The 140,281-nt window shown below is 47.8% G+C and overlaps 13 protein-coding genes across 24 annotated transcripts; 7 read left to right on the top strand and 6 right to left on the bottom strand.

Annotated features, from left to right (window-relative positions):
• Positions 1–31,045: 31,045 nt before the first annotated feature.
• LOC128271284 (adenylyl cyclase 78C) lies at positions 31,046–40,421 on the top strand. Its single transcript, XM_053008741.1, has 12 exons — positions 31,046–31,458; positions 33,844–33,851; positions 34,008–34,426; positions 34,492–34,818; positions 34,882–35,074; positions 36,062–36,288; positions 36,350–36,511; positions 36,565–38,571; positions 38,649–38,945; positions 39,010–39,235; positions 40,084–40,229; positions 40,290–40,421. Exons 1-12 carry the CDS (start codon positions 31,046–31,048, stop codon positions 40,419–40,421), a joined length of 4,557 nt encoding a protein of 1,518 aa, XP_052864701.1.
• Positions 40,422–50,971: 10,550 nt separating this feature from the next.
• Positions 50,972–78,205, top strand: LOC128271483 (GTPase-activating protein). The gene is made up of 8 exons (XM_053009040.1): positions 50,972–51,058; positions 67,278–67,668; positions 67,714–69,424; positions 71,187–71,440; positions 72,857–72,862; positions 73,376–73,574; positions 77,045–77,199; positions 77,262–78,205. Exons 1-8 carry the CDS (start codon positions 51,004–51,006, stop codon positions 77,899–77,901), a joined length of 3,411 nt encoding a protein of 1,136 aa, XP_052865000.1. The 5' UTR covers positions 50,972–51,003; the 3' UTR covers positions 77,902–78,205.
• A 2,883-nt stretch (positions 78,206–81,088) lies between these two features.
• LOC128272016 (DDB1- and CUL4-associated factor 12 homolog) lies at positions 81,089–85,302 on the bottom strand. Its single transcript, XM_053009724.1, has 4 exons — positions 84,193–85,302; positions 83,737–84,021; positions 82,903–83,091; positions 81,089–82,788 (listed from the first exon to the last, which is right to left on the bottom strand). The coding sequence occupies exons 1-4, from the start codon at positions 84,937–84,939 to the stop codon at positions 82,636–82,638; spliced, it is 1,374 nt and encodes a 457-aa protein (XP_052865684.1). The 5' UTR covers positions 84,940–85,302; the 3' UTR covers positions 81,089–82,635.
• A 585-nt stretch (positions 85,303–85,887) lies between these two features.
• Positions 85,888–87,232, top strand: LOC128273117 (structure-specific endonuclease subunit SLX1 homolog). Its single transcript, XM_053011035.1, has 4 exons — positions 85,888–86,006; positions 86,071–86,122; positions 86,199–86,393; positions 86,570–87,232. Exons 2-4 carry the CDS (start codon positions 86,075–86,077, stop codon positions 87,185–87,187), a joined length of 861 nt encoding a protein of 286 aa, XP_052866995.1. The 5' UTR covers positions 85,888–86,006; positions 86,071–86,074; the 3' UTR covers positions 87,188–87,232.
• Positions 87,233–88,908: 1,676 nt separating this feature from the next.
• Positions 88,909–89,247, top strand: LOC128274137 (uncharacterized). The gene has a single exon (XM_053012243.1). The coding sequence runs from the start codon at positions 88,909–88,911 to the stop codon at positions 89,245–89,247; it is 339 nt and encodes a 112-aa protein (XP_052868203.1).
• An 11,772-nt stretch (positions 89,248–101,019) lies between these two features.
• On the bottom strand, positions 101,020–103,744 carry LOC128272359 (mediator of RNA polymerase II transcription subunit 31). Of its 2 annotated transcripts, XM_053010151.1 has the most exons (4): positions 103,550–103,744; positions 102,368–102,770; positions 101,899–101,988; positions 101,020–101,832 (listed from the first exon to the last, which is right to left on the bottom strand). In XM_053010151.1, exons 2-4 carry the CDS (start codon positions 102,396–102,398, stop codon positions 101,162–101,164), a joined length of 792 nt encoding a protein of 263 aa, XP_052866111.1. In that variant the 5' UTR covers positions 102,399–102,770; positions 103,550–103,744; the 3' UTR covers positions 101,020–101,161. The 2 variants fall into 2 exon arrangements, with proteins under 2 accessions (XP_052866111.1, XP_052866112.1); XM_053010152.1 differs by lacking the exon at positions 102,368–102,770.
• A 406-nt stretch (positions 103,745–104,150) lies between these two features.
• On the top strand, positions 104,151–106,777 carry LOC128271310 (tetraspanin-33-like). Its single transcript, XM_053008773.1, has one exon. The coding sequence runs from the start codon at positions 104,473–104,475 to the stop codon at positions 105,304–105,306; it is 834 nt and encodes a 277-aa protein (XP_052864733.1). The 5' UTR covers positions 104,151–104,472; the 3' UTR covers positions 105,307–106,777.
• A 177-nt stretch (positions 106,778–106,954) lies between these two features.
• On the bottom strand, positions 106,955–107,907 carry LOC128273539 (RNA-binding protein 7). The gene is made up of 2 exons (XM_053011531.1): positions 107,722–107,907; positions 106,955–107,623 (listed from the first exon to the last, which is right to left on the bottom strand). Exons 1-2 carry the CDS (start codon positions 107,806–107,808, stop codon positions 106,955–106,957), a joined length of 756 nt encoding a protein of 251 aa, XP_052867491.1. The 5' UTR covers positions 107,809–107,907.
• A 221-nt stretch (positions 107,908–108,128) lies between these two features.
• Positions 108,129–109,897, bottom strand: LOC128273216 (cell cycle checkpoint protein RAD1-like). The gene is made up of 3 exons (XM_053011149.1): positions 109,807–109,897; positions 108,966–109,546; positions 108,129–108,905 (listed from the first exon to the last, which is right to left on the bottom strand). Exons 2-3 carry the CDS (start codon positions 109,113–109,115, stop codon positions 108,129–108,131), a joined length of 927 nt encoding a protein of 308 aa, XP_052867109.1. The 5' UTR covers positions 109,116–109,546; positions 109,807–109,897.
• A 204-nt stretch (positions 109,898–110,101) lies between these two features.
• On the top strand, positions 110,102–123,808 carry LOC128275726 (3'-5' ssDNA/RNA exonuclease TatD). 11 transcript variants are annotated; one of them, XM_053014331.1, is made up of 6 exons: positions 110,102–110,200; positions 112,209–112,401; positions 112,468–112,728; positions 121,816–122,164; positions 122,298–122,409; positions 122,512–123,808. In XM_053014331.1, the coding sequence occupies exons 3-6, from the start codon at positions 112,596–112,598 to the stop codon at positions 122,821–122,823; spliced, it is 906 nt and encodes a 301-aa protein (XP_052870291.1). In that variant the 5' UTR covers positions 110,102–110,200; positions 112,209–112,401; positions 112,468–112,595; the 3' UTR covers positions 122,824–123,808. The 11 variants fall into 11 exon arrangements, with proteins under 11 accessions (XP_052870291.1, XP_052870290.1, XP_052870287.1 ...); XM_053014330.1 differs by having other exon boundaries at positions 112,465–112,728; XM_053014333.1 differs by lacking the exon at positions 110,102–110,200 and adding an exon at positions 111,421–111,507 and having other exon boundaries at positions 112,230–112,401.
• Positions 123,809–123,888: 80 nt separating this feature from the next.
• Positions 123,889–124,447, bottom strand: LOC128273907 (ribonuclease P protein subunit p21). Its single transcript, XM_053011979.1, has 2 exons — positions 124,173–124,447; positions 123,889–124,105 (listed from the first exon to the last, which is right to left on the bottom strand). The coding sequence occupies exons 1-2, from the start codon at positions 124,391–124,393 to the stop codon at positions 123,889–123,891; spliced, it is 438 nt and encodes a 145-aa protein (XP_052867939.1). The 5' UTR covers positions 124,394–124,447.
• Positions 124,448–127,562: 3,115 nt separating this feature from the next.
• Positions 127,563–133,875, bottom strand: LOC128273321 (WD repeat-containing and planar cell polarity effector protein fritz). The gene is made up of 7 exons (XM_053011262.1): positions 133,793–133,875; positions 131,267–132,008; positions 130,975–131,181; positions 130,092–130,914; positions 128,258–130,017; positions 128,002–128,191; positions 127,563–127,901 (listed from the first exon to the last, which is right to left on the bottom strand). Exons 1-7 carry the CDS (start codon positions 133,873–133,875, stop codon positions 127,810–127,812), a joined length of 3,897 nt encoding a protein of 1,298 aa, XP_052867222.1. The 3' UTR covers positions 127,563–127,809.
• LOC128270433 (ubiquitin-conjugating enzyme E2 G1) lies at positions 133,874–139,853 on the top strand. The gene is made up of 4 exons (XM_053007830.1): positions 133,874–133,905; positions 135,491–135,558; positions 136,278–136,380; positions 136,810–139,853. The coding sequence occupies exons 1-4, from the start codon at positions 133,874–133,876 to the stop codon at positions 137,162–137,164; spliced, it is 558 nt and encodes a 185-aa protein (XP_052863790.1). The 3' UTR covers positions 137,165–139,853.
• The last annotated feature ends 428 nt before the right edge of the window (positions 139,854–140,281 follow it).

The following is a 140,281-nucleotide window of genomic DNA, read 5'->3' as shown; positions in this document are numbered from 1 at the left end:
GAACAATATTGTATTCTGAATAAATTATCAATAAACGGCATTCTATATCCTAAATAAATCTTGTTCACTTACCAAAATCGACTGAAAAACGGCGGGTTGTCGTGAATACGCACCCTGTATATGTCCGTTGACCATCTGGTGCTTATCCAGTAGTTTGTAATGGATCACTCCCAGCTGATTCCACCATTTGCTCCACGAAAACATTCAAATGAATGTACGTACATATGTTTAACAATAGCTTGAATTTCTGATAATATGGCTGTGACTGCTCTAACAGATAAAGTGCATGAACATGAACAAAATTAGAACTTTATCCCTATACAAGGATATGAATGCGGTCAACGTATTGTGTATACTCCAAGCTCGTTTTTATTGCTGGATTTTTTTTTCAGTAGTTCATTGAAGAAATCTTTGACCTTTACGATGAGAAGTCCCCTTGAGCATGAGAATTTTTCTAACGCTTGTCAAATTCTCTTATTGGTCGCACTTTCAGAATCATATCCACACGTGCACTGCATGGTTCTGACATCGTGCAAAAGTTTAAGATTAAGACGAAATGTAGGCGAAACTTGGTGCACCTTGTATCCGTTCGCATCAGACACGGTCCTTAACCATGCGAAGCTGATTTGAGTCAGGCCCCGGGATATAAATATCAAATTTATACTGATTTATGTGCATCCAAAGCGCTGTGGCCAGCGGCAGCCCGCTACCGGCAGGCAGAGAAAATTATTATGTAAAAACGTTATTCCAACATCATCGCCCCCGAAGACGGATTGCCGTGATGATTGGATACCATTTTCTAGCACTGGCGGCAATGTGTGACAGGCACCCCAGGCGGGATGTGCAGTTTTTGGGGCGTTCCCGTTCTCATCTTGACGGGAAGGCCCCAAAGTAGGAAGTATGAAGCAGCCCCAAGCAGAAGGACCTGCGGTTGGGTTTGGTGATGGGATATGATTAAATTTTACGAAATCCTCCACGCGGACCCAAGCGTTGCGCTCGGCACACCAAGGACCTTGGCATTGGCAATCCGGAAACCTCGCCCGCGTCGCGTTTGCCCACAGCGCTGCCGAAATGTATGTGCCCCCGGCATCGTGGTGGCCGACGTCGTCGACAGACAATCCCGGGAGGGTTTCATGCACAATTGCGCTCATCCAAAGTGCTGAACTAATTAAAAGGCGTGACGTCGATTGTGGGGACGTCGCTCCCCGCGAGGGAAGATCAAACCGACCTCAAGCCTCTGACTAATCGATCCGCTTATCTCGCTCCTGCGACCTGCGTCACGGCACACGGCACCTGGAAAGGTCATGCGGCTTGCTGGGCTGGTGTGCGTAAGCTATACGCACATGAGAGTGCCAGACAGGACCAGCTGTTCGTAGTGCTTTTGGTGCGTGATTATGCCGGCCGGAAGTGGAATGTGCCCCTGGGACAATGCGATGGCGAGACAACAGTGAGCGAACCGAAACAGTTTGCATTGCGGATGAAAGTCGACTCGACTGTCATTCGCATTGGACACGTCTAGCATTTCAACGTCCGGAACGTTGAACGAACGCAAGAGCGTCCCCGGAGCGTGGAATTTTGTGATACGAATTTCGGTAAACCAGACCCGGCCCCGACAAGCCCATGATGGTTATGTGTGTAGCTGATTGCCTACATTTAGGGGCTACTCTTGAAACGATTGGGCGATATAAAATCACCAGAAGACAAGCACTAAGGATGGAAATCTGTGGCATGTTGCTATTTTTTAAAACATCGTTTTTCTTAACGCTGCTTTTGCTTAACTTTTCCACAATTTTTAATATTTTATAAATTGTATAGTTTGTGGGGTAACTCTATAAAATGCTACGGTGGTTCTAAACGACGGAAGTTCAATAAACCCTGAGCCATGTTTGAGCATTGTTTGTGCTCCAATAAAGTACAAAAAAAGTCGGTAACTCTTACGTAAAATAACGGTTTCCTGTGTGTTAAGCAACGATCAGTGAAATACATTAAAAAAAAAGATTAGTCTAGCTTTATGATTGATCTATTGCTCCCTTCTTTCTACAAAATTCACCATCCCAGACCCGTTCGAGGCTCGCAACCATGTTACGCGCGTCGGTTGCGATTTGTTGCAGACAGCAATTTTCTGCTCGATTTACAATTCATAAAACATTCCACCGAGCGAGCCGGGCCGTAAGAATGGCGCACGAAAGTGAAAAGACGTCTGGATTGCGGGCACTTTTCGGTCTTGTGTGACACGTCTGCATCCCGCTTGGTAGTAGTGTTAGTAGTACCCGGATCGGTTGGCTCTCAAAAACACTCGAACGTGCCGCTCGGGTGGCCGGGCCGGTCCATCGATGGGGCACGCTTCTCCGAGATGTTGCTCTCCGTTAACCTATGCCTTCTTCACGCCACACGATCTGACCTTTCGTGACGGTCAAATCCGCAACGGGCGCGTGTTCAGCGTGGCTACGACGGTGGCAGCATTCCTTCACGTGCCGATTAGAATCTGCAGACGGGCGCTGCATACGGATGGGGCATAATTTAATTCGTGCACGCGCAACACTCGCCGTCACCCCCAGGAACAGAATGGTGACCCTCGCAGACGCTGGCTGGCTGGTGATTGGTGGTGATCGGAAGGAAATAGTCGCCATCATGGGGACCGTCATCGTCACGGGCCCGATAATCATATTCTTGTCGCATTCGAAGCAGCACTACCGAAGGCTGCCGCCCCGAAAGACCGACCGACCCGGTCGGTTAGGAAATTGTTTCCATTTTCCGCTTTCGGCTGATCTGGTGGTGCCTCTGTGGGCAATTTGTCAAACTTGGCAGCCTTGGCAGGATCCCCGTGTCTCCAGTAAAGTTGACACACACACACATGCACACGCATGAAGCGAACCGTGCCGCGTAGCAGATTGAGTGTAACCGATTAGAAAGTAGACAATAAACCCGAGGAGCAACTTCATTACTTCATTACTGGCACCAGCAATGGCGGCCGCCGTTAAACGGGAGTTCCGGTTGCGCTGGCACATGCCCCGGGGCCCCACCAACGGAGTCGGCCCGGGGTCGAAGGCGCCGTTCACGACCGTTTGCATAATGTATGTTGTTTTGAACTTTCGAATGCAATTTATTTTCGATTATCGTCGCGCACCAGGCGCCTCCATCGGGGTGGTTAGACCGGGGGAAAAAAGTTTCCTTTTTTCCAGACCCCAGGGCCGAGATTTCCATCTGCCAGGCGTGTTGCGTTGTTGCGTTGCAGATTAGCTGTTCCGAGCGCCTATTTGGGTGAAGGACGGACAGCCAACTTGGGAGACGGCGAAACTTTGGCGGCCAAACGATTGATTCAAAAATGGAGCCTCGCCGCCACCGCCCAGAGAGAAACCTTTGCCAGTTTGCAGCTGGCAGACTGGCGGGTGTGACTCACGATTTTGTGGTTTGTTTGTTAAACAAAGTTTCACAAATAAAACAACAACGCCCCATTTGACATTCAATATGATAAATTGTCGCAGGACGCAGCCGCCAGGCGGTGGCATTTCAGCTAGGCGACTAGGATGAGTAGAGTGGTGCTACTACAAGGGTGCGCCATGAATGAAACAGACGCCCCTGGGGCGGCGACGACTACGAAGAACTACGGGGTACGGTTGTCGTTGCTTATCGTTGCTGCTGTGGAAGGCCAACATAGAGCGGGGGAAAAAAAAATAGCAATAAAGCATTGTCATCATGTCGATTCTATATAAAATGCGACCACTGTAGGTGTGTAGCTCACACACACACGGCCGCTAATCGTGGAAAATGGCTACCAAATTGCCAAACACTCCGCACGAGCCTTTATCAGGGTGACAGTTCCGTGGAAGGCAAATGGTCGACGGCCACACTGTTCCGCGGTGGGCCGCACGCTATGTGGCGGACCTTCCTAGAAGCTCAGCGCCCTAGCAGACATACGTACAGTAGCTTCTCGCACGCCTCTAAGGAGGTCACATGTGGAGAGTGCTCGGACTGTGTTCCGGTTCCTTGTTTTCTTCTTCCTCTCTTTCTCTCTCTGTTGTTTTGATTTAGCATTTTTCCGCATCGCTCGCTGTGTCTGTAGTTCGACTCGGCGGTGGAACGACTCTCCCTAGGATCGCTTGCCAAACGACTGGAACATAAATCTTGAGCCACATCGCACACATCCCGTGGCAGTGGCCGGCAATGGCAGTAGACGACGCAACAACAACATGCTGCCAGCATGTCGTCGTTGGCTTGGCTTCGAAGAACGCCTCTCCCTGGTCGCTCGGTTCGTTGCAAGAATTTATGCATCCGTTTCGGGGTTAGTGTTTTCTTGCCACTGGTCGACGGAAGTAGTGTTTCGTTCGGACCAAATCCACGCCACGTGGATGAAACTTGCGGAACTGGCGGTTCCGTAAAACGAAACGGCACGAAAAGGGCTTCAACAATACCTTTCCCACTCGTAGTAAATTGATTTTCGATAGACGCGAACAGGCTCGTGAATGAAACGTTGACCGGACGTGCGAACGGTCATAAAATGAAATTGTTCTCTAATAAGTGTGTGGATTTTGTGAACATTTGTACACGGTCCTTACAGTTTATGGACCTCACTCGTTTATGGACCTCACCTCATGTGGCAAATAAGCCTCGTTTGGTGTTTTCGCCACGGTTTTTCATTAGTTTTTTTTATTTTTTTGTTATTGTAAAGCTCTTGTCAAATTTGTATTCCCTTCTAAGGGGCCAAAGTGTAAGACTTAATGGGGCAAAGTTGGCAATTCGTTCGGCAATTACATGCATTACAACGATACAAATAATTACCAAACGGTTTTTAAAGCGTTATGGGCTTACCTTGTGCAAGTTTCGCGCTTCTCAGGATGCCGAGAAAATGTTGCTAAAGTAAAGAAATTGGCGATTAAAGGTATATAATGGGGTTCGAGCAATCTATCATACATGCCAAGGGTCAAACGTTAAACGTACACATGAGTTAGTGTTTTGGGTGATAGGACACTTTGAATAACCTCCCGAAAAGCTTCAATTTCGACTGATTTTTCGAAGTCAGAAGCTCTACCAGAAGGGCTTGATTATCGCATATGGTCCCCTGTGACCGTTTTCCTGTTTCCTAAGCCAACATTTTTCGTTGGAGGAACACGTTCGTACGTACGTACGTATAAGAAAAAAAGGACACAATTTGTATTGTATGGTAAAATCCTCATTCGCGTTTTGTAAATTTTCTTCAAAGCACCATTACGCAACCGGCAAAAGTATGCGACACACACGGTTCCAAACCGGCAAACGGCCAGCCATCTTATGCACGAGTAATGCAATAACCTTTTCGGCACATTACGTTGCCAATTTCATCACCTACACACACAAATCGCTTCAAAATTCCATTGCAAAAATTTCTTCACCAATCAGACGCCCCGGGCTGGCACGGGACCGATATCAAGGCGGGACACGACCGGTGCCACCGGAATTGGAAAAAACACTCACAAACCGACCCGCGTCGAGCCCGTAGCGCACCGTTTTGACAGCGCGTCTGGCGTTTTTCCTCAGTTTTGCGGTCGGCCGTCTGTCGTTGGTCCGCGTTTCAACGGGCCTGACAGTTTTCACTGTGTTTACTTGAAAAAAACGATCCACACGGCTGTTTGCACGGTAAAAATAACAGCCATTTCCTTCACCACGTTTTGTAGGTTTTTTACACCGTCGCCGACGCCGCCGTCGTCGTCGTCATTGGCCAAAATGGATACGCCATGCCAAGTCCCGGCAATGCACCGTTTCACTCGGCGCTGGAAAGAGGTGACAATGTGTTCGAGTGGAGAGCAGAAAGGAGTTTTTCGCAACAATGCGAAAGTGATTCCCACCGGCTAAGGCCAGAGACAGAGAGCGGCCCACGACCAGTCCTTGTGACTTTTGCCCGTTTCCGGTTCCTTATCCGCTCCGTCCGTTCCGGTGCAGAACTTTCGCGCTGGTTCTGATGGAGATATTTAAATGAGTTTCTCCAATTCCGCGCGAAGGTTCGCTTTCGAGACCTTCGAGAAATAAAAAATGGCGCGAACTGCGAAACTAAAAAAAAAAACAACAATAATCAATAATCTTAAGTCAGCGGCAGCAGCAGCAGCAGCAGCTACGGGCCGGATGTTGTAGATTCGCAGCTGCGGATTACGGTTTAAGGCTTAAAACAAAAAGTTTTTTTTCCCACAACTCTAACGACGGTCGCAGCCTTATGAAGCAAAGTCTAAGTTGAGGCGTGTGTTAGGAACCAACGTTTACTTTTAACCTAGAAAATCGATTGTAGATTTTTGTTATTTGTCAAAACATTAGACGAACAAAGCAGCAGTGCGAAATATAATATTGTAATATTATGCAATATCCTTGTTTATCGCAAGGAAACTACATTTCTTTATGTTTGCTCTTTCATTTGAGCAAAACGTTATTAAAATAAGTCTTTGGGCTTTGTTTTAAAAATGTCTGAATAGTATTTATTCATTTATGTATTGATTGCAGCAAGAACAAGGAGCGCCTATCCTGATTAACTTTATACTTTAAAAAACTACCCCTAAATAAGTATAATACCTTACATTCAACATTTAAAAATTCAATGACATTTTTGCCTTGATACGAAGACATATTAACAGCTACCACTAACTCGACACACGATTGCAACAGCGATGGACGTTAATGGATTGTTACACGAATTGCAACACATAAACTGATCAAAAAGACCCTATAATTTGACACCGTCTGACATACTATTTATCTTCATGACAATCGTCAGCATTAAATGGTGTTTATCATCCAACACAAAGCCCAGATCATTTGTAAATATAATAATTAGTAACGGTCCAAGATAACAATCTTGTCGAACACACTGAACCATTATAGACCAGACTCTCCGATGTGTCATTTTTGCAGTCCGAATGCTATGTCAAAGGTCTAATGGTGGGACGCTGTTTCTAATGGTTGAACATGAGTCGGTAAGCTGTAACAGGTTGGTATAGACAGTTCGAGAGGATATAAACCCGCGTTGGTTGACAGAAAAACAGTTCTTTAACAAAACATACATATAATTGGTTATAATAATGTCGAGTAGCTTATTAAAGTCTCGGAGTATTGAGTTGACATTGAGTGACTAGTGACTTATTCAACTGCCTACATTGCAGGCTTACGGCCTATGACCTATTCAGTTTTCAATGAGCTTCTTTAACGCAGCTGTTTCCGTTTTCGCTCGTTGGAAACACCACAAAGCCAAAGCCAACAAAGCAAAAATCCCCCTTTTATGAAATTGGTAATAAATTTGATTTCAAAAACTTCGTAAGGACGAAACAATTGAATTGGTTAGTTCGAAGAGTAAATTGGATTGGTTTAACTGTAGAGTAAATATTTATTCACTTCTCGCTTCTCGCTTCTCTTCAATTATGTATGGATGAGTAGATGAGCGGTTACAATCGAATTGACCCAGTAGTCAGTTGTAGTTGGGTTTAGTGAAGTTCCAGACATTCTTTGACTATATTTCAGAAAAAAAACAAACAATCATTTATAACATTATTATCGCATTTCAAATATTTCAATAAACCTGCTTTAAATGCTCTGGTGTTGGTTTCTAAAAGAAGTAAGTAAGTCGTCGTCGTTCCTCCATCACTCTATCTGATAACGAATAAATCGATGGAGGCGCCAGGTGCCCGGTGGTTGTTTGCAGTCAATTCCCTGCAGTCACCCATGTAGGTTTTTGGCAAAGACCGTCAATGGTTTTGGTCAATGGTCAAAAGACAAAACCTGTATTTGTCATAACCGAAGCACTCTGAAGGATCTTTCCGTAAAGGCTTTTGCCCCACCGGGAACGGCAATGGAACGCAGAAAACTACGTGATTGCTTGGCTTTATTCGCGCTGTTTCCCGCTCACCGGTCTTTCTCTTGTTTCAATGGCTTAAGTGCTAAGTAGCAACGGAAGCACGGTGACACCACGCGCCGGAACTGGAAGGACCAAGAAGGAATTGAAATAATAAAAGCGGGAGGTAGCACTACCCACCCCTTCACGGCACCGTGCATCGGTGTCTTTCTTTGTGTTGACCTTGTCAGTTTCCGGGCGCTAGAATGGGACCCGCACAAAAGAATGCTAATATTGCTCGGCATGCTCCGGCTCGGACACCAGATTCACCGGCCATCAGTCCGTGGCTGCGCAACCTGCCGTGATGCTGCCATGGGCGCTGCTCGCACGAACGACAGCTCGCGAAAGGAGCACCGCACCGGAAGGAAATCCTTTGCCAGCTAGCGGTGCAATGCTAAAACGTGATCAAACGTGGCCATTGTTGCATCAACAGTTGCAGCATCCCGCGAGCAGCCAGTGCTGATGGACTCCCACCGCCGTGAGCGTGTTTGTCGACGGTATTAACATCGGTAAACAGGGTTTTATGAGCTAGTACGCCGGTCCGGACGGTGGCGGCAGATCGTTCGCTGGCGAGGAACTGCACTGCGCTTGGTTAAGATGCCGTTCACTTGGCAGTTAGACCATCTTGTAAGAAGCCAGAACCGGGCTTACATCCAGGCTGCCCAATGAAGTGAACTGGGGACCGGAAGGACGACATGCTTTTATGTTTATCCACACTCTGTAACAGCTTCTTCGCCTTTCATAATCTACCTTTAGTTGTCGATCTTTTTTCCTGACGCTGGATTAAATTATATGCTGATTCGATCGTCTTCTAGAACGCGACCAATCAACAACCAGCCAAGCTTTAATGTGTTTTGTGTGTTGCTTGCTCCATGTTTTCAATTTTATGCATCAACTAAGCGTTCTAGTTGACCGATTTTTCAACCCCAAGATGGTGTAAACATATCCTTCACTACACGCCATTACGACAAACGAAAGGGAATCGATCTCATTAACACTTCCAGCGACCGGCGCTGTGCCAATGTTGCCTGCCTTAATGAGGGTGTTGGTTCGATTCGACTTCGGCCACGGCCCACGGACGATTGTGAAGCTTCCCCGCGGCGACTGCTCGGGGTAAAACATGGCCCCATCACCATTAGCTACCCCGGGTGGGATGGTGTTCCGGAAATGGGTGGCTCCGGAAATGGAAAATACTGTGTTTGATGTTCCGATTTACGAACCAGAACATGTTGCCGCTTTTATCGCCCAACCGTTTGGGGCTAGGATAGCATTTGTTTGGTGTTTCTGTTGCCATTTTTGTTTCGTGCGGAAGCACACACACCGTACTTTTATCATCATCATTTCATCAGTCTACCTCCCGACTTAGGAGACTGGAGTGGTCCAAGCACCTAACCCGGTGCGCTTTTGTCTGGTGCCCTACCCCGGTTGTGGTGTCCCATCTGGACTACATTGGTGCAGTGATTCATCCTCCGGAGCCCTTTCGTATGTATCGCATCGATGATGGATCTGAACAACTTGCCGCTCGAAAACTCCATGCGCTCTGACGTCACTCTCTGGTATGGTCCACGTCTGGTGCCCGCAGACTAGAACCAACCGAATCGAACCGAGTGTCTAGGACCGGTCGAACTCGGCCATGTCGATGTTGATGTTGCAGGGTAGAGACATCCTTTCCGTTCACAGCTTGCATCAACGTGTGGATTGCATTGATGTGGATTTCAATGCATGGTGCCTCGCCGTTTAGGCTATTATGCAGTTCCGCCAACTTATCGCAATATTATCCACGTCATTAGATAAGCACACGACGTGATACGGCGGTGTGTCTGCCGGTTTGATACTTACCTTCCTTTCACTTTTTCCTGCACCTCGCTCAACCATCTGATGTCCGCGGAAATTCCTCGCTTCTCTTTTAGTACATCTTCTGCAGTGTCGTTGTGTAAATCCTTCGAACTCAAACTTCGGTGAAGAGCACGAGAGCAATCGGCAGTTTCTTGTTTCGAGAGTCTAGCCCGTTGTCCCTTTTCCCTGTGACGAAGATTATTGTTGGTGTTTTTTTTACTAATAGTTGTTTATAGTTGAAACTTTTCGACACCGACTACTAACTGGGAAACAAACGCTGTTGAGAGCCACCCCAGTCTTCATATAACTAATTGAGTTTTTTATCATAACGCAAAAAACTCACAAGTTCAATGTTCACAAGGAAAGTAAATTTGTTATTACTTATTAAAATAGAACAAAACACAAGCGATTAGCAAATTAGTAAAGGAAAACGATATTTTCCTTTACTAATTTCCATTGGTTTAAAGTTCCAATTGTTCTTCGGATTGTACGATTATTGAGGAAAAGGAAATCCTTTTGTTTGTTTATTCATAGTACTCTCTATTAACACTTCAGCTTATACTTATGGCGAGTTATGACTTGACTTAACGAACAATAAATCGTTTCATGAAACTTTCTAGTCAACGATACTGTCACCTTTAAAAAGTCATAAAATACCATGCTAGTTTTGTTAGTATTTGCTAGCGCAAAGTATTCGATTGGTTGCGCCAAAGCACGATCCGTATTTTGGATAATATCTCCTTGTTTTCTTGGTCTGGTTCAAGCATAATTTGTTATCGTCGCAAACGAGACCGTCTGTTCTGGGTAGCGCAAATATGATTACAATAAACGTATCGTCGCATCGAATTGAAGTCTGACTCTAGAGCAATAATATTACAATTTTCTGCGCTTCGAATCTCCTGACTATCAAAAGATTTCTTGGGATTACTACAATGTCAAGAATGAAGACTCGTTTTACGCTAATGGAAAAAAGCTTCATACGAACTTTCAATAAAACGAGCTACATAATAAGCCGGACTAATTGGATCACCGTTAGGTCTTTTCTTGGAGTCCAATGAAAAGTCTATGAAAACTTTGTCTGTTATCGCTCAGTTCGTTACACATTATTGCCACTGATGGCGTAGTTGGCTCTTGCCTTTTGAAGACAGTTCAAAATCAGTTTAACGGTGAGTCCGCGTTGTTTGAGTAGCACTTCGCGTGTTGCGGACTTAGATAACGGATTAGTTAGTCGGTGTTCAGGTGTGGAAATTGAATTGACCTAACTTGCCACGATTCGTCGCGTGGACGTTTTCTCTGGTGCCGCCGTTTTGTCCGCAGTTGCGGTCCTCTCGGGATGAACGCTCAACGTTTTCGACCATCAGATAGTGTAAAACTTTGCCAATTAATAATAATAATAATTCTAACAAAAACGGCGAGCACCGGAAGCATTGCCCCTAGCGTACGGATGCGTAAGGACGAACACAAGACAATTATTTCGGGTACCTGTTTCGAAACGTGTTTATCGTTCTAATTGACCAACAAGTGTGTGTGCGTGTGGCCGTAGTGTCAGTGAATGTTTCGCGGTTTGCTGCAACCTCGGAAATGATTAATAAGTCTCATAAGTTTGGCTTTGGAAGTCGCACCATTCGTATGTATCTTCCGTTCCGGTCCCAGGTATCTCAGGTAGACAAATGGCACAGCAAGCCGTTCTGGTTCCTGCTGGAAAAGTTTCGCTCGGATCGCTCGCCCCAATTTGGACAGTTTTATTGCTTTCAAATGCGCCAGACGTTTGTAGAGTCGTTAATTACATCAACTACAAGAAACGGTGTGCGGAAGTTATGGATGGCGGATAGTGTTAATAAGCAAAATTTCTGGTTTCAACATCGGTTTCATGTTCGGTGTTAAATGCAAATATGGAGACGAAAAAATATTGAAATGTCTGGATCTTGGTTCTGCCAGATGGTTCAAGAATTATAGGTGCATTCAAAGTACAACACATGTGAAGCTTCAAAAATATTTTTTCCTGATTTGTGTGTTTTTCCGGCTTTATTTATTGTAACTAATATTTCTTTTTTCGTTCGTATACTTTCTATTATGTTTGAAAATTAACCATTTTTGTGTTCGTCATGTTTGCGTATGGCAATCCGCGATTGAATTGTGTAAGTAAAGTAAAGCAAAAAAGTAAAGAGAATATTGATTTAGATTTTGTTAGGGCCGTCTTCTTTGAGCGGTATGAATAAATAATAAATTTTTGAGTTATAAGCTAATTCTCGTAATTTGTTTGCCATAGTTTGTATAACTAAATAAAGTTTCTATAGACATAAGATATATTACAGTATTTCATGCAGCAGCGCACTTTACCATTCATTGCATTTAAAGGCCACCGATAAGCCGTCAATCATAGTTTCAACCATTTCGCATCGACGAACCCGTTCGCCATTCCTACTGCCCTTTAATGCGACGCTCCATCAATTACTATATCGCATCCGTTGACCGTCTGTTTCGGAGATAAGTAGCTTCAACAAAGCAGAAGTGGCCAGAAAAACAAAATGAGGTAAACATTTCTCGAACTTTGTCGCTCGTTAGCGTCGCAGCTGGCCGGATGCTCCGTCAATTTGCAGCGCATAACCTTCTCGGTGTCTGCACTGTCGTCGGCGAGAGGCAGTTTCTCTTCATTAGACACTAACCCCACCTTACCGGTGGCAGAGGAATATTGGTACCGAGGAGTCGCCGTTGGGTTGCTCCTGACCTCCCGACGACCTACGGCTACGTTGGCCGATAATAGTGAACCATGCTGAACGAAGGACCACCTCGATTTAAAATTCTTCCCCACCACGTCCGAAGTGGAGTTGCAGGTCGAGTTGGCATGATGCCACACTCCAGTGCCCAATGCGGTAGGCAGACCTGAGAGCCGAGGACAGGGTTCTCAGGTTGCTGATGAGCATCACGGGTGAAGCTATCTAAAAGACTTCCACGCCACTGACGACGGCACGGCGCAACAAGGTGCGCCGTCCTGTGTACGGTAATGCAATTTTACAATTTATGCACACCGTTTGAGTACCGTCTGCCGTGGGCTGGGGCACGGCACGTGATGTTTTCGCTCGTATCGTTAAAAACATATCGCAAGCAGCCCGAGCAACCGGGAAGGCGAACCCTGTCAGTTGTGGCGTTCATTTGGGTGCATCTTGCAGTTTATGCTTCACTTTTATTGGCGCGCCTCGCGGCAGTTTTTATTAGTCACAAATGTTGCAGAGATTTTCTCCAATCACCATCACCAACAGATCGAGTATTTTTGCGCTACTGCGCTTCGCTACTATTGTGCTGTGCTTTGTAGTGCTTTGTGTGAGCAAACAATATTCTGCAAACACACCAAACTTTTGGATCAACACGAGTTATGAAGTTTTTAAATAATCAAACAAAAACATTTGGTTGATTGTATACCTAAGTTGAGACGGTGCGGCATTAGTAACTGGCCCTTAGGAACCAAAGGCTCTTGGGCACTCACCATGTGATAGCTTTATATTTTGTAGTTAAAAACTTGTCCTCTTCCTAGAATTACCCGGGCAAAAGAAAAGGTTTCAAAGAGTACCGTGAGTAAACCGTTCGTTGCTTCACTCGACGTTGATCAAAGACCTGTCCGAGAGCTGCCATTCCAATCAACCTTCAATTCAATGACCCGATACACGGTTTCCGGTTAAGGAAATTGCAAAGGGTGAGTTCACTTCTTTTGGCTGCAATGAAGAAGAATAAAACTCGTTTCTTATGCTTGGCCGTGAACGCGGCCGATGGGCGTTATGCGCTTGATTTCTTCAATTAGCCGTCAGCTCGTGTGTGTTACGAGTGTTCACTGGACTAGAGAGCCCGAAACGGGCGTTTTCTACTCGTTCCGAATCGCAAGAACCCGACGACAGGCTGGGCACGGCTCCGGGAAGATGGACCTCGTCAATCTCTCTCGGCGCCTAAGACTAACTCCGGATGGGATTGCCCTTCAATTTCCATCGCGTAATCCGGAATTCATTGGAACGCCAAATCTCTCCCGGCATTGTACGGCTTACGACCCGGCCTAAACTCGACCAGATTGCTAGCCTGAGCTGACCGCGAAAGTATGGTTCCGTGGTTCCGTTCATCGGTTATTCTTCGTACGTGCTTCACCGTGACATTGACGCTGATTCGCTAACAGGCCTCCAGTATGGGCTTTGTTCCCATGTGTAGGTGGTGGATTATCCTGGAGCCTCGCGGAAGTTGAAAAAAACTCTCTATAACCGCGCAAAGAAACAAAAAAAAAAGCCGGAACGAGCTATAGAGTCTCCGAAGTTTAGAAATCCCTATCAGCCGACCCTTTTCACTTCCATTAGCGAGGCACCCGGTACGCTTCAATCACTTTCTAGCACGCGGACGAAGGAGATGGACGGGTACCACACACACACATGGACCGCATGGGCCATATCTTTGCCTTATCTCGGTGGGCATAATTTATCTAAAGTCTGTTGCCCCTTCGGACGACACCACCACGTGGATCGATGTACCCTCGCAGCTGGCCGTCAGGGAGAAAGCATTAAAAAAAGCCAGAAGCCTTCAGCAAGCAACGGGTTCATCAGGTTCGCCGGGAGCTGGGCCGCGGATATTCGCCCGGGATCTCCTGTGGCCGCTATCTCCTGTGGCCCCATTTCTACCCTGTGGCCCCTGTTTGCACGGGGGGCCCTCGACGCGACCATGAACCCCGGGAAGCCGGGTATCTCGAGTGAGGTATCGATCTCTTTTTTATCGCTCTACCCCGTCTGATGGCTCGGCACCCGCCGGGGTCGGGGCCGCCGGGGAGACACTTTCCGATTAAACTTCAGATTTTCCCGCACAATCGCGTCAGTAAACTGGGTTGACGGTGGTGACGGTATCAATCGGGGCGGTCACTATGGGCGAAGGATTGCGGGGCTCTACCAACCCAACCCGTTGGTATTAATAACATTACAAAAGGTGAGGAAAAATTATCTTCGGCGTGTGGCTGCTGACTAATCGATGGTCCCGATAATTTCCGTCCGCCGTATCGATTGGTGATAGCACGTATCTCTGCATTTTCCTCCCGGCTGATTAACGAGGATCGATGTTTTCTTGTTTTCCGCTTTGGCTTTCGCTGTCGCATAATCATTTCAAAAGCGTGCGAATGAATTTTAATTCATTTCAAAGCGATGCTCATTAATTATGTCGCGTCGGATTAGAGAGATGTTTTTAGTTATTAGGGCTTTGGGCTTGTTTCCAATAAAGTGTTTTGTAGGCAACAAACATATTTAAATTAATTTTTAAAAACGAACGAAAGACAAGTTTTCCCACTGTTCAGTTAGACGGCGGCAGACGGTGAGTAGTGATGTGAAAATGTTCAACGTAAGATGATTTAAACGCCAAACTGAAAATCCCCAAATGAATTAACGCCTGCATTTTCGGCGCTCTTCGGCTTATTTGCCGCCTTCGAAAACTTTAACTTGTTTTCGGGAAAACGAACCAAAAGATAATTTCAAATAGGCAGCAAACAGAGCTCATTGGAAATTATTACAATTACACTTATCACGTTTAGTCCCTTTTTTTTTATTTGTATTTTACCAAGCAAAGCAGCATAGGGCGCTACAAAATGTAATCGTGTTTTAAACTCTAGCATCCGTACTCAACGTCGAATCGGTGAAGGACGCGTCAGTTGTTCTGCACTTTCGACTTATTTCCATTTTACTGCCCGATCAGAAAAATGTCACCGTTGGTGAAGTTCTACACGCAGCACTTTTCGGGTTCCATGTTTGGTTTTGAGTGGCAGCACTCTCTGGGGCTTAATAAATTGTCAATTTTAATTTGCACGTCCTATGAACTTCCAATGACGCGCCCCACCGGCTGACAGTTCGGTTAACGATGTGCGGCCGCCCGAGTGCGACCCGGAGCTGTCTAGCTGACGTGTCGAAGGGTGTGTTTCCGCGCGTGTCCATGTGTATGTTAAATAAAATGTAACTTCCGCTCCGGCACCATCCATCCTGACACGGGTGAGGTCAATCCACCGGGAACACATTAAAGTGACACATTCTGCCCGACCTTCTGGTCAGCGCTATTTGTTCAGTCATTAGTGAATGAGACTGTAAACGGTACTGCTGCTGCTTCTGCTGCTGCTACTGCCGTTGATGATGATATTCGTACGACGTGCGAGATTGGCTTAATACGGGCTTGGAAAGTTAAGGCAAAAATTTACGGTCAGCAGATTGTTGGTGAAGCGAACACAGCAAGCTTTGCAGCTTTTAATTACCGCTAATGGTCGGTCCGTTAAGATTGTTCAGTTTGTTTTGCTGACTGGCAGCACTTATTTTGAGAACTCATTCTCCGCTTATTAGCATAATTAGGAGCGGCTAGTCCCGCTCATGTCCCGCTTGTCGCTGGAGTGCTGCTTGAAATAATAAACACGTTTCTGTCGCCCGAAACGTAACGTAACGTATCATAGCGTAATAGCGACACCTCGTGTTACCGTCTAATCCGCGTTATTGACCCACTTGTTACGGGGTGCGAATTGGAGGGTATGTTTTCCCATCACTTGACGCTATCACACCATAGCGTGTCCGGTCGGTCTCTCAGGCGCTGGCGACGGCGAACTGCTGACAGAGAGCAATCAAAGTTCCGGACCACCACCGGCGGCAACATTTCGCGGCGAAGCTTCTCTGGCTTTTCCACCAATTGTTTATTTGTATTTATTTCCGTTTGTGATTTGTTTGCCCAGAGCACACGGAGCAGTGACGAGATGTAGACAGTCTTCGCTTTTACGAGCACCACGCGGCCACTCGCCGGTTTCGCCAGTCTGCTCCGTGGCGCATCAATGAATTCGTTTATTTGCAATACAATTCCGTTTCGGCTGGGATTGTCCGCCCCCTTCGGTGTCGGAACGGATGAAGTAGAACAACATGTTGGCTACCGAATCTACCGATGTTCTGTTGCTACCGGGAAAGTTGCTTTATGGGCGAAACGCGTCAATGCGAACCCGAACAGCGCCTTATCTGGAGTGTTGTTTGGAGTGAGTCACATTTGTTTTTGCCATTTTTACAGTACGAATATTGTATGTTTGTTGATTGAAGTAACAACAATTACTAGTCATGATGCATCCGTAGAAATTTTCACCATTCGATTTGCTTCGAGCGTTGATGAAACAACTACGTTGATATTTTAAAACAAAACAATTTTTGTTAATATTCAAAGTAATTCACGAGTAATTTTACAACACAAACAACTGGGACACATTTTCCATGCCGTTAGAATAAATTGGAACTTTGATTTGGAGATTTGTTTGAATTAAGTATTGATTGGCGAGAATCATAAAGGTTTTCTAATTATGTTCCATTTACTGTACGTGAATATTTAATTATGGATGAAATTCTAATAGAGCATGAACAGAAATAGTTTTTTCAGAGAAATTAGTAATTCTTTGATACGAAGCAGTGAGGTAAAGTTCATTAGATTTACCAGCTTTTAATTTATACCTATTTCTACCAAAAAAAAAACAATATTACTGACTTTCGATAGCACGTTTTATCGTGAATTTTCCTCTAACACCGAAAAACTGGTAAAGAATTGAAGTAATTCAAAAGAGACTAATCAATAGTCTGGTCGAAATAGTGCCTAAAGCTTTTCATGTTTAGCAATCTCTTATTGCTTAACTAATAGATATGCAATATTTACAATATTTATGACAAAAAGAAAACAGTCAATGGTCAACTTAGCCTAACTAACAATAATGAACTTAACTTAGCACTACAACTAAACTAATCACAACTGACGAATCGTAATGCAGAAGCAGGTAATCGGTATTTTAAAGGAAAACATTCACGAAAGTAACATGGACGAAACATTTATGAAGAAGACATGAAAGCAAAAACATCAAGGGACACTGATCAAGGAACGTATTAAAGTCAAGAAGCGACGAGTAGTTGTTATAAGTACGACAGAGAGCAAGTTAGAGGTCATTATGTCCTGAGAGGGACGACCGCGTATCAATTATGAGTTCCAGTTTGGGTCATCGTCTCAAACAACGGGCAGGAGCAGAAAAGTTAACACGAGTAAGGAGTGAACATATATAAAGATACTAGTAGTATGCTTGAGGTTAATCGTATGTACGGCGTAGAAGTTTTTAAAAACAGACACATAAAAATAACTTGATTTTTATCTTAAACAATTTTGGTGAAAGTTCATTTTAGAATGTTGACAGTAGTTAATATCTCCTGTTCATCCCAAAAACAAGTAAAAATTACCGGAAAATTCGTAGTGATAAGCCAAGTGGCTCATATTGTGAAGGATATGTCAGTAGACATAATCATGCACAATGTTGGCTAAGAGCAAGAAGATCGCAATGAACGTCGCTTGTTTCGTGCCAAAAGTTACACCATCCGCCAGCAGGCGACTCCCGCCTTCTTTCATACTTGGACACACGATCACATGAGTGTTCACAAAGCAGCACTCATCGACCAGCTGGCGCTGCTGTCCGTCCAGGCCGGGCGATGCTTTTATTCACCCTTCATCTTGCCACGGGACGACCGGGTAATCCGACACTCCGCAGGGTTGCCGCCGCCAAAGTGGACTAATTCAAGTTTGTAGCATCCTTGGGACGGTAAACAACAACCCAGCGGGGAACAATCGTTACCGCAATCACCCGGCGGTTTCTTCGGAGAAATCTGAGCATTACTTAGGAGTTGGGCGGCACACGGCACACGAGAGGACTTGGAACTGCAACATGCTGTCCCGAAACTGCCGCTGTGGTGCGGCATGTTCCCTATTTTTATTTAGGCGACGGTTCCAGGACCGAGGACACCGGCAAAGGTCCGGTGATTGACCGGAGGATGGTAAATAATTTTCCCTCACAAAACCGTGTCACGTCCTGGTGGTGATGGCGGTGGTGCTGAAGTGCCCAACAACGTCGGGGTTGATTATCCTCGCTGGGTGACAATTTTTGTGCCAGCTTGTCAGTGAAACCCCGGGCAAGCGCTTCTTTCGAGAAGCTCATCCGAAGATGGGTGACCAAAATGTTGTGGCACCAGCGCCATTATGGGCACGAAGGAGAAAGGCATTATCACATCCTTAAGCGAGAAAGGAAGGTTTTGTTTTCTTGCACCTTACGTTCGGCTAGTTGAGAGGCGTGTTCGTAACCCAGAATCGTGGATAGCCTTGAATAGGGCATGATTTTTGCTTTTGATAACACTAATGGTAATTTGTCGGATTTTTAGTTGGCCGTCGGCGCAACACAAAAGGGGCTATTTGTAAAGGGATGAAGGATAATTTTTATAAAACAGCTAAGGGTGTTTAGTAATTCCATTAAATCGCAACACCAACCTAAATTAATTTTGCTACTCAAAAGAGAGCTCGCTGACTCCGGATCTGAACTCGGACTTCCGTTGATGCTGTATCGTTACGTCCGTTGACAAGTAGCGCGTACTCACGATGAAAAGGATATCAGCCGGAATGCAAAACGGTTCGTTACACTTTATCGCTAACGAAAGCCGCCGCCGATCGCTCACTGCCTATACTCGTAGACTACACCTAACCCTAACCTGCGCAGCGATACGGTTCGTGATAAATTACATCAAATCGAGAAAAAGAGAGATATAGAGAAGCTCCAAAAGAGAGCGAAAGTGAAAGAACAAGACAAGAGAAAACCGACAAAGGCGTAACCACGCGGGATAGGCCGGGTCCCGAGGAATGTGGCCAATAATTATCGCCGACGGCATAGGACACCGCCGCCGGATACCGATGACATCAGATGGCTGGCTGGTCGCTATTTTACTCTAATTAAATTTTATGATCACGTCGCCCAGCGTCATTCTCCGTCGGCCAGCGCCACTTGATGGAAATCTACGAGTTTCCGGGTCGTTCGTTCACTGCGGTGGCCACCGACCGTCGGTCGACTCGACGTTTGATGTCTCGGCACATCCGAAGGTCGACCCAGGAACGCCCGTTGACTTTCTGGGCTACTCCTCTGGGTCCACCAGCAACGACCGATTGGTGGCCGGTCGGGTGACCTGTGCGATGTGGTTCGCCAACGTTGCGAAGCTCGTTATCACCCTCGCGCGAACGGAACACGGCCAACCGGATTTTTATGGCATATCATAAACTGCAGAAGACCGCCGCTGGGTCCGGTGCAGCGACATGCCAGTCGCTTCACGGACACACGCAGAACCAGGTGTGTCACGTAGGGAATTAGTAGGGAAATTTACATTACCGGACAGGACGCGCTTTAACGGGCGTATAGCGAGCGAGCTTGTAAACAGCCAGGATTAATATTAGAACGACGACCGACGATGCTCTCGGTGCGCGATCGTGAGTGTCGGTTTATCGGTGAGTGTCCGGAACTGGAAACTACGTCACGCGGTTGTCCATATTATTCTCGTATCATGACCTCCCCAACTGGGGTGGGGTTGTGAAATTATTCCACAGTGCGGCGGCAAAGGGAGGTTTGTTAGAGACAAACAATAGGTCAATCGGAAAGTATCAATCTTTTTTCCTGGGTCAGTTTTGGGTTTTTTAAATTATTACTGTTAGGAAATTCTTTCCTAACCCAAAAAACGAGGCGGACTATCTTATGGTTTGCTACTTTATTCGCAGAATCAAAAAATTGTGCCCTATTGTATCGTTGTTCTGCTACACTTTTGGTGGAATAGGGCCTGTTTCGTCTCCCGCGCGCGCTTAAGTAGCCGTCGCTACTCGAATCTCATTTTGCTGCACTGCTATAATTTTGCTATAAATTGCGCAATATTTGCTGCACGATCCGCACTGCCCGCATTGACAGTCGGCGTTATGACGAAATGTCATAACAATTACAATGCACGATTCTATTGTTACAATAGAAATTGAACAACGAGCTTTCTGGCTTTATGGGTCAAGGTGATATGGATTAAGGATAGGATATTAGGATCGCAAGAGATCGTGCGATCAGACCATATTGAATTGTAAAGGTGAATTTTATTGTAGAGAACTCAGGTATTTTGGGTTTAAAAGTCTAGCAATACCTAATCCCAAATAATCTCTAAGACTAGGAAAAAAAAACAGTCAAACACACAATGTAATTCCATCACTTCTTCACGATCTGTTGACAACAAGATGAGATGAACAACAGAGATGAAAGTTATGTCATGTAAGAAACTGTAAGCCAGTTGAGGATTTTTTTTAAAGTGAATGCAAAAGAAAGACAGTTTATTACAAATTTTTCTATTTATTCTCTTCTTCAACCAAAACAAGAGGTTTTTAATTTATTTTCATTGAAATGATAATTTTCTTTTGTTCAAACAGAATGCTATTTTCTGGAAAAATATGTGGAATTTTTAAACTTGTCATTTTTTATTCTGCTTTTGGCTCAAAACATTTTTTAATTTAGATTTATTTAAAATTTGAAAACCATTCGCGACTTTCGAGCCGACCTAACAGTATCGATCAACGTTGGATCAGTGTTACGTGCATAAATGATGAGCAAACATTGGTCGCCTTCACCACGTTCGCGTATTATTGATTGTCCCGTCGCGCAACGGCCAAGCAGGACTATCCATAAGCTTTTCTGTTTGCTATTTTATAGTTCAATAGTTCTATAAGATCTTTACCTAGGTACTACAACCTGTAATTAAGAAGCGGACGATCGATTTTGATTGACCATTGAGTGCCCTTCTTTCGCATCGGGTACAGTTTGGCAACATTATGCAACCATCGCCATAATGAATAGGATTGCATTTTTTATATTAAAATTGCGTACTATCTTAGTTGCATGACATCAATTGTCCCAAGACACAATTGTTGAAATTGTCCCAAGCAACCCGAGTATTATTCCTAACGAGCACAGTTTCTCCGACGTCACGACCGCCACCAGGAAAGGCCACTGCACCAGAACTCCTCGAGCAACCACAACCGGATGACCTTAGGTCGATGGCTTCATTAAATTATTACAGTTCAATCGTTCCGGTACAACAATCTCTGACGGGCAACTTCTGTCTTAACATTTGTGTACGAGAACATGGCATTGGAGGGGATCTCAGAGGCGGGTGCATGTTAATTTACTTTCTTCGGCTGCATCACAAATTAAATTATCTCGTAATGGAAACTTCGTATCAATCAACCATGCTCGGACCAGCTCGGAATGCTGCCACTACCAAGCACCATGCGTCTCCACCGATGATCGGTGTCCGTTTTCGGGAGACCATAACCGTCTCGTAAGGTGTCGGGTGTAAGGGTGGCAACTCAAACGGCCGGCGGCGGCTGTGGTACCATGAACCGGAGATGCTCTCATTATCGTAAATCCGTGCAGCTATCACACACATCACATTGGCACATCCGCGTCGTCTTGGTTTGGTTCGACTAGGACCAGAGACGAGGGGTGGGGGTAATTTCCGTAATTTCCGCTCACTGGAACACTCCGGATGTTGGTCGGACGCAGGTCGCCATTGTTCCCGGCCAGTCGCACGGAATGAGCTGGAAATCAATTTTCCCACCGCCGACCAAGCCGCTGAATGCATCGGAAGTTGCGTTCCGGAAGTCAAAGTCTGCCCGACGCGGTTTGATGATGTGCGAAAAACCGGGAAAAAGGAAATGTAATTTGGCTCACTTTTGTTCGGTGCGCGCGTGTGTGGCCATTGTATTTGTTTATTGTATTAATTTGCTATTGTGTTCAATAACATTCTGTAAAAAGTTTCTTGATTTTGGTTTTGGAAATGAATTGTGGTGGATCGGTAAACCATTGCGGGTCTTTAAGAGATCCTCAAAGGGATGCGGGCACTCCTTTTGACACAACATTGCCAACGGGAATCCGAAAACCGGTTTCCGATAACCTCTTTCCTGGCTTCGTTTACGAGAACGACCAGAGACTTCCAACTATCTCCACGGGATGTCTGCCGTTAGGTCAAGTCCACCAACTTCAAGCTTGGTGCCCATGAAGGCGACTTGCGAAACGTGACGTCTCCGGTGATCCATACAGTTTTTGTGGCTCTAAATAACGAAATAGAAAGGGTGGAAAAACTATTTTTCTGCTTCTGCTTTTTCTGGTGAGCCTTTTGTTTTCTGGTCCGCTGGTCCTTCTTCTTTACATCCTTATTGATCGTTCGAACTAACCGTTCACTGCCACGGCGCTGACTCGACCCGGCTTGAGGAATGCTTGAAAAAGTAGTGCAAGTCTGTAATTTAAATCAATTTCCCTAATGGACACCATGCAGGTTGACAGTTCGCTTTCTTTCGTACGCTTTCGTTTTGCTCCCTATGGCGATGCCCGTTTCTGTGGCCGATGTCAGACACCGGACAAATTGGCAACATCATCACGTCAGTAGTGTCGAGTTTTTTTGCCGTAGCTCCGTGGCAGTAGTCGTCTTGGTCTGATCGAAAGATTTTTACTGCTTCGCAGACAGCTGGCTGGTTGACTCGGACGGCTGACGGCTGTGAGTTGAGAACCTTTCGAAACCCCGTGGACCGTTGGGGTTGCTGGGAGCACCAAAATAGATTAACGACGAAACGTCGCAGTGAGGAAATGAGATATTTAAACGATCGCACCATGAAGAATCCTCGGGAGAAACTGGCTAGTTGGAAAACTATGTTCAATTTTAATGACTTTGCCATTTGTTTACCGACTGGCTGGTAGTAAGTGCTGAGAGAAATGTAAAACGGAATAAAAGTGAATTCCTTAGCAGGGAACGGGCAGCAACTTTGATCGACTCCTTGTCCTGGGCCGTTTTGTATAAGTTTATCAGCTCATCTTCTTAATGAAGAGCATTCCGGGGACTTTTCAGTGAATACATTCTACCCGTAGCGAGTGAAAGATGAAATCAACTGGACTTGGAAATCCCGTATATCTCCTCGTCATATCCGGTAATGGGAAAGGAAACGTAGTTAGTAGGAAACAGAATACTCATACTTTATTAATTTTGTTTTAAGCTATCGGGAACATGTAGCTTAAGCCTTAATAAGGTTCCCGCCATAGGTTGCAACAGGTGTACCTCATTCTATGCTATTTCTATTGATCCATGGCATACATGTAACGAAACTTGCAGTGAAGCAGTTCAATGCTCTCAAACGATACGCTGTTCATTACTCTCTAGAAAACCATTTCATTTTGTTACATGATTTTACATTCTACTAAATCACTCGGATTCATCCAAATTAAAAGCCGAGTTGATGTTGGTAAATAAGCGAATGGTTTATTTATTCAATCTTTTCATCTACATATTCGTTTCTAATGAGCAACAGAAACAATTAAAGTTATTTCTAAAATACGTATTAGTAACATTCAGTCACTTTGCTAACTCAGAAGTTCACACAAATGTCTTTAAGTGAGGTTCTATTTGTTATTGCAAGCAGATAAGAGTAGCTAGAAGACAATCTACGTAATCTGATCCCCTAAAATCTACCACCATATTTTATGTACAATGTTCACGTCTTACCTTAACTAATTATTGACTAACATGATGTCATTAGCAGATGCAATAAGTGGGTTAACGTTAGAATACAAATAAGATATTAAATACTGTGCTTGTTTATTGTCTGTATTGTATTCGTGCCAAAGCAATTGTGCCCGCGTGGATACCATTAAATTTCATTTTCAATTTATCCTTTAGGAGTTTCCTACACGTTGCACACAGTACGAACAAAACCCGCCAAGCTTCGGTGCGACAAATTCATGACAATTGTTCTGCCAACTGTGGTGGGCCATTCACGCAGACCGCAAGCAGTCCACATAACGTGGTGGCAAATTACTTCGCTAACTTCCAGTTCATGAGCAGGCCGCAAAAATAAATTTAATATTCACTGTCCCGGATCCGGATCCTCCCGGCATTGGCTTCGCGGCCGCGCCCCGGCAGGATCCAGGGCAAAAGGCGGTCCCTAATGTCCCGACAATGTTTGCCAACTTGGCTCGCTTCGACACAATGACGGAATAATAATAATAACAAAAAACTATCACAATGCTACTTTTATTTTCTCGGCCATAAAGTAAAAGTCTGGAGCGCGACATTTGTCCTGATTCGGAGGTGGAACACCTTTAGGCTTTGAATAGCTTGTGGTGGTGGTGGTGGTCAATCAAATTTATCCCTTCCTAATTAATCAGTTAATTAGGTTAAGCTTAATTATAAAATGACATTTTTTTATAGTATAAGTAATTTTGAAGTAAAAACACAGCCTGGCCGTAGATTCCACAATAAAAAACCAATAATGTTAACGTTAATTACCTTTGATAGATTCACTATTGTCATGAAAGTTTAAGAGGTTGAACTTTCATGAAAACTTACTTCAATTTGGAAAGTTACGCATTTTTATAAACTTTTTGACCTATCAAACAAGACAAACCTGCTCTGCTTTCGACGACTATTACGGCCCCGATATTACGTTATTGTGTTCCCAACTCTAGGCTCTAAATTCTCATGCAAACTCAGTTTCCAAGGGCTTCCAGGGCAATCCACTTTGTATTCCTTAATAAGCATACTTTGGGACGTGCGACGTTTTTGTTACACTCGCACTGCCACCACATTACGCTTCAAGTTACGGACTCATGATTACAAATGTGTTTGCTCTGGGGCGCCCATTTATGCGATGCTCGGTTCGCGATGCTGGCCACCGATGTGCGGCTTTCGCGTGCGTTCGGAACGACCTTCTGATAGACTGCCAGCCCAGCCCTGCTGCCGGTCTGGATGGCCATTTCGGCCACGATTCGATATATTTGGCGTGTCCGCCGATGCTTGACTTGTTTCACTTTTTAGGAGCCCTTTTAACAGGGACATAAAAGAAACTTTCCTCATCGCAGATAGTGCGCAATTGTGCGTGTGCGTAGGTACCATTAATTCGCTTTGAGCGTTAACGGGACTGACGAATCAGTTTGATGCTTTTAGTCCATTTTTTCTTATCTCTTGTTTGACTTTATTTGGTTTAACGAATGACACACACTTCTGCCCTCGGTCGTCGTGAGGTCGCGCTGTCTATATACCGGCGTTTGCGAAAATGTTCAACTCATGTCCTTCAGGTTTAGTCCAAAGCCCGACATGACTCGGAAAAAAATACAAAACAGGCGAGTGACAGTAATCAGTAAAACGTTCGATTATTACCTGTCTCTAGTTTGCAAATGCTCGCAAACATTGATCGACGCTCAATAGCTCGAAAGTAGCCATAAATCCCGGCTTGAAGTGTTCCTTCTGGTTAAACGATCACTTTTACGGGCACCTTCGCAAGACGCTGGTTGTGAATATATTTTTTTGCGGCTTTCAAATGGGCCACGGATTCATCACTGAACACCACGGCAAAGAGAAAGCAAGACACAAACCTGTCACTGCACCACCATTTTGGGCGTTCGAAGGACGCTTCGGACACCCCGCAACAAATTGTCGCCAATCATTTCGTCCGTGCGCACGCCACAATAGATTGTGGCCGTAAAATTGCAGCTCTCTACCGATTGTTCCAATGCTCATCGAGCTTCCTTTCTGGCAACTGGAAGGCTGCTGAGAGTTGTTGATAGGTGAACCTACTTGTGGCGCGGATTGGGCAACGAGCGCAAGGTGACGGTGGGTTGTGTGAAGAAAGTAGTATCATAATAGCAATAAAAGCACAACCCGCCCAGTGTCTGGCTTCGTTGCGCTCCCCTCCACCTCTCCCGGTACCTCGGCGTCTGTCGGTCTCGAGTTGGGGATTTTCGAACGACTTCACTCCGCAAACGGTTGCCACTGTTTTCACTTTGAAGCAGTGATAAAGCACCCCCTCAGCCTGGCTTATAGTCGACGTAGAGGATACTTTGCTGATTTGATGGACGGATGCTCGATACTCGACTGTCTCGCCCCGCTGCGCTGGGGAAGGGGAGTTCTTGTGCTTCGACGACCCACGATGGGAAACGATTTGGGGAAGTTTTGGTGCTGAAAAATCCCGACACCCGAGCACCGATGATTGAATGAATTTTTTTTTTGCCGATTGTTTGGAACGAGTTTCCGCGCGCGCGCTTACTGTCGCCGGATATTGCGGGTGATCACGATACACTTTTGAAACGAAGCGGAGCGATCGGGAAATAGAAACGGGATTCCATTTGTTTTATGGGCTGTTTTTACGATTGACGAACCGCACAGAGTTTTTCCGTTCATTTATGATTGAATTGGGAAAACTAATAACCACAGTTTATCTGGTAAACGTGGGAATTGAAAAGGATATGATTCAATTTTCACCACGTGTATTGATATTTAGTGTTTGCCTCGTGTGCAACGTATTTTGCATAAATATCAGAGGAATTCATTTCAAATTTCTTCGTCTAACACTTCTTCTAACTCTCTGGAACACTGGAATTCTGGAACACTGGAACATAACAAGCTTACAGTGAATACATAAACCTTTCTAAGCTAACGAAAAAAAAATCGATAATTGAATACATCGCAGTCAGATTTTACAGCACATTGTTAAAAAGGGACCTTTGAAAGAATTTAGAAAAGCTTGGTTTTAGCGAATTCAATTGTAAACGACATTGTACGATATGACGCCAATAGCAGTTTCAGTGAGCTGTAGTTGAAAATTAGACTACAGTATTCTATAACATTTTATTAAGTTCCAAACAAACAAGTTAGTTCAGTCCATTAAAGTGACCGGAAAATATTTTTTGTGTGTCAAAATCTTTTCAGCTATGAAACACATTCTGAACAGCTTATTATGTGTTATTCAATGAACATTTAGAGACCATTTAGCAAAATTTAGGTTCAGGAACGACTTCAATTTGGCATGTTAAATTTAATTAATTTGAACCATCGTTTTTGATACTTTATTCATACGGTATGTCTTTAACCAGGCGTGAAGCATCACACGTCTAGTATTATGGAAACCAAGTTCAATCATGATTACTGTTGAATTTGTAAATTATGGAGCAGCTCGCCTTCTGATGGCCTAAGCCATCGAGGAACGGTTCATAGCGCTTGCGTTCGCTTGGAAGTGGAACCGATCTAGCGATGCAACGATATTGCAACAAACTGAAGCTTTCGAACGTACCTGTCCGCTTATGTTTACCACATATGATACCTGCTGCCGGCGGATGGTGAATTCCATCGGCATCATTTATGGTCCACGTTCGGTAAAGTTATGCTTCCTGTGATGCCACTGAGAAAATCGCATCATACGCTATACCAGCACCACGCAACGCAAGGTACAAGATGGACGTGTTTTAGGGGGCTCAGGGGCAACAGCCCGGGGCTTGATATCGTCATCCCGATACTAGCGAGGATGCACTCCAGACGATACTTCTCCCAACTCTGCGCTGACTGCACGGCAAACGCTGGGGGGACAGAAGCGCCGTAAATCTTTCCAATCAATTGAATTGCGTGTGTTTGATTTCCTCTCGGGGACAGCTGCATCGATCCGTAGCTCGACCCGAGCTCAACACACCGAGTACCTGTAGAGATTTTGCTCAATCGTGCCTAATCTGAGTTCTAGAATTTTTATTTGCAACTCCCTCGTCTGGGAGTCACTCGGAACGTTTGATCGACGTGGCAGTCAGCAACTCGGTCGTCCAGTCCAGTTTTTGGTGCTATTCGATGTCACCGCGTCAGCGGCGATCTGCCGAAGTTATTACTCCCGGTCTCACGGGTAAACAATTATCATTTCCCAATGTATCCGAAGTCCTAAGGGTATCGACGAGCATCGACCAGATTGCCTCGCGAAGGACATCAACCGTCGGTGTTAGACGAACGTTGGTGGGTTGTGTGCTGCGACTGACACCAACTACTGGAAGCGGCAGCAAATGTTCGCGTAATTTGTTGGCTTCCAACCGTTTACCTGGCGGAAACGTCCGGAACTGGTCCAGGAGCCGGATGGGCGAACTATGGGAAATGGTTGATGTATGCGAGCTACGGTACTGCTGCTCGTGCCGCTGATGTGTCTTCGTCAGTGCAGCAGAGCATGAAACTAAAAACCCACTACAAGTCGTGGCATAATGGAACAATTACTACGAGGACGATGCCGGCGATGCACCGGATGTGTTCCGGGGACGAGCTAGTCTACTTGGGACCGTGAAAGCAGCCACCGAACGATGATGCACGTTTGTTGAACCGAGCGGAAGTCATAAATGCCCATAAATGTCTTGCAACCTATGGCGTGGCAAGAGAATATGAAACGCTGTCAATGCTAGAACTGTGTCCTTTTAGTACGCTGAAAACTCGCAGCGATGTACGATCCATGGTTCACGTGTTGTCATTCGGAACACCGAAACGCAGCTATCCGTCGAATCGTGCCGGATTCTCCCATTGGCTTTATTTAGTATTTTGTACATATTTCGGTGAATATTTTAAAAGTTAGTGAGCGAGGTAATGTTCTTAGAGCCACATTATTGCTAATGCTATTTAATTTATGTTTCTCCAAATGAAATATTATTTACCAGAAGAAGCAGTGTCATATTTACCAGTTTATCGTTTGCCTTGAACATATTTATTTTCATTTCATAAAGGTAGGGAATGACCGCACAATTTATGTCAAATTTTTACTCTACAATGTTTTTTTCTAAAATATATTAGACTCTAATAGACGATTACTTAATTACTAATGTAAAACTGTTTTACGAAGTGTTGATTTGATTGAATTGTTAGTTCATTTTGATGTAGCGTTTATTCCGAATAGTTTGATTTAAAGCTTATTGTGAGGAAATTTACATTTAAACTATGTCCACAATTAAATAAACAGAAAGAATGTTTTTTTCTTGTACTAATGTTTGATGATTTGGGTGTATCAAATCGAGAGAAAGTAAACGCTATGTAACATTTTCATAACCTTACTCATGATATGGTGTACGGTTTCATAAAAAAAGATTAATGTCGAGTATCAGTCACGCAATTTTGTATGCGTATATTTGATACATTTCAGCACTTTTCGTTAACAATTCGTTATTATTTCTTGTTACTGTGGGCACGGCGAGCGTATTCGAATTCCTTCGGTGATGCCTCTAATTATGAAAATCTACGATCGACCATTTTTCCTCATCTACTCTGGGCCAGCTAATCATTCGGGGACAATGATTTAAGGGCACATTTTCGGCTGGGGTTTAATTATTTTTATGATTTTTCGTTTTGTCACATTTTTTCCTCGTGTTCGCTCGCTCAGAAAACGCGGCCTTCTCTTTCTCTCTCTCGCTGTCGTGTTTCGTTTTCTGACATTTTCCCCAATTTTGCGCCTGAGTTGGTTTTGTGGGAAAGCATAATCCTTCGGCCCCAAACCGGGGCTGGTATCTATTACTGGACGGGCAGGAAATATGCGGCAAAATGGAGAAACCATTTCAAGCTCGTCAAATAGGGCTACCGGCGGTCCCCTGTCGACTTTGGCCGAAGGATGGCGCGCTCCTAGTTGAACACGATAATTCTCTTTTTCCCTTCGCTTACCAGCGAAAAAGGAAAAGTAGAAACCTTCCGGAACCAAATCAATTGCCTGTGAACGGTTCCGAAACGCTTGATACATAGCACCGCCGGTGAGGACGAGCATGAACAGAAACCGAAAGACCCCGGCGCTCAACGCGCTTTGGTGCTACGTGGAAAATGTTGGTGGTTAGGCCAATCTCTGCGGATAGCAGTTTAGTGTAAAAGAAGTCCAAGGTTTTTGCCACCATCATGGCATATTTGCTAATCATGATGTCCTCTGTGGCAGCGCATTGCCTACAAAGTATAAATATAACATAGTCGAATTAACGTCTTGTTTAAAAGTTTAAGCACACACGATCCTAAAAAATGATATTAATTTTATTATACATCGATCATTTATTATCATCGATTGAAGTACGTTTGATGTTGATGTCAAAAAGCAATTGAAAACACCAATTACACGCACCATGACCGCATCCGACACCAGGGGCTAACCAGACCTACTGATAACACGTGTTGCTGGTCAAATACTTTTAACCAATAGAGTGTGTGTTGTGCGTGCGAATGTGTGACTGTTGCCCGGCACACATACCCGCTCGAAAAGAGCATAAAAAAATCCTCGACTCACCGTCGATGACGATCCGTTTGGTCATTTACCATTCCAGTCGGGTGTCCCTTTTGTGGGCACTACTCGATTAAACGGGATCAACTGTTTGTCTTTCCAGCGTATTGACCCGAAATCGATTTTCTTGTTTGATGTTTGTTGGGTTAGACAGTTGGTGGTTTGCAAAACAAAAAAAGACGTGCTCAAGAGGTGGTCTCATTTCCGGGTTCTTGTTGTGGTTCGGATTCGCTTCATAGGAGAAGCTACCCAACTGTTCGAAGTTGTTGAATTGTTTCGTTGCTTTATATGCTTTCAAATTAGTGCACTCAGCCGCACAAACAGTAAGCCGCTAGTTTCTGGGTTTTTATCGAAAAGTTTCCGTGTTTTCCCCCTCGCAGATCCGGCCTATCCCGAGTCAGCTAATTAGTTAAAAAAGCGTCCAGCGGCAGGATCACTATGGAGCTACTGGTCTCGCCGGATGCTGCCCGTAACATAGCCGCCGGTGTGTTGGACCAGGACGGCCAGGGTCAGTTTCTCTCGGAGGAACCCACCGATCCACACCCGGCTCACAGTGATCTCGGTGGAATCGTTAATCCGGCCGCAACGTTGGACCTCGAGCTCGAACACACGGCAGATGCGGACAGTATCATCAGCGATATCGCCCGAGTGCCGCGACTTCCGGGCGATGGAGCCCAGGCCCCGGACGAAGAGTCGCTGGATGCCACACCACAGCCATGGCCATCCCGCTTCCCACCGTTGCCGCTCAAGGATGCCTCGTCAGGGTTGCGAATACCAGTCTCTAACGGAGACCTTCCGAAGGTGGAACCATCGGGTCATGAGCCGCGTATCGATGACTCTAAACCAGGTGAGTGTCAGCCACACTGTGCCCAGTCCCAGTGGGGAACAAAAAATATCGTTTTTCCTATCAAACATCCGTGAGGGATCCGGCGGTCTTCCGGTTGTCGTCGGAAGATGCACGCATGAGTGGGGGGATAGGTTCTAACTTTCGCCTGAACGAACTCAAGCACGCACGTCCCAGAGGCCCGATGCATCCGGCGAGAGGGCCAGGCCGGCGGGCCTATTAATAAAACTGGATCCACGTCGAAGCGGAGAGAGAGCTACGCTCGCCTTTGCTATCGTGCCTCCAACTTCAGTCACCCTCCCAAGGGATACCGTTCCCTGGGGGTGGAACTGGCAACTTCCGGAGCGGGCTTCTTTCGTGGCGCTGTGGCAAATTGAATAATCGATAATTTGTTCTGCTCCAGCCCGTGTCTCATCTCCCGGATATCTCCCGGTTCGGGCGGCCCCATCGTACAGCTCGCGGAACATATTGACGTCCTTTATCGATGTCTTTCGCTTCTCTCTGTTTGGTTATTGGTTTATTCTGCATTTTTTATGTTCCGTTCACTCTATTCCGAAATCGCTGGTGACAAGTTCTAGGCCCCATTGCTACAGTTATTCCTCTTCGCGTCACGTCACTGAGCTGGGTGGGTAAAGTAGGGAGACTAAAAATAGCTTCCGGTTCGTGCTATCATTTTCCGCTCGGCCCGCAACGCATCCGTTGCGGCGACCGCAGACAACAGCCGGCCGGACGTGCGGAGACAGCAATTTGAACGCCTGAGCGCTCGCGCACTTTCAAGGACAGCCGGTCGCCAGTTGAAGCCACCTTCGAAGATGTTTACCCAGACGAGCTTAACGAGGGCCGGTGCCCACCGGTCCAGGGCGATTAGCGACCCCCTCGTGGGGTGCGCCCCCACGATGAGCGTGGTGTCAGCATTATGCCGTGGACCCGACGGCCGTGGGCCAAAGGCGAGTGTCGTATTTGTGATTGACTTTGATTGGTGGGTTTTCTCGGATTTCGCGGCAATGGAAAACGCGATTCGAGAAGACATCGGAGCCTGAGCCGCAAATGACCACCGCGACCGGATGCTTCCGTGCCCATCCGGTGACCCGGCAGGGCAGCGAGCCTCAGCGTCCACCGTGACTGACGAACCATTGATCATTGTCGGTGCGGCGGTGGTGTTGCATGTCGTGCACGGCTAATGAGATAATTCATGAGTCGCTGTGGCCGAATTGCGTGCGCCATCGAGTCGGACGGCTAGAAGTTCCGGCGAAACGATTTCCGGCTCCCGGGTTCCGGCATTCGGGGCCCCGGGGGGGAACGGTGGGTGGCGAAGATTTCAATTTCATTCCAGCATCGTTCATCGTTAATGCAGACGGGCGTTGTGGCCGAATAACATGAATTCATTTGTGCTTGAAGTAATTCGGTGCAATGAATCACGCACATGCTAACACAGAGGGAGAACCATTCTTTTTCCGGAAAGGGAACGTTGCTTACGAGGCTCAATGCCCCGGGTACTAAATTCAAGCATTATTCAGGCAAATAAAACATCGAAAGAAGACCGCATGATGAAGAATTTGAGTTTCGTACTACACTCTGCTGAAAGCCAACACCGATTCAAACAAGCAAAAGCATATAATTTGCATTTGTGACCATAACAATAATATCGTAGTAATTGTAATAATAGATATCTCCACCATTTCATGTTAAAGCCTATTTAAATTATTGCGTCAGTGACATTATTCGTATACAGTTTCCGTTTTGTTGTCCGTGGATGATATGAAAATTTCAAGAATTCGGTCCGATGCCTAACAATAGTTTAGATAGGTAGGACGACTTTTGGACATAAATACTAAATTAACCTAACATTTCTGAAGATCCAAGTCCAAACCATCTGTAAAAATGATACTAAGCAAGGATTCTTAGACCATAAGTTTTATGATTTTCCTTAAGGCAATCACCTCTTGATTGAGTAAGCAATTTACAACGACTTTTTTTCAAATACCTTGTCAACCTCAATTCGCTCAACGATTTCAAACATGCATTCTTTTTGAATACTTCACTTCACTCCTCCTCCTCCAAAACTTCACTCCTGTTCTCCGACAATGGCCACTGAAGGCTTTATCTACGGCCGTGTGCTTTTTGGTGATGTTTGTAAGGTCTTTGGCGCAAATGTTGTTGCCAACATTCCTCAGTGATCGGTTTTGTTAACTTTGAACTTCTCAAAGTGGACCACTTTGAGCTGATCCCACCCGCCTGCGCAAAATTCGCTAGTTTTCAATGGCGGCAATGCCATGGCTTATCTCATAACACTGGATTTTGTCCGAGCCATTGGAGCACGATTATCTTTTGGAGCTCTTCAGCTCTTTGGAAACTCTTCAATTCTATGTCATATACTAAATGTACTCCAAAGTGAAGACTGTTTACTCTTTCTTGGACAAGGTTTGACAAACGAGAAGTTCGGTCAGAATATCAACATGTCGAAGGCTTTGTAGTATTCCTGTAGAAATAATTTCAATTTATTTCGTTGCGTCTCAGGCGATAGACTTAATGTTGCCGTTTGCTTCAATTTCACAGACCCACAGCAGGCAAATGGCATTACTTCGCCCACGTTTACGATCCACCCGTGTGACAGTGATGATCAGGAGGACAAGGGAGGGGACCCACTGCCTCCGCCACCTCCCGGCGGAGGAGGCGATCCGGTCGAAGCCGAGCTCGAGACCGATTGCCGAGCCGCTGGCAACGAGGGCTCCGGTAACGGGGGGCACAACCAACCGCACACCAACAATACTTACTCCGCGTTCAAACGAGGCAACGTGGTGAAGGGCATCCTTTGCCCGTCGATGACCAACTCCTTCCGGGCACCGTCGCTCGAGCGGTCCTACCTGACCTACTCGCACCGTCAGCGCCAGAAGTCGCTGATCCTGGTGAACGTTGTCGATCTCGTGCTGAAAGTGGTCCTGGCGTCGGTGTGGATCGGGTTCAACAGGAACATGGTAAGCGTGGGTCAGTGAAACCGCTCCCGCGGTCATTAACTGTCGCTCTTTCGCTCGCCCGTCAGACAATCAGAGCCCACGAGGTTACGTGGTCGGTGTGCTGCATCATCTCGAACTTTCTGATCTGCGTTCTCGGTAGCTGGCGTCTGTTCGCCAACAACTATCTGCACTGGGCAGCGGTCTGCACGTGGTTGTTGCTCAATCTGCAGGGTTTTCTCGGCGAAGGGCTCGGGTTCGCGGAGCGCGAGTACCTGATCTGGTACGTGCTGTTCATCATCTTCGTACCGTACGCGATGTTGCCGCTGCCGCTGAAGTGGTGTATGATCGCTGGCTCGATGACGGCCATTTGCCACCTGGTGGTGACGTCGCTCAACAAGTTCCTCCATGACAAGGTAAGGACTTTTGGAGACTTGAGCTACCCTAATCGTAATCGCCCTTCAATTTTTCCCCTGCAGGATCCCAGCTGCATTGTGCGGCAGATGATAGCCAACCTGCTGCTCTACTTGGCTATCAACTTCGCCGGCATGTACACTAAGTATCTAACCGATCGTGGCCAGCGGTTAGCGTTCATCGAGACGCACAAGGCGATGGAGCACAAGCGCGAATCGGAGAAGGAGTACCAGCGAACCCAACGGCTGCTTGACTCCAGTAAGTGGACGCGTCAGATTCCAGGCCAAGATTCCAGTCACAAGATTCCAGCACTCGACTAGTTCATCAAAATGAAGGGCACACCGCGAGAGGATCTCTGGCTGGTTACTGATCAGGTTTCCAACCTTCACACACAACACACCCAAAATAACCCTGGCGTAATACCCTCAGAATCCCTGCTTCCAACGAAAGCGATCGATTGTGGTCCGAATATCGATTAAAAAATATCATCTGCCCATCACGGTGTCGCCTGTTTTCTCGTTCTCTCTCTCTGTCTCTCTGTCTCTCTGTCTCTGCCTCATCTGTACCTTAATCACGTCCACTCGTCCACATGACGAAGGCAATCCACTGAAACAAGTCCTGCGGGACAGCGGGCTTCGGCACAGTTTGCCGGCAGCGGATATCAAATTAGTCGAATCATGGCCTCGGAGAGTGGGTTTCGGTTGAACGCACTTTTGGGCAGTAATTTCGTTAGGAGCAAAAGCTTCGGTTGGCTCCCGAGGATGGACCCCTCACAGAGCGGACCATCCCATATCGAACCGGCGAACTTCGGTTAGCCAGTGTTGGTTTTATTACCGCGTTTTTTTGCAATGTTCAATCTCCAGTTTTAAGCCAATCCTGTAAAGTATCCCAGTTACGGATACCTGCCATATTGCCACCGTGCCGTTACCGCTTAGTTCTGTTATTACTTTACGAAGTTCAACACGACGAATTTGCATAATAATTGCTCATGCGACACACTGCGAGGATGATAGTTTCGCCCTCTACGCCAGGGAACTATCTCAATCCCGCCGACAAGTTAGACCTCTGGCAGCTGATGTTTGCCAGCAAGTTTGACAATATCCGCAGGCGATGCTCTCGACAACTTTTCGCGCTTACCGTATAGTATCGAAACAATAGCTTCGAAAGTTTTATTGCACTTTCTCTAAACCCGATATCGATCGAAGTTCATTCGAGGAACTGAACCGGTCTCTCCTCTCGCTGCAGTTCTGCCGATGTTTGTGAACAACGACATCCGGAAGGAGATGTACAAATCGCCCGAGCAGGCCCAGGTCGACACGCAGTTCAAGAAGCTGTACATTTACCATATGGACAACGTCAGCATCCTGTTTGCGGACATCAAGGGCTTTACGGAGCTGGCGAGCAAAACGTCCGCCCAGCAGCTGGTCAAGATTTTGAACGATCTGTTTGCCCGGTTCGACAAAATTGCCGAGGTAAGCGAGGTGGTGAGGTTGTGAATTGGAACGGCTAACTGTAGTGCCTCACGTTCTCCAGGATAATCACTGCCTGCGGATTAAGCTGCTCGGGGACTGCTACTACTGCGTATCGATGTTCGATAGCCAGAGCTGGAAGAGCCGCCCGGATCATGCCGTGTGCAGCGTCGAGGCCGGCCTGCACATGATCAAAGCCATCAAGGATGTGCGCTGCCAAACGAATGTAAGACTTCCGTTTTTGTCCTTGTTCGTCTTCATCAGTTCTTACTCTTTCAGGTCGATCTGGATATGCGCATCGGAATTCACAGCGGATCGGTGATGTGTGGCGTGCTGGGGGAAAAGAAGTGGCACTTTGACGTCTGGTCGAACGATGTGGTCATCGCGAACCACATGGAATCGGGCGGCGTTCCGGGCCGGGTGCACATTTCCGAGGCGACGCTCCAGTGTCTGAACGGCTCGTACGAGGTCGAACCGGGCAACGGGGGCAGCCGCGACAGTCACCTGAAGATGATGAACATCAAGACGTTTCTGATCCAGCGCACGGAGCCGTTGCGCTCGCGGAAACGGCTGACGGAGCGTCAAACGACGGTTCAGTTCGAGAAGGAAACGATCGCGCGGCTCAACGAATCCCGGTTCCGGAAAGACTCGAAAACACCGAGCATCACGTCGAACAGCACCAACACGACGGTGACGGCCGTCGCTGCTCCAGTCGTCGGACAGACGAACCCTCAGAACCACAACAACAACAACAACAACAACGTCAGTAGCAATGTCAACAACAACAACCATATCACCAAGCGCACCAGCAAGTCCACGATCCACGAGGACGAAACGACCACCGACTGGACGCCGGAGATTCCGTTCCGCAACCTGAACGGAGGAGGGATCGGGGCGAATGGGACCGAAAGTTTGCAGCACCCCGGGAGCCGGGAGGGCCGCGAGGACCGGCTGACCGCGACCGAGGAGGTGGACGAGCTGATCGACCAGAGCATCCAGATCAACTCGAACAAGGCGATCCGCCAGCAGTACCTGTACACGTGGACGCTCAAGTTCAAGGAGTCGTCGCAGGAGGGCACCTTCTGCCAGCTGCGCGAGGACATGTTCCGCTCGAACATGCTGTGCGTGTTCGTGGTGTGGATCTTTATCGTGCTGTGCCAGGCTGTCATCATCCCGCACTGCCTGGTGTTGATCCTGACCCTCTCCATTACGACGCTCCTGCTGACGATCGGCTGCATCCTGGTGATGGCGGAGGAGTTCTCGGGGTTGCCGAAGTTTCTGCAGCGCAGCTCCTCGACGCTGGTGCACGATCGAAGCCGGCGTACGGTGTTCGTCTGCGCCACGATCATCCTCATGTCGATTGCCAGCTCGATGGGGCTGATGATGTGCGATCTGGATGATGGCGACTCCGGGACGCCGGTGGATAGCACCGAGCTACCGTTCGCTTCGTACTGGGACCCTAGCACAGGGTTGCTCTGGGCTGCCAACAGTACCACGATGACGTTTTTCCGGGACGCGCTGCTGTTCGGTGAGCTGAACGAAACATCGAACGGATCGCTGCTGGAGACCAACGAGGCCAACTACTCGATCGGTGCGCAAATCGTTCGCGAAGATCGCGATCACGGTCCTACGTGTGTCCACCCGGAGTATGTCGTGTTCACGTGGGTCCTGTGTCTGATCTCGCTGGCGACGGCCCTGAAGCTGTACTATCTGGTGAAAACCTTCATGGCGATCGTGATGGTCGGGTGCTACTCTTTTCTGATACTGCTAGCGTTCTCGAAGGTGTTCGACACGTACGACATGCAGTACATGCAGGCGAGCGGGATGCCACTGGCGGCCCAGATGATGATCCTGCTGGTCGTCTTCCTGACGATGGTCACGTACCACGCGCGGCTCGTGGAGGTGACCTCCCGGTTGGACTTTATCTGGAAGGAGCAGGCCGAGAAGGAGCTGTCGAACATGAAATCGAACCGCCACCTGAACGATCTGCTCATCAAGAATATTCTGCCGGACCACGTGGCCACGTACTATCTGTCGGGCGACCGGGCGGACGAGTTGTACGCCAAGATGCACGATCTGTGCGGCGTGATGTTTGCCTCGATACCGAACTTCAAGGACTTCTACTCGGAGGACATCGAGAACGGGAAGGCGTGCATTCGGATACTGAACGAGATCATCTCCGACTTTGACTCGCTGCTCGAGGAGTCGCGGTTCGAGAAGGTGGAGAAAATCAAGACCGTCGGCGCGACGTACATGGCCGCGTCGAACCTGTGCTCCACCAAGAAGGTACGTTACCGAACCGACCAGGACCCGGCAGCGGATTAATAATGTTTCCTTTTGGGCTCGCCCCGTTCCTGTCGTAGACTCATGCCGACGCGACGGACGAGGATGCGGTGTGCGATTTGGTGGAATTCGCGCTGGCCATGCGCCAGAAGCTGCAGGAAGTGAACAAGGATGCGTTCAACACGTTCCAGCTGCGCGTCGGCATCAGCAGTGGCCCGCTGGTGAGCGGCGTAATCGGCGCCCGCAAGCCCGTCTACGATATCTGGGGCAACACGGTGAACGTGGCGTCGCGCATGGACTCGACCGGTGAAAACTGGAAGGTCCAGGTGCCGGACTACACGGCGGCCCTGTTACAGACCAAGGGCTACACTTGTGTGGTAAGTTTGCCGGGCGCTCTGTGCCGCACTCCTGTGCGATCCACTTTATCTGCTCTCACTTCAGCAACGTGGCGAGGTGAACGTCAAGGGCAAGGGCATGATGCTGACCTACTGGGTGCTGGGCAAAAACGTGTCGGCCAGTCAGCTGGCTTCCCCGGCGATGTTGCCGGCCGGCGTTCCGCAGGCCCAGACCCCGTCGTTGCAGCGTCAAACGTCCCAGCATAGCTCGCTGGCCGCAGTCGTTTTCGGCATGATGCAGGCCTCGAAACGGAGCAACCTGAACACGACACGTAAGTTACGGTGTTGGTCACGGTAAACTTCGAACCGAGCCCCGAACTGAGAACGAACCGAACGCGATCCTATTCCGGATCCGTCGCGAACAGGAAATGGTAGGGTTGGGTCTGTTGGGGCGGCAGAGTGTCCCGTACCGTCTCGTATCGTGAATCATTGTTTCGTCTGGCTGTTTGGCTGTCACACCCTTCTCGTTTTCTCTGTTCACATCTTCACAACACTTCCGTTTCTATTTCTAGTGTCACTTCTCTACATCTTTCTGTCTTTCTGGCTCTCTCTGTTCTCTTTCTCGTTTCTACTCTACTGTTCTACTCTACTACTCGCACTGTTTGCGGTTGTTCCTTGTACCGATCACGCCACCACGTCGTCTGCCGTGTGGCGGATCACGGTCTGCGAACTGCTCTGATTGTGCCCTTGACCGCGCCCCAAACAACAGCCGAACGGTGTGGCTGGAGTCGGGCGAAAAACTTGACCGTCAATAAGATGCGTTTGCTGACACCGTACGTAACTGCTTTACCGGTTGCTCCGTGCGCCCTACCTACCTCTCATGCTTGCCACTAAGTAAACGGAGGCCTAACCGGAATGCTGCTGTACCGATTGCTCTAACACTCTGTGGATCCTACGCGCTTTCGAGCCTTCCAACAAACCCGTAACCGTAACCATTGCCGCATGAATGTTGTTCAGTATGGTCCTCCCCGTAATCTTGGCTGCAACTCCTTGGTTGTATGTGTTTCGTGATGTCCGAGATACCCGACGCAACCCGAGTGATCCCCGCGTTGTAAATTTGAGGACCAAGCCAGGGCATGGCCAGACACCTCTAATGCCTCGTGTCTTTCCGTTTTCACAGCAACCGCAACGCCCTCACCGAGAACCCGGTTCGGGCGACGGGGAAGCACATTCAGCTCGGTGAGATTGAATCAGCGAGCCCCGTCTAACAATCCGGTGCGCCGTAACACCACCCGTGTCCGGGGCCGTAGCTACACCATGAAGCGGGTAGGTCTCGGGGGGAGCTCACCGTTCGAATCCCGACTCAATTTCTCTCCATATACACAGTACCCGACTGTCGCGTCGCCGCTGGGATCACCGATACCGACCGCTACCGCCGATGGGCCAGGGATCGGCCCACATATTCCATCCTTTCGCCAGCTGCACCAGGACGCCAAATCCCACCAAACAGGACTGTGAGCCCTCCGGTGCTTCCGGACTGTTAGCCATGGTCAAGCCAAATTTTTTCTAGTCACTAAAGAAACCAAGTATTTTTACCAAGGTCACCCGCCAATAGGCAGAGCAGAGGCGGCAGGTTAGCGTAGGCCGCATTGGAGAATCGACACACTACCCGTCTAAAGAGCACAAAAGGTGTACGATGAACTGTGCACCTTAAAAACTGTCGCTAGCAATTCGTACTTAGTTTTATTTTAGTTAGCTACGTGGCCATTTCCTCTGCTCCTGACACCGGACTTCGACGTGCCGAATTATCGTCGTCGATATCGCTGTACCGTAGGAACCGTGTGTGTCTGCTAAATGCTAAATAGTTTATGTGATTTTAGTTTTAACAAAACGCAATGGTATACTGACGACGCTAGCGCAATATGACTGGATACTAGGTTAGGTGGTAATGTAGGCAGAAGATTGTAAGAAAATGACAAACCGGCGTTTGCTAGGTCAGGTGGCCAGGAAGTAGTCGAATCGATTGTAAAGTATATGTTGCAAATAACCGATGCTCGGGGGGTTTTGCTGCGCTTCTACACGGCTAATAAAACCTTCGTACCAGCAATGGTTGATCTCTGTTTAGATCTCAAGTGAATGTTCAAGTGGCTTTTTTCTTCTATAAGTGAAGTATCTGGGACTGCTAGAATTCGGTGCTCGAAAACATAGCCGAGTTTTGTTCCTTGCGCTCTTTTCTCCTCGCGACACTAGCGCCACCTGTAGAAAAGTTGGCACATCAATTGCGTGCAGGATTTAGTTGTGGCACAAGAAGGAAAATACGGGATGAAATACGGTCCACTTAGGGCTTATGTGGAGAAACTCGTGCCGTATGGGTAAATAATAATAATAATTTTAATTATGTTAACTAATCAAGGTTTACGAAAATGAAGTCATCGGTCATCGAATTTATTCTGGTAAGTTGAAGAAATAAACACCGAAAAACAAAAAAACACCTACGCGTATAGATAGAGAATCAAGGTAAGTGGTGCACCTCTTTCCCAAATCTGGTAAATAATAATACCTGAGGACTGTAGAAAAGATGGCAAAGCAAAAAAATCAAGAGTTCTTCGAGCAAAAAACACTATCTAGAGTTAACAGTTTTAAAACTATCTAGGCATTTATAGATAATACTATTTATTTACCTCCAAATTGTCCGTAAATTGTAAATAAACGTTTTTAGGGTATATGTTTATGCATTCGTTTAAAACAAACAAACGTGTCAGGGTGTAGGTAAACATGAAAAAAAATTTGTAAAACATCTGCATTTCTAGCAGCGAACAAAAATGTGCCACATAGAAATTCAACGACTAAACCAGTGCCAAAAAAATACCTTAAAAAAACATTAAATACGTCAAAAAGGGTATGTCAAAAGTGCAAGTTCGATCGAATAAATTTCTTGCACGGGATACTGGATGCTGCGTATCATGAACTCGAATTGGCTTTCTCGCTAGCGAATCGAATATTCTGCTCGAAAGTAGCAAGCAACGTTGGCGAAAATGTCAAAAGCAGTTTGTTTACCACAAGGCGCGCAGTTTCAGTTGCGTTTGTTTTCTAACCGCGAAATATCTTGTGCTTGTGTTGAAAAATGATAAAAAGACCCTCGAAAAAAGACAGTGCAAACGAAATACTACACATGCAGCAGGAGTTTTGTGCGGAACAAAACCAGGACGCGAATTTTCAGCCAACAGCCAAAGGTGTTCGAATGCAACGGAATCCCAGCAACCTTCTGAAGTCAATTAATGACTGTTAATTGACAGACTGTGTGTGTCGGGTGAGAGATAAGAGTGCAACTGCGGACTGCGGTGATAAGAATGCATTTTGTGCCATCAAACCGTGTGTTTCGTGTGTACCTCTCGAGAGCGCACAGCTCACACCGAAGTGCACCAAACAGTTTGTTGTGTGGCAATTCGCTTGCGCCCGTGTTTTAGAAAGCAGTTTAGCTGGAAGCAGTGTGAACTGAGATGAGAATGGAGAAGAACCTTGTGCGAATCGATTCAGCTCTTCACCGTGAGATAGTAAAATGGTTTGTTCGCGTTCTTATGCTGCTTTCTGTATTCCTTCGTTGGTCAACCGTTGACTAGCTGGAAACATCGACTCCCATCGGGCGATCGCGATGATCGCTCAAACCCCCGTGGCCGGTGGTTGTTTTTTTCTTCTCCGGCGATCTATTTTTAAACCTGGCGCCTACTGAAACGTCTTGCCAGCCGTCGATGAAGGGTGAAACGGCCCGCAGATTGTTGCTGGCTGACTATTAGCACTTTATGTGAAGCACTTCCGAACGAACTGAAGGAAGATTGATTGTACGAGCTGTTTCCTGACACACCAGACCGTGGAAGTTGATTGAATTGAAATGATTTTTGAAAAAGTTAGCTTATTCAATTTAAATTCTTTCATTTTCGTACACAAAACCGAGGCACATCCAATAACTCAAGTAACTAAACTGAAGCACCCTAATCTGTGTGAAAAGTTTAATTTTATTGAAAAACTGCAGCGCAAAATTTAAAAATTGTAGTTGCATCAAATAGATCGCTTTCATTCGAAAACCGGTGGACAAAGAGCCATTTTTCAACAACGCATTAATTTTTGGCCACTTCCGCCACCGAGCTCCCCACAGATTCCATCACGAAGCGGAGCGCTGAAGTATCACGCATAAAACATGTGGTCCGCCGCTTATGAAGGGACACATGAGTAATTAGCCCGGGCCCTGAGCTGGGCCGGATGTTCCATCGGAAGTGAAAAGCGGCGGCGGCGGTCCAACGGATGGTGTCATTTCCGTTCCGAGCAATAGCACGCTTCGGTCACGCCCGTTAGCAGCGTTTGAAGCAGCTCGCGATGATCAAACCGGAACTACCGTGCCGTTGCCGTGGGTTAAACCCTTTAATTATTGAACGGCAACTTGCAATGGACCGCAAAGTGGCGATGTTGCGATGATGCTATTTTGGCGTTCCTTGTTAGCCAGAATGGATTGTAAAAATATCGAATCATTCAAGAATTATGTTGCCTTCGGAATCACCAAGGGCATCGTGTCCACCAAACGATTAACCGCTCCACAATGCGATATAGCAAATTATCTTCGAATGAGATGGGGTGCAGAAAAAGCGTACGGGAAGTAGATAAATAGGTTTCCACTTTACAATCGGCCCGCGGGAGCATGGTCGCATGGTCCACTGAGCTCGCACTAGTTCCGAAACCGGTTCCGGAAGCCCCGGTGCTCTTGTGTAGCGCTCTCGGCCGTGGACGGTCAGTCCGAACCGGATGTAGAACATTGGGCAACACAAAAAACTAAAGCAGCCACCGGAAATGGGGCAACAGGGAATCCTCAGCACAATCCGTTCTAATGGTAGCCGAGGTAGCCAACGAACCCAACGGAGAGGCTGCGGGTTTCGTCGTCATTTTTCGCACTGCTCCTCGGAATCGATAACAGCAGAACCGTCCGCAGCTGCCGAGGGGCGCCGGAAGCTGCTGAAACCGGCCGGTTCCATCTTTCTATCGCTCTTTGCTTTCCACTTGCCTCCGTTCATCCGATGCAAATTGCAAACCACTTCCGGGGACCCCGGGGGCTTCTCGGGCGAGAGATCCGCAGGGAGAAGCGGATACTCGTGGCTTCGTTAAAAAGGCTTCTTTTAGAGGCTTCCTTTTTCGGTAGGTAGAATGTTGGTATTTAAAAAACCCCCAACCGACAGGTGGAACCGTGCTCCTCGGCGCACCGGCTATACAGTGAACTTAATTATAACATCTCGTCCGGCTTGGTACAACCGCGCAAAACAACTACAAACGTACGAATGGCGGCCGAAAGGCAAAAAGGCCGCCTACATTTGCATTACAGTACATGGATACTACGGGCGGCGGTGGTCATGTGTGGGAGAGAGAAAATTGGACACTTCCGGTTGGAGTTCAAACTCCCAGCACCGGCCCACGGGTGTGCGCGGTCCAGGTGCTTTTAGAGAACAGCATTTAAAGCGTGGGCTTAACACACGCGTTACATGCAACCAACGCACACGCGGCGGAGTTGGCCACATCCACACACAGGCCGACGGCGCCACTAAACGAAACGATCGAGGGCGCGTTACTCGCGATCGATCGCCGTTGGCCAACATCGTCTTGGTACGCGCGTTGGCCTTCGCGAAAAGAAAATTGTCCAGCAAAAATGATGGGTTTTTCGTGTGCCCGCGATCCATACTTGCCAATGCATACTTTCTCGCGAGGTTAATACGCTGATTGCCTGTTCCATTGCTTTGTTTGCTTCGTTGTTTCATTCGGTTTCCCTCCGTTTTCTGAGCCGTTGCCGTTGTTGCCGTTGGTGGTGTATTTTCACCCACCCCGACGCGATCGATTGTTTCTTCACCAGGGCAACAATGGAATGGCGCCGGCGGCGGTGGCTGCAACACCATTTCTCGACCATGTTCCGTGCGTGTTGCTGGGCACGGACTAAAGTGTCTAAAGTAGGTTTGTCGGTTTGAGCAACAAAAGTGCCTCGACGCCGTCCGCTGCAACACACAGCACGGCCGCGGCCAGAATGGCGTGAAGCATAATAAATTGGCTGCCCCACGCTTAGGCAAAATAGGCTTAGGCCATCGTTGGTAGTACCACACAAATAACACAACGCAACGCCACTGCAGACGGGAAACAAGCGGAACACAACAACATCGCAGGTGTTGATGAAAGTAAAGGCAAGGTAAAGATTTGACCGAAACATGGAATCCTAAAAGTCTGCGGAAAAAGTAATCGACGTTTGTTGCGTGAATTTCAAACTTTAAATGTGCACCATTTTGTTGGAAAATATGTTTTATTTTTAATGTTCTGTCTCATAGAAGTCTTGGTCATTACTGGCGAAAAACTCTAGCAATCTATTTTCACAATTCTTTCTTGATCTAAATTTTTCATCATTCAGGAAATTTTGTAATACGCGAAAAAGGTGTCAATCGGTTTGTGCAGGGTCCGGACTATACGGTGGATGCATTCAAATTTCCCAACCCAGGTGCCAGATTTTCTGGTGTGTCACTGAAAACGTGCGCAACATTTCGTTGTCCTGCTGCAACACAAAACCTCTTCCGTTGGCTGATTCTGGCCGTTTCTGGTCAATCGCTAGTTTCGAACGGTGCATTTGTTGACAGTAGAGATCTGAGTTTAGTTTTTGGCTATACGGAAGCAACTCATAATAAACGATTCCTTTCAAGTCCACCATATACCCAGTAGAACCTTCCTAGCCGTTAGTCCTGGTTTGGCCACCGGTTAAGCTGCTTCACGACGCTTAATCCACGATCGTTTTCACACAGTATTGACAGTATAAATTCCCATGTCTAATCCGTTTAACAAATGGGTCGATTTGGTTCCGTTTGGCCATAACTTCGCAGATGGCCATTCGATCCATCATGTTTTCGGTGTCAATTATTGTGACACCCACATATCGAGCTGTTTTGTGAATCCAGCTTTGCGCAAATGGCCTCAAATTGTTTGATTGTTAATCTTTATGTCCTGGGCGATGCTACGACTACGAGTATAATCAACTTCGATTATTTCTGTAATTTTATCGACGGCGGGTTTGCGTGTGTGAGGTGCAACTTAAACATAAAAAAGAACTGAAACGGATCAACGAAACCAAAATTGCACATTACTAGCTTTTAGAGTATCGACACCACAAACACCATGCACAATTTAAGCGGCCTAGCTTGAGGTTTTCGCCTTTATCGGACAAATGCTGTAAAATGTACCGAATTTTGTCTTCGTTAACCTCCACAGTTAACACCCTGTAACTCACAAACGAATGGAACAAACAAGAAACAATAAAAGCAAGTTTTTAAGTATGAAGTGTCAGCTTAATTTATTTTATTTATAAAACTTTGGCCTTCGGTTTGCCGTTCTAAGGTTCCAGCAAAGGGTCTCAATGTTTAATTTTATTCGTTGCATAATGTAATAAGTCTATTTTGTGATTAAATAGCAAACGGAGAAAGTCACACACAACGAGCTGTGCCCAATACACTGATCCCGAGCAGAATGGGCCCTCTTCCGACCGGTTCAAAGTAAACCGCCAGGTGCTTCGTTCGGGACCTGCGTTTCCTTTGTCATATGGCCCCTGTTTTTTTTTTTGACGTTCCTACTTGACATATGGTGAGCAGGAATGCAAATGATTCGAAAATCTGCTCCACAAAATATGCACTTTTCGGTGCATGATGATTGGTGTGTGGTGTGCGTTTCATTTGATAACCAACGGACCAGTTTTTTGTCAGTTGGTTCTCCCCTCTCGCCGCCGCCGCCGCCGGTCGTGCAGTCAAGCGGACACACCGAAAAGACAGCTGCCGCCGCTCGCTCTGTCACATGGTGCGGCCATATTTGCGTTGGAGTCATATAGCGTCGTGTGGTGCACCGGGGACGTACCTTTCACATGACTGCGGCCTTCCTGGCCAGTTTTTTAACCCTGCTATTCCATCAGCTGCACCAACGCGAGCCGATTCGATCGGATTTTCCAATCCATCCGGGCCCATTCAACGGACAAGCCGGGGGCGCCTTTGCAGCTGGCAGCGCAGACAGACCGAGTCAGACGCGCGGGGTCCACGCAGAGCCGCGCGCGGAGCAATGTTTGAATTCCGCTCCGTCGCCTTGCCAATGCGCGGCGCACGCACGCACGCACGCACAGCAAAGCCCGCCAAGGGATGCAGTGAGCCCTGCGCTGCGAGCGTGGGAAATCAAGAAAAAAGTGGTACACGCATTACATGGTCTCCGGAGCCCGGGGCCGGAAGTAAGCCTAGCGACCCGAACGACGAGGCGAACCAGGGTCCCTTCGACGGAGGATGGCGGCGACGACCTAGAGCGCAGCATATCGGCTCGGCGGTGCAGTTGCAGGGCCAGACTAGGCAAAGAATGACAGAGAGCGTGACGGCGACAAACGATACGCCGGTAGGCAAAAGAGGAAACAACGATCGGTCGGCGCAGGGTGCAAGGGCTTGCTTTTTTTTATATACGTAAGTATATAATTATTGCCATTATTGCTCTCCATATTTCTCGGATGCGGTAAACTGTGGTTTAGACTCTTGGCCACGAAATGTGAGAGAGAAGTGGCTTTTTTGCTGACAATGGTGCCAGAAACATTACTGGATTGTTGTTGAAACTTCCAACTACAAACCGAGTAATGTTTTGGGCGTCTAACTAAGCAACTTCTTTGCAATTCTTCGAACAAAACCGGACCTTTCAATGGCGGATGGTAGGGTTGCGATCGAAGTAGGTGTGTTTTATGTAACTCGCTCCTTGTGCTTCAGGGCTTCGCGTGTTCGACTAAGAAAGAGCGAGAAACTGCAGACGTCGCCAATTCGCGCTATCAGCGGCATCGTCTACACACGATTCGTGTGATTCGTAGCCAAGCTCAAAACACTTACGGAAGTGCCGGACGGAAGTGGACCTCGCGACGCACCACAGGGAGAGGGAGAGAGAGCGCAGTGCGTCGGAAGTGTGTGTTGTGTGAGAAAGCTGAGCCATTCATTCATTGCTCAGCGGTGACCGTTGCTGTCAAAAGCGAGAGCGAGTGAGAGAGCGTGGCTGGCGGCGTGAGATAAGCGAGAAAGAAACTCGAAAGACGCACGCGCGAGAATGAGTGAGTGAGCGAGTGAGCAAGAGCAAGTTGGACAGCAAAAACAAAGGAAGCGAAGCAGCGACGTAGAAAAAGAAAACAACCCGTACTAAACGACCACGACGGCCTAGTGGCGGGGGGGTATGAATGAATTTACATGAATGAATGCTCTGCCGCCGCCGTCGCTGCGTCCCACACACGGCACGGCGCTGCCTACGACAGTCCGTGGCGGAGAGATTAACGGGACGACGGGAGGGGTCTGATGATCGAAAAAGGGGGCCACGGTGCACGATTGACGTGAATTCGAATTTCACGACCCACACGGCACGGCTCTGTGAAGGCGCCAAATATTTCATTCAAACGAACGTGTCGCGGTGGTCGCTACGTGGTTAATTGGTAGATGGCCAGTGTTGTTGAATGCAGCACGTGCAGGGCGGCGAGAGAGAGAGATGCACCCGGAGCGGCAGGCCATCGGAAGCACAGCCAGCGCACCAGCCTCCTGCGGGGATGTGTGTGTGTGTGATCGGAACGTGTGCGGAACGTTTGGTGTGTGCAATAAAAGCAAAAAAACCATCACAAACAAACACATTATTGCATTCGCAGCGAGTGTCACGTCGCGGATATTTACGTGCCCCGCGCTCGGGGGCACTATGGCGGAAAGGGCGGTCATAAACCAACTTTAAAAAGTGGCGATTTTAGTTATATTTTCCTAGAATAGATAAGCTATCTATGAGCAATCCGAATGTTTAGCATTCAGGCGTTGCGTAGATTGCGAGAATTCATCTGTCAAGGGTCGAAAGAGTGATAAGAATTACTCTCTTATTAGCCAACTTTGATCAGCTACTTTAACGCAATCATTCAATCAAGGTTTAAGAACATCTTAATAACCATTAGCTGTCAGAAAGAAGTTCTTTCAGAGAGAACAATTTAGAAGACACCTTTATTTGGGCAATACATAGCAGTGACCCTAAAATTAATTCTATTTTATTGGGTTATTTACATTGATTCCAGTTTGTAAGATTTTGAATAATGATTTCGAACAACAATAAATCGTCGTCATCCAATACGAGGATTTACTATACTTGAACGCGTGTATTACACAAAAAACATTTGATTTGATCAAAACGCATGCAAAGAACACAAAAACGTTGCAAAAAGTCCGTAGATTCTTCCTAAAACCAAACATGTCCTCCTATCGCATACAAATTCCCCACAGTGGTCTGCTCCGAAGACGTCGCGCCCCTTTCCCCTTCCGCCTGTGACCTTCAATCGGACGTCTGAAGCTTCGATGGCGCGCAGTTTGTGTGTAGAGCCGTCCGGCGGGGCCGGCCTCCGGCAATAGGCGGCATCCCACACACGGGGGGGGAACTTTGCGTGGGCCGCTCCGAGGCGACGGAAATATTCCAGGTTTGGAACGTTTATTGGGCGCGCCAGACACCGCCTCCACCCACCCGCGTACCTGATGATGAGTTCGCGTGCCGCATGTGGTCAAACGACGCGCGACAAACGCAACTCCCAACCAGCATCGGTGTCCGCGGCCCTTTTCTTGATCCTTTTTATCCTTTTCTCCACCAGCAAACAGCATCGACACCGATCGAGAGTGATTCCGAGCCCGCCCGTGCGGCCGTTCGGCGACCGGCACGGCCACAGCTAGTGGCAGGACCAACATTCCGGTGTAGGCCGTGGAATATTTGCGCTGTCCAGCGTCCGAGTGGCTTCGCGGTTTCGATGAAAACATCATAAATTTTGACACATCCTGTCAGAAAGCGAACAGCAGGCCAGGCGACGCGCGGTGTGTACGAACACGCTCGCACACCGACGCGGTGGTCGTGTGTGTGTGCGTGCGAGCTTCAGTCGGTAGTGAGAGAAACGCTCGGTGAGACAGAAAGAGCGAGCGAACGTCGTGTGTGAGAGAGCAGTGAATGAACAGAAATGTTGGCATCGCATCGAGCCAAGGGTGAGCGAGCCGCTCAGTCCAGTTCCAGTGCTTCGATGTGAAAGAGGTTGTTCTATATACGATCGACTGTTCGGGCGACCCTTGTGTCGCTCCACACACAAACACACACACATTGATTGTGTGTGCCAATTGTTTCGGTGTTCTTTGTTAACAGGATGAGTGTGTACGGTATACCCGCGTGAGAGCGAGCGACAGATGAAGTGAAAGTGCGATTGGTGTGACCGCGTCCGTTCACGAACGGTTTGACGGTGTGTTGGTGCTCCGATTTATGAATCAAAAAACCGTGTGGCATACCTATGCGGAGGAGGTTGGGCGCAGCAGCAGCAACAGCAAGGTGGGATGGCGCGGGGGTCGGGAACCGTGCACAGTGGTGTGATGTGTGTATAAGCGCGAGTTCGAAGATTTGAATGAAGCTCAACCGCGGCCACACGGGATTCGGCCTCTAGGTGTGCTTGTGTGTGTGTGCAGGCGACCCAATCCATGGCCAGCAGCGGAGGGATTTGATGAACGCAACGCAACCCGCGGCGGACCGCCGGAACGAACGAACGGATGTCGAGTCGAATGCGTGGGTACGTGTTTACGTGCGTGTGTGTGTGTGTGGCGAGAAGTGTCGGAACGAAATCCGTACCAAACGCGCGATCCGATTTCAGCAGCAGCAGTGGCGAGTCGAGTCGTCGCTGCTTCCAGCGCATTCATTCGTTCACTAACACAGCGACACCGATGCTAGTGAGACGACGCTAGTCTCGCTCTCTCTCACTCTCGGTCACTGTGTGTGCTCCGTTCACAACAGGACCACAATATTCGTGGACGGTTCGGTTTCGCAGCAGCAGCAGCCCACATCAACCCTTTACAGTAGTAAGTGACCGCCGCGCGCCACAGAACAGTTACAGCAGTGCCGTGAGCGAAAAGAAAACGAGGAATTTGAACAGCAAAAACAAAAAAAAGGCACGACACAACAGGCAACAAGCGGCAACAGCTTTCCGACCGAGACCGTCCGCTGGCCATCGACATCCGCCGCCCGTTCACATAGTTATGGATTCAATATGGCTGACGACACACGTAAAGTCCGTGTCGAGGAGCAACTGAAGATCAAAATAGGTAAGTAGTAGGCGCCGCTCTCCATAGCAACCGCAGCGGGGTAAGGGCGGGTTTACGTGCCAAAATCTTGACCACTTTCTGGCCACATCGTCGTCGTCGGTCGCCCCAGTGTTTTCAACCGTACAACGGCGAGCAACGACACGACATTTACACGGAGTGACGTTTGTGTGTGTGTGTGTGTGGTGTGTCTCGGAGGCCTATCGCTCGAGTTTTCTCCGTGTTTGGGGTTGCCTCGCCGCCTACTAGTGTTTCGCAGAAAAAGTGCCCCTTTGGTGATAATCGCCGAAGGAAGCGGTGGTGGGATAGGGGTGGGCAGTGTGTCGCGAACTCGGAAATGACCGCCAGAATGTGATCTGCTGTGTGGGTCTCCGAGAAGCTTTCAATGAGACACACCGATTTGGAGTGAGCTGACGGAGGCGAACTGAATGAGCGTGAGTGGGATGAGCGAGTGAGCTGAGTGAGAATGAAATGATCGAATAACCGTTTAGAGTCGCGGCTCGCGTAGGGGTCGCAGTTTCCAGCGCAGTTGATTGAAAGTATCAGATCCCGAGTTTGTGTGTGTGCGTGTGTGTGGGCAGCAGCGGACAGTGAATAGAAAATAACTAACACAGCTAAGTGCACGCACACTAACGCGCGCTGGGTGAGATGATCGAGCCAAACGAATGTCAACATCCGCATGGAGCGGAACGATCGTGTCTCACCAGCATCCGACAATAGCGAGCAAACAATACCGAGTAGCAGTGTGGGAGTTTTGGGAGATTCGGACACAACATGCAACCTTCCAGCTGGTCAAGAACACGAGACTTCCGCTGCCAGATCGGAACAAGAATCACTTACCAAGGCAGAGGACAAACTCTACAGGATACACGTCGGAGTTGGGGGCTTTGTGTGGCGTAATGAGGCCGATCAGTGGACGACGAAGGGCAGCGGAAGCATCGGAAGAGGGAAACCAAATTTTCGGACTTTCTCCACCTCTGTTCAGAAATGGAAAATTAAAGCACAAACACAGCACGACTCGTGCACTACGCCGGAGGATCGCCGAAAACAATAGTAATGCCACAATGATGGCACTGGATTTCGGGACCCATTTCCCAGGGGGTTCCTGGGAAAGTTTTGCTTTCTTCGACCGCAGCCGTTTGTGGACGCTTTCTCGGCCGTTACGTTGATTGCGAGGGAGCAGGTGGTGGAGGTGGTGGTGGTGGCGGTGGCTTTCATAATTAAAACGTGTGTGAAAAGTGACAACAGTCGCCCCGCGTGCACCGCACCGCGTCGGAGATAAGTCCCTTCCACCCCAGTTGAGTGAGGAAGGAATGAAATTAAAAACTGTGCGCTGATTGTGCGCCACCGCTTCGTGTCAATCGTTGCAGGGGGGAAGCGGCTCCTCACACACCGCAGGAATGATGTCCACCCAAAGGGTCACTCTGGGGGTCGCGCGGAAGCGAGGAAATAGAATATCTTTGCCGAGATACTGCGCGCCCGGGGTCGTTATCGGAGATGATACGCGAAGAGCAGAGCAGGATCAGGCGATGGAGTGGCGCCGAAAGATGCCCCGGAGACCGGAGGCCAATTGTGGCAAACGGCTATCTAAAGGCCCCCCCCCCCCCCCTCAAACACACACGCAACCGCTCGTAGCACCGAATTCGTAATGGTGGAAATTTCCCCACAATGCCAAGGGTTTTTCGGAATGTCGATCGGCACCGGGCACCGAGTAAAAGCAAAACACAACCGATGGGGCAACAATGGGGCGACTGACCACCGGGGGCGGCGGCGGTGAGGCGGTGCACCGGAACCGCCCAACCCGCCGGCCCCAAAAGATAATTAAGTTGAATGAAATAGAAAGTGAGTAAATTGTCGATGCGATGCCGAGAGATGCTAATTGCCGGCCGCGCCGGCCAAGGCAGGGTGGCGGGCAGGGCCTTCAACCCCTCCTTCGACAGACCGACCGCGTGAATTAGGTTTCGCGGATTCGCTGTGCCAGGGCAGTGAAATCGAATCCGATGTCACTGTCAGCGAGCTTACGGAATGATGAGGCCACATCGGTCTTGCTGCTCACCGGTGCAAGGTTCCGGAGGGTGTCCGCGTGGCGAAACCGGTGAGAACCAAGCACCGTGTTCCGCAAAGAATGCAACATCGGACCATAGCAGTCAAGCGAACCGACACGATGGCCTCAAGAGAATCTTCTTCGGGTGCTTCTGAGTGTTTCGTTAGTGGGAACGTCCCCCGTCAGAAGCCGATTCGTCACCGAGCAATTTTGAAACAAAACCCTGCAATTAGGCCACAAAAATAGTCCATCGCGAATGATTCACCATTAGGCTTATCTTGACCACTCCCAGCCTCTCGATCTGTGGTTGCGAAAGTATCCTCGGCACACGCATTGCGTTACGCTGGAGAGCACGTTGAGTCCGATACCTCGGTGGTCGCCAGTGGCGCTATTATTAGACCGTCGGACGGCTTTTTCGCTCGCACCGGAAACGCTAATTAGCGGCCGCTTATGCGCAGGAAGTTGCAGTCCATCCCGCAAGTGGCCCCGAGTGTCGTGAAACGATGCGTCCAACCGCAGAGCAGAGCAAAGCGCCACGGAAACGCCGCGGCTGGTAGAACCGTACAGACTGCGGTGACTCATTGGAAGATCAGCCGACGCACGGAAACGACGGACCGAACGCACGTAAGATGGCCATTGTGACGGGGATGCACCATATTGGGATTTTGCAAAGATGATTCATCGTCGCGCCGGTCGATGCTGCTCCCAATCACTCCTCCGGTTCCGGTAATCCCTTGCGGTACATCGAGCGTCTTTGGAGCAGTTTATTACCCTTTCTTGCTTGTGGTAGCATCAATACGCACGCCCGCCGGCCTCCACGATGCGTGCACTTCCTGCTTCTCCCATCACCAGTCCAGTGTTACTGTCAAAAATTGGTCAAACACAAAAATGCGTAACTCAGCCAAACATTTTAATTAAAAATCAAATACTGTTTCTTTTGAATGCTCATTTTATACAGAATATGTAAAACAATATTATTCAGCCCTCCGCCTTAAGGAATGCGATTTGCCGGACCTTTCGTTTTACTCCTTTCATCGACTCTTGTACCGACTCGTTCTCTTGGTCGTTTTCTTTGCTACAGAACGCCAGTTTGCTTTGAATTCCTTCTCGCTGACAACTGTTTTACGAGTCTTTTTGAGATTTCGCTTGACGATGGCCCAATATTTTTCGATTGGGCTGAGTTCTGGCGTGTTGGCGGGGTTCATGTCTTTGGGTACCACCTGGACGTTGTTTGCGGCATACCACTCCATGGCCTTTTTCCCATAATTACAAGATGCTAAAACTCGGCAAAATAGTACGGAACTTTTGTGCTTGTTTCGGAAAGGCAACCGACGTTTATTTAGGAACTCTCGGACATAAATTTTCTGGTTGATGGTTCCGATCGCGATGGTAATGCCACTTTTTAAACTATAGGAACATAGCCATAGATAGCCCGCATACGAGATATTTCTTTGCGAATTTCTGCAGCTTTATGTTCTTGCAAATCTCTCCTACATTTCCTCTTCCAGTTGTCGTATAGTACTCCTGTCCAGGAAGCTGTTTAAAGTTTGTCTTGACGTAGGTTTCATCATCCTGTACTACGCAGAAAATTTCGTTAACATCTCTATGCACAGATTCCGCGATCGTTTGGTGGCCGACATGTTTTGCTTGTCGTTATGATTTGGAGTCACTTGTTTCTTGTAGGTAGCCAGACCAGGTCGTTTCTTGGCTCGATACGCGGTTGTAGACGATACTTCCAGCTTGCTTGCGACATCTCGGACGGAGAGGTTAGGGTTCCGCTTGAAACAATCACAATCCGATCACTTTTTCCATCGTTTTTGCGGTCTCCTGGTTCTGATTTCCACCTGATCTAGTCTTTCTGACTGTCGTCAAGCGTTCTCCGAACACTTTTAGTACATTGGTGATCGTTGATTTGGCCACATTCAACAACTTCGCTAACTTGGTGCGCAAGTAGTTCGGATTTTCACTCTGACGGTGCAAGATCTTGGTACGTTGCTCCTATTGTTTCGACGCCATTTCCACAAATGAAGGACAAATGTCAAAATCGAATAATATGTATAAACAAAACACAAAAACATCTTTAAAATGAGAGGTGTACAGGATTTTTTAATGCACTATGAAAAATAATGCGTCAAGTTGAAGTTGACCCGTTTTGGACACCGTAACACCCTAAAAAGTTTAAAGCGAATGGCTGAGTTTCCCGTTTTTTAAGGCGTGCTCCCATAAAAGTGTGCTAAAATCATACACACACCGTCGCATACAGGTACAGTGACTCATTACCCCGATTGCGGCCGATGGTGGACTTTCTGCTCCGATTGACGGATGCACCCGAATCACTCCGGCGGGCAGCAGCACCTTTCCGCTTAATGACTTAATTTAGTTTCGTTCCAGCGTAACTCGGGCCTTTCCGGGTCACTACCGCTACCCGCCCGGGAATTGGTGTGCCAAATTGGCGATAAGTCGGACCCGCAGATAAGCGATCGCGCATCTCCCTGACAGGAGGATACTCGCCCAACCGGGCGAGTCTTTTTATTGGGCGTTACAAACGTTTCTGGGTTGCGCTCAATGTGCGTGTGCGCAGTTTAACGTTTTACGGTGCCAATGGATCGAGCGGAAACAGGGAAAACCGCAACCACAAGCCCTGATCGTGATGGATGGAGGGCAGCGCGACGCCTATATGTAGGTAGCAGTGTGGCCCCCGGTGACCTCAATCGCGACGCACCACGATCGCGCCCGATCATATCGTGTCTCTGTTGCGCAGAGTGGCTTAGGCCTACATCTCCCGAGCGCTGCCTGTCGAAACGGGGCTGCTTGCGGAACCTGCTCCGGTACCTGTGCCATACCTTTAATGGTTTAATTAGCACATTCGCCCGCGTTCCCCACCAACATCCGGGGGAGCCCCCCAAAAGAGGTTGAATGATTACTCGAGCGGAAAGCGTGTGGGACGTTTATGATACCCGTCGGCCGCGTGGACACCTTCCCGCCCAGTCGCGAAACGTGCCCGCGTGGGACATTGCGGACTGGGACTGTAAAACTTGACTTTAACAACTCGGAACACTACTTGCTGGTCGAATCACTTTCGAATCAGCACCCGGGCCATCAGAACACCACTCCATTTTCCGGGGGCACCTCGGAGACACACTCCTCCCCACCAAGTCACTAATGTCCCCGACTGTCAAACGCCTTTTCCAGGCGCCCATCATCCTCTGCCTGCACAGCCCATTGTTCGTTCGGTGTGGGCTGGGGAATGTGTTTTATGCTCTCCGCTCGTCGACGACCACATCCCACGAGACAGAAGAAACTTTCAATTTTTTGAAAGTTACTCTCGCCCTCGCCCGTGTCTGGCGGCGGCGCGGTTTCGTGTGGCGTCTTCTCGGCGGCGGCGGCGCCGAAAGGCGAAAGAGACACCGGTCTCGGGCATGGAACAACCCGTCAGTTTTTCTACCTTGCCGAGGAATGCTCGGAAGACGTAGTTAATGGCCCCGGATGACGGCGCGATCGATCGATCGAGCCGATTGGTTGGCTTCGTTTGCGCGAGACCGGATTTGCGCGCGCAGTTCCGGACAGTGGTGCCGCGTAGTCGCTCGCCATCCTACGTAGATTAAATACCCCACTCGTGAGTGAGTGACGGGCTGGTGTGTCGTAATGCTCCGTCTACGCGTGAGGTGACAATCGCCGTTTTGGGCGTCCGACTTAGGCTTAGGTGGTAGGAGGACCCGCACCTTCATGCCCGCGGAGCACTAGAAGATGATTGGCTTTTTCGTCTTGCTATTGGTCTTTGCCCGCCGGAGCTCCGGAGCCGTGCGACGAGGTGGCTCGTTACGTGTGGCTTACGCGAAAAACATACCTCAGTGAATGTGTCGCATAACCGCGACGGAAGTGTGGACAGATGTACTGCTGTTGCCAAAAACTATCAGGAATACGCTTCCAACTTTTAAAGTTATCCCTACTCTATGCGATACATTTATGTCTGCATTTGTTCCAGTTTTTGAAACGGTCCGAAAAGTTGTGATACGGTGATTGGGGAACGAGATATGATCGAGTTGGTAGCGAAACGATCACGAAATGATCATAAAAGCAAACACTTTCTCGTGAGGCAAGAAGCAAGAATTGTCGCTCCACAAATCAGGTCTTGTTCGACTCACAGCATTACGCGAAGCACAACCCTTAAATAGTATTCTTTGTTGACAGTTTGCCAAGAAATCCATTATTTTCACGGCAGATGCCTTTCGTGATCGATATCTCGTGAAGTATCGATCGTACAGTTTCAAGTTTAGGCTCGTTTTAAAGCTCACTTGACACTTAAAAAATGTTTTCGTTGTGTTTTGTCTGTTCCATTCGTTTGTAAGTTACAGGGTTTACAGGACGCTCAAATTTTGCATGGTGTTTATGGTGCCGGAGCTAGCTGCGTGAAACTTTGACTTCCATGACCCGTTTCAGTTATTTTTTATGATAAAGATGCACCTTACACAGGCAGACAAGTCGTCGAAAATTGTCGATCAAATCGCAGAAATAATCAAAGTTGATCGGCATGTTAGTAGTCAGAACATCGGTCAGGAGCTGAAGATTACCTATCAAATAGTTTTAAGCCATTTGCACAACGCTGGACTCACAAAGAAGCTCGATGTTTCGGTGCCACACCAATTAACTCCAAAAAACGTGATGGATCGAATTTCCATCTACGAAGTTCTGGCCAAACAGAATGAAATTGACCCATTTCTTGAACGGATGGGTACTGGGGATGAGAAAAAGGATAAATATGAGAATACTGTCTGAAAATGATCGTGGTCTAAGCAGCTCGAATGGTAGCAAAACCAGGACTCACGGCCAGGAAGGTTATACTGGTGGAAGGTATATGGTGGGACTTGAAAGGAACCGTTTATTATGAGTTGCTTACGTGTGGTCAAACACTAAATTCAGATCTCTCAGATCTCCAATAACGACCAAAACTTCCACAAGAGAGGCATTATGAAGGTTCTTTTAAAAAGGCAACAAAGTTTTGAAGTACACGCAAAAATAATGGATTTCTTTTTAGACTACCGAATAGTTCAACCGTTTTTCAAATAGGCTTCGAACCATCTCCACGAACCAACAGCTTTCAAGAAAGCCAATGTCTGTTTCAAGAATCAGTGTGAGAAGTAAAAGAGCATGGTAAAGCAGTATAAGGATTGTCTCGTTTTGGTCATGAGATTTCCATCTTGGTATTGGCACCAAAAGATCCAAACCAGATTTCATTTCATAAACGGAGTCGTTGTGACAATGCACCGTCATAGAGTCATGTTGCCAATACCACGGCGTAGCTATCGAAATACGTCAACGCGCACTCTATGTACAGACCGGAAGTTCGCTCCAACCCATCAAACCGAGCTTGTCTCGCCAAAGAAGTACGTACCCAGCGGCGTAGTGCGCGGCGTGAGTACGCGAAATACTTTACGCGCCGCGAACGCCGGAATCCAACTACGCAACTCTCCATCCGGTGTGTGCGCCGCCGGTGGTGATGGCGTGGCTACTCAGCCGACAAGCGGAGAGTTCTCAACCGCAACCACCATCCGGTCCGGTGGTGGTGGTGGTCGGTTAACCGCTCGTTGTGCGCGCTGCCTCTTAAAGGTTAACTGGACGCGCGGAGTGTCACGTCCGGTCCGGTACTGTCGCCGTCGTAACCAATATATTGGATCATCATTGCACTTCGCACGATCCGCCATACTCTGTCTCTCTCTCTCTCTCTCACGCCGGTACGGGCACACACACACAGCAGATAGTTGTCTACGGTGAGCGCAAAATAGCCCACCAGACTCGAACGGTGCTGGCCCGCGAGCGTCACGGGCCGGAAGTGGCGCTGATACAGACGTGGGATGATAATGGAGTGATGAATGGAGTAGAACCGCGGGTTTTCTGAGAGCGAGAGAGATAGCGGGAGATCCTTCCCCCTTTCGTGGGCCAGGGGGCAGTAAAGAATGCTCCGCACGCGCCTCGCGTCCATCACTTATCGGGCAGGAAATTACTCTATCGCCAAGAGATGCGGAGCACGCTTGACAGTCACTTAACCTTAAACAGACACTCCGAAGGAACCTTCTGTTGCTCCGGCGCCCCTTGAGCGGAGGTCAACACTATCAAGACACCGGAGACCTACCGGACCGGGAAGTCAGCTTCTGGTCCATTCTGTGCTACGCGGCTCGATTGGGTCACGTTCGACTAGCCGCGGCGCTGCCCTACAGAGGAAAGCCTCCGCCAGAGCCGTAAATGGCAAACGGGGCGAAAGATGGGGCCGTACCGGAAGTGGGTCGTTGAAGAGATTGTGTCAATGCAGTGCCAATGCTGCAATCGTACTCCTCACCCATTGATGTAGATTTCGTTCTCTGGCACTGTAAAGATCTGATGCCTCTGGTAGCTCTGACTTGATTTCGTCCGACATGACGAGTGAAATCAAGAACTCGGTTGCCATGGTGACAATTTCGTGTTGATTCGCTAACAGTTTACAGGTTTGCCAGTATTGGCGGACCATATACGAGGTCTAAGGTCTGATCTATTTTCCTCCTTCAAAGTCATCCCCATCAGATATTATACACTTCTGTCAGCGTTTTTTCCGATCCTCGAAGCACTTCAAGACAATATTTTTTTGATCTTGTTCAGCTCCTCCTTCGATGCCATTCTTATCTCCTAAATCGTTGCGTAGCGTCGTCCCTTCATGGCTCCATTCAGTTCCCCGGTACAAGAAAAAGACACCGGGGGCCAGATCTGGAGAATACGGTGGCTTTGGCATCATTAGTGTCTTGTTTTGGGCAAAAATTTGCGCAGAAACCACGATGTGTTAGCAGGAGCGCGACAGCCAATTTTTGTGTTACCATAAATGGCGAATGAATTTCGCAACTGATGATGCACCACGCCTCTGCAATCCAAGAAAACTGTAAGCAAAACTGTTCACATTCGTCCAAACTCGGCTCTTCTTTGTTCACATTTTCTCTGCCTTCTGAGCGCTGCACCCAAAAAACAGTGCTTTGAGTCATAACAGCTTCACCATAAGCCACAGACAACATTTCGAATGCGTCCGCGCTCTTAATTTCGTGTTTCACACATAACTTGATTCAGATTCTTTGTCATCCATTTTTATGTAGCAGACAAAAATCGATGATGAGCTAAAACACCTCCAAGCAAAACAGGATTTGTCCGGATTTGTCAGCATAAGTGAGTGACGGCATAACGCTACAAAAAACATTCGTAGCCCGCGTAAATGCAAAATTACCAGAACTTTTTAAACACACCTCGTATGCTTTATTGGATGTTAGAATTAACTTCAAGCAAAACTTGTTTGTGAGTTTACTGTGATGCTGACAATCTACGACGACAACCTAATAACGCCGACTTTACATACATGTCCAGTGATTGCGTTTATTTTACTTCCATGTTTTACCTTGGGTTTCAGTTGAGCTCAGATGAATTACCACTTCAAACTTATTGCGCCACTTCTTACTTATAGGCGCTGTAGATTAAAAATGATTCAACCAATCGGGATGCGTGGTATTTTTGACACATTTGGACGTGTGGAAGGGAAACGTCATCAGTTCGCAGCATTCAAACAATCAAGTACGCACTGACGTGCGGATGTTCTGATGCAATCAAACAGGTCACTGCTTTACACTATAGTGTGCATCCTGGTGTGTAATGGTAGAAGTAGACAAAGTCCAGAAGAGAAAAAGTTTTCATTACGAGAGTGGACCCGAAAGTAAGTACAACTGTCACAGCAGATTGATAGTTATTACTACTCCACATCCAGTGTGTGATTGCATAATATTTTATGTTGTGGAAACCCGCTTCCGCTGCCAGCAATCGAACCTGACCAAAGGGCTCAGAGCGCGGTCGCTACAATGTTTCCGAATCGTGAACGTGATAACATTTGCTAGCGATTACCCACATGTGCCATGCGCTTCGATCACAACACAAACAACCCGAACAACAACAACAAGCACTACGGTTGAGCTCAACCCCTCAGCGCTTGATTACGCGGCCGGCCAACGAACTGACCAAGCGACCAAGAACCAGAAAGGGGACGCCTCACATAGCCACAACCTTCCGTTGCGGTGGACCCGCCACAGAAGCGGCCGAAGCGAGAACGGAGACGGAGAAAAAATGTCCCACAGGAAGCCAGACCCCGTGAGAGACAGGTGGTGGTGGTGGGACCGCGCGGTAGCACTGCTCCGTGCGTAACTCGATACACAACCGGCAGCCACTTCCTTCTCGCGCCCGGGTCCCGGTCCGTCCCGTCCCTTCCCGGTTCCGTTCTCTTAAATATCCCTTAATGAGACATCCCGACCGTCGACCGGGAAGGGGCTTCCAGGTCTTTTTTCACTTTCGTCCCCGACACACACTCGTCGCGGCTTGTCCCTCGTGTGGTTCTTTGCTTTTCTGTCCGTCTGTGCGTGTGTGTTTGTGTCCTACGTGTGTCTGTGTGTACGTTGTCGGTGAAGCACCCGTTCCCGGAGTCTCACGGTGCGTTGTGTTTTTTGCCTACTCAGATTTTATGCTTCGAAGCGTGAGACTATGTTGCGTGGCGAAGGAATTCACTTCCGGAACTGACACGCTACCGCCACCGCCCGCGTCGTCGGGTCCGTTTCCTGTCGGGGCGTCCGCTTTGCGTTCTTTTCTCGCACACACACACAGTTCTTGATCTCCGGTGGCGCTCCTACGCCGACCGATGTCGATGATGACATTAGCATTAACGTGTGGTGTGTGAGGAAAGGTTAACACACAAGCGCGGCGTGTTTGTTTCTCGCTCACAGAGGCCCCTGTTTGGCCTCCTCGATACTGGGATGTTCAATAAGTTCGTATGCTCGGTAACAGAGAGCGTTGCTACGAGCCTTAATTTTATTTTGTTATATTGGTACACTCTTCAAACGAATGTATGCGAAGTTTCATTTCAATCGGTTATTTAATATTTTTTACAAGCTATTTAGTAGCGACGTAGCACAGTATTTTTTGCAATGGAAAAGTCAAGTATCGAGCAATGATTGGATTTTTGTTTTTGGTTAAAGGTTAAAGGTTAAAAGCAAAGAAACTTCATAAATGAATGTTGAGAGGACTATAAGGACTCACCTTCACCTTCAATTAATACAGTAGAAAGATGGGTTGCTGTTTTTCGCATAAGCCTTGAAGACGTTCCACGTCAAGGACAATCAAAAACAGCAACAGCACTTGAAATCGTAGGAAAAATACAGGATATCGTATTGGAAAATCGTCGAATCACTGAAAGAGATTTAGTATAAGGCCTAGCCAGCTCATCGAGCAGTATAACCAATATTTTGACTCATGTATTGGGCTTCAGAAAACTCTGTGCAAAATGGGTGCCGTATTTGCTAAAAATGGAACAAAAACGCGTTCGAATGCAAGTTTCTCGGCAACATTAACAGCTTTTTCGAAAGGATAAATCGAATTTTGTGCATTGAACCATCACTTTGGATGAGACTTGGATTAATCACCATGATCCTGAATCAAAACAAAAGGCTAAGGAATGGTGTGAATCTGGTTCTTCGGCTCCGAAACGAGTTCTTCGTGTCCAGAAATCGCTCAAGAAGGTGTAAGCATCAGTTTGCAAATTACTTGCAAATTGATGAAATAATAAATTTTGATTACTGTTATAACCTTTTAGACCAACTGAAAGAGAAAATTCGTGAAAAAAGACCCGGTTTGAAGAAGAAAATCAGCCTCTTTCATCAGGGCAATGCACCGTGTCACAAGAGCATTTTGAAAATGGCAAAAATCCATGAATTAAAGTTCGAATTGTTGGAGTATCCACCGTATTCACCAGATTTGGCCCCTAACGACTTGGGGTTTGGGTCTGGGTTCAGACCCAAAAAAATCATGCGTTAAAAGCGTTTTTCATCAAACCATGACATCATAACAGCTGGGGAAGCGTATTTTGAATCCCTTCCAGTTTCTCACTTCAGGAATGGAATTTATAAATTGGAGTCTCCTTGGAACAAGTGCATTAAAACACTTCAGGAAGGCCATACTGAATAATAAAGTGCATTTCAAACCATAAAAATGTGCTTTTCTTATCGACCATACGAACTTATTGAACAGCCTAGAACATTTGCCTTTCGCGAAGGATTTTTATGCCGTCTCGAAGTCGCGAACCAAAATTAGGAAATCAAGACCACCCCATTCAGGAGTGGTCTTCAGGCGCTGTAAAGGCGCTCTCACTGGGGGGTGGCCAGTGCTGCTGGCCGTTGTCATAATCGCCTATTGCATCACCCTCCGGCCGATCATCATCGTGGTGTGGTGGCCGCAACAGCACTATCTTCTCGCCAGTTTCTTCTAATCGTCGCGCTCCGCCGACGACGACGACGACTCCGACGAAGTTCTCTCGGTGCATCATTTCCGGTCGCGCGATAACCACCAGAGCGCGGCCGGCCGATCGGAAGCGGGTCAGGGCGAGTGCCTCCCGATGACAAGTGTGGCCGCCAGTGTGTGTGTGTGTGTCTAGCGCCGCCGGTTCCGACTAGAGCAAGTGTGTGGTTGTGGTGTGTGCGTGTTTTTGCTGTTAATGAGCTTCATTCAGCTTCGGGCGGGCGTTAAATGATGTGTTTAAAAATACGCAACCGAACCCAGAGTGCTAGTGGGAGCGAGAGGGCCATAGACTCTCTCTCTTTAATGGACCACTTCCAGGTCGGTTTATTTGGCGATGGATTTAGCGGCAGCAAAGCACGAGGCAGCGAAAGGGGTCCGCCGCCGCATCATGTTTACTAAGTGGATTGATAACTCACTCGCCCTGATCAGAGAACGGGGCTGATAGTGGCAGGTTGAGCCCTCTGCGCCGGAGGAGACCCTTTTACAACTAGACGTTGATAACGGGTTGTTTAATTTTCCATTTCCGAGACGGTAAATGATGTTGAAAATGGCCCCGTTCGGTCCCTAAACGATCGATTCTTTTTGGAACTTCCCGAAACATGTGTTTCTCCGCGAGATTCGGAAGTTTGGCCAATCCGCCCAATCCACCGTCACTAGACTTTGAACTTCCCAAACATGGCATGCTTCCTTCGTTCGTGTAACTCCCATTCCGGCAGCTACCGGGCACGCTCACTGTCCAAACACTTGCTTCTCAGCCTCCTCCGCGGGTTGGTTCTATTCCTCTCCCTTGTTGCGCAAGCAAAGGCCATGATTAAGCCACACGATGGTCGCTGGCAGAGTCTCAGCGTCAGTGTGTGTGGTTTATGGGGCGCGATGGGGCACGTTTCGTTTCAACGGCCCCCCTCCCGAGCAACAGAAGTGCCTCTTACGCGCCATATGGGTGTGTTTATATTGACGGCCCTGCGTAACGAGCTCTCGAGGGGACGGTAAGTGAGGTTTTTCCCATTCTTTGGAATCGGCTTCGAATGAAGTCCGTATTTGCGCAATCGACGACTGGCTCAAGGTCACCGGTGGTCCACGTTCGTCCGGGGCACGCTTTTCCGGTACGCGTCAGACATCCGGAGACGATGGACCAAACCCCGATGCTTCCTCTATCTCTCTCCGGATATCTGTGGACGCCTCAGGCGTGTAAGATAGGAAAACAACCTTTTGCAGGTTTAAATTGGTATTTCGATTCCGGTGGGGAGTGGCCCTCAAAGTATCCTCGGTACCAGGCCAGGCCAGGCCAGGCACACCACCCCGTAACCTTGAACTGGAAACCGCTCGTTAAAGACACGGTCACAGACGAAGTCGAAGCAGGGAGTGTGTCCGCCCTGGAGTGCGTCCGCCCCGAAGTGCGGACGGTTCACGTTGCCGGAGAAGCGATACCACGGCCAATCTAAGGGGGCCGTGGGTGTAAAGGCCACTCCACAAATCGTTATCGTTATGAATGAAAATTAATATTGACAGCTGAATGGGGAGCGCAGGACCGAACCCTCCCCGGGCACTGTGTCCTGGGGAACCGTCGCTCGGACGAACGCGTCTTCTCTACGGTGTCGGTCGAGCATTTGATTTCTTGTCAATTATTGTCAATCGCGTGTCGCATATCGCATCCTGACCATCGGCCACACGGCACAGCGCAGAAGAGTGGCTCCTACAGCAGCTGACATTATTCGGACGGGTTCGCACGGATGGCGGATAGAGACCGGAAGAATGTCGGAGACCGGAATTGACATGCGCCGGCGCACGTCGCGTTGTGGGCCCCCCAGATTCTCCTCGGGGATTCCGGGTTGGGATGATGAAGCATTCATTCATTCACAACTCGCCTCATCAGTATCCGATAGCTTGTCGTCGCCGTCGCCGTCCATTCGTTTCGCTTCTGATCGATCGGGCAGGACGTACCTATTTACTGTCGCGGGTGCGTCCTTGCCGTGGTCACCGAAGTGTGTGGCCGTAATCGATTTCTGGGCGATCCCATCCTCCGATAATCGTTTGAAAGTGCTGCTTCAGAATTAAATGCAAGTAAAGCCATTACGAAAAGTAATGGTCGAAGGTTACAAACTGTGTGCGAAAATATGGAAAGATTAAAGGAATTCAACAGAGGGACAGACAGACAGCATTTTAATCGACTCTTTAAATGGTTACTTTTTTATTATTTAAGAGAGTTCCGTAGAAACCATAACGACTGGTGCAAGCCATACTGTGGCTGCATTTAATCTTCATTGCTTCGCTCAAACGGTCACCACAGCAGGTGCCCGATTCATCATTTCGTCAGGTTTTCGGCAGCTCATGGTGGACGATTGATCACGATCACGCTTACGTTGAATATCCTCATACTGAATCCATATTTCATCGTTCTTGGTTGGGCGCTTCAAAATTGAATCAAAATTCATTAATTCGAGAAATGGAATCGAGCCGTTTTTCGAAAGGATGCTTTTTAATATGATTCCAAGCTGTCGAATCCTGTTCCAGCAGTTGTGTTATCCTTTTTCGCTTACAGCATTTTCACCACTAAAGACAAAATCTGGACCGCCTTTTCAATACAACCTGATATTTATATCCTTTAAGGCTTTTGTTAAGGCTTTTGCGCTTCCCAATGTATACAGCGGACGGGCCAGTTTCCTAACCAGTTGCGCGAAAAGTTGAAAACTTGTGCCGAAAACGACACACGATACCAACTTTCGTTCGATTCAGCAGAAAGAAAGCCCGGTGAAAACGTGCACCCGTGAAGTGAATTGAGCAGAGAAACTGTGGATATATCACCCCGAAATCATCGGTTTTCTAGTCGGATTCGAAAACCGGAATTGTGAATCTGCTCGTTACCGAAAGGCTGGCTGGTAGATGAAAATGAGACGATAAACGTTTCACTTCCGGCGAAAACATCGCAACCATTTCGATCGGTTTTCCCGGCTGTTTTCGGTGTCACGGCTTTATGCGGCCACGACCAGCGCGACCATCGCGCTCGCGGTTCATAGTTAGTTCAAGGTTGCCGCGCTAACGACACGACACACACACGCGTCGTCGCACACATTATCCGTGTGCGATGACGGGTGAGGGTGATTTCATTAGCCCCCCCGTCGCCCGTCGCCCGTCGGCTCGACTGCTGTTAATCAGCTCTCCAAAGTCCGGGGCGGAAGTAGAGCCTGAAAATGAATGCAAAACGGCGGGCAGCCGATTGCGAAAGTTGGCGGAACCGCCTATGACATCACGCTCGGCACGCGGCGCGCGCGCTCTCTCTGTCTACAGGCAGGCCCGCTGTCGCCTGTGCGTCTGCCAGGCGCGATATCCACTTGCAGCGCGTCCGTCAAACCGTCCGTTACGCACCTAATGTGGCCGCGTGTCCCCTTATCAGTTGCTGGTTATCGTGGTTCGCACTCCGTTCGCCTGCACTTGACTGTTTTGCAATGTCACTTCAATGTCTTCGTAGCCGAACACGTAGCGGCTGGGCTATCTGTGTCCGTAGAAGGCAAACTCACGCACTCACGCAAGTCGCTTTCACTTTCTTGTTCAAGTTTTACCAGCCGAAGCTACCACCATGTGGGAACCGAGATTGACTCAATGCCACGTGGCATTAAAATATATGTTTAAATAGATTTAATTCCGAACATTTTCATTTCAATCATTTTGATACCTTAGACTTATTAAATAGCTGCAATCCGAATGTGGGATTGTAGTTCCCAATAAAAAAAATGTGGGAACCAAGATCGACATCCTTACGACTGCCGACTACCGGCTCCAAAATGGACCCCTTTTTAATGCTTTCGTTGTTTTCTTTTCTCTTTTCCGTGCGCCACACAGGAGAAGCGAAAAGTCTTGTGGGACGTAGCAATGGCGGAACGGGGTCGAAGGAGAACCGCGACGTGTATTGTACGATCGCACTCGACCAGGAAGAGATCTGCCGGACGCCGACCATCGAGCGGACGCTGTCGCCGTTTTTCGGCGAGGAGTACCAGTTCGAGATACCGCGCGCGTTCCGCTACCTCTCCGTGTACGTGTGGGACCGGGACCGGCACCTGAAGCAGGACAAACCGTACGGCAAGATAGCGATCCGGCGCCAGGATCTGCACCAGTACAACCACAAGGACCACTGGTTTCCGTTGCGCCCGGTCGACGAGGACTCGGAGGTGCAGGGTATGGCCCATCTGCTGATCACGATCGATGACGGGCTCGGGCTCCTGAAACATCATCAGCAACACGTCGGTGGTAGTGGCGTTGGCAGCAATGGCGGTGGTAGCGGGGAGTTCGAGGACTATCGCTACTGCACGCAACCGACGGCGGCGACGACGACGCTGACGCGATTGCATCATCAGCAGCAGCTGAATCAGCACAATCTGTTCCATCATCACGTGAATCATCATCTGCACCACCACCACCATCATCACCATCACCACCACCATCACGGCGGTGGGGCGGGCGGGGAGTCGAAGGAGAACAACACGGGCGGAAGCGACCGATCGATTCTGGCGTACCCGCCGTCGCCGGTTCCGAACGCGGGCACCGCCGCCCTCATGCCCTCGGTTCAGCTGAATAGTACAAATCTAAAGTTTATTTATCACGCGAAAGGAGGCAGCGGCAGCTCGTCTTCCGGCCACGGCGATGGAGGCAGTGGTGGTGGTAGCGGCGGAGGAACTCTGCAGTTTACGCCGCTGAGGAAGATATTCGACTCGAGCCACACGGCGCCACTCCTGCTGTCGATGTACAGCAGCAACGGAGGCGGCGGTGGTGGTGGTGGCAGTACCGGGACCATCAACACGACGGCCAGTGCCGGACCGAGCCGGATTACGATCAAGTTGACGGAGTGTTTGGATTTGGCGCGCAAGAATGGCCTCTGCGATCCGTACGCCGTGGTCGTGGCTCACTACGCGAACAAGAAGACGGTCACGAAGCGGACGAAGCCACGCAAGAAGACGATCAATCCGTCGTTCGACGAAACGTTCTCCTTCGACCTGTGCACCGATGCGTGCGCCGGCAGCGGCGGAGCGGGCAGTGGTGGTGACACGTCGTCGAAGGGTGACGCTGGCCACATGTACACGGTGGTACCGCTCGGGGGAGCCGACCTGTGCGAGGTGGTCATCACGTTCAAGCACGCGAGCCCGGGAATGGCGGACGATGTGTTCCTGGGCGAGATCCGGTTGCCGGTGCGCGGGAAGCAGCAGCAGGGTGCGCTCCAGCCGAGCGCCTGGTACTTCCTGCAACCGCGCACCAGCCAATCGCGACCGATGCGCACGTGCGCGACCCCGCCCGGAACGCGCCTGTCCTGCGACAACTCGCTCGGGTCGCTGCGCCTCAAGCTGCACTACACCGCCGACCACGTGTTTCCGCTTGCGACCTACGATCAGCTGTACAACGTGCTGCTGCAGTCGATCGACCACCGGCCGATCACGGCCAGCGCCGTCCACATACTGGGCGAACTGAGCCAGAACAAGACGGAGGTGGCGCAGCCGCTGGTGCGGCTCTTCACGCACACCGCCGTCATCGGACCGATGATCCGGGCACTGGCGGACCACGAAATCTCGAAGCTGACCGATCCGACCACGATCTTTCGCGGCAATACGCTCGTCTCGAAGATGATGGACGAAGCGATGCGCCTGTCCGGGCTCCACTACCTGCACGCGACCCTGCGCCCGATCGTGGAGGAGATTTTTGCCGAGAAGCGGCCGTGCGAGATCGATCCGACACGCGTCAAGGATACGGGCGCGATCGAGGGCAACCTGCACAACCTGCAGGATTACGTCCGGAAGGTGTTCGAGGCGATCACGCGCAGTGCCCCCCAGTGTCCGGCGATCCTGTGCGAGATCTTCCACGATCTGCGCGAGTGCGCGGCTCGCTACTTCCCGGCCAACAAGGAAGTGCGCTACTCGGTCGTGTCCGGCTTCATCTTTCTGCGCTTCTTCGCCCCGGCCATCCTGGGCCCGAAGCTGTTCGATCTGACGACCGAACCGGTGGTAAGTTTGGGAAGGGTGGTGACCCTTTTTTGCCCGTAATTTAAGGGTTTAACTTTCTGGTGGTGAATAGGCTACAAAGAACGCTAGTTTCATGTTTTTGAATAACGAGTTTTTTTAACTACAAAATGCAGCCACTATTAGTTACTGTCTATTATTCAGCAACATCCTCTTTCGTGCAAATCGGATGACAGACATTAAAAACTTATGGACGTTTAGGTGTCAGTAGGTTTAGTGGCCATGTTACAGCCGCTTAAACCGCTGGCATATGGTTATAAAATTATGGCCTGTCATGGTCAAATTGAGCTTAGGGAATAGGAAATAGTCAGATGGTGACTGATCGGGACAGTGAGATTATGCGTTGTCGTGTAACAAAAACATATTTCACTGTGTATTCTGCTTCGTATTCGTAAAATTCTTAGCCACGATTATGGTTCAGTACTTCCAGATAGTATTCCCCGTTAGTCGTATCTCCTTGCGGAACAACTTTCTTGTGGGTTAAACCTTTGGAATCATAAAAGGTGACTCTTAGTTTTCGTATCCTATTTAATATTTCCTCTTTTGTTGTTTTGTTAACATTTCTGATACACGTCATAAATCTACTGACACATAAACGCGCAAAATTTGTTAATCTGTCATTCGATTGGCACGAAATTGGATCCGGTTGACAGAGGATCTCCAGCGGAACAGGCGGTTCTATAAATGTCGAGCGTAAAATTACGCATATCTCAGGATTGAAGCGAGCCGACTTTGGTTCATAACTTTAATGTTTTGTTCATTGGACCTTTCGTCTTTTGACAATTTTTTATTCTTAAATTTAACAGTTAAATAAAAGCAACGGTGTCCGTCCATTTCTGGTTTGACCCGACCCTTCATGTTGCAAAATAATGTAGCGTGACAATTTGTCTACTATCGACGCATAGATTTGAACCGTAGGAATGCATTTCTGTGTCACCAGAATACCGTTCAAACGGAGAACCGGGAACGGAAAGAAGTCGGCAAGTGTGTGACTGTTGTGAAGTCACCCCACGCCGCCACGTAGAGACACTCCCCGATCGGCGGCGCAGCAGCATACTATAGGAGTGTCAATAAGCATGTTGTTCAACTTCCGCTCACTGTTTTCGGAATCAAACTGGCCGCAGCGGCGCAGCAGTGTTGTGGTGCGTTATCGATAAGGCGCGCGGAGTTGAGTACACTTCCTGTGCCATGGTTTGCAGTCGCCACCACGCCCTTTGCCTATTTACGCTGCTTTGAATCGGAAACCCGCCATAAATCAATGGGCGCATGTGGTCCGAAAATAGCGCACTTCATTTGACAACAAATTAATCATGTTGCAAGCCGATCGCGCACATGTTCGCGGGGTGACTTTGACATATTTGCGCACGCTATCTCTCTCCCCCCGGGGGGGTGGATTGAGCCGTAGGCGATAGTAATCTCTCACCGGTCACCGAAGACAGCGCAGCAGGGATTAGTAATGTGTGTGCGTGTTCGTGTGTTTTGGCTTTGGTCAATTAATTGACGACCAGAGGGCATACTCTAATTAGTTTTGCGCCTATCTTATCGCGCCTTTTTCGGCAAATCACCTTCGTCTCGGCGCAAGAAGCTGGGAGGGATGGGGTGCACGAAGGTGCAAGGTGCGTCCCCATTCATGAGTGAGTTTGTGAATGAACGGTGGCCTCGAGAGCCATGTCAAGGTTGCCGACACCCTGGAATGGCTTCAAACCACAACTGATCGTTTTCTCTCTCTCTCTTCCTCTCGCTGCAGGACGAACAGACGACTCGGACACTAACGCTGATCTCGAAAACGATCCAATCGTTGGGTAACCTGGTCAGCTCGCGCTCGGCGCAGCAACCGTGCAAGGAGAAGTACACCGAACAGCTGTACAAGCAATTCTGCACCGAGCAGCACGTCGAGGCGATCAAGCACTTCCTGGAGGTGATCTCCACGGTCGGCGGTGCGACGACGAACGGCGGTGCGCGGGAACTGGCCACACTCGAACCGGTGGTGCTGAAGGATGGGTAAGCCCGTTTCCGGAATCATTCGCCCTCCCGCGTAAACTTGACCCTCTTCGATCTGCGTGCGTTACTGGGCAACCTGATCGTTCATCTATGCGTGCGTGTGTGTGTGTATGGGTTTGTGTGTGTGTGTGTGTGTTGTCTCTACATCCTTCCACTCCTTTGGATTGTGTCACTTGCTCTAAATGGTGTGTTCAAACATTTTTGTAACTTTTGAATTTCCGCAGGCTACGTATATCCGATTTTCGATTTGCGGCGTTAGGTTGCTACACATGTCAGTGACTTATGGTGCAAAGTTTGGCCATTTTGGATAATGAGTCAATTTTTGACAGCTTTTTTGCTCCGACAAGATTTGGCTCATCGTCCATTTTTGTCTCTTCCAAAATATGGATGGCAAAGAATCTATATCAAATTTTGTGTGAAAGGCGAAATAAGGAGCGCGGACGCAATCGAAATGTTGACTGTGACTTACGGTGAAGCTATTATAACCCTAAGCAGCACTCATTGGTGGCTCAAAATTGGCCTAGAAGATGTGAACATCGAAAAGCCAAGATTGGTCGAATGTGAAGAGTTTTGCTTACACTTTTCTTCTATTACAGAGGCGTGATGCATCATGAGTTGTTGCGAAAGGATAGATCGGTCAGTAAGGAACATTACCTGCAAGTTATGCGCACTTTGCGCGAAGCAATCCGCCACAAACGGCCGGGTTTTGTGGGAAAACTAAAATTGGCCTTTGCTCTCCTGCTCGCTCACCGTTGTTTCTGCGCAAATTTTTGACCAAAACAACACACTGATGATGCCAAAGCCGCCGTATTCCCCAGATCTGGCCCCCTGTGACTTTTTCCTGTTTTTTTTTTCTTTTTGCAAAACTCAAATTGCCGCTTCGTGGTCGATTTATTTTGGAGTAGACGAAAAATCGACGATGAGCCAAAACACGCCCAAGTAAAACAGCTGTCAAAAATTGACTGATCACTTAGAATGGCCGAACTTGTCACCATAAATGAGTGACATTAGTAGCAACATAACGCTACAAAAAAATTGAATACACGTAGTAAATATAAAATTCTCACAACTTTTTGAACATACTACATACATACTGTTTCGTAACCATTCCAACTCAAGAGTACGATTGTTTTAGTCTCCTCTTTAAAAGTTCTATACGCAACTCTTCGATCCGATCGTTCACTTGTCTCTCTATCTCTCTCTCTTATTCTCTCTATTTTTCTTCGATATATCTCTTCTCGCTTCTTCTCTTCCTCTCTACTAAACTCGCTCTAATCGCTGTGCACGGAAAATCGTACCAAACGCTATCCGTCCAAATGTCTAAAAACGAATCGTGGTGTGGTGTTGAATGATTTAATACAAACGTCTCTCTATCTGCTGGATGATCACACTTCTTAACTCTATTCTTCCGGACAGAGAGTGGTAAGTTGTGCGTTTCGTTCGTTCAAATCGATGTTTAGCTTTCGCATTTTATCGTTTGCCACCGGCGTCGGGGCTTACCCTTTTTTGGTGTGTTCAATTCCTGTGTTTCGTTTCGTTCCGTTTGTATGTTATGCTAGTTTCAGCAAAGTGCATTATTGTTCCACAAAACCGCATGCTCTCCTGTAGAGGCCACGTGGCGATGGCAACCTATGGGAAGTCCACGGCGCACAGGAAGTGTTATTGATTTAAAGGCCGCGCTCATTGTTTCTGCTCACCCGCATGTGACCGATTGTGTGGGGCAAGGCACGAGAAGAAAAAGATTCATTATTGCTGCCCCACGGTTACCCCCTTTTCACAGCCTGTGCCTCTTTAGGGTTCTGGCTTCCGAACGTCCTCTTGGTTTTGTTTCCCATTTTCAAACTCATGGTTTATATCAGTGCTTCTCTTTAGTAGTTAGTGGTCTAAAATGTAGACGCACTAAAACTGATACAATTTCCCGCTCCTTTTCCGCAGGATGGTGACGAAACACGCCCAAGGACGCAAACGGTTCGGGCGGCGGAACTTCAAGCAGCGCTACTTCCGGTTAACGACGCACTCGCTCAGCTACGCTAAGGCCAAGGGAAAGCGACCCATCTGTGATATACCGTTGGCTGAGATATTGGCCGTCGAGCGGCTCTACGAGCGGAGCTTCAAGATGCAGAACATCTTTCAGGTACGTGAGCCGCCGTTCCGTTCCGTTCCGTTCCATCCGTAAATGTTAGCCCCGGTACAGCAACAAAAACTGTGACAGACCCCAGGAACCATTGGGGAATCATTGGGAACACACCGACCGTGTGGTAGCTAAGGATTGTTTGTCATTTTCTACGTGTCCTAGAAAAGGGGAAACAGGCAAAATAGCACCATTATTGGCCCCCTAGTGTGCGCCACCATTGTTACCGATTGCGTGACACATTCGGAATGTGTGGAAACGCGTAGGAAATCGGTTCGAGCCGTGCGGGAAAGTAACCACCATGACCACCCCACCTGAAAGGCACAGAGACACCCATAGCACGCAAGGCACGCACTCTATGAGCGGCGCATTAGGGCATTGGGCCACAAAAGGGGTTCCGTTCGCTGCCCATTATGCGAGGGCAGCATATTTCCTAAGAAACTCCCTTACTTCATTAGCTTCACGAAACGAATCATAAGGCGCAGGAGGGAAAACGCCGCATAATTGTGGGAATCTGCTTGTGCTTGTGGTAAAAGACGCGCACAAATCATGCTCTCAGCCACCACCCAGCGTCCACAAGAATGGAATGAGCCAGGGGTACCAGGGAGCGCAAAAAAAGGCAGCATACCAACACGGCCAAAGCGGAAAAGCCCCCGAGTGCGCCACACTCTCTCTCTGCAGGGGGGATGACAGAATGACCAAGCGGCAAGAGCGGCGAGAGAAACAATGGTCGCAAAGAACAATGGAATGATCCGAAGGAAAATTATGGTGCGCATAAAAATCACACACACAGACTCGAGGGGGGTGTCCAGGAGGGTGTTGGGTGGAAGCTGAAGTTTCCCTTTTATTATTGTTCTCTCATAGTGTGCGCTCGGCGCGCGTGTTTTTCCTCCTCGGACAGAACGCACCTCGGAGAGCGTGAAAATTGAGGTCATCCACGGAACGGCAGAAGGGAGGGCACAGTGCGTCGCCCTGCCCCCCCCCTTCTTGGCCGCAAGCAAGGGCGGCCTGGTGGGCATCCCTTTGCCGCGGCTCTTGGGCGCAGGCGCGCGCATATTGCGAGACACACTGCGTTGTGTCCCCCATTGGTGGTGGGAACTATCGTTTCTCTCCCCCATTCATGACTGGTGTGGTAGGTGTGGCCATTTCGGGGGGGGGGCTGCAGTGTATGGTGTTGGGGGGTTCGGTTCACACGCGGCGGCGGCGGGACGAGCGAGAAACGTTCATTCATTTGGCGCGCGCGAGAGAGTTCATCGCACCACCAAAGCACCGCCGCCAAAGCCGACAGAAATCCGATATCCATTCATGGATTTCAATGCTCCTGCTAGCTGGCAGTCGAGGTCCAAGGATGTGCATGCGCGCGACCGCACGACACGAACATGCAAAATGCGCCTAGTTTAGTTTCCTGGGGTGGGGTGATTTTTTACTTCCCAATTTTACGAAGGAGACTTGCAAGGAAGGTTCAATAGCCTTTTCTAGTGGCGTGGCGTGTGAGCAAACTGTCAGGATAATCCCCAGTTTCTGTTCGTAAGAGGTCGATTAGTGGTGGGAACGCGTAAAATGACACGGCGAAGCCGTCAGCCATTGCGAAAAGAGGTTGTGGCCGTAGGCGTTGACTCAGTAGGCGCTAACGACATATCGCTTAGGTAGAGGTTCAAAGTGTGCTCACGGTTGCTGCGATTGAATCGTAAAACCTTGCAATTTGCTGGAGCACTGCAATTGGAAATAAAGACACGTCAAGTTTGTCAACTCTCTCTCTCGTACCCCAAGGTCAAAGAAGGCACCGACTTTAGGTTAGGTTGGACAATTGCGTTTCTTTACGGTCGCGTGCTATGAATTGTGGTGTGGTGTATTCATTGTGCATTCATCATCGATCTGGAGAGTGATGGGCGGTTACGTATGCCAGTCACACTTGCGCCACTGCAACAATGCTGCTGTGGCGCTGGCACGTGCATTCTCGGATGATACCCCTTTTGGGCCTGTATGAGGTTTTAATGTCAATGATATCCTGCTCTTGGCGCAGTGTCGCTACCTTGATGCGGCAACGAAAGGGTGGTGTTATTGGTGGACCGGAATCGATGTGAAATTGAGTCACTGAACTACCAACGATGGGGAGGCGCCCTCAACATTTCTGAGCGATGATGATTAAATATTAATTAAATAAAAAAATAATAATTAAATATCAGGTTGGCTAAAAAGAAATCGACGTTTTTCACGATACATGCCTTTAATGATTGATATCTCGTGAAGTATCGATCGTACAGTTTCAAGTTTAGGCTCGTTTTAAAGCTGATACTTTACACTTCAAAAAATGCTTTCATTGTTTTTTGTTTGTTCCATTCGTTTGTGAGTTACAGGGTGTTAACAATGGAGGTCAACGATGAGAAAATTCGGTATATTTTAAAGTTTTTGTCCGATAAAAGCGAAAATTCATGCTAGGCCGCTGAAATTGTGCATGGTGTTTATGGTCTCGATACTTTAAAAGCTAGTAACGTTTAATTTTGGGTTCGTTGACCCGTTTCGGTTATTTTTGATGTTAAAGATGCATCTCGCACAGGCAGACCTGTTATCAAAAATGTCGATAAAATCACAGAAATAATCAAAATTGGTCGGCATGTTAGTAGTCAGAGCATCGGCCAGGAGCTAAAAATTAACCATCAGACAGTTTTAAGCCATTTGCGCAAAGCTGGATCCACAAAGAAGCTCGATGATTGAGCGCCACCATATTTACACCTAAAAACATGATGGCTCGAATTTCCATCTTCGCAATTTTGGCCAAACGGAATGAAATCGACCCATTTCCTAAACGGATGGGTACTGGGGATGAGAAATGGGTCATTTACGACAATATTGTGTGAAATCGGTCGCGGTCTAAGCGTGTTGAAGCAGCATAACCTGTGGCCAAACCAGAAATAACGGCTAGGAAGGTTCTACTGGGTATATGGTGGGACTTGAAAGGAATCGTTTATTATGAGTCGCTTCCGTGTGGCTGAAGCACGGTTTGAAGCTAGAACGACCAGAATCGGCAAACAGAAGAGGTGTTGTGTTCCATCAGAAAAACTAAATGTCACGCACGTCTTTAGTGACTCACTAGAAAGTCCGGGAGTTTGTTTGGGATGTTTTAATGCATCCACCGTATAGTCCGGACCTTGCACTAAGCGATTGACACCTTTTTCGCGCATTATAAAATTTCCTCAGTGATGAAAAACTGAGATCAAAAAAGGATTATGAAAATGGATTTCTCGAGTTGTTCGCCAATAACGACTAATCCTTTTACAAGAGACACATTATAAGCATACCTTTGAAAAGACAACAAATTTTCCAACAAAATGGTGCATATTTGACGCAAATCGGACCATTGGAAACCTGTTGAATATAGTTTTGAAATTCACCCAAAAAACGTCGATTTCTTTTTAGCCAACCTAATATTAATATGATTAAATTTTTCATCACAATCCATTTCTTCGTTACAGATCATAAGGAAAGACCAGCGGCCACTTTTTGTGCAGACGGCAAACTGTGTGGAGGAGAACGAATGGATCGATCTGCTGAGTAAAATCTGTCAAAGCAACAAGGCCCGCCTGGACAGCTTCCATCCGCAGGCGTACATCAACGGGGTGTGGACTTGGTAAGTGTGCCAAATCTCGTCGACACATCGACCGCATCCTCAAACTGACCCTATCATTTTAGTTGCAACGAAGGTGACCAGTACGCTCCCGGCTGTGCGCCGGTGTCGCCCAATCCGCTCCAAATGGAGCTGGCCACCGCCCTCGATCCGGCTCGCGACCTCCAGCGGCTGCACTCGCTAATACTCGCCAACTTCAAGAACATCGAGGTGCTGGACCCGGCCCTGAACGGTACGGTGTGCGACGATCCGGCCGCTGCCCGGCGCACGGTCAAGAAGCTGAACGAGATCGCCGAAAACCTCGAGGGCATCCATCGGCGCTACAAGCTGATGCTGGAGCGCGACTTTCGCTACGGCAGCCGGCAGGCACCGATCGGGGACGACAACTATTTGCACATGTCGCGCGTCGGCTTCACCGCAGCGATCGCCATGGCGGCCGCTGCGAGCGCTTCCGGCGGCGGCACCGGCACTACGAACGGCGGCGGCGCCGCCACCACCATTCACCTAACGTCACTCGCCAACAGCAACGCCACGAACGGTGGCGGCGGCGGCGGCGGTTCGTCCGTTGCCAATGGTAACGCCACTGTGACGACGATCAGTGTAGGCGCGCCTGCGTCGCACTATGACAACGGAGTGTCACACTTTTACCCGCACCGTAACCATCTGTTGCGCAGCGCCGAACCCGATCCCGTGACGCAGTGCTAGAAATCGCGCGGGACAATCATTTTCGACCTAAGCACACTTCGGCACTTCCAGAACCCCATGCATAGGAAGGTTTAATTTATTTATTTTTGAGATCCCCCTTCCCGCACCACCCGTCCCCGCTCCTTCTTCTTTTATTCCGCGCACCGGTGTTCCGATCGCATCGGATGCCGGTTGCGTTACGTTTTTTTGGTTTTATTCTCTCTACACATGACTGAGAAACCGATTCGGGACCGTTACTTGGCGGCACTTTCGCACAAACTCTCGCCCCGACCAGCAGTCCCAGGAGTCCAGCTCCTGGTTGAGGTGTCCCGCGTAAACATTGTAAATCAATCACGCCTTTTTCGTAGGCTTTAGGTTCTTAGAGGATATTACACGAATTGTACATAAAGAAGCACCTATGTTCCGCCGGTGGTCGTTCGAGGGCGCCCAAATCACTCACCCGTGTGTCCGTAGGCAGGCCGTCGTCTGTGAGGCAGAGAGCTGTTAGGTGTAGTTAGTTGTAAGAAGACTGTGCTCACAAAATCGATGGAGCGAAAAACACAGATGATGGAGACGAATACACCACCTTCCCGCGCGCCAAATCCAACGCAGATAACTCCTCGCTCTCTAACTTCGTAACTCCGTGACCGACCCAAAAATCCTCTCCACGCGCCACAGGACACAAGCGTCGGTTTGCGTTGTATAAATACACTGTATTATGTTTTCGTCCATTAAGACGCGCAGTCATCAGAGTGCGTGGCAGTTGTTCTTTAGTGAAACTGAATCATCTTCATCTTCGATCGCAAAATCCGTGTATAGGTGTGACACATTGTTTACAATGTTTCCTTTTTTTAAGCTAAGTCCCTTCATCTCTTGTACCAATGCCTTTATCCCCCTTAACTGTGGGTGCTGGATTCTGTTTCCAACGGATGGAGGAAGGTGTATTTTGTAATCTCACCCGGGAAGCTTCCACCGGTTCTATGTACAATATTGTTCAGTTTCACTCACTCATTCCTTGCCGGACGATCAGAAAGCGAAACCCGTTGTTTGTATAAAACCAAAAATCTGAAGAAAACGAAAGTAGGTAAATGAAAACAGAAAAAGTAAAAACTACGAAAGGGATATGAAACAGGTGGCGAATCAACTTATACGAGAGTCGGGACGACAGACACAGAGAGAGAGAGGTAGAATATGAAACCATTCGAATTTATGTAAGACTTTACACCACCCTGAGGCGCTACTAATGGAACGCGATCACCACACAACTACGCCTCAAAGAAACGCCTAAACATTCATTTCCTACAATTTACACTTTGTAGAGGCGGTAGAGCACGGGGCGGCAGGATCTTCGCAAGCAAACGGCATACTCGAACGGGAACCCTCAAGTAAAAAGCCAGCACCAAAATAAATTATGCATATTTAGTGTTTAGGTAAAACAAATTCGTTCTAAAGATACAACATTTGTGTCGAAAGGCGAGTAGCTCGTAAGCGAAATGGGGAAAGCAATCGCATACAGAACCGTGGGGTTACCGGGGGGGCCGTTGCGACCCAGGATGAACTCCGGAACGTAACAGGAACACGCGTATAAAGGCAGGCATTAGTATACAGCAGCTGCGTATGGGCCCTGGGTGGGAAGGAAATGTTTTTTGTGAAGTTACATTTTTAAGATCTCTTTACACACGTTTTTTACACACGCAAAAGAGAATGAGAGGCGTTTAATGTCCATCACCGTATTGTGTGTCCTCTGTGTCCTCGTTGCACCCCGTTGTCGTTCGGCATCACACACAAAAATGTGTGACCTGCGAAATGGCTCGTAAACTCCTCCAACCCAATACCCAATAAAGTTGATAAACCAATTCGGGAAAGCGAAACAATTAAATGGAGGAAAGACTGCAAAGATAATTAGTCGCGCGGAGATCTACAACCGAAGATTCTACCCTTCTCTCTGTTCTTCTGGATGTTAAAAAAACTAGCGAAAATGTGGATTTTAGCTTTCATTCCTGTTGGTTGATTCTTATACATTCTTAGTCCCGTTTTCATATAGATTGAACAGTTCCTTGGTTTGGTTGGTTTTCGAACAAAAAGCACCTGTGTGCTGGGTTGTAACGATACTTTGGGTTCGCCACTGTGCGCAATACACGGGAAACGATATTACACGATCGGTACGCAGGTATTCTAACGCAAGGTGCATACACTCGCTCGGCGATACTACTTGTAAAAACAGGAGCACCCCGGAAGCATACGGAGCAGAACGGAACGCGCGCACTGTCCTTTCGCAGCAGCTGCTAGGGTACCTTACGATGGTGTTCGTTTCGAATAGAGGACAAAACCGTGATCCACTAGAATTGTGGAATATTGTAAGATTTGTTTAGCGGTGTAGAGACATATTATTATTGTAATAATTATTATTAGATATACATTATTGTAAAACATTATAGGTATATTGAAATATTATATTATTTTTATCATAGATTCATTATTATTATTATTATTATGACATACTTTTTGTTAGAGACAGTATAAGAGCAGAACAACGCGACGCGGGAGAACGATAACTTAAACCACTGGCTGAATTGATGTGAAAACACACACAATTCACCAATCCTGATCCAGAATAAGAAATAATAAAATCAACAAATATGAAAACTAACATGTTTATAAATGAAGATTGAGAAAGAATTCCGATCGGTTTTTTTGCAGCGCCACAGGTAAGGTGTGTTTGAAAAGTTTATTCTGAGGAATAATCCGAGTTCTTCCAATTTAATTTCCTTCCTATTTTGTTGAAAGGAAACCTACATTAGACTGTTACTGATTGAAACCCATTTTTAGTTCACGATGAGTTAATTATCGATTAGCATCCTTCATTCGATACTAATCTCAGAGCGAAGGTTTGTTTTTAAATTATTGACTGACGAATATTTACGTTTTCACGCAATGTGCTCTCGAAGCGTCTGAACCGTGCCGTTCAACCAAACTACCAGGGCTTCATAACAGATAGGAGCGGCCATTCGTCGTGTGGAGGCAGATCATGCAAGAGAGAGATCTCCATACGATTGCCAGATTCACTTATCTCTTTCTTCAGGCATCGATGGCACATTTCTGCTCCCCTGATCCCGAAGGCAAGCAACACACGTTTTGTCATACGTCGAGCTCTGCTAGAGACTTTCTCAATGACTTCAATGAAAACACAGCACCATTTGCGAACGATACAAACGAGATATCCGGGTAGCCCCGATTGCCGGGTTACCCGTTTTGATGGTGAATCATTTATTTCCGATAGTTAAAATTATACGCTTCTTTAGTTGCCGCCGACCGTTGTAAATTCCTGCAAGTTTCCGCCCAACTGACGACGTCCACCGTTTACATGAATCCATACTTAGTCTTTTATTAAATCTGTTTTCGCAATCTTAGATTTTGATGCATTACAATCCGCCTGCATCGCATCGCAAGGGACCATAAAAAAGTCGAACATACATCTACACACACGCACACGCTGTACAATTTCCTTGCCGATAGACGAAAAATGTCTTTATCCGCCTTTTTTGCTATAAAAAATATCGGCCCTTTCTACACCGTTCGTACCATTTTTGCTACTCCTGCTTCCCTCTCATAGCCCCCGTTTAGCCTTCGACAGCTGGCCAGCACGATAAATATTAGAATAGTCAACTAATAAGCTTTAATAAAACTCGACGTCGACGTCGATAAAATGGTAAAGCAAAAAACAAAGAGCAAGGTAAAAGCCGAAACGGTAAACGGATAGTAAAGCGTGATACTATGCCTAAAGACGGTGGGCAAGTAAGAAAATATTGCCTTTTCAGAAGACGGAGACTCTGGCCACCCGGTGTTTCCAGATTCGTTAACCCCACTCGGCGTGTTGAACCGTGCTCTGTTTCGTGAAGATTAATGTTTATACAGTGTTGATACTGACAGCCAGCAATGTTCATGATTTTAAGTTTTTTATTGTGTTTTAACGAGACTGGAAACCCTGGGCCAGAAACGTTTTGTCTTCTACAAGGCCAGTATTGCCTAGCCATCGTAATAATAACTAATAACTCCCGTGTTTGAGGTTCCCGTCTTTCTCTCGAGTGTTTCTCAATTGCGTCAAATTAAAAGAGGATACTTTTTCAACCAAAAATAGTCCTAGAATTGGAATTTGCCATTGCAATGTGAAAACTATGAACGGTGCGTTTCAATTTTCGTGCCCTCCTTACCACGATCGATAATGATCGTAACCATGTGTGTTGTAAGTTTCTTGATTCTTACTTGTCGCCTGCTTAACACTTGGTAAAGCCAAACATAATTTTTGTCCATGCTCGTCGTCCTTTCGTCTTTTTTCCCCAATTACTACGACAGCGACAACCTGTACGCCTTAAGTCTAGTCTAAATGTAATTTATCAATTAAATGTGTTCTCTAGCTGGCTTATACAATAAACGAGTTCCCCGATACCGGCACCGGGATGTTCGTTATAAATTTGCTAATTAGGTCCGCCCTGGCAGGGTGTGCCTGCGGTTTTGTTTTAAATTTTCTGCAATACATCCTAGCCCTGTGATCGATTCGACGGTTCGAATCCTGTCAGCGTGAGTTCGGAAGCAAAAAGTGCCCATTTTTGAAACAGAAACGACCCCCGCCTGGTCTGGTGTGATACGCTTCTCCGTGCTGTTCTGTGTGTTTTTGCAGAACCAAAGAAGCCACAACCATGGGGCGCGTACGACGAGCGGTCAACTCATCACTTCTCCCCATTCGGTGTCGCATGCTTATTGCCAGATGCCCGCATAGTTGCCAATCAATGTGGCCGGAAGTGGCCCGCCGGCGGTGAACAGTCTCGTTCCGCTACTGTCGTAGCAGTGGGTGTAGATGGCCGGCGTGTATTTGAGCTGCTGGAAGCCATCGATTTCTTCCTCTGGAAACTGTGCCTGCGACAGGCAATGAGGGATCATAGGAACGAAGAAAAGAATACAATCGACGTTGAGTATTTCGTGTCCAACTTTTTGAGACATTTTGTCACGCGTTTGTTTGCTTACCACATAGCCGCGGCTTGCCTTTAGCACGACCGTCCGGGATGAATTGATGCACGACTCCAGATACTTGCCCGCCCGAATGTCGTAGAACATTAGCATGCCCATACCGGTGCCAATGGTAAGAATGTTTCCTTGGAAGCTTGCCGACCGGATCCCGCACCCACTGTACCGTGAGGCAATTTTCTTTACCGCCTAGTGGCGAAAGGGAAGACGCACAGGTCAATCGTTTAATCAGTGTGTTACTGGTTTTGTGAAGACAGGGCACGAAAGTGGCACATTAAAACCGATTAAAGCATGAATATGGATGCATTTTTAGATGAAAACTTATGTTTTCCCCATCGTTGCGCTCTGTGAGTACTAGATGAACGCCTCAGTCACTTGCGAGATTCTAAGCGTTGTCTCAAAGCTACTGTGATCTGTTTTATTTCAGTCTCGCTTGAAATGCTTCATATGATGGGTCTATTTCCTATGTCTGTCCATTTCCACGTCTATGCCAAGCGAGATAAGCTCATATTATTAATACTCACGCGCAACAAGCTACAACAAAGCAATTAAACAAAGATCAACAAAGTCATTAAAACATTATCATTCTAAACATTCTGACTTCAGCCTTAGGCTGATCTTTTGACCAACGTTCTCGATCCGTATCCGTAATCTTCCGTCCGTATGATCACTACACGTTTCAGGCACAATTCCACAATTATTATACTGGATCTTCAAATACACGCATAGTTGCCAATGTGTGCCATAGTAGGCTTGTACCCTTCAAGTCATTCGTTTATTTACCTACAGATATGAAGAGCATAAGAAAACTTGCAACGACGTCGGTTCGCTTACCTGTAGCGTTCTCGGGTCCAGCAGCAGCGTGTATGAGCGGCAGCCGACCGCGTACAGACCGTTCGGTTGGCACGCGATACAAACGTTCTCCTGGCAGTTGGGCAGCTTGCGGGACAGCTTCTGCGAGAACGTTTCCGCGTTGAACAGATGCAGATAACCGTTGAGTGATAGCAGCGCCAGCTCGCGGTACTCGCGATTGAAGCACACCGCTCGGATCTTTTGTGCCCCGCGACAGTCCTTCACCGAGACGGGCGAAATGTGCGCGTACCGCGGCACATCCTGCTCCTGCTCGTCCGCCTCACCACTTTCGGCAGCCTCTTGTTCGCTGCCTACGCCATTGCTGTTACTGCTGCCGCCGTTGCTGGTGCCGCTGGTGGTGGTGCTCGTGGTGCTGCTGCTGCTACTGCTACCACCGCCGCTGGTGCTACTGGCGCTGCTGGTGATGTTATTATCCGCGCACCCCTTCTTCTCGGGAAAGTCCATCAGATCCTCGTTGACGCGCCAGAGCGCCAGCTTGGTGTCCCGCGACCCAGACACCAGAAACTGATCGTCGAGCCAGCACATATCAAACACCCAGTCGGTGTGCGCGTTCTCGCCGATGCAGAGCGGATCGAGCGTAGGCAGGCGGTAGATGGCAATGTCGGCCGAATGGCGGGCCCCGGTGGCCAGCAAGCTGTGGCTCGGGTTGATCTGGCACGCGTGAATGCCAGACTGCGTGTCAGGGCTACCGCCGTTCCTGTTCGGGAGCGTCGGTATTGCATCGACCCTCCGCATATTGACGTCGTACACCATCAGCTTATTGCACTTGGTACCGAACACGACCTGCCGGTTGCTGAGCCACTGCGAGCAGAACACCTTGTTGATGTTACCGAGCGAGATCGGTGTCTCCTTGAACATGTCGTGCGTGAGGATGTGGCGGCTAGCGTACGCCGGATCAATCGAGCGCGATTCGCGCAGGTCCGACTCCCGGCTGCGAATGTAGTCGACAAAGTTGTAGGACGTGTTCAGCACCTGGTTCTGCTGGCATGGCGTTTCCTCCTCGCTGTCACTGTCCTCGTACGTGACGAAATCGTCCGGTTTGTCCGGCTTACGGCGCCGCTCCTGGCGCAGTGCTCGGTTGCGCGCCCTCCGCTCCTCGAGGCGGCTGGGAATGTAGCAGTGCGGATGCGTCCCAGCTACAGGGCGCTTTAGAGTTTTCGACATCACGCACAGTAGCACCGTGACGGTGGGGGGGAACTGGACAGTAGCCGCGACAGCCGACACTCTTCACACGCTATAGTGGCTACGTTATTCCGTCCCGTTGTGCACCTGCAACGCAAGGCCACAACGGGAGTGGTTCGGCGAGTGGCACAGGACCGGGTGGAATATGTACCGAATATGGGCGCACGGGAGCGGAACCAAACGCAGACGATGACGACGGAGTGCGACGTCGGAGCAATGGAGGACGGAACGGCGGGCTCACGGCCTACTTATTCGGGCCACTGTCTTTCACGCGTGGTCCACAATCAAAGTATCCTTCGCGACATGCTTGAAATTTACACGAACGATCGGGCTGGTCCGCGGGAACTACCAATTAGAACCAGAAATGCACAGCAACGACGGGATGCAGTTTATGTTGGGGTCAGCTTTTGTAATGAAAAATTCTTTCGACATTTTGACAATTATCTCTATTGCACAGGGTGTTCCGAAAAGCCCATCTCGCACACACTGGTTCGACGTGTGCGTGGTTTCGACGCAGAGCAAAGCAGAGTTTGTTTTCATCGCACAGCGCCCGAAGCCGGCAAAGTCGGCGTAAACGAAATATGCTCGGTCGGTGTAAACACATTTCGAAACGCTGTAAACTCGTTACCGGTTACTGGAAGAAATGCAGCGACTTAAAAGATACATCGTGCCTTTTTCGTAATATGTGTTTAAGAATTAAAATAAAATACTCGTTACCTAAAGGGCCAACTAGCGCGCGTCGTGCGGGAGAATATCTAACCGCGTACCGTTTGAACAAAATACCGACACAATGGGGTAAACAAATCGATGTCACACTTGAAGCGTCTTCTGTATTTCCCTTTTGTTTAGAGGCGAAAGATGCAGCTGCAGAATGCTGCCGAGATAGAAGATTTCTTCGGCGTGTACCTTTTGGTGAGCAAAAGTGCGAATCCGAAATTCAAAGGACGCACCTATATCGGCTACACGGTAGATCCGAACCGTCGAATAAAACAGCATAACGGCGGACGCGATGCCGGCGGTGCAAGACACACCTCAAACCGGGGACCATGGTGAGGAGGCCTTGCTGTTGAAGATGACCACTTTGGTGCTAAATGACGCATTTTATTCCCACAGGATAATGGTGATGATCATACATGGGTTTCCAAACAACATATCGGCGCTACGCGTAAGTAACATGAGCTTGGGCGCATAGGAAACATTCTTTGCTGACCGTTAATCGGAATTTTACGCTTGGGTTTCAGTTCGAATGGGCTTGGCAGCAGCCTCGTGTTTCGCGTCGGTTAAAGCAAATACCGGAGCTGCAGAAAAAGCTTCGCAAGGAATCAAACTTCGAGTACAACTTTCGTATACTTTCCGAAATGCTCCGGATAGGCCCGTGGAATCGGTTGCCGCTCACGATTCGCTGGTTTGCGGATGATTTTCACCGTGATTTCGAGGTAATGCAACCCGAATGCTCGCCATTCTTGCCATACGCATGTGTGGACACTTCAGAAATTCGTTCTCGTTCCTCGTTCTGTTCAAAGAGATGAATGCCTAGGCCATTGCGGCTCAAAGTCTCTATAATCCATTAAAACAAACAAAACAAACGTTCTCGGTTCTCATTTCGTTTCAGGCCGGAAAGTCACCACCCTTGCACATGCCCATCTGCTTCGGTCGCGTAAAGAAGATGAGCGGAAAGAAAGAAAAGAAAAAGGAGGTAAAAGACGCCGAAAAGAAATCGGACCGCCCAAAAAGTGGAAAAATAGACGTCAATTACGATTTCGACGAGTATGACTTGCTGGTAATGGGAGGTGCGAAAATGGGCGATGATGTAAAACTCAGTGCGCAACGGTTGCTGGACGGCGGCGTCGTGGACAATATAGCAATTAGTTCCGAATCGGAAGATGATGGTGACGCTCCAACAGTGGGGAGCGTTCCCGAAGACCGTCGAACTGATTGTGTTCTTTGTCGCCAGCCATTAGCTGGCGAAGGAGAGCAAAAAGATGCGGAACTAGCTTTACGGTGCATTCAGCCACGATGTCACCTCATTTCTCATCTGGCATGCTTAGCTGAAAGGGTATTAGAACCAGGTCAGTACGTTCCCGTCGAGGGCGATTGCCCCATCTGTGAGACACATTTTTTGTGGGGTGACGTCATACGAAAGTCGAACGGTTGTAGCGATTTGGTGGAGGACGTCGATAGCGTAGCTCCGCTTGAAGTTTACGATGTATCGGATGAAGATGTACCATGAATTACATAAATTAAACGAAGAAGAAATAAACTATTTTGCCTAATTGAAAATTGGATAAATGGAGGAGCGGTGCAGTGCGCTGGACGGAAGAAAAATAGTGAAAAGTAAAGAAAACCTAACAACATAAACATAAACAAAGGAATTGACCGTCACCTGTCTGAACCTAAAAGGAACTATTTCGGTATAATTAGAAGCCTTGGAGAAATCATCGAGTAATTACTAGTAGGTGTATGCATAGAAATCCGCTGTTTGCATATAAAGCCAAAACACACTGCCGACGTAAATTTCGGAACGTAAAAACACGTTTTTACGTTCCGAAATTTTCGTCGGCGGTGTGTTTTTGCTTTAGTTGCTCTACTGTTGGATAGAAGGCACAAATGTCATCAAATAACTGTCAAATGTCAAGCTTAGGCATCTGTCAACAAATCTGCATCATCACATTTGTCAATTTTTCCATTTTGAGATTGTTATTAACACTAAACCATGTGCGATTTCGAACCAACAAAGCGTCATTTGCGGGAAGTGTTGTTGTATCACTTCCATCTGAAGAAAACTGCAGCCGAAGCATGCCGGTTGCTTCAGAGGCTTATGGCGATGCTGTTATATGCGAAGCCACTTGTCGTAATTGGTTTCGGCGCTTCAAAAGTGGTGATTTTTGCACTGAGGACAAGGAGCACCCGGGACCAGTGAAGACGTTCGCGGATGAAGAGTTGGAAGCATTGCTGGAAGATGACCCGTGCCAAACACAACAACAGCTTGCAGATGCATGTGGAGTGGACCAAGGAACAATTAGCAGACGTTTGAAAGCGTTGGGAATGGTCCAAAAGCATCGAGTAAGTACTATTTACCAAATTTTTATCAACAAAAACTGAATTATGTTAAACAAAATATTTTTTTTGCTTATATGGATCGAATTTCGCTTCTCTGCTTTGCAACAGCGCCGCTGTCCGCCTCGACCACAGCACTCTCGGCGCGCCGCCGTCTTAGCAACGTCGCAACCCGCGATAACGCAACCCGCAAGCTGTCGAGCACGGACGAATGGAAGCAGCCGGGGATCTCATCGCAGGACATCATCACGCAGGGCATCGGGCATTGACAAGCACATGGTCGGACCCAATCTGAACGCTGTGAAAATGGCGGTTTATGCGCAGCGAGGAAACATTTCAACCCCCGTGCAACATTTCACTCGTTTCACACCCGACCGATCGTGCTGCGAGTAGAAAGAGATCGACGAAGGCGATCGCGCACCGTGTAAAAAAAATGAAAAGACTATCCAAGAAAGAGATGGAGCACGCCAAAGACAGGCATCGAAAGTTTACTCCGCTACGCGCTACGATCGTTGGTGATCACTTCTATTTGAACGCTCAACGTGATCGCGCCGTGCCCCAACGACTGCTTTGTCAGGACACTGGTTCGGTTGAACATCTGTTTTGTGCGTCTTTTGCTATTATCTTCCGACTTGAAGACTCTCGTCAAGTGGTGCTACGTACGGCGATCAAACATCAATCCGAAGTCGAATAGGCTTAGGGGACAACAGTGAATTAACCCATTTTTGAAATCGTGCCCTCTCGTGGAAGTGTGTGTAAGTGAAATTGGATGACCATCCAGATCGGTTGGTAGGAAAGCACGGGACACCATTCAGAACTGATCTGCAATCTGAGAAAGACTTCCGGTTTCCGGAGCACCAAAAGTGAGCTCATCGAGCGTGCGTGGTAGCAAAAATGAACACCCGTCGGATGTTGGTGATCGGGCTCGTGGTGGTGCTGCTGGTGGCCAGCCTCAGTGAGGCCCGGCGTCGGTTTCCCCACCGCCGGCGGGCCCCATCGCGCAAGACACTGAAGCAGCTGTACTACGAGTCACGCGAAACTAACACCCCGAACTTTGTGAGGCTCGTCCTGATGCGGCTAGTGTACGGGCTCGCCACACAGATGGGCGTCGAGGAGCGGCTGGACAACGTGTTCGGGGGGGCCTTCGTGCCACCGAACGCCGTGGACGACAGTTCCGACTTCTTCGACGTGCTGAGCGATGAAAGTGGCGAAGACTTTAGCTTCGGCCTGTGAGGTAAGTTGACCCACCAACTAAATCGACCAAGAAACGCCCGACGGCGGTCCCGATCCGAGGTTCTCTGGTGACACAATTTAAACCCGAAACCAACTCCCGAAAAGCAACACAAACGGGCTGATTTTTCCCACCTTCCACGCGATTTCACGCGGCGCGGCATCAGATCACGTTTTGTATGCGCGAGAAGTGCGCGCGTTTCGGAATATGTTCCGCCACACAAAAGAAAGTGCCCCCGGGAGCCGGCAGGCGACTTTCGGCCGGTCGGTCTCGGACGTTGCCGGGCCGTGGTCGGGGTCGGCCGAATAAACTCATTTCCTCCGTTGCCGGGGCCTCGTGGCGGTGCCGCGTGCGATTCTGCCCGTGCATATTCGATTCCGATGCCGAACCGTACCCGACACGGTGGCACCCGATCTGTGTCAGAGCCACGGAAGCCGCCGATCGTTGGCCCCGCTGCGGAGCGACTCCGGTGGAACGCGAGGCTCAATTTTCATTAAACACTCCCCCGGCCCCATCGGGATCAGTCCTCATTTTGAACGAGAGTAAAAATATGGCCGAAAACAAATAATAACGCGGCCATTCACTCCATCGCCGGCACACACACATACGCACACGAACGCAGTGAAACACAGTTGCAGCCAAAAAGCGGAGTTGTCCTCGTTGTGGGGCCGGAACCGATCGCGCCGGTGGACGCCGCGGTTAGCGGATTACAATGGTGTGTGCCGTTGCCGGTTGCCGGGCCACAAAAACCGCAGGACGATTAAAGCGATCCGAAAACAAACGCCGCGCGCCTCTTGTTCTTACACCCCAGCCCAGGGAAGCCCGGCCACCGGGGTTTGTTTCGGCGACCCAATTCCCTTGGTGCAGGGCACGGCGAACGGTACAATCGGGGAAACGCTGACACCCGGCGGCTGGCAAGTTGAGGTGAGGCGTGCACGGCGGGTGGCCATTTATTCGTAAACCGGGACGTTTATTTATCTTTTCATCATCCGAGAAGTCCATCCACCGTGGGGTCAGGTGTCGACAGAGAGAGATGATTTAAATGACACCTTTTTTCCCACTTTAATGAGACCCTTTCGGAAAGGCAGCCCAAGAGACCGGGCGTCAAGCGGGTAAAAGTAAACAAGGCTAACTTACTGTTTACTGTTCACTGTTTGTCTAAAATGTGTGTGCGAGGGACACTCGCCCAGGAAGCTGATCGAATTCCGTGAAAGTGGACACGGGTGTGTTATGCGTCGTGCGTGAGTTATGCAGTTGGGACAGGTGAAGACACAGATTTCAGACCAAATTTATGATATTTGAGTTATGCTTTTGCTGACTGATGGTTAATTAATCTTTGAGTTGGCATCCAACCATTCTTGTGGCCATATATTTCGTGCCCTGATGGACCATGAGAAGTTCGTACTTGCTATAGGAGTTGGCAACCAGGTTGCCAATACTATCAGAATCTTTTTAGTTCGCTAAAAAACTATAGTTTTTTTGGTAACCGTCGGGTGTACAGGGTGCGTATTTACGACAGGGAATATTTAAATGTTGAATAACTCCGCCGTTTTTTAGTCGATTTTGGCAAATGGACAAGATTTATTTGGGGCGTAAATTTTATTTTTTATAATAATTCACTCAAAGCCCAATATCGTTCAAATGACCGCCTCAATTAAACACACAAAAAGCGGGCATTTTTCATTGTATTTGACAACATTTTGGGCATAAAAGCAGCAATTTCCGCTGTGATGTTAGCTTTCAGTTGTTCAATGGTCCTCCGGTTGGTTGGCATAAACCTTACTCTTCAAATAGCTCCACAGAAAGGAGTCAGAAGAAATTCGGCAACAATAAGCACGTACAGTTTTCACAGTTTTCACAGTTGAACGATTATTTTCAATGTAGAGCGCTACAATTTCAACCCGCTGTTTTGCCGTAAATTGATCCATAACTAAAACGGCATGGCACTAAAGTTTTAAAATGTAGCTGATTTGTAAAAATCGACTGTCAGGTGACGGAGTTCTCCAACATTTAAATATTCCCTGTCGTGAATACGCACCCTGTATGTAGTAAGGTTTTTTTGAGAGGTCCGTACCACTCACAACTCCTTAGTATTTTGTCTTTCCTTAGCCAAATTTAATGCAACGAAAGATGTCTAGAGGTATTATACTATTTATTGAAATAATTGTTTGTTTATCAAAAAATGTGTATGTTATAACATCAAGAATATTTTTCAAATAGTAGAATACTGTAGCATTAATTTCAAAATTAGTTAACAATCATATTGTGCTCAACGCATCGCTTTTAATATCGGCGAAATTAGTTGGTTTGTTTACACAATAATAAACTTACAGCGTAGTAGAACATTAGTGTCTATAATAGGTGGTCAGGTCCAATACGATGGCAACATATTAAAATTAAGTAACCATCGATACTATGTAAATTCGAGGTTCACTCGAGCTGAAGATGGCGAGAGTAGCAGCATTGAATTGGATAACATAAATAGTCATAGAACACCGATAAAGCCATAAATTATTTTTACTAATCGCCCAATTGTTTCTAGAACACCTCACTGCACTCTACGAATGAGCCGAGGAAAAGTTTTTTGTACTTTTCAGAAAAAAGCTTTGTGAAACAGCGATTTTATCCGATTCTATAAGGAACTGTTTGCATTACTTTGCCAAAACCCGTTACATTGTTCGTTAGTTCTGATCATACCGGCATGAGTAGCAAATATCTCTTTGCCGATAAAGCTTCTTAAAAGCTTTGATCGCCTCTCGAGGTGCTCGAGTTCAATTCCATTAACGTAAGAGTATGGAAGAATACGGCACATTGGCACCGCCCGAAGAAAGAACGCTCAGCACGCAAGCATAATTACTGTTTCACGCAGCATAGTTTCCACGCGTCGCGTGATTGAATTACGTTCTGCCATCCTCGGGGCGTCATGCGGCCCCGAGTTCAACGGCTCTCGGTCCCAGACGCCCATATCTAGCGCACCCGTCTACGTCCGTTCTTCGCACCATGGGCACCCCCCCGCATTTCATGGTCATCCCGGTGAAGCGAAACCGCACGATTGGCGGCTGGGCGTGAAACTTTTACGTTCCCCCACGCATCCCCCGGCAACCGATCTTGTTCTCAACTTTGTTATCGTAGGCGCCTTTCTACGTTTTTCCACCGCCTACCCACGACCGGAAACGGTTGTTCGTATCGCCATTCTTCTGCACCCCGGCTGCCGGTGAGTGGAAATAACATCAAGGCCAAATTGAGAGGAACTTTTCGTGCCCGGTGTCTGGGTGTCTCGGCGGGCATTGGCGGGGGCTGAGATGAGAAAGTGAGCAAAATGTCGGAAGAAACAGAACAGCGTGGAATTTCATCATTTAAATACCCGACGCTGACCGCGGACGCATCTGTTGTGCGGGTTTCTAATACGCCCCTAATCCACAGGCCTGTAATCCACCAGAATCCGGCCGTTCGGCTACAGCTGATTTGCATTAAAATCGCCGCACGTAGGCAAGTTTCCCAAAGAACACACCAACTACCGGGAGAAGTAATTAAACATCGGATTAAATCACCTCCGTCGGTTCGGAATCTCCGCGCGCGCGCGGTGAAAGTGCATTCGCTGCGCAAGTAGTACGGACCCGACATCCGGTGGCCAGCGAATGTGTGTGGTTAATGTTTTTTTTTCTCCTCTTCTGCTTTGCATTTTACTTTAAACACAGTTTTGGCGCGCACGTCCGGTTCGGGTTGCGGTTTTGTTTTGGGTGGTTTTTATTTTGAAGTTTAGTGGCGTATTTTCGGTTCTGAGTCGGTGTGCGAGAAAGTGAAACCTGTCGCTGTCGCTAAGTGATCGCATCGCAGTGCCATCAACGGTCGCCGTCGTTATCACCCGAAGGCGGCCACTCCTTTCAAGGCAACCGGGAAAAAAAACAGTCAACCATCTCCGTTACATTTTGTTTTTTTTTTAGTGCCACCCATTGTCGCCCGCTTTCGATCGGTGTCGATCGACGGTCGCCGATGAAAGGTGAAAATAATCGAAAAACGTGATCCAACCATCATCATTACGCTCGGGTTTATGGCGGACGAAATTTGCATATCGAATCTCGGCACCCCGGCCGGGCTGTCGGGTGCACGCCGGGTGGGTATGGAAATTCTCACGCACCGGCGGACACACCGATCGGTCGGAATCACCAAATCGATTAGGCACGTCCCGGAGATTCGGAGCGTATCGTGGATATCGAGCCCGGCGACCGACCATATACTGTCGCCCTCGCTTGGAGCACGGTAGTCGGGTTCGCTGCTTCCCGCTGGCCGTTGAAGTCTTTCGATATCGAATCGGTTCAGATAAGACACGGCGGCGGCGGAAAACGTGATGGCTCGTGACACGACGGTGAAGGGAAACCTTTTTGGAAAACCGAACCATTTCGCACCGGTACCGGTGCAACTGTGTAGAAGCGTGAATTATTTTTTAAATAAGGTGGCCCTTTCATGGGAGCATGGGTGGGGAAAATAAAGCGAGCCGTGTTCCGAGCGAAAGTTGACCGTCTGAAAGTTTTGATGGGTTCGCAGCAATATTTGAACGGTTTCGAATAGAATGCTTCACAACCTGTTCTGCGCTTTTAATAATAACCTATAGTTGCTCAGTTTATAAAATATTATTGAATTTTATCTGTCTATTATCTGCACATCAGCGTATCAGCTGATGCCTAACTTTCCCTTAAAAACTTTGGCATAAATTATGCTAATTGGGAAAATTTACTGCTTAATAAAATATGGTCCATAAAAAGAAACCCTTCGAATGGCTATCGTTACCGCCGTAATAAATCACCGGATTTCCTCTTTCGGGAGCCAAACCAAATGCAAATAAAAATCTCGAACGAACGCATCCGTCCGCGTTCTGAGTTATCGGCTTGCGGGGTGCGTGCGAACTTCCGGAACCACACGGCGCGCTAGGAAGAATGTGGCACCAGACCACAGGTTGGTTTCGTTTGTCGTTTTTTGTTTTTATTTCTTCCGAAAGTAAACCCATAAAAGTGCTGTTTCGAAATTTTTTTGGGTAAGCACCGAAAGTTGAAAGTTGGCCGAATTAGCCGAACCTGATCAGCCGGGCGTCCGGGTGACAGCAAATATCGATTTCGATTTCTATCCCGGGAGCCCGGTTGGGAGAAAATCACGCATCGACAACATCGGAGGATGATGTCACTGTTTTACGCATTGGAGCCCGGGCGGCCCGGCATGCAGCTTCGACCGGTGCTGCTTCGGCCCACCATTACGATTAACCTAGTTCACACTTGGGCCCCCGGCCCACGGTGAAGCTGGTTTCGTGAAATGCACCTGGGCCCTTAAACACGAACTAAAACCGGTGGACAAATGAAGTCGTAAACATAATTTCGAATTCGGTTTCCCTTCCAGTTCCCGGTTCCGGTAAGGCCGTTAGTGGCCCAAGCAAAATGGACTACGGGCCCACTAATCCTGGCTCCAGTTTGTGGGCGACCCAAGACGAGTGCTCCGGTGTTGTTATTGTTTTCGACGTGTGGTCCAGCACCAATTAACCTGTGGCTGTGTGTACTAGTGCCTCACAACATTAATCGACATTAGAAGCTACTTTCACTCGCTGACTTTCTTGCACATTTTCTGCCACAGCTTTTTTGTGGCGAGAAATTTGAATCTCGTTACGGCGGCGCCAACGGAGAGAGAGAGAGATGAGTTAATAAGCAGTTTTCGCAAATTCCACTTAACCACGGCTCGGCCCGGCGCGTGGCACCGTGCTCGTGGGAGCTCGCCGTGCCGTGCTCCGGAACTTCCGAAAACCGTGTTTCGCCGAGCTCGGCGGAGCGTTACGAAGCGCAGCAAATTGGAAGAAGCGCCCCGGAACGCTTAAAGGGTTCACTTAGCGTCTACTTAACCTATTGCCTTACAACATCGCGATTGGTCCCACGGAGAGAGCGACAGAGAGAGAGAGAGAGGGCACGATTACGGCAATAACTTAACACATTTTCTTCCGTGCACCCGAACAGGAACGGCGGGTCTCGGGTTGGGCCTAGAAAATGGTGTATTGTGTAACGCGTTTTCTTAGGAAGGTTAGGGAAGATGATGGCGTGATGATGAAAGGCAGTTAATTTTTGCCCCCCACATCTTGCTCCCCCCCGTTGCTGAACCCATAGTAGGCCGGAGGCTGTTGTCAACCGGTGGGGTCTCCGTGGAGCCGTCAGTCCCCACGGTGGTGATGGCGCAGCCCCTTCCGGTGATGGGATGAAATTAACCTCGATAACTGGGACGAAGCCGGCGGCCGCGAACCGGCCGGTGAAGCATCAAGCGGCGTAACTTCCTATGCAACACTTGAACTTGAACTTGATTGAATTAGCCACAGCCACGTTGCGAGTCACGTCGGGGCCTGCCCCGTTACGCTACCGTGCTCTCGTGAACTGCCATCGAATCCATGCGAAGCGGAAAAGTGGCCGAATGGATGTGTGTGATGAAGCGATTAATCGACGCTTGACATCGGCTGGTCACTCTAGTTGGCCAGCCAGCCTCACCCAGAAGCGTGTATTACGGCCATCGTTAAATGGGACCCACTCGCATTCGGTCCACGGCATGCGATACAATGGGTGGAAATTAGTTTCTTTATCGATGGTAAATTAAAACCGCCTCCCGGGAACCTCTGTCAACCCCGGCCGGAGGACGGCGGCGGCTATGTGACAGCAGGCGGACCGCGGTCCAAGCTCCACGGCCCGCCCAAATGAAGATCCCGTTCGTCGGCGCGCAATCGAAGCAAGCCAGACCCTAACGGAACGTTTACCTCAATTTAGCCGGTGGCCAACCACAACGGTGGCCGCAGGCGTCTGTTCTGCCGGTGTCCAGTGCCGATAGCCTCATTGTGGCCACGCGCCTGTGTGCGTGTGTGCCTGAGCATGTTTATCAGTACACACGCGCCCGAGGGAGGTTATGTTGGGCAAATTTCCCAACCGATCGAAAGAGTTTCCTGAGCAAACAAGCGTTTCGGCGGCCAATTGGCGGCCTCGAACGAACCCCTCGGGCGGCTGGCCCAATAAGAGGACGGCGGAATGCGGCCTGGGAAGAGTTCAAAACTCGATTCTGCAGTTTTTTGGCAACGCATCGCATCAAAATCGAACCATCGAAATGACCGGTTGGCTGGCCCAATTTTGGCGCTAACCTCATTAGACTCCCGGCGGTGGCTTGAGGCTTTTGGCGTCATCCGCCGGTACGGTGCGCTAAGTGCCTGGAAAGAGCCTGCAGCCACTTGCAATTACTTATCACCGGCCAGCCAGCCGGCCGGCCAGCAGGTGAAAATTGAGCCATTTTCTGACTCGCAAACGGAATCGGATTAATTCGGAATACGGTGATTCCGTTAGCCGGCGGCACGGGTGGCGACAAACTGATAGGTTCGTTGATTACGTCCGATTGGCACCGAGTGCTCGTAAATCGGGCTAATTGGACTTCGTTAACGGGACATTCCGCGGTACGCAGGATCGCAATGGTAGACGCCGACGGAACCATTTCTTTGGCCGATAATCACGTGACAACAGAAAGGCGGAACGGTGCATCACAACAATCGGATTCGATTCGAGCACCGCTGGCAGCGGGGGGTTCTAGCAAGTGTTCCACATAAGAACATCGAGATCGTGTACTTATGTCCCCCGAGAGTTAACACGTTGAAGCCATTGTTCGTATGCCATTCTCGCATAAGTAGAATTTCCCCGGGGCCGCCCAAGCTGGCCACCGCACTAGCATCATCATCGCAGTCTACTTCCGACGGCTCATTTGCATCGACATCTCCCGGTTCGGAATGCATAATCGGTGCCTCGTTAGCCTTGCGTTGTGCCTTGCGCAAGGATTTTCTCGCCGCCATCGAGCTATCGAGCCATCGAAGCGACACTTGTTTGGCCCACTTTTTTCCATCGGCTGGAATTTAAATGTTCTACGCACGGCGGCGTGCCCACCGACGGTAGCGGTGCCATCGGATCAGGAGGGATCCTCATAATTGCGGTTGATGGCGCTAGGGAATCGGTTTCTTGCGGCTTGCCGTTCAATTGTTTTGGGAAGCAGCATCCAGAAACTCATAGCCCCCTTTTTCCCATTCTGTTTGTTTTTCGCAGATTCACCCGATTCCGGCGGCTGAACAGGAGCTTTAAAACGGCGTCGTCGTCGTCGTCGTCGGGAGAGGCAGAAACGAACCGCGCGCCGCACAAAGAGCATAAAGCAACGGATCCCATCGAGCGGCGGAAAATAAAAAACCCAACAATAAATTCAATCAGTATTTGCGGAAGTGGCCCCCGGGGCCTGGAATGGCGGAACGAAACTTCTGAAACCGGGACGACGGAATCAGCGACGAGCAACGGTTAAAGCAAAAGCAAAAAAAAAACACATCAAACCATCGGCACCGGTACCGTACTGCCGCGCCCGCGGGTTGCAGCCGCGATGGCGACCAACGATAAAAGCCACGCCAAAAGTAACGAGCCCAGGGAGCCCGTCTTCAAACCGTATTGATGAAGATGGTGATGGTGGTGAAGGCGTGTGCCGGTAGAGGGAACGGTTTGGCTTGAAGAAAACCGGGCACTAGGTGGTGTAATTACAGGAGAAGAACTGCAACTGGGCGCCCCATCATTGGCTGGAGTATCGAAAAGAAAAGTAAACCCACGGCGGCGGTTAGTCGCAAGGTTTGCTGCTCGGCACAAGCATCCGCCATTCGCACCGGGACCCTTCTCATCCGGGCCATGAGAGGGCGAAAACCGAGAACCGTGGTCTAATGGGCTCAAGACCGTGCTCAGAACTACTTCTATGCGGGGGGCCACACTTTGGGGCCGGTATCGATGCGGATATTTATTGATTTATATTTTTTTTAGGTATACGAACCAAATCGGTAGGCTATTAGGGAGTGTTTGGTCGAACAATTGGTCTGTTAACTGTTTTTGGATTTTGCTTTTGTGGTGGCTTATGTGGATACTAAAGGGAGCGAAGGGAGAATGGAATCGTAGGGACCGTAAGGTGAACGGATGCTGTTGTTTCTTATTCTTTCATAACCGCCGGAACAGCACGGGTCCGGCATATTCTTGGCGGGTGCAGAACGCGCCGGGACCCATTAGCCGTGCGATCTTTGCTTTTTGCTTCCCAGCAAAACAACGTTGACCGAATGCATCGATCGAGGCCGAAGCTATTTTAGTGTTTTGCTCTGTATTTTGAATCACTCCAACGCAACCGTTAACCGTTAATGGGATAATTGACTATCGTATATTTATTGCATAGCGCTGCGTCACGGTCCAAAGCTGTAAATAATGTACAATATAGGAAATAAAATAAGTAAATTATTAAAATAATAAAAACAAACGGATTTAAGCTTTCATTCCATTAACACGCAGCACAGTGAAAGAACGATCATTTTGCAAACCTGAAAGAGTGAGTATTGACCGTCAGATGTTATAAAAAAATGGAAACATTCGATCGTCTTAACGGAAAGCATTGGTGGTACACGATATCTGGTTACCGCGACCGACCGGATTTATCTGGTAAAACCTTGATAATCTAAACACTGAAGCGTCCCACAATGATAAGTGTGTCAAGTGTTTGAATCTTCTTCGGTTCGAGTAATAAAGATGCCCGCCATTCGGTTGGAGCTCATTAATGAGGAGTTTCACATAAAATATTATCAATTTCCGTCAATTAGCCACGTGTGTCACGCCACGTGGGTACGTTCGTACGTAGGAAACGAATATGAATAAATGGCAAACAAAATTTGAAAGATAGTGCCTCATATATCACCTAATGAATGACGAACCTTGTTTTGCATTTTTAGAAACTAGGTACCGCAAGACACGGTCGCCTAACATGTGGGACGACTTTCGAGTGGCTTGTCTTGTCCATTTCCTACACTCTGGCATACTGATGACCTAGGCGAAGGTTTCCCCGCGTCTATGACATTCGCCAGCGGGAGATGACGCAGTTGGGCCTAACGTTGGTAAAGACATCCGCAGGTGTAAGCCCACACGGGCCGAAAGTCGTGACGGAGAGTTGGTTTCTCTTTCAGTTGCCTAGAATTTCTCTGCCGACGATGATCGCAAGCTAAGTGAAAAAGAGTACTTCGGGCATAGTTTACCACGGGTTTGTGGGTAAAGCACGTGCACCACCCGATCATCAGATTGACACTGCATGCCGTGTTACAGGGAACCAAGCTAGGGTTGCGAATGTATGCCACCGCCAGGAGAGTGCCCTTCTCGCTACGGGTATTCTCCTTAATCTCGGACCGAAACGAATCGTGCACAGTTGCATCGGCTTCGAAGCGAACTAATGGCAAAGAAAGAAAGAAAGAAAGTGTCATCTTCATGACCGAGCCTTTGGCATACTTACGGACCCTAGCGATCGGTTTAAACGTGACCTTTGCAGAAGCTTTTCCGTTGGAACGAAGAAATGTGAGCGGGCTGCAAGTAGTGCTGGCAAGTGAAAGCAAACATCGTCACTTTCGTTACGGCAGGAGCAACGACTATTGTTTACGTTAACTACTGAAATGGGCGAACATCGATTAGTTGCACGTCCGGTGTAAATTGTTTCGCTAATGACATGGCAGGGATTGCAGAATCCAAGAAAGTTTGTCCCAGCCTAACTACTCTTTCCATTTCCAGTGTGTTGAGCCTTTTCTTGGGGCTAATAACAATCCAAATATAATAAAAACTTCCCATCTGTGCCAAATTTCTTTTATCGAAAATACATAGCTCCACGACAATTGGCTGAATTTTCACTGTGTAGTCATTTCGTTGCGTCATCAATACTGTTGCAGTGCCGCGTGGATGTCGAAAATTGTTGATCGCGCATTTGGATGCAACCGTTAATCAGGTTGATCGGCCATTTGTTGGGCACGTGAGCCTCTTTTGAGCCGATTATACGATTTCTTTAAAGAGGAGAGCTTTTTTCCTTTAATTTTGATGGGAACGAGCTGATCGTTCACCCGATCGATGCGTATCGATAAATATCGGGAACCCGTTAGATCTCGTTACTGTGCGGAGTAGGGCAATGCTTTGTTATCGAAAACTGGTCACTGCCCGCGGCACAATAAGCTAGACAGGCCATTGCCAGCAGTCTGTTTCTTTTTGGCATTGGAATTTTCCCGATAAAGTGTGCCTCGAGTATGAACGAGCTCATCGCCATTAAATGTTCGTTTACAGCATTGCCACTGTGGGTTGTTGACGAAAATTTTTCGTTTCGGTCGAAAGCAATTACTGAGATCGTTAGTTCAAACCACGGAGCTGTATAATTTCCATTCGATTTGTACCAAACAATTTGATTTGTGTTGCACATAATCTTAATGGCGCTCCATAATGAGCCGGCTGGAAGAGGAATAAGTGGTCGGAAATGTATATCTTTTTACCTTAATTAACGCCACACCGAAGCAGCATTTTTAGGACCGAGAGCTTTCAGAGCTAAAATATTCGGGTTTCAGGGATGAAAGATGGCTCCGCTGATGTTTGGAAGCCGGTGAAAATTTCCCCGCACGGTAATGACACACGTTCAAGTCAAAGAAAATGTAGATCAGTGTATAAGAAAACCACAAGCGGATTGAGTAACACGCTGTTATGTAATATCACCAAATATCGATTCTTTTATACAAAACCATAGCCCAGGGCATAGAAGATTTGCATTTGACAGAGGATGCTCAACGGCTTTCATGGCACCAGCGGGAAATATATTACCGATGAAGTTGTTGGGTGGACGGGACACTGCTTGAAGCTAACTACTAGCAAGACACATCGCAACGCAAGTTGTAGGTTTTACTATTTTTTAATCTTCATTTACGTCCTACAGTAAGCTATACAGTATTTATAAAAACAGTCTTTGTACACCAACGATTCATGTGAAAGTTCAGTGCTTAACAACGGAACCGTCATTTAGTGCGCCGTTCCGAACAGTGCAAGGAGGTGACAGTGTGCGACATTAAGGAACTTTCTGGTTGATGCCACCGCCCGGCACACCGCTACCGCTTCCTCCGCCGCTGCCAAGTAGACCCAACGGGTTGCTCATCATACCGCCGCCGCCGACACCATTGTGCTGTGTCAACCCACCGGCCCCGTTTTGCTGCTGAGGTTGTTGTGACTGCAATTGTTGCGCGGCACCTGCATTTCCGACGTTTCCGCCACCTCCGGCGGCACCACTGTTGGGTCCATTGTTGCTAACACTGTTGCTGTTCATGATGCCCGCCGACGATCCGTTGTTGGCGTTGTTCTGGGTACCATTATTACCACCGTTACTATTGTTACAGGTGGCCATAATCGTGGGTTCGTTCGAGAGCAACGTGCCCTGTACGCCACCACCGACCGGTTGTCCACCAACGGCCAATCCAGTCAGACTTGTGGTACCAAGAGACGTTAGGCGCGTGCGTCGTCGAGTGTAGTGTTGCCAGAGCAGGATCGCCTGATCGTCAATGAACTTGCAGCACTGGGCACTTACAATTTCGCGCCTAAAGTGCTCGTACTGTAGTAGGTCCAGAAAGTAGAGACACATCGGGAACTTGATGTACTTGGCGTACTCCGGTTCCTTCCAGTACAGCAGATATTTCAGATAGTTCACGAAGGCCGTATCCTTGAAGTAGCCACGTTGTGCAAGAACTGTAAATGGAACATTTGATCAGCTCAATCAGGTTGGGTTGAAAAGCGATAACAAAAGCAACTTACAGTGTAAATAGTTTGGATTCGCCAGACATTGAACAAACTCCAGCTCGACCTGAAATCGCAGCTTCTGTGCGTCTTCCGATTCCACGGGTACTGCAAGCACACACGAAGAAACATTGGAAGCGAAACAACTCTCGATTAATACATAGTGCCGGTTTTGGCGCGGAATCGCGTGTGTGTGTGTATGTATAGAGCACCGAATAAAAAGGCAAAGGATGCAAAAGCGATTGAGAGTAAGTTTCAATGTTACAACAAAGAGGGCAAAATTGTCCGACGTACTGTGCTAAGTGCAGGGTGTAGAATAAGAAGCATAATGTACGGTCTCGCTACTAGCTATGTCTCGTGAAGTTGGCAGGCTTACTTGTGCGTACCACTACTGCTTTACTCGTCGGAGTAGAAGTTGCGTACATAAATTTGACAAAACAGAGATAGAGGAAAGGATAGGAGAAGTAGAATAACATAAAGTACTTACATTTACCCTTACCGACCATTTTATTAGCCATGGTATTGATTTGGAATAGGTTTGTTCGAGTAAGTGTATATGTGCTGGGGTGGTTTACTTTAGCAGAAAGGATACTTTGGCTGGGTATCTAGAGAAAGGTAATTGTACGATGAAACAAGGGCTTGTGCCGTGGCCTCTGGTACGCCTAGCTAACGACGTGAGATAGGTGCGGTTGCCATAGAACGGAGCTTGGATTTCGGCTAACAGGCAAATAAACTCAAAAAGTAGCAAACCCAGCCTAATCAGACTAACGCGATCATCACACCAATCAAATCATCAGTAAACGATTGAGCAACTAACTCAACGGCTACGGATAGTTTGGGCGAGGAGTTTGCTAATTATTCGCTAGCCGCTTCTTCGCGCCGATCATAAGCTGGAGCAGAAAAAATGTTGATAAACCGAACAATTAGAGGAAGAAAGAGAAAAAGAAAAAACAAAAATAGGAGCTCATTATTTACAACATAATCGGAAGTAGTGCTAGAAAGGAGAGACGATGTATTTGGCGAAGGCGAATTTATGTACAGTTCACCGATCGGCTTTACTTTCCCCAGCACCGATCAGTCCCGTTCCTCGGAACTCGGGGCACTACACACTCATCGGTGCTGAGTCGAAAGGCGGCCGAAACGGTACATCACTGCGGCTCCGGCTTTGATGCAACTTTTTTGGTGTCAATCTAAAATGTCTATTGCCAAAAAGGGGCCCATTCGCAGAATCGAAGAGAAATTTTCCGTGCGGTCACTAAGTGCACGTTAAGCATATCGCTGCAGAAGCGGATGGTGGGGGCCTTTTAATGGATGGTGCCCATTTGGGAGATGAGAAAACAAAACTATTGGCATAAAGTGAATGGAAAACTATTTAACAATTAGAAATAACGACACCAATTCGTTCTAGAATTATCATTGATGAGCAGTGCAGCTATGCAGGATGTAACCTCGGCCGGGAGCCGGGTCCATCCGGAACGAACTAACGAATGCATCAACAGGCTATGAGTGGAGGAACTTAATTTTGATCCGCCAACGTAACATAACTAAACCGAGCGAATACACATAGGGGTATGGTGCTCCGTTTGGTGCAGTTTGCAGACATCTAAACACAGAAAATGATGGAAAGATAGATGTTTTATATTGTTCACAGCAACACCAGAGTACTCACAACCGTATGGGTTCATCATCAGCACCGGACGTTCCGTTACTATACTTGCGCCAGGTATCGGACCGTAGTGCCAATATTCTTATGACGCGCTATGTAAAGATTCGCATCGAACAAAGGCACCGGGAACGGGAAGTGATTGAAGCAACGTTTCCAAAATACTATTTCTTTAATCGCTATTCAGCCGAACAAGTTCACTGAATTTTCTCATTTGACGCGTCTTCGGGTAAAGGCCAATATTTTGACAGCATGCCTATTGACAGCCGCGAAAACTCGTAGAAAATATCGCACCGTTAGAGCTCACAGCCGACTGAACACAGATTCCTCGATTTTTTTAATGTTCAACCCTCAGTGCTGTGCTTCTAATCAGGCTCCAGGGTGGTTTTCCAGAAAGCAAAAAATATCATAAACTTAACCGAATGACCCGTGATCTAATTAACAACATATTTTTAAAACCCACCGAAAGCGCAAAACATCGTCAGCCTGTTGACGTTTGATACGTACGGGTGTGTGCGTCGATTGGGAACGCTTACGGGGCATAGTGTGCGTGAATCATGTATGCAGTTTCCGAAGAGAAGGAGATAATTTACGAAACGGACGGATTGCGAATTTGTTTTACGACAATTGGAAAGTCACCAGCGAAACGCGCAGCTCGTGAACGGAGTGTTTATCTTTCTAGCGAAAAACGGAAGCTGCTTTAGTTATTCGATGCAATGATTAGCCACGGTCGAACCTCGAGTGCATAGCAGCTTCCGTCGCGCAAACACGGTCGCTGCCTACCATTCTCTGCAAGTAAACAAAGGATTTCTCTGCTCGACTGCCACCAGATCATCGCCATCATCGCTGTGAAAAGTGCATTCTAGTCTCTAGCTGCTGCCCACGTCCTCATACGGGCATTCCGGTTGAAGGACAACGACTCGACGAAAATGCCACCGTACCGCTACCCCACCAACAACTTCACCTACGTTAGTTCTTGCGTGAAGTATATGATATTTCTGCTGAACTTCATCTTCTGGCTTTTCGGTGGGCTACTGATCGGTATCGGTTTCTACGCGTTCGTAGACAAATGGCAGGCCACCGGGTTGATAAAACTCGAAACGTTCTACGACATCGTACTAAACCTTTCGCTTGTGATGATAATTGCTGGTGGCATCGTGTTCGTGGTCAGTCTAGCCGGATGTCTCGGGGCGCTGCGCGAAAATACCTGCCTGCTGAAGTTCTACTCGCTCTGTTTGCTGATATTTTTCCTGTGCGAAATGGCTATCGCCATCACGGCGTTCGTATTTCCGCACAAAGTAAATAGCGTCCTAGAGGAGTCGTTTACGGACAAAATCATCACGACGTACCGCGACGATCCGGATCTGCAGAATCTCATCGATTTCGCTCAGCAAGAGTTCCACTGCTGCGGGCTCAGCAATGAGGGCTACTTGGATTGGGGCAAGAACGAGTACTTTAATTGCTCCTCACCAAGTGTGGAAAAATGCGGCGTGCCCTACAGCTGCTGCATCAATGCCACCGATATCAGCTCCGGACTGGTTAACATCATGTGCGGATACCACATCCAACAGCAGTCGGTCGCGGCAGCAAGCAAGAAAATCTGGACTAATGGGTGCATCGAGATCGTCCGCGTATGGGCTGAGCGCAACCTGTACGTGATTGCGGGCATTGCGCTCGGGGCCGCCATCAGCCAGCTGTTCATCATCTATCTAGCCAAGACGCTCGAAGGACAGATCGATCTGCAGAAGAGTAGCTGGTCATAGTGAATTTACATTGGGTGGGGAGGCGGCGTTGGCCGACCAGTATGATCCGTCGCACGGACACACGGATCGCGAGACCCGCAACAAAATAATTAACCAACGCAGGAGGTAGGAAAACAACAGTGAGAGCATTTGCGAAAGAACGGTCCGAGAGAGCGAGAGAGATTAAAATACGCGAAGGAAAAACAGAGCCACACGCCACAATGGAACTGTCCGCCAACAAGCAACAGTGGGGCTTCAAACATTAAGTTGAAGCGCAACAACTCATAAACACACACATGCACACACAAAAAACTATTTACGCCATCGTTGGCTTGCAAGAAGCATTTGGGTGAGTAATGAAATAGGAGTAGTGGGCTTTTGGCAGTATGTGAGTTTTGCAGTTCACTACTCTTCCACGTACCCGGCCCCCCAGATTGCACCGGAGTACCACGCGGTGTCGTGATGATCGTGGTATGTTTTTATGTGCAAACCTCATCAGTATTTTCATTGAGCAAATGAGGTAGAAGCGTGAAATCTTTTAATGACCTTGTTGCTCGTTGGCCCCCAGAGAGAGAGTAATTAGTAGCGAATTCAAATCATTCCGATACAAACCCATAACACTGAGGATGACCCCCACATTTTCCTCAGCCACTAAGCATAAAAACAGCATGATTGTCCTCAAGGTTTGCGTTTAGGTTTTCAAACTCCTTATTATAAGAAGCCACTGTCGCTGTCACCACAGTTCCGTACTTGCAACGTCTCCGAGCGTCTCATTCCCACCAGAACACTGCTCCAGTGTTCACATGCTTATAGGCAATACTAGGAGAAACAGAACCGCTACATGGAGCAGCAAGATTTCTTCTTCAATTTCGGCCACGATCAGAGACCAGCGTGGACATGGGCAACAGCGATTGCATTCCTCAACAATTTCCCTGCACAATAACGACTGAACTGCACAAGCGCGCGCGTAGTGAGGAAGAATGAGATTATCGATGGATTAAGAGACCAGCTTTGCCCCGAAGGGTTCGCATACCTAGGGTGTAATCTAGACTAGTGACTCCAAATGCACCGTGTTGATCGCAGCGTTACACATTGCGGACAGGAGATTAGATGTGAGATTTGGCCACCAATGTATAGGGAACACGGCGATGAAATGCGTCAACTTATCACAACTAAAACCTGCGTGCGAAACTAAGTAAATGACAATTGTATCTCATTTGAAAATCTCAAATATAAGAACTGTACGGAAACTACTGAGCAGCAGAAGATCAAAACCAATCATGCAACTGAAACGGTGCATTTCGTGATGTTTCTTCCCGTTTTGTAGTCTGTAGGTAGGGGCCGGTTGCTATTCGTGGTCGCTGGTGGAGTAAACTTCCAATAGAACTGACTGCTGAACTTAACTACAAGAGTACGCCAATTCTATGTCATATATATGTGTAAAGCTCAATAGAACTGTCTCGAATTAAAGACATTTGAACATGAATAAAGGCAATGCAACACGTGTCATATACCATTGAAACGGCGAGGAACTTTCTAGAGAAAAGGAGTGGCGAAAAGCAACGATAAAGGGTAAAAAAGTTGGATTTATTTGTACTCCCAGCCACAAACTGTGCTGACGTTGGGCTCCCGTAGCATATTTCCAGAGATTTGGAGAAGAAATGCACCACTACCTTCTCTTGCGGTGATGATCGTGAGAGTGACTCCTGTCTTTATCGCTCTTACGACGACTATTCGGCCAACGCCGATCGTCACGGGAATAGGGTTTGCTGCTGTGACGACTGCTGTCATGTCGGTCATAATCATTCGTTCGATCGCTTCGGTGCATCTTCGTCCGCAACGAACTCTGCTGACTTCCACCGACTTCATACGAAGGCAATTCGGCACCGAGCATTTGCTGTCCCAGCTGAGAAAGCATTTCACCTAGGAAAACATCAGCTGGCAAGTTCATCGCCAGCGCCATGGCCATTGCTTGCTCGTTAATTACAGTATTTTGGGCGAGCAATACGTTGCCAGTATCGAGACCGCCAGGGCCACTGTTCGAAGGATTGTCATCAGTGTTGCCGTGCGAATATTGCCCCGTTCCAATACTCAAGTGCGATGGTAGAAGCCGGTTGCTGTTTGCTGACGTGTTAAAGTTCATTTGCGGCGAAGCGGCAGGGTTCGGGCCGTTGCGAATCTTTCTGTGGAGCGTCAACTTTCGTTGAAACAAAGCAGTTCCTTCAAACAGGTTAATCGCGTAGTCCACGCTGCAAGGATGAACGTAGGTGATGAAGGCGTACGATCGCTGGCGTCGGTCGCTATCACGGGGTATTTTCACCTCTTCAACGGGTCCTGCCTGTGAGTCAAAAGTAAGTAAAAAAAACGGTGGAGGATTATCAAGGCGCACATAACTTTCGTATTATGGCGGAAAAAATCCGCTTGATATTGTCGTACCTGAAGAAACAATTCGTACAGTAGGGCTTCGGTAGCTTTATCGTGCAAATTGCCACACCACAACATTCTCTCGTCTTCGTCGCTCATAGTACTAGCAGCGCAAAGAGCAGCTGAAGAAGATTCAGTTTCAAATTTCACGTCGATTGATTCACTGCGAAACTATTCGTGTACGTTGGTGAAATACTTGGTGCGTTGATTGCTTTGATTTATTTTTATTTTCCTCCGACAGTAATGTTCAGGTAATGTTTTGTTTTCATCGATGACGCTTAGCTGTCACTCCCGCACGACAGCGCCCCCTACGAAGCGAAATACGAATTAACGATACGATAAGTTTTGAATTACTCGATTTTTGTCTGTTATTTGAACGGCATTTTATTTATCGTTTGAAAAACCTAATCCATGGTCATTTAATCGGAGTCCAATACCAGCGGTAGAATGAAGTATTGAACGTAATAAAGCGAATCCTCCATCGTTTCTATAATTACCTGGAAGCCAAGCAAACCCTCGGTATTCGTGCTAAGTACCACCTTTGTTGCGAGCGATAATGTACGCATGACATGCTTAAAGTGGTTTAATTTGTACCGATTGCTGCTTGCTTCCGAGCAAGCAAAGCTAATGAAGATATCGCTGGTTTTTTTAATTTCTATCTCGGTCTCCATTTCCGGATCTCCTAAGGCCTTCAGTCTGAAGTGTGGTGCCGTCGGCGAAATGATAACCTCAATCACGTCTTCGTCATCCAGTTCACCGAGCAGCAGGAAAAGCTCGGAGGCTTTTGCAGCGATCTTGCTAACGATTGGGTGATCATCGTCAAAGTCCAAGTCCATACAATCGAACGGTTCCATCGTGCGCACTGCACACTCCGTAATCAAGTTGTCCTCTCGATGCCCCTCCAGGATAGCGACCAATGGTGTACCGGGCCCTTTACGCATGATCTTCAAACTGGGATCGAAGTCGCTGCTGGTGAACATACTCAAACAGTCGGTGAATACCTTCAGATTTAACCCAAACGAAGCAAATGGCTCGCTTTCGTCACCGTCATTGCCCGTTGCTGCCACCGCAGACGGGTACGCAGACAGGTTGTACTCGGAAAAGCACGCGCTTTTGACGAGTGCGACCACTTGAACACATTTCGCATCCTCAAGGGTCAATTTTATGCCCTCTTTGCTTAGCTGCACCATCGCGCTCTGTAATGAAAGAGGGATCAGCTAGCGTCATCCACAATCTAAACAACAGAAACTACTTACGTCAACAAAATTGATTCCCTTTAAAACTTTGTAGAACATGCTAACGTTTTCTACTACCGCCTGGAACTGTATCTGGCTGAACTGCGATTGGGTCACCATGTTGGGATTTAAAATAATCCCTTTTCCGAAGAGCTCCTTTGCTAATTGCATGAAAGTCTACAGCTTTTTGCAGTGTGACCCTGCAGTGTGACTGATGCGATGCGGTGGTTATTACCCAATCTTTTCACAACAATCGTCAATAAATTGCTGCTTCAGATCAACGATTGTGTCGTTCGGCAATGTTTCGACTTGAATTCGATTCAGGGCCAGTGCAAGGCGCGTTGCTAGCAGGTGTTTGCAGAGTGCTTGGCTCTTGTGTTTCAACACCGAACAGCGGAAGGACTCGCAGCAGCAGAAGAAAGTTGAAGGAAAATTCTTGTAGACGGTCGCAGCTTCTGAGCCAGGAACTTCGACCAATTTGTTTGCTTTGTCCGGCGACTGGTAGATAACGATGGGTCGCTTTCCGTAAACAATTAGTAAGGCTCGTTCAAGGAGTGCTCGATCGAACAGGGAATGAAGTTGCAGTAGGTCTACTCTTTCAACTGAAATTGGAATATGAAAGAAACAATTACTTCTCACAATAAATGTTTGCATAAATTTGGGCGAAAGCGGCCAATTGGCGAGACTCGCTGTGAGGTGAATGCATTCTCCCGTCCAATGTGTGCGCACGGATTCGTATTCGTGTTCGTAGAATCTACTCTTTCTGGACTTCGTTGATCCCGCTGCTGTGGCATGCTCAATACTCTGCACGAAACGCGTGTTTACAATGTATAAATCTTGCACCTCGACTTCCTGAACTGACCGCTGTTTTTTATGCCGTGGCGATGTGTTTTTGTTAATAAATCCATCCCAGTCCGTAGTCGAACACGCGGCTTGCGGCCGTGTACCTTCCGCGACCGCAGCAACATTATGCGGCAAGTCTCTCCCGCTCGCGACTATCTCACGCACACACAGTCCCGGCAGGCTCTGGTGAGCGAGCGTCGAGCGAAAATACCGTCACACAGCTGAGACGATGTTTTGTTGTGTGTTTGTTGCCGATGGCCAACAAGACACGGGGTTTGATTGAGCGCGAATCCGTGGGTTTGTGTTTAGTTGCGACTCAACAAAGAGATAGATCGGCACGCACGGGGCGACAGGCTGGCAGATTGGCGTGACGGTAGTGACAAAGTGGCACCCCAAAAACAACCATCCGCAAAGTTAGTTAACTAGCCAGCAAGGATTCGCCCCATAAAGTCTGAATATCGGGACTTCAACCGCTGACTAACCACCTACGTTACGAACACTGGTGGACTTTCTTGATAGTGACTTTAATCTCGTTATCACAGCACGAAGCACACACATCGCGCTTCAATCAGTGACAAACGGCGTACACATATTGTGAAATAACGGTGTTAGATAGCTTCTAAAGTGTCCACCACCAAGTTAGAACGCGATCGTATCCGTGATGCTTTGCGCGACCGTTAACATACACACTCGATAGGCGCGTGAAGTATTTCGTGAGTGTTAAGCACACATTCTTTATCGCTCCACTTGGTGCGTGCGTGATCTCGGCTGCAGGTCATCACCGATCGCGCCCTAGTGATCACAGACACACAGAGCAGCCCTAGTGATGTTTGCTACACATCAACAATGGTTGAGGGACGACCAGAATGTTATTGTCGGGCCGATTAGCGACTTCGCGCTTCATTAGGCCAATTCGTTTATGTGAAGCTTTCTGCTGTTACATTTACTTTCAAGCAACTGTCAAGACGGAGCGAAAGCAATCGGATCTTGAGCGGAACTTGAGAAATAAGGATAATGTAAACAAAAGGGTGCCAAGAAAATGTGCTGTCTTTAAAGAACACACAAAGCGTACGCAAAGATGCGTAACTTAAGGTGATCGTCATTTTCAACGATCACTTTGGTAAAAAATGACCACCTGTTTAAGACATGGTTATTGAGGTTAAAAAAGTTTGTACATTCTCTGCCAAGTTGATGGTCACTTTGACCACGTTTATGGATCAGCGTGTGTCTGAACCTTCAATTTAAGTAGACCTAGTTTAATGGCGAATGCGGTCATGTGTGTGCATAACACCAGCAACATAAATACTCTCGTTCTTTCACTCTTGATTGGCCAAATTTAACCTCGGACCTTTAAAGAGAGAGAACAACATGAGAGCAAAAGCCACGGAAGATTGCGAGGCACTGCAGACGAGAGAGAGAGAGAGAAAGAAAGAGAGAAAGTAAAAGGGAAAGAAAATAAGGAAATAAAGTAGAAAAGGAAGCTGTATCTACCACACATACACACACGCACACGGCACTGGTGATCGCTCGCGCGGCCAGCCGCTCTCTTAGCAACTTGATTCGCGCAGGTCGCGCCTCACGAAAGCAGAAACGTTGGCCGCGGTGCCAGAACAGCTCGATCCGTTGTGTTGAAACGTCCCGCATTAGTGCGCGCGCACTCTCTGGCTTAAGGCCCGATTATCATTCTCTAATTGAGTACTCGAACGTTAGAGTGAACACAGTAAGGGAGAAAGCAAAATACAGCAAGAGAGAAGACAGAAAGTGACAGCTATAGCAAAATGAACTCAAAATGAATGATCGAGTGAACGTTCGAGTTTCATAATCGGGGGGTTAGTCCCTTGGGTTTGTGTACAGAGCGAAGTGCGAAGTGTTGTTTACTATTGAGCGTTCTCACTTGCGACGTGCGCTACATTTGCCAAAGTAATAATTCATCCCTTTCCTGTGTCCCGTGTTCCCACCGGTACTCTCCTCCGCTCAAGCCCAGTTGACCTAGCCGAACGTGGTGTAATAGTTGCTAAAAATTATCATCATCTGCGAGTACACAACGTGCGACACACTCCGAAGCGCGATTCATTTTTTGTACATATTTTTTTGTGTGACGTCGGGTCCCTAACGTGACATTACACTCCTAGAATACCTCATCAAACGAAACGAAATTTCGCGACATTGAGGCGAATAAGGTCACTGCGAGTACGGAACGGAAGCAGCGTCTCAGAACCAGCACCAGGACTCTAGCCGAACGCGTACGCAGTGTCGTCTCGGTCCTGAGAAAAAAAAATCCCAGACGACGCCAACAAGTGCAAACCAAAAGCGCCACACCATAAACGCGCTCTGTTCGCGGTTTTCGCTTCCCCCCGGGGGGAGAACTGCGCCACCTTCTCGAGGGGTTTCAGATAACATTGCTTCGAGGTTTCCTTACAGGTTTTGTTGTTGTCCCCGCAGGCGCCAACGGTTCGCGTGCTGTCTGTTAGTGTCGAGCTTGTGAGTTTCTTTTCGGTGGTTGAGATTTATAGTGGAAAAAGTGGTGTGTTTCGTTCGGAATCTGCGCACCATTTCGATTCGATCTCCTGGCCAACGTGCGTTCAGCGCGGCATCATCAACCGATATCACCCAGGTTGGCGAGTTGCGGTTTTGATTGTTTGTAATCTTTTTCCCTGACCAAGTTACGGATTGACAGCAGGCGACACGCAACAACACCTTTTGGCGCGTACAAAGTCGTCATCGGAGGGGCCATCAAAACCAATCGGGCGCTGCCCAAGTTGCTCCCGTTTCACAACACATTCCTGCCGCCTGCCAACGCGAAACACCATGGCCAACGTGCACGAGGACGAAATGAAGCACTGTTACGAGAACCTGATCGTCGTCGACGTCGGGGCCAATCTGACCAACAAGAAGTACACCCGAGATCTCGACTCGGTGATACAGCGGGCAAAAGATTCTGGTGAGTTTTGGGGTAAGCGGCGGGCAAGGGGCGGGAACACGGAGGACTCGGCAAAACTGTTGCCGAGTCTGTTGAACGAGGTGGCCCTAGGCCCGATAGAAACTAATCTTATCGGGAAGTTTACGCCTTTAAAGGGGTGTCGTCAGTGTGTAATGGACACACCACAAGAACCGTATCGCGGTGAACATGCACCGTTGGTCTGCCGACCGGTTCCGGATCTGGCGGCGACAGCCAGCAATTAACGTTCCCCGACCAAGTGAACTACACATCGGCAATAATGTGAAATGTGTTCCAACGGCGAAAGCCCAAGAAAGGCATCCTTTTGTAAGGCGAAGGCTCGCTGCCCATCACTCGTCGAAACACATAACGTAACGTGTGCCACGCAATGGCTCTTTACCTCATAACACGTCCAAGAAGCTGCCCTTCGAGGGCGCTGCAGCCAACGTTCTCACTTTGCATTCTCCTTACGATTTTCACATTTCAGATGCAAAAAAATCGGAACAGGTATGACAATGTTAAAGTTGCTGCCGAAAAGGGCACGTTCATTTTAGCGAAGGCCACTCTCACGATTCGGTGCCCAATTATCACGAGTTCTGATGGAATCGAAAAATTCCATCAACCAAAACACAATCTAATCTTTTTCGCCATTCATGCCGGCCCAAGGCGAACGGGGGAAACCGTGCTGTGTGCTCTTGATCGTTGGCCAACAACGGCGCGCATCCACCACCACCCTCTCGTAAGAAAGAGAAACCCCTCGTAGGAGGCTTACTTTGCTCATGTAACCCAGAGAGCTTCTCGAGAGGAAGTTCGCGGGGAAACTATCGAAATTTTCTGTTGCTGGACACACTGTGAAAGTATTTTCATTTTGTTTTTTTCTTTCTGGAAACGATTTGGCCGATTGCGGGTGTGCCTGTTTCGTGCGCCATGAGAGTTTTGCCGGGGAAAGGGTGCGGCCGTTTATTGCCATTGGTCATTAATTCAGTCGCTTCCGTGTATGGTACCTGCTTTTTGATCTCGCACAGTCGAAGCGAGCCATGAAGCAGGCGCCGCACGACACGAAGCAATAAATGGCACTTTTTTGCTCACAAACACCGGAGGCCGGAAGAAGAGCACATCAAATCCGAGCTGTTGGCTGGCCCGTGGCCAGAGTATTTTATCAGTATATTCACGGAGTCCACCAAAGGAGTTGATGTTGAGTTGAATTGTTTCAAGTATCCCTTTTTGAATAGAAGAAAAACTATGCATCGCATCTGATCGAGGACGGATTATTCCGAAACCGAACCGAACCAACCGAAAAATTTCTAACCATTCTCTGTTGAAGGGCATTTTTTCTTGCTGTTCAGATATTGCAATTAAAAAATTGTAACGTTTGAAAACGTAAAAGCAATGTCTACTAGATGTGTTAAAATTAGATCAGTCGGAGAAGCAAACAGTCATGAGTTGAACACCTGGATCCAGTGGCGTAGACGAGAGGATTACAGGAATTACAAGAATTTCATCAGTAGACTTCCTTTTTCGGGAAAAGACATCAGAAAGAGCGAAAGCTCTACATTTGCTCTTCATTAGGAAGAGCGATTATTCCATAGGCTTATTGAACGAAACCTCAAACCTGTAAGATCTTACACTTTTTAAAAAATAAGCCTAAAATAACGATGTGTAATGATTATTTTCCAACAATCATAGTATCTCGTCTATCTTATGTACACTCAACTCCGGCTGTTTGTGGCCGTTCGACTGTACTAGTGCGAAGATTGTCGGAGAAAGATTACTGCATTACATATTTTCATTGGAGCAGAAAAACCAACTGAAAATGGCTTAATCCAGATGCCTGGTATCGCGAGAGGAACTTTCAGCGTCACAAAACAATGCAGCAATGATGCGTTAGGAATGGCGAAGTATTACACACTCGGTGCCCATTATGTTGTCGCTTCGGTGAGCATTTGCCGTAAATGGAGATTTAATGGCATTACATGCTCTCCTAATGTTTACACATTAATTTACAGAGCATTGTGACCTTATTGAGCAAATGCGCAACGTTGTGTGAAGCTGTTATTTAGATTAACTTTGCAAAGAAATGCACTAATCCTTTATGACAATAATTATAGAATGTCTTGCTTTTGACTGATTCATCTTAGACCCCAATCTACGGTTGGACCACTTACACCATCGTAACGGTCCTTCTGAGCATCAAGTGCGCAGCACTGGACAGCAATGTCGGCAGAACAGACACTTACCACTCCACTCACCAGATCGATGATGTGCGGCTACTGTTTATGTTGTGCTTCGTTTTATGCTCCGCTAGGCACAAAACAATTCCGGTTTGCCAGAGTGTTGTGCTTAAGAGTGCTTAACGCAACACAACAAAACTAACACGAACTGGCTGTGGCCAATCAATCGGCTGGTACGGAGAACGAACTGTGGATGTTGCGGAGAAGCGAAGGTGGCAATGTAACATTCTCCATTTAGCGTGGCATACATTGCTGATGGTCCGTAAACATTCCTTGCATTGTTAATTATTATGTCTGGCCCTGCTGGGTGCTAAAATGTTTTGCATATTTCGCACATTTCAAACCTTTTTAGAAAAGCATTGCCCTGATCTCTCCCGCTCAAACGTCGATTTTTCGATAAACCGATGGGTCAATTTAGTTTTATTGGGCTACTGAACGGTTTGCTATTTGCAGCGATCCGAATTCAAATCAATTCCAAAACCTCTGATGACCGTCCGTCTCCGTCGTGAGGCAATTATTTAAATCTGTGGGCAGCAGCTTGAAAGTTCACCGTTTGCCATTTTCTCTCCATATGATCGGAGTCGGGTCGGAGCCCAATACGAAACGAAAACGATTGTGTCCGATCCTCTGCGATAACTGCTTAAGGAGCATTATAAGGCCCCCGTGAGTCGCGAGCGCACATCATAAAGAAAAGCTGATTTTCTTTCGGCCATTTTTACGGCTTACGTTTATTTCGAGCCACACGAACCAGAGGCGCGCATAGTAATGCAAGAAGGTGGTCTCGTTCCACCGATCGGTGTACTCGAAAGTGGTCAGTTTTCTTGTGTTTCCTGGCCGGAACGTGACCATTTCCGCGAGTCAAAGCTCACTCACTTTCGGCTTTCCTTTCGCCGCGGTCTGCATTAATGCGATGCTCAAAAGTGGCACGTAATTGACCGCCGCCGAAGCTGTAAGGCTGAATGCGAGTGAGCATAAAATTATTCCGCGCCACGGCCAGCCTGTGGCCGATTTTTCACTTTTCAGTCTCGCAAACAGTATTTGATTTTCGCTTTCATCGGACCAGGCGGAAGTATGGAAAAGCCCGCGATCTTCATTTCACACCGAACACACCACGATCTCACGGCGGTGGCGTGCCCCTCAGTATCTCCGGGTAGCTAGGCTCTGACGATCACGATCACAGTGGCCACAGATTAATCACTTCCATCCTGCAGCTGCCGGTACGGTGTGTACGTACGTACCACCCGGGCTCTGCTTCAGGCGTTTTCTGTTCCGAAAATCGTAAAAAACGGAAACTTTTGATTGGTGGCACGTTACGCATGTTTCTTTTGACGATGGTTTCGATTCCGAGTGTGCCCCCTTTTGGTCATTACAAGCCAACCGCAACCCAGCACGCCGGGTTAAGCGGCGAGTGTTTGAAAATCATAAATACAGCAAATTAGCTGGTAAAATGCCACGCTGTGGCCATTGCTCTGTCCATCCTTGATGATGGCGGAAGAATGCAATCATTGTTCGATTGAGTGATCGAATTGCAAATGGAATGCACACGTGGTTAAAGATTTGGTTTTTTTTTCTAAAAAATGACTAATGCAAAACGGAAAACTTTCTCCAATCGAACTCGGATGTAACGGCTATTAGAATGGCGCAGTAAATTAAACGAGGAAGCTATCATCGCACCTCTGCCATGTAAATTAAACTCTTTCATTTATTTAGGTTACGTATTTTCCTAAGCATTTAGGTTTTCGAAAACACGCCAATCAAATTAAAAAATATATATACTGCTAAAGAGAATTATTTTTTAAAAAGCTATACGAAAAGAGTACTCCAACTCTATTGTCAGTTGCTGCTGTTATGTGATAACAAAATTGGCAAAAAATTTGTGCATAGGGGAGGAATTTAGAAGAACGAAAAATAGATTACTAAATGGTGTGTGCTAAATAAAGATCTAGTTTCCCAACAGCTGTAGGTTTACTGTGCGAGCGCGTTTAAACCATGCTCTCGAAGAAGGTAAAAAGATGCGCAAAAAAGATCTGGGTAAGAGAAGAGACTTAAGGTTAGGCGAACCGGCGGCAGAATGCGTCAGAATCGCGATGTCCGCAGGGAGCCGCTGGTTGTCCCTGATGAGAGGCCCTGATCGAAGACCGGAACGTCGTATTCTGTGCTACGCCATGACGCCCCGCAGATGATGCGCGAGCCTGGTTGGTACTGATCGCATATGATCGCATTTCTAAAATTAAATCCCGTTTCGGTCGCAAACCGCGTGAACGCATCGAAAATACAACATACTACTCTGAGAAACGGCCACTCCGCCGCATGCGCACTTGGTTTGTTTGGGACAACTTGCGGCCGGTTCCACCGGTGATGTTAATCGGTTCACGATCATCGCCACCGGGCGCGTTCTTCAAAATAAGACGACCCTCGCGGTGAGCTCATCCTTATGCTCGTGTGAAGCCATAAGTTGTTTAGGGGCGCTAGAATGCGTCGTTTTTCACGCTAAATTCGCGGCCGTTGCTTGATGCGCAGAGATGGCGCACTCTTACGGTGATGCAACCAGACCCCATCGACGACAGCTCTATCGATCTAATCCATTCGACGGAGCCGAAGAATGTCGAAGAATAGTTCGAGAAGGGTTCGACAATTAGAATTTAAGCCATTCCCCGGAGAATGGTCGGAATGGGCACTGGTGTCGACGATGTGTCCCATGGGTGTCGTCAGCGAGAATTTCACTACAAACATCCCACGAGGAAGCGGCGCTCGTGAAAAGATACGCAACGGGACCACGCACTTGGGCCTTAAAAGTCGAAGTTCACCCATAAATTCTTGTAAATTGGTGCGTGCCTTTGTGAGCGAAGCATAAACCTAAGAGAGAGCACCATTTCGTCGCCAAAGGCCAAATCCGTCGCCGTAGACCGCGTATAGTGGTCAGTGACATTGAAAGCGAAACGGGGGAACAAATTAAATTCAATCAAGAACGTGACACTCGACCAAAGGAATGCACTTGCTGGGATGCAGCTGCTGTTTGAACGAACCCATTGTCGCCGATCGGTGAGATTACTGCAAGACGTGCCGCGAGAAGGAACACTACCGATCGTCGGATGTATTTGGATGGAAATAGGCATAACCATTATTTCGTTTCTCTTTTCAACTAACAGAACTTTTGTGTGACTTCAATTATGTAGTTCAAAGTCTGCTTGATTGTGTTTTACGTTTCGGTTACGTGCTTCAGTCAGTATGGAGTGAAAGTAACAGCATTGGGAGAATTTACTTTCCACTCTTGGCGTTTATGTTCCTTGAAATGAAGGTTGGCGTACTATAGACACAAGTTGAAAATAATTTTAGTGTTCTACCGTTTATTACGCCCAACAGTACTGTGTACTGTTCGGTGCAGTACTTGAGTTTGTAATGTACACTGTACTTGCTTAAACAATGTTGTCCGATTCTTTGTTCTGACTATGACATCGTCATTCGATCGCAGGTCTGCACCGATAACTAAGTATAGCAAATTAGGTAATATAAATTATATAATTATTATTTATTGTCAGTAAACTGACACAAAATGTTGCCGGTTCAGATGTCGGTTTCGTAGTCCAACTTTCAAAAATTGAATATCAACAAAAACACCCTCAATTGGTGCTCAATTGGCCGTATGTAACGGCGGGACAACGGCGGCTCGAAACCCTTTCGTTGTTACCCTTGAAGGCTAGAGATTTTGTTATGTAACTTTCGGACGGAGCACACGTGAAATTCGGTGGGATGATTGCTCTAACGCCCACAGCGCTCCGCGGCTCGAGTGGGTCTTCGGTGAGTGTGTCCCCCTCGCCACATACCCACCGTTTGGAAGAAGCATTATGCAACCGTATTGGGAACAGAACGGTACCGCAAACCGATGCACTGTAACGCTCCGCTACTTCTAGGTGCGCGCACAGGACGAAGCTGTTCTTCGGCGTGTGCTCCCTTTACCAAACAAAACTGGTTCTCGCTGGCAATCCGAGAGGCCGTGTCCATGAGCGGGACGATGCGCCTGCATGATACTGGGGCGCGACGATGCTGCCAATTCCGCTGCCGCTTCCAAATAAGGCGTTTTTGGCGCTGCTGCGTGGCCCACAGGTGACAGGTTTTTCTGTCGCGCGGTTTCCCCGCCACGATCGAATCGATCCTTCACCCGTTCCACGCGGCTCTTCTGCGGTTGACGGCGCGTGCGACCGAATTGATAAATAATGATGTTTGCATGCCGTGAATTGCTTACTACTTTGCTGTTCTTTATTGCGCACTTCCCGCCGGGGTCGGTGTGTGGTGGCGGTTGTAAACTTTACAAGTCGCTAAATCCGTTCAATAACCGCACGGCGTCGGATCGTTGACTGATTGACCTCCGTGGTAGTATTTGCGCGCCTCAACCGGTGGCCCGAACCGGTGGTGTACTTCATTTCTCAGAATCAGTGAACAATTTTCCGGTCCAAGCTTTGTGTGGGCGTTTGAAAACAATCACAAAACCGCGCACAGTCTTCGTGCAAAAACAATAATGTGAAACCCGCGACCCACGAAAGGAGTCAACGCTGCGCTGGCTAATGATGCGTAGCATAACGCAAAACTAATTTAGCGAACGGCCGGCCGGTCGGTCGATTGGGTGAAGGCCTGGCCTCCGCAGCGAAGGTGTTCGAAAGTTAGAAATCGTCAGGATCTCGGGGCGGCAGCAGAAAGGCTTGAAATGAACCGCACTGAACCGGAGCGATTTTGTTTCTTAAACGGCCCCAGCAAACTGGAAGCTCCGCATGCTCTGCCTCTGGCGGGTAGCGGCTCTAGGCGGCCGGGTGAGTCGTGACATACGTTCCGGGAAGCGACTACGGGCGGCTGTATGGTGGTGGGTGGAAGCTATGCTCCAAATTCAATGCCATCCGAAACACGCCACACCACACGCCGGCTGGGTGTCCGTCTCTCTGTCGTGTCGAGTGGAGTTTGTGACATCGATGTGTGTGGCTTATGGCGCTTTTATGCGGTTTCCAGAGGAACACCACCGCGGTGGTCGAGGACACCGTCGGTTGCTCGTTTTTCCACATTTTCACTGTCACCCACTGGTGACGGTGGTTTGAATCGATTGTGGACGACTCACTACGAGGGCAAGGCAAGATTTTCCGAAGAAGACACGAAACCGTTTGAAAATTATTCTCAGCTATAAGTGGCTTGTGGAATATTTAGCCTGTGGAGAACGGTGGACAAAAGTTCGAGTCCGAAACTCCCGGTTGCCGGTCGTTCAGAGCCAGACAGTAAAATTATAACAGCTGTTAAACATGGCACTAACCAGGCGCTAGCACGCGACAAATTCAGTCCGCGCGCCAATTTATGGTCTTGCTCGCTCGGTGCCCCGAGTCGGAACCCGGACGCGCTCTCTACGGTGGGTCCCGCCAAAACACGGTTTACAACGAACATAAATGTCCGCCTGGTGACTCGGAGTTGGAGGCTCCACTACCATCGACAGCGAGGGCATTGGTCGGCGGCAGTCTCCAGACATCGTTCAGGTCACTTAGGTGGTGCCTGTTGCAGGCCACTGCAAACTGCAAACCGCACACAACAAAGAGGCCATTGATTTTTCGTTTCACGTCGTGTCTGCTCCCCTTCAGCACTGTTCAGTTATTTGCATTGCCCCAGTACTTCCCCGCGACACCTTCCCAGTCAAGTCGATAGCAAGAACCGAGGATAGAAGCAGTCTCAAGGCTCTGTGTGCCTCAAAAAGTAAGGCTAGGCGCTCAAGAGGTGAACGTTTTCCATCACATTGCCCGTAAAAGTGGGTTAAAAGGGGGTTCCAAATCGAACAGGAAGATAGGAGGGTGTGTCTGTTCGGTTCCTTCATCAAACAGAATGATAATGCCCGCTGCTCGTGAGAGCATTTTTTAGTCATTGATTTTAACCAATCAGTCACGTTTTTCATCGTTTCCACCTCAGCCTCCGAGTTGACCAGATGTTTGAAGTAAAATTGTCCAATGGCGCGAGCTTGAGATCGATAACCTCGTGCCTTTGTTTCAAACCATTCACAGACGTGACGAGACGTCTAGAGCTAAATAGCGTGGTGGGTAAGGCAAGGAGTCCCAGCATAATATGCTTTATGTTCGATTCGCCTGGATGGCCCGCCGGTTGAGATGATGTTGTTCCGGCTGGTCGATGAAAATCATGCAACATCTTCGAGGCTCATGTTTAGCACACTGCCGTACATTCAGTGAACGCGCACTGCTGGCGGCGTTGAATTTTATGCATGAACTAGTTTATTCGACCAATTTTTCACTCCACATTTCGTTTTGTCGATATTCATCCTTGCTTGGTGCTGTAACACTAACAAGCATTGCTACGTTGTTATACTTTTACTGAACGAAAATAAGCACCGAAAGGTGGCAAACGTTTGGCTAAACCTCGTCCGCGTGTGAAGTTAAAAAGGGGGTTACATTATTCGCGATTCTGATGTATCGAATGTCTGTGGGACAGCACATGTCATTCACCGTTCGGGTGGGCGAAAAGAAAAATTCCACTAATCCGTTAGGAACGTGTGCCTCGTTTCTAAGTGTCTGTGAGAATAAATGTCTTACTTTTTGCATAACCGTGACCTCGTGGTATTAGCGGTCGGGTTTTAAAGGTCACAGGCCCCACCGCATTATCGCCGGAACGACGATTTTTTACTCTTTAGTATTCCCCCCGGTAATGGTTGTATTTCGAGAAAAAGAATGGGCCGCACAGCCACCTGTCGGTGCGTCGTTATTGGCCATTTGGGAGAATTAAAAATAGCTCCTTCGCATATCGTGTTTACAGAAAAAGGAAACCGGCCTGTTACGTTGCCTTGGGTATTAATGTATGCGACATTGAATCTGACCAATTGCAGGCGTACAGAAAATTATGGTCCCTGGCACGTCGGTGAAGTCGAGCAAGGAAGCACTCCGATTGACGCGCATCTATCCCGGCATCATCTACTCGACGGCCGGCATCCACCCGCACGACTCCAAATCGATCATCGAAGAACCGAGCAGCTGGCACGACTTCCAGCTGATTGCCGGCGCACCCGAGTGCGTCGCCATTGGGCCCTGTGGGCTCGACTATCAGCGCGACTTTTCCGAACCCTGCACCCAGAAAGAGATTTTCGAACGGCAACTAAAGCTGGCCGCCGAGCTCGGGAAACCGATACTGATCCACGAACGATCGGCACAGGAGGATGTTTTGGAAATACTCACGAGGTAGGTGGTTCCGGACTCCCCGAAACATGAACAAATGGACATGCACCAAGAATTGAACAACGAGGCTGCACCTGCATGTTGTTCCGTCAGGATGTTTCTCTGATATCATGTTTCTGTTATCGGCCCTTTGCAGATTCCAACCAACACAGCCGATTATCGTGCGAGGTTTCATGGGCACCACGGACGAGGCCCTAAAGTACCTGGAGCGTGAATTCTACATCTCACTGACCGGATACCTATGCAAGGTAAGGCTATACTCCACTTCGAAACATGGCTCCTTGGGGGTGCGTGCGTCCACCGGGCGATTGTTCTAACCTGTCTTTTCCCTCTTATTTTTCTCGCAACAGGATAAGTCCGACACGGGCGTGCGGAAGCTACTGGAAGACGGACGACTTCCGATGGAGCGTCTGCTGGTGGAAACGGACTCACCGTTCATGTATCCGAACACACGCGCCTCGAAATTACCGCAGCACGTCAAGGGGGGACTGACGGAGCGCTCGTTGCTCTACCTCCATCGTTACTGCACCTTTCAGCGCAATGAGCCGTGCAGTTTGCCAGCGATCGTTGAGATGATAGCGGCATTTATGAACAAAAAACCGGAGGACGTAGCGCTCGCCACCGCTTTCAATGCGCTCAAACTGTTCGGCTTGTCGCAATGAGGCGTTTCCCGCAGCCACGGCTATCGATCTATGGCGCAAGCACTAGCGCGCAAAGAGACAACAATGAAAACAATCGAACGACGTCGAACTAAGCTGCCACTAAGCTTGTCGACGATTTTATATTTATCGCGAAACCGTTCTTTTTTTTGCTATCGAACATTTCATTTTCCCTCACGTTTTCAGATTCGGCGAAAGCAATCGAATCTACGAACTCTCCGTATAAAGTTAAGCAAGTTGTTAATGGTTTAACCGTTATTGTCGCCTTCTTCCTCCACATAGGTCTATCAATTCAACTATCGTGGAGGTGAATAGAACAACGGGCCGAGTGGGTATTTGTTTGTTTTCGTTTTTGATAATAGGCAATCTATGGGTGATAATACTAAAGTAAAGCAAACATTTCATTCGATCGATTCCTTCGAATGCACACTTCTTTTTTATGTTAAGCTGCGTTTGTCCATTCGCTTTCCGCATTAGTAGCGTTACTCATCGCTATACTTTATTCGTTACTTTCTCGAGCGCTGCCCGGGCTCGTGTAAAGCTAGGTAGTATGTTAACAACGTTAAGAATGTGTTAGCCGAAATTGTATAGTTGTTAGGCTAACTATGTTATTAACATGAAACCAAGTGAAAGACTGATCGCGGGAGAATCACGGTAGCGTGTATGGAGAAGGTAGTATATGATAAACACGATCACGAGCGTGGACGATCATGGAAGCGAACTGCAGAACAAGAAGCTCATTCTTAGACGAGAAGTATTGCCGTATGATCCTGCCGTAAGGCGTAGGCTTCTGGGTCGCTTCGTACGGACCACAGACACGATTTCAACTGATAGGAGCGAGGGAACCTGGCCGATCAGAGCTAGAAGTGCCATACTTTATATGTCTCAAATAAGCTACGCTAATGTAACGTTTGATTGTATAAAGTGTAACACTGTTCGTGTAAATTATTACAAAACTTATGTAGTGAGTCAATAAATGAATCATTTATTTTTGTAAACATTGGTCACATGGTCACTAATATCACAACATTTCACGGGCCAAGCGTGTACGAAAGTAACTACGCTGCCCTACGAAAACTCCACTCGTTCAACAATCGATTGTGGATTGTCCAACCATAGGTGATGGTTTTTGTGGTTATAGAATCGCTTCGAAAACCCACACAGCTTGCAGTCAACTTGTAGGTAGCACAGTTTCTTGTGTCGATAATCGTGAATATCCGCCGTAAAGCCGGGATTCAAGTGGACACCGCAGCGCACACAAAGCGTACGCTTGATTGCTGGTTCCCTGCAAGCGAAGCGAAGGAGAAAGATGTACAAACCTCACCCGCCTTAGGCAAGGAAAAGATACTCACATTCGCAGTACCGCTTTCTTGCCGACCGATTTGGTCAATTTGCCATAGTATGCTGCAAGCTGTGGGTTAGAGCTTGACATCATTGTTGCGGCCTGGTACAGAAAGTTCATTCTTTCGTAAGTCTCACGACCGGCACAAAGTTTTGCTTGCTTCTTTTTTTCATTTGTTGCCACAGGTTGTGTGCCATTTTGGGATGCTGGCTTCTTCTCACCGGCGGACATTAGAGGCCAGATATCAATTAATAACACTGAAAAGCAGCGACCAATCTGTTGTGCTCCGTTGATGCGTGCGTTTGCCGGTAAAAGGAAAACAAACAGCTGTCATATGGGCAAAATTTCACCACAAAATTGAAAAAACTCACCACACAACAAGTGGTGGATCGGTTTAAGAGAGGTTAGGTTTAGCTCACTTGAAAGACGTTCAAAACTCCAAAATTATGTTTCTGAGGGCCACAAGAAGCGTAAAAGCGAGCGTATAATTCATTTATAATGTTAAATCTTTTATGCTTCGTGTGGCAGGCTTAAAATATAGAAACCACCGAACCACCGATCACCGAAATGTGTCTACATTCGTGTTTTTGGTCCCAGAAAATTGAAATCGAAGAGGTAAGTTGATTTCTGAATATTATTTTCTGTTTTTTTTTTAGATTTTGTTGCAGTGCTTTTTTTTAAATAAATTTCCCAATGTGGGAAACATCCCGACAGGGCCTATCTGGTAAAGCAGGGGAGCAGGATCGCGATGTATCATCGCTCTTTATTTAGTATTTTACATAGTACTTATAGATCTACACTTATACTACGGACATTCACAAACCGCGAATATAAAAGTGTAAACAAAAGTCTCAGCTCCGCCAGGGATCTGTCAGTCAGTTGCAATGCCGCTCTTGCTCTACACAACAAACGGTTAGCAAGGATTAACAAAGTGGTTAACAACAAACGGTAAACTAAGTGTAAACCCAATAAAGTTGAGCAAACGTGGCCAACATATCCTCTTGCCGCAACAATATGATGAGCGGCATGCTGGCGAGAACCGTGGCCACGGTGTAGGAAACACTGCGCCAAGCTGTATGTCGAGGCCGGTGGGTCGCTGCACCCATAGCGGGGCTCCACACCGGGCGATCGAGATCACCGCATTCGTGATCAGTCTGCGTCGGCCGCTCGTTGCTCCACAGCGGTCCATCAGAGCTTGCAGTACTCGCGTTACCCGGTTGGCTCGTTCCATCACGTATGCTATGTGCGGTCTTCATCGCAGATGGTCATGCTGTATCCCGAGGTACCGAATCATCTGTTTCGATTGGCAGAAGACCCGGTCACCGACGATAATGCTCGTGTGAGGACGTCCCCCTTTATGGCTACTGATGACGAGGACCTCCGCCTTTTCTCGGGCAAGAGAGAGAGAGAGAGAGAGAGATCTCCTCCATCCAGCGCTGTACTAATCGCACGGAGTCCTCAGCAGCATCTCTGGCTTTCTCCACGTTGACGGCCCGCTCGATGAGCGAAAAAGAATACATATTTATTTTCATCCTAAATTGTCAATGTTCATTTCCAAGAACATGAAATCGGTCTCCAACCCATCATTGACTGGTTCCACGAACCCGTAATCGGTCTCCAACTCATCATTGACTGGTTCCACGAACCCGTAATCGGTCTCCAACTCATCATTGACTGGTTCCAAGAACCCGAAATCGGTCTCCAGTTCATGATCTTCTTGTTCCAAGATATTGGAATCGTTCTCCAGTTCATAATCTTCCAAGAGATAGGACTCGTTCTCCAATTCATGATCTTCTTGTTCCAAGATATTAGAATCGTTCTCCAGTTCATAATCTTCTGGTTCCAAGAGATTGGAATCGTTCTCCAGTTCATAATCTTCTGGTTCCAAGAGATAGGACTCGTTCTCCAATTCATGATCTTCTTGTTCCAAGAGATTGGAGTCGTTCTCCAATTCGTGATATTCGCGTTCCAAGAGAATGGAATAGATAGGATGGTAGACGTTTGACCTTGGATGACGACAGGTTGGACAGGATGTGGACTCCTGGAACCATCGATCGATGCACTCATCATGAAATTGATGCCTACACTGCAGGATCCTTGCTGTATCATCCAGTTGCTCCCAGCAGATAGCGCACTGTCTGCAGTGAGAAAATGCGTTACAATTTCGTTGAAGATCACGCACTTGGATTTCACTTGCCGTTCATTTTGTTCTTCCATTTCGAGACAAATAAATGGACAATTAGACGAAGACGGAGATGCGATCTGTCACCGTAGTCTTGTTGAGCGATAAACTTGTCTCGTGTGTGACGAGAATCGTTCACGAAGGGAAACCTTTTCACTGTGCAATTGAGAAACAATTGAATACTTCACTGCGCTTTAGATATTCAGCGCTAAGAATAATACGCCTCCAGACAGAATTTAGAGAGTAGTTTTTGAGTTTCGATTGATTCTCCTACGCGACGAGCTTGAATACCGCTTTTTCACTCCTACTGCTCTTGATATTTACTTTGTACGAAGTGACGGCTACCTTGATTGTCAGCGGAAAATGTCAACATGTACCTGTCGGCAGAGTAAGGCTTCTTTAAGATCATTTCATTTTCAAGAGGGAGATTTATTATAGCGTATGGGAGATTTATTAATGAGCGAGATTTATTGGCGTAAGTAAATTTTTACACCATGTTCAGTACTTGAGAGAAAAGATATGGAACGAACGACTTCAGGAAATAATTCTACTCTCAAAACGTTGTTGAAAAATCACGACTTATAAACTGTATATCTGGGGGCCACACGAAGCGTAAAACCGAGCGTAAAATTAATTTATAATGTCGTGTAGCGGCTTAAAATATAAAACAGTGTTTACAATCATGTTTTTGGGCCGAGAAATCGAAGAGTTGATTTCTGAATAACTTTATCTGTTTTTTTAGATTTTGTTGCTGTGCCAGCAAATAAGAACTTACATTATCCTCTGTATGTAACAGTGTTTACGCTCGGTTTTAGACTTGTTTTTACGTCTCCGCGGACTCATAAACGTTTTTACATAAGCGCAAACAATTTAGCTTTTTAGATTAATGTCAGTCGAGTGTTTACGCTTCGTGTGGCCCCACCAGTACGAATTGGGAGAGAGCAGAATCAACTACTAAACTATTAGCGCCCGCGTCTCTTGAGGAATCATTCAGCTTACTCATTAGAATTGTCGTGGTAACGAACTTATGATCACTCATCATGATTCACTCACCCTCGAATGCTAACATTAGTACGACGAATTCAAAATGATGACATAAATACAATCAATATGAAGACAGTAATCGATTCAAAAAATTTAAATTGACAGAAATAAAACATCGAACTTAAAAGAACTTAGCTTCATACCCAATCTAAGGCTTTTATTTCCTTGGCTCCTTTTCATACCTACTACGCGTACTTATTAAGTAAAATAAAGTAAGATTATCAATAAATATACAACACAAAAAAACTGTTTGCACTTCAACCGGAAGCAAGCAACATTGGACGGACAACAATTGAACATAAAATTTGTAAAATAACATAAATACACAGTTAATGTACACAACCTGTAAAACCATACACAAAATACTGTTTCGTTTCGTCCCTGGGACCGTTTTGTCATCCCGCATGACACCGTCATCACGCTAGACCACCCCAAAGTGCACAACTTTAATGTTGGGAACCTTTTTTTCTTCTTCCTTTTTCTCCATTTCCCCGTTACCGTTGCTGATAAGATCTGTAATGATAGAAGACCACACCAAACAACCAAAATATAGTTTTCCATTATTTCCGTCAGCAAAAGGGGCTGGATAATTTCTATCCGGCGGCGGTTCTACCTTGCATCGGTGTGAAGTCCTTCAAGTAGTCTTCGTTCGGATGGCACAGCGGTAAACTTTCTGCCAGCTCCCGTTTGGGATCAGCAATGGAAAACGGTCCGTAGCCTACCGAACTCCCACCACCGGTCGGCAGCATCATTGGTTGTTTTCGAAGCTTTTCCACAATCAGCTTCTCCTTCCGCGGTATTTCCTAGTGATCGGGGAAAACTCATTTTAAATCGTGCTTTTTTTTGAGTGCATCTAGCGCCAAGCTTACCGGCACAACGGCAACCGTGACGGTGTCAGAGAATTTAACCTTATTCTTTTCGCCTCCATCGCGCTTCGTGATGGCGGACGAGGAGGAGGATGCTCCACTGCTTCCGCCCGCCGAGTTACCACCGACCACCATCAGGTGGTGGTGACTGGTGACACCACTTAGACCCCCAGGACCGTTGCCAATCCCGCCGGGATTCACTGCCGCCTGTCCCGCGCCCGCGAGACCGCCTCCATTGGATAGGATCGAAGCCGTCGGAGTGTCAAGCTTTTTTCTCGTCCCATATTTTCCCATCGCGGCCGTTGTGAGCTGCAACTCGAACGGTTGCTGGTGGTGGTGGTGCTGCTGTTGTAGCTGAAGTTTCGACGGAATGTTTCCCGAAATCAGCGGGTATTGGTGAATGATGGTGCGAGGGGCGTTATTACTGTTCGAGCTGCTCGTCGGAGCTCCTGCGACGGCATTGAACCAAGGTTGCGGTTTTCGACCCGCTCGTCGAACGAAATCCGGCTCATCTTGTACCAGCGGAATGCCGATCGTTTGATCGAGGATACTAACGGGCGCTGTATGCGAAGATGCCACCCCACCCGAAAGCATGCCGCCATTGGCTTGGATGCCTTGCGACGGATATCCTCCTACCGGGTGTGTTGGGATCCCACCAAACGCACTGCTCGCAGGAGGTTTAGGAACGACATCGATAACCACGTGCTGCTGATGTGGTTGTTGCGGTTGTTGCACCAAGTGCAACGGATCTTGATGATGATAAGCGGGTGGAGGTCCAATAAAGCGTGCACTGGTCATCGGTTGCCCTCCGGTTCTCGCCTCGCCATAATCAGCGCTGTACAGTGGGGGTGGAGCAACCGAACTCGGTAGCCCACGGCTAACCGTTCGATTCGAAACGTCCAACTGATCCATCGATAGACTGTTGGCGTTGGACGAATAAAGCCGAAAGCGGGCCGCTTTTTCACGAGGATTCACCAGCTGCCGGGGACGGTTGGTAGTCATCGCAGGTGTTACCAATCCGCAAGATCCTCCTTCATCCGCCAGCAACAGTAGGTTGCTCGAGCTGAGAGATTTGCCCCTCAGCTTACTCTCCGCTATCCGTGCCTGCTGCTGTTTCGATAGCTTTAGGGCCATGGCTGTTTGGCTTCGTTGTATGGCGAATGGGGTAATTCCAGCGGCCGACATATGGTGAGACGCGTTTTTGGCGACATACGGTAACGGTGGCCGATCTTGCTGTACGAAGTAGTCCGTTTGTGGTTTGTTGACGTGCAGCGATCTACTCGCACCCATTGCCAACGGTGATCCGTCCACCATCTGCGGTAACGGAGGATGCGCGAGCGACTTTGCTGTTGCCATTCCGTTCGGTCGTTCGTCCTTCCTACCCCGCCAGCCGGGATTCTGATGGGTTTGTGATGATTTCGAGGAGCTGGATGAGGTTGAGAATGTCCTAAAACTTCGTTCACCAACATCAGCCGCATTTGTTGTTGTCCCGACATGTGCCGACCGGCCGTCGCTTGATCGTCCTTTTCTGTCAATGGTTTCTCGGCGGCGAACTCCATTTACGGGCGGCCGTTCACTTCGTCGGGCAATTTCTACCTCGAACGCCTCGTCAGCGTCTTCTTCTCTGCCTGCTTCGCTTTCGTCCTCTTCATCAGCACAACCGTCCTCCTCACCGTCGCCAGCATCGTTGCCATCATCGTCCTCCTCGTCGTCATCGAAACTATCCGCACACATCGAACAGGACGAATTCGAGCATAGGGAATCTAAAGCATAGCGAAAAAAAAGGATGATAATAACAAGTTCAGAGGATCACTCCTCTTCCCAAGTTGTTCCTTACGTTCACTGTCACTCGATCGGTCGGTGCAGATACGATTAATATCCTCCACCTTCCGTAAAGCTTCTCGCGCCAATTCCGGATCGCCGTCCAGTTTGGCTTTGTCGTGCAGCTTCAGAAACAGATCTGCATCGTTAATGTCGATCGCCAAACTGAACGCCTTGTTGTAGGATTTGTTGCGCAGCAGGTGGTGAAAAAACTTTAAAGTTAAGTCATTCACCTGATCGCCAAACTCTTGCTCCGTTTCGTAGCACAGTGCCTTCACGGGCACCAAAAAGCTGCCCAGGGCTTTCTGCAGCTGTAGTTCTCGCTCAGTGCCGAGGGGTTGTTTGAAGATATAGTTCGCTATCCGGTGCAGCGACAGTAGACACATTGCACCGTACGTGTCCCAGTTGAGGCTGAGTAGGATGTTGATCGCCTTTTCGACCTGATCCAACGAAATATATTTGTGCACCAACACATCCGCCGTGAGCCCGGACGTGTGCACGTCTCCCTTGAGTCCAGCGCCGCCGACAAAGCGTACGCATGCCAGTGGACCCTGCTCGAAGGCACATAAGAGGAACGAATCGGTCGTTGCGTACGGTTCACTGTGATCAGCGAGTTCTGGCTTGCGGGTCCAACACAATCGCGCCAGATTGAGGGTTGGGGCGTGCGGGTGACCGAAATGGTTCGACAGGTCGAAGGTACCGGACGGAATGGCGTCTTCGTCACTCAGCAACTGCATCCGCACGCAGGAGAGCGCAATGTCGAAGCACTGAAGTTGGCACTTTTCGTTCGCTATCACCACCACCGACGAGTCGCTGTGCCACGCAACGTACGTAGGAATCTAAAACGAGCGATTCATCGATAAGCCGCGAGACGGGAAAGGATTGTTCGCAACACTTACGAAAGCGGCCTTCACGAGGTGTGTGATACCACGGCCTTCGTCGAACAGGACGATCGAACCGTCGATGCAGCCGAGCATAAGCTTCTCGTGGTCGGGACTGAGTGCGTTGCAGCAAACCTGCGTTTGGAGTGGAATGGAGGTGACCGCAACACGCCGCATCTTCGTTTTGTTGATTTGATAAATGCAACTGTCAATCGTTACCTCACCCTGCCACAGGTGCCACCGGTGAAATGAATGGAAGAAAAACCGTTAAGGACCGCTGCTAACAATGGTTCCACGTTGGGGGATCTACCTTTTTGGAAATCTTCTGCTCAACGCAGTGCACCTGGTAGTCGTTGAGCAGTGAAAATTGCACCGAAATCGGATCGTACTCGGTCCAGTAGTAGCAAAGCAGCTCCATCCGTGCGCCGGCCAGTTTGTAGACGTGCAGATTGGCCCGATCCTGATCCTTAATGGTGGGCCGCCAAGGGTACACCTCGTTCTGGGACGATTTCGTCCAGACGATCACCAGATTGAGGCTACTGCTACACACCAGCCGTTTGGGAACCTTGCGCGACGAGGAGCCGGCACCGCTCAGCAGCACGTTGCAGATTTTCGGCTCCATCAGACTGATCTTCTCCGGGTGGTTCTTGCGGGTGGTTGGTTTCTGTAGCTGCACGAACGTTATCTGATTCTCGTGGTACGCTACCAGAATGTGATTCTGTGTTATCACCACGTCGGTGATGTGCTCCGACACCAGCTTGCCGATCAGATACTTGTCGAAGTAGATCCGACATATGTCGCCGGTGAACGGGTTTATCGAGACGTAAATCAGCAGCCCATTGGACAGCATCAGCTGCAGGATAACGTTGTTCTTCCATTTGCAGTACACGAGCCGCCGTTGGCGCAGCTCTTCCTCCAGCATACGAAGCGAGTGGCGCAATTTGTTTGGCTTCTTGTTGTCCAAGCTCCATTTTAGGCCACGCGACTCACAGTACTGACGCTTTCCTTCACCGTACAGCGTTCGGCTTGATTCGAGCTTTTTGTCGTAATATCTACAAAAAGAAATAGGTAACGTGAACTGTGGACCATGTTCACCTGGTGCTAGTCTCCAATTTGCCTGCCAGATTGCTTGGTTTCTGTTTCCTATGTCGATGAATTTGCATAAGGGTTTCCGCGGGAGAACTCGTTTAACAAGGTGTTGACAATATTGCACTGAATTCCGAACGTTTTGAAAATGTTTAATCATAATCACAACACGTTCTGCATTATTCTATCAATCCACTCGCCACCACAAATCATCGTGCTGATCATCGTGCTTTCACGCTCAAGTGGGGTAATGTTTAATTTTTTCAATTATACATCCCACTGTGTATAATACATTGTTTCCACGGATATGCATGCGATGGTTCTTGGCCGATGAGCATGCCCGTAAATACGTGCACGGGTGGCGATCGGTGTAGGTTCTTGGTCGGGTTGCTTGTCCGGGTATGCGCTACAATTATGATTACCGCCGCCCTTTTACAATGACCTTTACCGTGCCGAGCTCTACCACTGCGCCCCGGCGCTATAATAATGATGGACAAACGGTATATTTTAATTGCAGATCACGAGCACGCATCGCCATCGCGTTCTCTTCGCGTGGAGGGTGTACCCACGATCAAGATGTTGCCCTGCCGCAGGTGTATAGCAAGGAGAGCAAGGTGTATGCACTTGCCCAAGCGCGTTGCATCGCAACCTGATTGATCATGCTATTTAGCATAAATCATTTCTTGCTACGAAGGCGGCACACGGCTCTGCCGTGAACATAATTCTTCCCGCAAACCCACGCGGTTCGCGGTCTAGGAGGGGGACCGGGAGCAGATAGCTTTCGATCATCGATCGTCGCAACGAAGCTCACGTTCCCTTTCGCGGTTCACGGTTCAGCTAAGTCGTAACAGGTAAGCCTTTCCATTTACCAGATACACCCAAATTTGCATCGAAACAATGCGATGACCACCACCAAACCAACTACCACATCATGTCGCCACTCGCGGTACGGCCCCCGCGTAGATGGCTAATTGTGTGTATTTTGTTAGTTGGGGCGGGAAAATAATTATCGAAACACCTTGCGCCAAGCCGTAGCGCGCCTTCTTGTGGCCTTCTTCTCAAAACGCGGCGCTTCCATCCAATCGGTGGGATGATCCCCCGGCGTGTCGCATCGTAAAGTGCGACTAGCTTTTCTGTAGTGCTATTTTTCTCTTATTTAATGCGGGGGCTTGCATCGCCGCGCATAAAATCACCTGCTTCCCACTGTGGGGTCGCCCGCCCGGGTGCACGATGGGAAGTCTCTATGGTAAAAACCGCAGCACCGTGAACAAGCAGCGCCAAACCACAGTCCAGATCCTCCCCACCGACGACAAAAGACAATAGATTTAAAGCACCGCACTGCACCGTGCGACGACGAAGCACCTCTTCATTTGGCGCACTCGGAGTGGGGTTATAGTTTCTGTTTTTTTTTAGTTTCATCCTCCTCCGAACCCGATTCCAACTTTATTGCATTCGTAGCAATGTGGCACCGAGAATAGGCAAAAAAAAAACGGCGAACCAAATTATGCACGACGAAGACGGTACACGATGGGAAAGTGAACTCCCGAAAAGCGCGTGTCTGGTCTGCGTTTGAAAGGCTTTTTTCTGTATGTTTTGGCGTAATCGATTAGGAAACCTTTAAATCTTAGAGCAAAGCCATTCAGCGGTCTTGAGTGCGATCGCATGCTTGAAGGGGAGATTATTTTAATCCGTTTGTTCATGGTTTAGTTTCCCTTGGGTCTTGATCATATTGTTGATCCACAGTCCTTACTTCGTCGTGCCCAGATCGGTATCCTTGATGACGATGTCCTCTCTGGTGGACCAGAACCGCAGTTCGGTCAGTAGCGTCAGCATGATGCGCTTCGTCTGCACGACGTACTTCTGGTATGTAAACAACTGCCGCGCGTATGTGTGCGTCTTGGGCAGCAACCCTTCGTTACTCCTTCATTCTGCTGCCGAGGATCGATGACGATGACGATGTGCTGCGTAACGAAGACACGGCCTTTTCGTTACCGCACCGCACTGCCGTTGTGCTGCCGACTCAAAAGCATAGTTGTAATCGACGATTCGGCCGCGAGTGGCCCTTGGCGATCACTTATTACTCGGCGGTCGTGCACTAAGAACACTAACACACATCGGCACAACACACTGGTAAGGCACAACACACCGATTTCGAAGCAACGGGAGAGCCACTTTCTCACGGTGAGAAATTCGCCGAGCAGCCACTTTTTGCTCCGATCCAGAGACCACACTTTCTCGGTAGATTTGTATTCACCTGTGACCACTTTGCACATGACACACACTCCGATCCGATCCGATCGGTTGCCGGAAGCAAATCCGTTCAAAGTTGAGTCTGATCCCTGCAACGACAACCTGTTGATTGTTCGGCCAAGCGTGCGACTCAATTAGGGAGCCATCTTTCTACGTTCCACGGGCTAACTGACTGAACTGGTGGCTGGCGAGCCCGCTGTCAGTTTTGGCGTTTCACGATCGCGATCTTCGTCGGGCTCGACGCCGCGGCTCGCACCTTGCCCCACCCTTCCCCAAGACCGTTGCATCATTTACGATGCGGAACAATACATACAACGGATCGCAGCACACAGGTGTGCAGCTGTTTATGGTGTCGAGTTGAAGCTAGATTCATATTCCGGCGTGGATTGATAGGCAAGATAGCTTATTCTCGAAGATTGTTCCAAAAGGTGGACGACAAGTAGAATCAAATTATTGGGGAACATTCAACAACATGTGATCGAAAAGATAAAGAAAAAGGACTCTTTCAGGAAATAGTGGCTGCGCTGGTGCGAAACTGAATGATCATTGTTTCTTGACCACAGACACCGATTTATATCGTAAAACAATGCTAAGCAGCATTATGCGAATCAATTTATTGGCTACTTACGGTTGGCAGGTTGATCAGGATTCTTCGTGCGAACCGATTTGCCGATTCGCTCGAACAACGCATCGATGGTTTCGTAAATCACACGCGGATTCATTTGATAAATTCCATCGAAACAAACCGAAAACACTGACACTGAAACGATGCAACAACGCACTTTGTCCGTTCAGGAGTATTGCACGAAGTAACTGAATATTTTGTGCTATTTTGCGCACCGCACGGAAAGTAAACATTTGAATGCGCGCGTTCGTTCGACGAAGGTTGTCAAATTTTCTCTACACTTTGTGGAATACTTTTGCACCTACCGGTGGAGAGTGGTGAAAATGGATTATCCTGGCGAAATTTGAAAAATTTACGAAACGAGCGAACCTACCGGAAACGCAGTAAATAGTAATTGTTTTTCCAGTCCTTTATCATGCCATCTTAGTTCTCGAAGCTAATAAATATCCCTCCGACTCACAATTGCTCATTCCTTCGGAGCGCTCAGCTGAGCAAGTGGTGAGTTCGCCCTGCTGGTTTGACAGTTGGTGTGCTGTCAAATTGCCGGTCATCGTTCGGCGAATTCACCGGAAGCGTTCGGCCAGGGCTACCAATTGCACCGCGTGAAACAGTTCGAGTCCGACAGCTCCTAGCAAAGTATAGTCTGTTTGCTGGCTCGTTCGACCGTACGGTCGACATCATCAAGCCCGTCTATTTAATTGCGATTTTAACGTTCATCCTCGCTCGCCCCGACAGCCCGTGACTGTGCGTTCGATCGTCCATCCGTCCGTCCGATGGTTCGTCGTTTGTTCGTTTCATCGTCCATTGAATAATTTTCGATTCGATTCCTTGCCGGACACGGTCACGGTGTGCCACTAATCCCGGTCGGGCCGGTCTGTCGTTCCGTCGATCAGATTGTTGTTTGCTCTCGTTGTTGTTCGGCAGACAGACAGTCCTTTGTTGTGCGCTGCGGCAGATGTGTGGCAGCATCAGCCGTACCGACCGACATCCGTGTTATTGCCCTCTTGAATTTATGCAAAGCCATTAGCCAGAAAGGAGCAACGCATGGCAGGAACTTTGACATTGGGAATTTGTACGAGAATTGGCACGCAAACTTCAAAATAATGGTGCAAATTTCCGTGCATTACTAACCTGGCTTTGAAGAGCCGGCAAAGGGATTTCACACGCACACAGAAGCGAAGCGCTGCTTTCAACGTTTTTTTTTGCAGTAAATTATCTGATCAATGACCTCTTGTGAGCTTCGGATGGGTTGCTGGAGTATATACAAAAGATTATCTTATAATTAGCATACGGGTATATTATGTGAATAGTTTGACAATATTTCTTAACTTTGTATTCTTCATTTCCGTTCTCATTTTAGAACTGAGCAAAAATCCTGTTGAAGGATTTTCGGCCGGTTTAATCGATGATAATGATATCTTTCGATGGGAAGTGTTAATTATCGGACCTCCAGATACGCTGTAGTAAGTATTTATTGCGAGTTTCAAACATGTATGATCCATGGTATAGTAGGTTGCGTCATTATTCCACAAAAAATCGAAAATTCAAACTAATTAATTTGTGTGCATTTTGCTCTTAGCGAATTGCCTTAACGAGAAAGCATTTGCAATTTACTCACTTAGTGCAAGTGTTCTTTAGTTTAGGTAAAGTAATGTTCGTTGTATATAACTATCGGTTGGATTCATGTTCGATCGATTTATACAACCGACAACAGCTAAACCATGCAGCCAAGAGCAAATAATCAATATATGATGAACATTAACTTTGAAAGCTTTTTAGTTGATGAATACAGCTTATTTTGAACAACATTTATCGAATAGTAGCTGATCGATTTGATTTCTTTTAGTGAATTGTTGTGCCTTAATCAGTAAATCTGTTTGAATTTCTTCCAGTGAGGGTGGTTTTTTCAAGGCACATTTGCACTTTCCCAAAGAGTACCCGCTAAGGCCGCCGCGCATGAAGTTTGTCACAGAAATCTGGCACCCAAACATCGACCGCAATGGTGATGTGTGCATAAGCATCCTACACGAGCCGGGCGACGACAAGTGGGGCTACGAGAAAGCGTCGGAACGCTGGCTGCCCGTGCACACCGTCGAAACAATCCTGATATCGGTCATATCGATGTTGGCCGATCCGAACGATGAATCACCGGCCAACGTGGACGCGGCGAAGGAATGGCGAGAGGCGTATCCCGAATTTAAACGAAAGGTAGCGCGATGTGTTCGAAAGAGTCAGGAAGATTGTTAGTAGGATTTATAATGCTTTTTTTAAAATTGTCTTATATTTATTGATTAATTATTGTACGATTACACTTACCTTAAATGAACGAAAGAAAATCATGGAAGTGCATCTAAACAGCCGTTATCTCGTCTACCACCACTGTATCTATCCTTCTTATATACTACGACTATTACTAGAACTGCTACGGCAACGACACCGGTCGCTCTTAGCTATCTGTGGTTGAGTGCGGAGATTGGTTGGGAACACGGTTATTAGTTAGAAATGGAATGGCAATGAGAACAAAGCCACGGAGCGCCTAGCCACTACGCTATACAAGGGAGAGAAACCGCGGTGGGTTTGATGGAAGATGGCTGAACAGATAAACGAACGATGGCGCTTCAGAGTGCAATAGCTATGCCACCGACCGCTACTACTGCTAAATTTGGATTATTGTGGGTCTGTGATCGTAAAGTAGAACCTTTAACGAATCGATTTACTTAGAAAACTAAGAACCGTCGGCTAAACGAAAAAAAGGCGTATCCTGTGGGGGAGGCCACCAGACATGGTTCGTTTTCACCAAAATGAAACGATTGCAGCAGAGCGATTGCTTCTGTTGTCGAGGCACGAGGATTCCATGTGCTCGTTTTACAATACAAAGTCAGTTTTTCAGTCTTAGTTGACTGGAAAATAATAAGAACCGACTGAATGCTACCTGTAAAGGTGGCATAATTACGATGGTCGATTTAGCTCAGGCGCCAAATAGGAAGTGACCAAACACCAGGGCAACGCAAACTTTTGTTTTTCGCTTCCTTGCAACGTGATTTTGCTTAGGTAAATGTCCGCCGTTATTTTGTTGCCAATTTATCTACCGTCAAATCACTTCTGAGCCACAAGTTTCAAACAACAAAACAAGTTTGAAATTTAGGTAAACAACTTGATATGCAAGCACGCCTATCACAAGTAACAACTAAAATGGATTGTCTTTTAGCCCAGAATGAGATTTGATTTTATGAAAGCTAGGAACGTTCAACTGCATTCAATCAAGAATCTAAAAAGGTCCTAGCAAATTTGTAGCGCCAACATAAAATGGGCTATCAAAGATAAAGAAACATCCGAAAACAGCGCCGAAAGTCTGCAGCGGGATGTTACGCTTTACACAGGGATCGATGCGACAAGAAGAAGTCGATTCGTGTGAGAGGATTGTTTCCGTTTGCGCAATCATTATGGTCATGGATTAGCATGAGCAAGATGAGTATGTTTGAAAAACTCAGGAACCTAAATTTTTACATTTACTCAAATACCGTGCATGGCGAAGCTACGCGAAAAAAGCATTAATAAAAACTAAAACATAAAAAAAACAAGTATCGGCGATTCGATAAAAGCAGAAAATGACCCAATAACGTTGACCAAAAGCCTGGTATGGGCTTATACCGTACCATTACCATCGGGGCAAACTAGTCGAGTGCAAGACGCTCCGCTTTTCTATTTGCATCTCCTGTTTTGCCACTGCACTCGAGTACAGATCACACAGTGATCTCATGCGTGACTCTCAATCCATAGATCGGATTCATCTACGACTAATAGTGTAATTTATGTAAACACTTTTGTATGATTTTCTTCGAACTGTAACTGCTGATGATTGGACACTGTTGCTGCAGAGCTCAAGACAAGATACACACGTCGTACACATGTTTCCATGATGAGCCAATTTTAGTCGCTCAATTGTGTAAATAGCAAAAGTTTAGTAAAGCTTCTTTTATCCTTGATTTACTATATTACGCGTATAATATAACCAATGGTAATTATTAGGCAAAGGAATGTCAGTAAAATATTAGAACACAAGGATCAATGATCTTAAACCGGAGCTGATCTTCGCATTCACGGTAAGGCGACTCAGTAAATATGCAAATGGATAACATCGGTAAATAGGTAACTGGTTGTGAAAATCAATCGGTGCCTGTGTGCAGTGTGTACGCTTCGTGGAAGATATGTACGAACGAAAGAAAGTTAGCGAAAGGGAGGTTAGAAAATTGGAACCATTTTCTAACACAATAAAACACGACTGACAAGCAACGACACGTGGCCAACCGTGAAAAATGATAATCGTCTGTGTGCGTATGATTCCTGTTGCATCAAGGATGGCTACGGGATAACGAGAACGGATCGGCAAAACTTGTTTCTGAAAAGATAACAATTGAGATTGAATATAGCATAATGTGTGCAGCAGCAGCTGATGAGGGTCGAGGTACGCGTGACATTGTCACCAGTAATTAATGTTTGAGGCGACTAAATACCGTTTAAACACTATGCGTTGGCATAGTAAAAGACAACGTAGATAGGTTTAGGGCAAGGGAAAGAGAGATGCGTTGCGGCACGTTCCTGAAGGCATCAAAGGTCGCTTGAAATGAACCACACTAGTTAGAGATCAGGAAGGAGTCACAGATTTGGTCTGATGCATGTGGCAGACTTTGTCTGGTGCCTGCATAATGAACAATATTCCTTTTAGCTCTACAATACCTTGTTTTTAGCGCGATATTGTCTCGGCAGAAACTACTTTCCATTTCTTATCCTACCTTCGCACAGTTGTGGTCGAAGGAACCGTAATCCAGGAAGAAGCATAATGGGAAGAACACCGAAAGATCAACCAATTGAGATGCACAAGGCGGACAAGTGAGAACATTGAAACACAATACAAATAAAGAAGGGCTATAGCTGGCTGAGGTTAACTATACACAAAATGCAATCTTCATTAAATCGTTTGAAAGAAATTAGGGTGGGGGTTTTGTAGAGAAACGGAAACCATTTTCGTTTTGAATTGGCACGAGCTTGAATATGATGAATACGACCTTCGTTTACATAACGATTGGTTACTTTACCGATTGCTGCCTCACTTTGGTCGAATATTTTTGCAATATTTGGTTGTTTTACCATTAAAACTCATATTACTGACCATTTGATGTTTTTGATCAGTTAGTTTAGACTGTTTCAAAGTGTTTGCCATCTTACAAGCTGAGAAACAGCATAATGTATAGTGAATTCATTACCGTGCGTTTCTCACTCTGTTGAATATGAAAACATGTAAAAAATCACGTTGATATTGCTAGCAAAACTAGACAATTTCCCAAGCTTTCCACGCTAGTATTT

Source organism: Anopheles cruzii, chromosome 3 (genome assembly GCF_943734635.1).
Source record: "Anopheles cruzii chromosome 3, idAnoCruzAS_RS32_06, whole genome shotgun sequence".
NCBI lineage: Eukaryota > Metazoa > Arthropoda > Insecta > Diptera > Culicidae > Anopheles > Anopheles cruzii.
This window is presented reverse-complemented; position numbering and strand designations above follow the sequence as displayed.

Coding starts and splice junctions, on each gene's coding strand:
- LOC128271284 (XM_053008741.1), top strand. CDS start 31,046: ATGGAGCTACTGGTCTCGCCGGATGCTGCCCGTAACATAGCCGCCGGT. Junction 34,427..34,491: donor TCGGGTTCAACAGGAACATG/GTAAGCGTGGGT, acceptor CTCGCCCGTCAG/ACAATCAGAGCCCACGAGGT. Junction 39,236..40,083: donor GAGCAACCTGAACACGACAC/GTAAGTTACGGT, acceptor CCGTTTTCACAG/CAACCGCAACGCCCTCACCG.
- LOC128271483 (XM_053009040.1), top strand. CDS start 51,004: ATGGCTGACGACACACGTAAAGTCCGTGTCGAGGAGCAACTGAAGATC. Junction 73,575..77,044: donor AGATGCAGAACATCTTTCAG/GTACGTGAGCCG, acceptor TCTTCGTTACAG/ATCATAAGGAAAGACCAGCG. Junction 77,200..77,261: donor ATCAACGGGGTGTGGACTTG/GTAAGTGTGCCA, acceptor CTATCATTTTAG/TTGCAACGAAGGTGACCAGT.
- LOC128272016 (XM_053009724.1), bottom strand. CDS start 84,939: ATGTCGAAAACTCTAAAGCGCCCTGTAGCTGGGACGCATCCGCACTGC. Junction 83,092..83,736: donor TGGACCCGAGAACGCTACAG/GTAAGCGAACCG, acceptor TTTCGCCACTAG/GCGGTAAAGAAAATTGCCTC. Junction 82,789..82,902: donor AGGCAAGCCGCGGCTATGTG/GTAAGCAAACAA, acceptor TCGCAGGCACAG/TTTCCAGAGGAAGAAATCGA.
- LOC128273117 (XM_053011035.1), top strand. CDS start 86,075: ATGGTGATGATCATACATGGGTTTCCAAACAACATATCGGCGCTACGC. Junction 86,123..86,198: donor ACAACATATCGGCGCTACGC/GTAAGTAACATG, acceptor CTTGGGTTTCAG/TTCGAATGGGCTTGGCAGCA. Junction 86,394..86,569: donor ATTTTCACCGTGATTTCGAG/GTAATGCAACCC, acceptor ATTTCGTTTCAG/GCCGGAAAGTCACCACCCTT.
- LOC128274137 (XM_053012243.1), top strand. CDS start 88,909: ATGAACACCCGTCGGATGTTGGTGATCGGGCTCGTGGTGGTGCTGCTG.
- LOC128272359 (XM_053010151.1), bottom strand. CDS start 102,398: ATGGCTAATAAAATGGTCGGTAAGGGTAAAT. Junction 101,989..102,367: donor AATGGTCGGTAAGGGTAAAT/GTAAGTACTTTA, acceptor GTGTGCTTGCAG/TACCCGTGGAATCGGAAGAC. Junction 101,833..101,898: donor GAATCCAAACTATTTACACT/GTAAGTTGCTTT, acceptor TTCCATTTACAG/TTCTTGCACAACGTGGCTAC.
- LOC128271310 (XM_053008773.1), top strand. CDS start 104,473: ATGCCACCGTACCGCTACCCCACCAACAACTTCACCTACGTTAGTTCT.
- LOC128273539 (XM_053011531.1), bottom strand. CDS start 107,808: ATGAGCGACGAAGACGAGAGAATGTTGTGGTGTGGCAATTTGCACGAT. Junction 107,624..107,721: donor TGTACGAATTGTTTCTTCAG/GTACGACAATAT, acceptor TTTGACTCACAG/GCAGGACCCGTTGAAGAGGT.
- LOC128273216 (XM_053011149.1), bottom strand. CDS start 109,115: ATGCAATTAGCAAAGGAGCTCTTCGGAAAAGGGATTATTTTAAATCCC. Junction 108,906..108,965: donor AGGGAATCAATTTTGTTGAC/GTAAGTAGTTTC, acceptor CTTTCATTACAG/AGCGCGATGGTGCAGCTAAG.
- LOC128275726 (XM_053014327.1), top strand. CDS start 112,596: ATGGCCAACGTGCACGAGGACGAAATGAAGCACTGTTACGAGAACCTG. Junction 112,729..121,815: donor ACAGCGGGCAAAAGATTCTG/GTGAGTTTTGGG, acceptor GACCAATTGCAG/GCGTACAGAAAATTATGGTC. Junction 122,165..122,297: donor GTTTTGGAAATACTCACGAG/GTAGGTGGTTCC, acceptor GGCCCTTTGCAG/ATTCCAACCAACACAGCCGA.
- LOC128273907 (XM_053011979.1), bottom strand. CDS start 124,393: ATGTCCGCCGGTGAGAAGAAGCCAGCATCCCAAAATGGCACACAACCT. Junction 124,106..124,172: donor AAGAAAGCGGTACTGCGAAT/GTGAGTATCTTT, acceptor CTTCGCTTGCAG/GGAACCAGCAATCAAGCGTA.
- LOC128270433 (XM_053007830.1), top strand. CDS start 133,874: ATGATGCGCTTCGTCTGCACGACGTACTTCTG. Junction 133,906..135,490: donor GTCTGCACGACGTACTTCTG/GTATGTAAACAA, acceptor ATTCACCGGAAG/CGTTCGGCCAGGGCTACCAA. Junction 136,381..136,809: donor GGACCTCCAGATACGCTGTA/GTAAGTATTTAT, acceptor AATTTCTTCCAG/TGAGGGTGGTTTTTTCAAGG.
- LOC128273321 (XM_053011262.1), bottom strand. CDS start 133,875: ATGCTGACGCTACTGACCGAACTGCGGTTCTGGTCCACCAGAGAGGAC. Junction 130,915..130,974: donor ACCTCGTGAAGGCCGCTTTC/GTAAGTGTTGCG, acceptor CGCTCGTTTTAG/ATTCCTACGTACGTTGCGTG. Junction 130,018..130,091: donor CCGATCGAGTGACAGTGAAC/GTAAGGAACAAC, acceptor GCTATGCTTTAG/ATTCCCTATGCTCGAATTCG.